Below are 140,323 nucleotides of genomic sequence, written 5' to 3'. Positions count from 1 at the left end.
CTGCCCTGTACCTCCACACCGCCAGGGCCGTTCGGTTTTCGGGGGGCTTGGGGAGGAAATGCATATACATGGAGATGCGCCAATCGACACCTCTGTCGTTTCCATGTCTGCCACAAAAGACAGATTTGGTAGATGGGAAACGTCATGTTTGAAAGTTAAGCCTCATTAGGCCTTGCTGCAGGCTCAGAGGACAATGGAGACAGTGCAGCTTCCCCTGCGGGGGAACGAGGGCGAGGTCGGGGGTTCCTGTGCTCCCTGTACCCCCGGCTGTCTTCCGAAGCCCCCGTCTGTTCTCCAACAACTCCTGCTCCGACCGGAGCCCCCGGGCCGCGTCCCGGGCTTCCTGATGGCACCTGTGCCGCACAGCCGCCAGGCACATGAGGGCTCCCAGCACTCAGCCCCCACCCCGAGGCCAGCGACCTTGGCCTGACCCTGGCCTTCACAGGAGGCTCCCCACAGCACGAACAGCCCTGCGGCCACCCCAGGACGGCCCCTCATGCCGAGCGTGGTTTTCCCCGTGGCTCCAGCTGCTTTCTCTGATGGGAACGGCTGGGAGCTGGCGTTCCCTCCGGGGTGAAGGGCCGCCTGCTTCCTCCTCCCCGTCCTCCCCGTGCGGACCGCCCACAGGACCCTGGCCTTGGGCCTGGCCTGGGCCCTGCACGGACAACCCAGCCACCATTTGTCAGCTAAAACCCTGATGGTCCCACGGGAATCCAGGGGCTGTGTCAGCCACTGACAGTGTCCCGGGCTCGTCCCTCCGTGTTCCCCTGACAGCGTCTTCCCCGATCCTACGCGTCACGTGGAACCGGAGTCTCCCTCCTGCCCGAGGAAGTCCCCCCACCCCGCCTGGGGTGAATGAGCTGACCATCGGGAAAATGCAAACCCCCAAGCTGCCCCTGGGACGGCACACAGCGGGGATGGGAGGCCGCGAGGGGCACCTGCAGGCCCCTCCTTACGGAGCCCCTGCACCATGCAGGCATCTCTCAGGCGCCCGCATCTTCATCCCTGGGCTGTCCTCCTTCCCCGGCTCCCCTCCCAACCGGAGAGGAGGTTGGTGAGGTCCCTGAACTGTGGACGGGGCAGTGTTCCCTCTTTGCGTCCCCACCCCAAGCCCAGCTCTGGCCCAGGTCAAAACCACAGGCAGAGGACAGCAGGTCTAATCCCTCCGCGGCCAGGTCAGCTTCCACAGCTGCTGTTTCTCCTCTCTACGCTAAGAATCAGGGGTCTCTGTGAATGCTTTTTAAAGGCCCTGGAACCTCTTTTAAAAAAACAAAACTACAGCGAGAATGATATATAAACATATACAAATATTACAGATTACATACACAGGGCACTGGGCTCGAATGCCCACTGCCAGCCCCTCCCAGGATGCAGCCTCTCTCTCGGCCTGGGCAGGGGCAGGGATGTAATGCTGGAAAGGGCTCCAGTGTTCCACAACACTAAACAGAATGCAATAGCAAACATCTTACCTAATAATAGACAAAAATGTAAATTGACTGTACCTCCGCTATGCCACTAGTCAATCAGAAGTGACATGCAAATCAACCCAACAAAGATAGCGGTTAATTTGCATAGGCACCGAGGGATGGGGGTGGGACACTTGCATCATCTCCATTGCAGGCGTTCTGCCCCACCCCGGTCTCTCAGGGCCTCTGGGCAGCGTGGGTAGGTGGGGCTGGAGCAGAAAAAGGCAGCTCCAGGGCCTGAGCAGAAAGGGGCTGGGCCGGAGTGGAAAGGCAGTGTCGGCAGCCAGGGAAAGGAAAGCCCAATCTAGCATGAACCTTCGTGCATCGGGCTTCTATTGTAGTACATACAATAACTGATAGATAAAACTCCATGCAAGAGAGACGAGGTAAGGCCCGAGGTCCTCTGGCTGAAGACGGAAGCAAAGGCAGAGCTCTGCTTTCTCCTGGCCCCACAGAGCCCGGCACCCTCCCCAGGAGCTCAGTGTGACAACCCCAGGGCCAGGTGCCCGCGCCAGGTCCCTCTGCATATCTTCCCCCCTCCTCCGTTCTCCGACCTGCGGCAGGCTTACCGGTCGATGGCGATGACCCCGAGGGTGAGCATGCTGGCCGAGCTGATGAGCAGGTACAGGAGGGCGGAGAAGTTGCACCAGACCACCCCGAAGATCCATTCCCGCCTGATGGAGCTGGTCACCACGAAGGGCAGCACCAGCACCGACAGCAGGAAGTTGGAGAGCGTCAGGCTGAAGACGAACTTGTTGCTGAGGGTGAGCAGGTAGGACTTCTTGTACAAGGTGACCACGATGACCAGGTTGCCCAGGCAGACGAAGATGGTGATGACCACGATGGCGATGAACTCGGCGACCACGGAGCCCCCTTCCCCGGCGGCCACCCCCGTGCGGTTGCTCAGCTCCTTCCAGTGGCCCAGAGAGGAGTTGAGGCTCATGGTCAGCGCGCCTGGGCGTGGGGTGGGCGCAGCATGCTGAATGGCTGGGGGGACAGGGCAAGACGGGGGGACAGGAAAGGTCATCGGGTCAGACCACCCGACCTCCACAGAGAGCAGCAGAGGCCCCGGGCCCCAGGCTCGTCCAGAGGCCCCGCCAGCCTCCCTGCCAAGCTCTGCACACACGGCCCGTTGTCTGCAACCCACTCTGTGTGCCCCCCACTCACTGTGTCCCCGTGAACGGGGCCTCCTCCGTGCTAACCGGCCATCCATCCCGCCAGGCCGGCAGCTCCGACCTTGAATGCACCAACGAGCCATCCTGAGTGTCAGCCCCAAGGGTCGCCTGCTAGATTCCGGCCCCCGAGACCAGAGGCGGGGCCGAGGAGTCTGCATGTGAGAGGGGCTGGAGCAGGTGGTCCCGGAAAAAGTGGTGTTGGGGGGCCACTCCAGGTGGACCCTGACCCGCAGCAGCTCGGCCCCTGGAGCTTACCTGACAGGCGGCCTCAGCCTCCGCCTGTGACTCGGAGCCAGGCCTGGGTGCTGCCCCCGCCCCGCTGACCCGGGTGCACTGCGGGGACGGCAGGACCCCCGGGGGCACTGTTCTGAGGCCCCGAGCAGGGCAGAAGCAAGTGCACCTCCCACGGAGACGTTACTATGGCTGCGCCGGACAAGGACCCCGCACTGATACCAGTGGGAGGAGGAGGACCAGTTAGGGGACTGGGCCCACAGGCCCCATTCTCTGAGAGCGTGGTTCCTGCTCTTGGGAAACCGGCTGGGGATCTTGGCTGGAACTCAGCATTGACACACGTCAGCAGTAACTGCTGCCGATGAAGGTCTCTCCAAAAATTTCCGTCTGCTACAATCGGCCAAAAACCCCACAGTCACTTTCCCTTCCACCTGCTCTGGCTCCCCACACACAGAAGACACCAGAAAGAAAGGAGAGATTGCTTTGCTGGAGCCCGACAGGAAGAGCCGGTGCCTCACACAGCGCAGCCCCGGCTCTCCCACTCACCAAACCCTCCGGCCACAGGAGCTGCTGGATGGGAGGCAGCCCCGGCCCCACCCGCACTCCCGAGGACAAGATTCCCTTCCGAGGGAGCCCGCCGCCGAGGGTCACGGCCCCGGGTCCTCGGCCCGCTCGCTGGAGCAGGACCCAGTAATCCCAGTCTCTCCTGCATTGACAGCCTCGAAACACATCACAAGCTACTGCCTTCCCTTCTGCAGACAAAGCTCCCCGATCCCGAGATGCCGTCCAGGCCGCCCCCACCTCAGACTCCCTGCCGGGGACCTGCTCAGGGGCGGCTGTGACCCTCTCCACGGTGGTCCCCAAACCTGCACACACCCTTCTGGATGTAGTGGGTGAGGCTGGAGGACACACAGGGGCGATTTCCTCCACGATCAGGGTAATCTCGAAGAAGCGTTTTCTTAAGCAAGTGTCTCAGCCTGCTGGGCTTAATGAGCTCACGTCAGTGTGAGCCCAACTGGAAAGCCAGCGTTCACACACACGCATTTCTGTGAAGGAAGATAGACACCCCCAAAATGGAACCTATGAGATGAATGTCTTTAAGCCTAAATTTAAAAAAATGTATTTCTATTACATTTTATTTTGTCCACTTCAGCCCGTATGTCCGGGCTGCCAAAGCATTCTGACTCTGGACGCAATGTGCTAGGTTCCCCCAGCTCTGTGCCAGGACTGCGCTTCAGAGATGAGCCCGGAGGTCTGTCTTTGGGGGGTCATTGTGGGCTTCGTCTTTACTCTGTGAGCTGTAGGTTTTGTTAACTCTTACCCGTAAATTATTCATCGCTGTCTCAAAACAAGGCTCTACATAAGCTGTTACTCTTTAAAAAAAAAAAAAAAAAAAAAAAAAAATATATATATATATATATATATATATATGTTTTTGTTTTTTTTATTGATTTTTTACAGAGAGAAAAGGGAGAGAGATAGAGAGATAGAAACGTCAATGAGAGAGAAACATCGACCAGCCACCTCCTGCACACCCCCTACTGGGGACTTGCCCACAACCAATGTACATGCCCCTAACCGGAATCGAACCCAGGACCCTTCAGTCGGCAGACCGATGCTTTACCACTGAGCCAAACCGGTTTTAGCTAAGCTGCTACTCTTAACTGCACACATGATAACAGTGGCTCAGAAGACAGACTGAGAGCCCTGGCTGGGTAGCTCACGTGGTCAGAGCACCATCACGATACGCCAAGGCTGCAGGTTTGATCCCCGTTGGGGCACATACAAGAATCAACCAATGAATGCATGAAAAGGTGGAACAAAAAAATTGACAGGAGCTTTTAAAGCAAAATGAAATTAAAACACTAAGAAAGATGGAAGCTCTTAGAGAGGTGTGATTAGAGTAAAAATATCTTAAGTTGCCCTAAGCGGTTTGGCTCAATGGGTAGAGTGTCGGCCTGTGGACTCAAGGGTCCCAGGTTCGATCCTGGTCAAGGGCATGTACCTTGGTTGCAGGCACATCCCGGTAGGAGGTGTGCAGGAGGCAGCTGATCGATGTCTCTCTCTCTCATTGATGTTTCTAGCTCTCTATCCTCTCCCTTCCTCTCTGTAAAAAAGCAATAAGAAAAAATAAAAATAAAAAAAATAATAAAAATATATATATATATATATATATATATATATATATATATATATATATATATTTAAAATACCCTAAGTTAGTCTTGGTCCAGAAGCCTTGGCCATGGCTGCTCCCAGCACCTGGGCTAGTGCCAGGCACACAGTGTGTAGCTCAAGAATCATCAGTGGATGAATGACTAACCTTCAAAACCATGTCGTTAAGTCAAACATGATGGTTAACGTTATCAAGTAAACACGAAAAGAATAAAAACTGGGTGCAAACCTTTATTCTAAAGAAGGAAGGAAGTCCTCCTGGGCCCGGCTGCTCTCCGGGGCCGTGTTAGCAGGCACACCGAGCTGTGCAGTCACGGCCGTGGGCTGGCCGCAGGCCTGGGCTCCGCGCAGGAGGCAGAGAGGGGGCGGGACAAAGACCTGCCCACAGGGAAACCCACACCCCAGCCTCTGCCAGGAGCCGGGAGCGGGGAGGGCACAAGCCCCAGCAAATCCTCGGGGTGTGCTTTTAACCAACAAGAGGGCATGGAATGCCCCAGCCACGAAGGCGCCCAGGCAGGCAGCCAGCGTCCGGGGCCTGACAAGCCAGGGCCCATCGAATGAAGCAAACTCAAGGGTGACTCACATTTCCCCTCTCCTGGCCAGTTCTGCTGCCAGACACAAGGGTGTTCCACTCCCACACTCACTCCGTCCTGCCCTGACCAGATAATCCCCTCCACCCCCCTCCAGCTCCAGCTTGGAGAAACAACATGATTGGAACTCGATTGAGGTTTAATGGGAGCATCAGAAATCCTTCCTTCAAGGAAGGCGGCCTGGCAGCACTGCCCGCTCACTGCCCTCCGGGCCTCCTCTCCTGGAACGGCCTGGTCTCCCTGACCAGTCCCGGGAGCTGGCTGCGGAGCCAGGGCTGGTAGCAGCCTCCAGTCCTCACAGCCAAACCTGCCACTCAGAGGAGTTAATGCCATTGTGTGGGTGCAAAACGCAAAGCGCAAGGCAACACTGTGGAATACGGAGACGGTATTCATGGCTTTATAAATTGGCTAGCCTGGCAATTCCCAAGACATCATTCTAGAAAAGCCTGGTGTGTGAGGGCAGAATGGCGATAACAGGGTGGATTCGTCCCCTTATTTAATCGTGTCGGTCAGGTACTTTGCGGCTCACCTCATATCTGACCTAGAACTCTTGGGTTTTCCTTGCCTCTCACCAGACTCCTCCTGCTCAGAGCCTTCGCTGGCACGTGTCAGAGCCACAGAGAGGCCTGGGGTTGAGTGTAGGAGCCACAGGACCCAGGTTTGAGGAACCAGCTCCCGGGCCAGCAGGGAGGTAGTAGCTGTTAGAATACACAGCCCCGGGGCAGGAAATGCTGCTCACTCTGCTTCAAAGGGCCCCGTGAGATCACCGGGTGCTATTTTGGTCCAACTCTGGGGGCTCTTCATCTCAGCACCTCAAAGCTCTTTGCACACATCACTCATCGGCTTGGGGGGTGGGGGGTGGGGGGGAGTTGGGAAGAAGGTCCTAATAACCACTCTCGTTTGCACTAAGATAAAGAGCGAACCCCTGCCCCCACTCCACCCACAAACCAGGCCACCCAGCTTGCTCAGTGCCAGGAGATCACAGGCCCTGGGTCCCCGCGCTGCCCTCCTCCACCCGACCCTGGTACTCCCCCTGGCACTCCCGAGACAGCTGAGCTAAAGATGGACGGCAGGCCAGCCAGCCCAGGGCTGGGACAGTGCACAGTGCTTTGCTCTTGTCCCCATGAAGGCACCCGACCTAGTAAAGTCGGTTCAAAACCCCGCACTTCTGCCAGGAGCAGGGCTGAGCTCCATGCACCAGAGGCGGGGGAGGAGGCGAGAGTGCGGGCCCAGGGGCCTGTGGGCCGTCCTGGTTCTCTGTCTGGCGGTGGGGGACGCGGGCTGGGGCCCCTCTGCAGACACTCCCAGTGTGAGCCCCGGCCCCGCGGCCCCGCGGGAGCTGAAGCCTGGAGGCCGCGTTCCTCCCGCCCCTGCCCCGGGCGGCACCGCATCCGCAGGACGCCAGCGCTGACTCTATCCGATGTCTCCCCAGGACAAGCTCCTGCTCCTCAGCACGGACACGCCCCAAGGCTCAGCCGGGACCCACTCCTCTCCCCACACCCTGGGAATCATACCCACTTCCGGCGTGCTGCCCAACTATTAGTGACTATTATCAGTGTTTGCAAAAAGTCCGTGCAGCACCCACCGGACCTTATAAACACCGTCTCATCGGACACGGCGCGTGACGGGGAGAGGTAGGAATGGCTCCTCTTTACACGTCAGGGAGAGCATGAGCTCAGGAGCTAAAGGGCCTGGGTTCAAATCCTGGCTCCGCTGCTGCCAGGCTCCGGGACTTGGCACAGCACTCTACCTCCCTGGGCACCGGCTTCGCACTTGTGAACGGAAAGAATATTCCCGCTCAGAGAATATCCCTCACAGGGTTAGTGGGAGAAATCAGTGAGTTAATATTTGCACAGGTGCCTGTTAAATAATGCAATGGGTAAACTGAGGCTCAGAAAGGTTGAGTGCCTGGTTTGAGAGGACAGTCAGTACTAGTTCCACAATGTGGTCCCCTGGCCGTGGGCTACCACGTACCTTCAGCCCCTCCATCCCCAGGGCAGGTGAGATTCCACCCGCCGTGGCCTCCTCCACCCGCCGTGGCCTCCTCCACACTCACTGCCACACCCTCCACGTGCTTCCGCTCCAGCCAAGGGGCGGTGCGCTCCCGTTTCTAATTTGCTTCGCTCCTGCCTGTGCTCTCCCTGCCTGCAGAATGGATGGAGATGCCGTAAGTCTAACTACTTTATTAATCTGTTGGTCTAATAACTTTATGGAAGGAGAGAAAACAAACCAACAAATGGGGGAGGCGAGGAAGGGGCTTGAGAATAACTCAACATCTACCAAGTCACACGCCCGGCTTGGTGATGAGGTCTTGGATATGCCACTGAAAGCAAACAAAGAAAAAAAATAGATAATGGAATGTCATGAAAAACTTTAAAATTCTGTACATCAGCAGGGACCGGTTTGACTCAGTGATAGAGCGTCGGCCTGTGGACTGAAAGGTCCCAGGTTCGATTCCAGGCAAAGGCATGTACCTTGGTTGTAGACACATCCCCAGTGGAAGGTGTGCAAGAGGCAGCTGATCGATGATTCTCTCTCATCGATGTTTCTAACTCTCTATCCCTCTCCTTTCCTCTCTGTGAAAAATCAATAAAATATATATATTTTTTTAAAAAATAAATAAATAAAATAAAATTCTGTACATCAAAAGATACTATTGGCAGAGTAAAAAGGCAACTCACAGAATGGGAGGAAATATTTGCAAATCAGATGTCCAATTAGGAATTAATATTTAGAACATATCAAGAACTAAAACTCAATGACAAAACAACAACCACCCCTGGTTGATAAGCACATGAAGAGATTCTCAAGGTCACTAATCATCAGGAAAATCAAATCAAATTACAAGATACCACCTCATAGCCATTGGGATGGCAACTATCAAAAGAAGAAGGAGAAGAAGGAGGAGGGGGAAAAGGGGGAAGAGGAAGAGGAGAAGAAGAAGAAGGAGACAAAATAAAGAAAACAGAAAATGACAAGTATGGGGAGAATGTGGGGAAATTGGAGCTTTGTGCACTGTGGTGGGAATGTGAAATGGAGCTGCCAATGTAGAAAACAGCAAGGTCATTCCTCAAAAAATTAAACAAAATTACCATCTGGCTCAGCAATTTGATTTCTGGTGATAGACCCCAGATAACTGAAAGCAAGGTCTTGAAGACAGAGTTGTCCACCACGTTCATAGCATTAGTCACAGGAGCTAAACTGTGGAAGCAACCCCAGTGTCCACCAACCAATGACTGGGTCAGCCAAACGTGATCCATCCACACAATGGAATACGATTCAGCCTCAAACAGGCAAGGAATTCTGATACCCACTGCAACTTGTGTGCATCCTGAGCACAGTATGCTGCTGAGTGACGTAAGCCAGACACAAAAGCACAAATACCGTAAGATTCCACTTATCTCGAGGTGCTTAGACCAGTCAATGTCATAGAGAGAGCAGAAAGGCTGCTGGGGCTGGGCAGAGAAGGTGATGGGAGCTATCTGTCAGTTCTGCAAAAGGAAACAAGCTCTGGACACAGATGGTGGGGATGGCTGCACTATATGAAATGTACCAAGTACCACTGAAGCGTGCACCTAAAAATGGCTACAATGCTGTATTTTATGTTATATGTATTTTACCATAATTTTAAAAGTTAAAAAAAAGTCCCAGAGTACCTGCTCTTTAATCCCCCCTCCTCCCCCCGGGTTTGGAGGGCCATGCGAAGAAGGCAGGGTGATCCTCACAGCCTCTCAGCCACGGACAGAGACGAACCACAGAAAGCCCCCAGCCCAGTGGTCGGCAAACTCATTAGTCCGCAGAGCCAACTATCAACAGGACGACCATGGAAATTTCCTTGGAGAGCCAGATTTTTTAAACTTAAACTTCTTCTAACGCCACTTCTTCAACATAGACTCGCCCAGGCAGTGGTATTTTGTGGAAGAGCCACACCCAAGGGGCCAAAGAGCCGCAGTTTGCTGACCACGGGACGAGGAACCCCTGCTGGGACAGGGAGGGCGCTCAGGCCTTGGCGAGCAAGGACCACTCCTCACAGGGACCGGTCCCCGGCTGCGCCCCCGAACACAGCTCGTACTGGGGCTGCACCCGGCCGGATCACAGACTGAACCCGCTTCTGGCCTCCAGGCGCCTCCGCGCAGCGCTCCCTGTGGGCGCTGAGGCCCAGAGGACTCCGCATGGAGCCGCGCCGGGCTCCGAGCCGTGGACTGTGGGCTGGATTCCTCCAAAGGCCAGCTGGCCCCGCCAGGCCTCCGCCAGCAGCAGAGCTGCCATCATCGCCCTCCCGGTTCCCGGTCAACAGACAGGGGGGTCCCCGCGAGCCGCCCATAAGGGCCACAAACAGCAGCTGACGTCATGGCGAAGCCACGTCCCCCAGGGCAGAGGCTGGGCCCCGAGGGGAAGATTCCGGAAAGAGGAGAGGAGCCAGTGATGGCCACAGAGCAAGGGGGAGGCGTCAGCCACCGAAGGTGGAGCGAGACCTTCCCATGGGAACAGCTGCGGGCACCGGCACGGGCGGGCCTGGCTGCTGGGGGTGCAGGAGCGGAACGCCAGTGCTCTGAGGCTCACCAGCGCCTCCAGCCCGGGCCCGGGCCATCGGGCCTGCACCGGGGATCCCCGCAAATCCCCAGGCAGCAGGGTCAGACCGGGTCAGCGCTGCCGGGCTCTTCCAAGCCCACCTGCCGCCGCCAGCACCACGCGGTGATCACCGGGCGGCCGGGCGGGCGCGGCGCGGAGCCCCTGCTCTGGCAGCAGCGAGGCCAAGGCCAAGGCCACGCCGGAGTCCCCGTTCCCCACCGGCCTGTCCAGCAGCTGCTCAGCGTCGCCCTGGGAGTCCCTGTGCGCAAGCCTATCGCGTCCAAACCCGACTTCCTCAAACCCTCCCACCCTCTTCTTCATCCATGTGAGCCCCCCCAGCCCTCCCGCTGCCAGACAGACCCTCAGCATGGGGGCCTCCTGCCTCCTCACTTCCTCTCACATCCCTGAACAGTGGTCGGCAAACTCATGAGTCCACGGAGCCAAATAGCAGCAGCACAACGATGGACACTCCTTTTGAGAGCCAAATTGTTTAAACTTAAACTTCTTCTAAGGCCACTTCAAAATAGACTCACCGAGGCTGTGGTATTTTGTGAAGAGCCACGCTCAAGGGGCCAAAGAGCCGCATGTGGCTCGAGAGCCGCAGTTTGCCGACCACGGCCCTAACTAGCCCATCAGCCAATCTGATTGACTGTCTAACCACTGTGCATAAATGCATAAAATGTATCTCGAATTCAACCAGGTCTCACTATCTCCACCACCGCCATCCTGGCCGAGGCTACACTGCCTCCTCTGGATTGAGAGCCTCCTCGTTATTCCTCCTTCGCTTGTTGTAATTAAGCATTCTCTCCACGGGGAGGGGCGCCGACAGGCAGGTGGACTCACACAGCCTGGGAAGCCGGCGATCCCCGGCATCAGCCATGCCCGAGCCTCCTGCCTCCCTTTGTGGCTCATGGGAATAACATCTAGTTCAAGGTCCACCTCAAAAGGAAAATTCTGAAGGCCCCTTTCTGGAACCTTCCACTCCCAGGAGCCCCTGAGCACCACTTACAGCCACCGTTTTCCTTTTCTATTGTCGTTATCCTTTCAGACACGCATGCTCAGGCACCAGTTTTTGTTTTCGGGGAAGAAGTTTTCCCCTCGGGATGGCTTCGAAATTCTCCCCACAGCACTGTGTATGCAGAGGAAATGAGTATTTTATATCCCCCTATTCGTTAATATCTACTTAGATCTGATATTCATAGAGAAAACATTTTTTTTAAATGTGTGAAGTGATCATATTCGTGACTCCCCAACATTTGAAACCTCAGAGAGACTTGAGAATTCATTCTAGCCGTGCTATGTTGCAGCTGGAACTGACGCCCGGGGGGGGGGGGGGGGGGGGGGTTACTCACAGCCATGCTCCCATCACTGACAAAGCCCAGCTTTCCTGATTCCATCTCTGCACCCTGCCCTTGCTGGCCCTCCCGGGGCTGATGGGGATGCGCAGGGCAGGTAGATAGGACCCTCCAGAAGATGCTCGAGGTCACGGTGCACAGTGAGTGAGTGGTGACCTGCTTTGGGCAGGGCTGCCAATGGCCTCCCAGCCGAAGCCAGCCGCCCTTCCTTCAGCTCTGCCCCAGGCGCCTTCCACTGCTTCCCTTTCTGCCTGAGCCTCCTTCCGCCTGGGCTCCCCGACCTGCTCTCTCCCAAAGCTCCCTCCTTCGCTCCTGACCACCCCATTTACTTCCTGGCCCCCCCACTTACTTCCTGCCCCCCCCATTTACTTCCTGACCAGCCCCATTTACTTCCTGACCAGCCCCATTTACCTCCCGACCCCCCCATTTACCTCCCGACCCCCCCAATTACCTCCCGACCACCCCCATTTACCTCCCGACCCCCCCATTTACCTCCCGACCACCCCATTTACCTCCCGACCACCCCATTTACCTCCCGACCCCCCATTCACCTCCCGAACCCCCCATTTACATCCCGCCCCGCCCATTTACCTCCCGACTCCCCCCATTTACCTCCCGACCCCCCCCATTTACCTCCCGACCCCCCATTTACCTCCCGACCCCCCATTTACCTCCCGACCCCCCCATTTACCTCCCGACCCCCCCCATTTACCTCCCGACACCCCCATTTACCTCCCGACCCCCCCATTTACCTCCCGACCCCCCCATTTACCTCCCGACCACCCCATTTACCTCCCGACCCCCCCATTTACCTCCCGACCCCCCATTCACCTCCCGAACCCCCCATTTACATCCCGCCCCGCCCATTTACCTCCCGACTCCCCCCATTTACCTCCCGATCCCCCCATTTACCTCCCGACCCCCCATTTACCTCCCGACCCCCCCATTTACCTCCCGACCCCCCCCATTTACCTCCCGACACCCCCATTTACCTCCCGACCCCCCCATTTACCTCCCGACCCCCCCCATTTACCTCCCGACCCCCCATTTACCTCCTGACCCCCCCATTTACCTACCGTAATCATCCCTGTAAGTGTTCCCGTTTCCCTCTGGGGCACACCCTCCTTTCTCATCTACTTTCTCATCTGGGAAATGAACCGTCTGCTTCCTCTACCTCCCTCCCCCTGCTCCCGTAGCTGCCCCGAGCTCCCTCTGTGGAGTCCCCCTTCCCATAGTGAGTCCCTGTGCCTTGGTGGGTGACACACCACCTAAGGCCTTCCCAGTCACATCCCAGCTCCCACCGCCCATCCGCTCTGAGACACGATGAGGCTGTTGCGGGGACAGACGGGAGAAAGACCGCTTCACCGGGGACGGCCCGGGACAGAGGACGTAGGAAAAGGAGACCCGATGAAATGACTCAGCCTGGACCCCTGCCTGAAGCCAAGCAGACCCTGCCCTTCTCAGGGGCACGAGCAATAGCTTTCCTTTCGCTTACGTCAATTTCAACTGGAGTTTGTATCTCTTAAAAAAAAAAAAAAAAATCCAATTTCCACTGTGTAAAGTACATGATTGTCTAACCACTATGAAGACTGAATACAAAATAATATCAAATGCAAACTGTACCTGAGGATAGAGTCGGATTTGGTATCGCCATCTCTGCCTTTAAGCTCCCTCTGCACCGCCTCAAACAAAGACGATCCCGAGCCATCGATAACCCAGACAACTGGAGCTCCAGCCTCTTAGCCACACCGGGTGGATGTCCGCCCGGCTGTCACGCCAGCACCTGGGCGGCCTGTGCAGATGGGATCCATCACGCCTGCCCTGCCGTCTCCACAGGCCGTTCTTCACGGTTCCCCTGCCATCGACAGAGCACCGCCCACTCCATCACTCACTCAGACTTCTGGATGCCCAGACTCCTCCCGCCAGGCATTCCTGCCCTGGAAAGCCCTCTGTGTGGCCGAAGATGAGAGAGCCCTGGATTTCCACACTGACCTCAGGAAAATCACGTAAGTAAGGCGTTGGCTGGTTCCACTCCTATCCCAGACACTGAGCGCATCACTAACTTCTCACTCAAAACCGCATCCTCTCTGCCACGGCCCCAGCTCAGAGCACCCCGGTCTTCCCCGGGGACTCCCAGACATTCCCATCTCGTCTTATCTCTGATCTCACCCCACTCCAACCTGCTGCCAGGCTGCCAGTCCCCTGCGCAAGCCTGACGGTGCCATGTCATTCTCTGGCACCCGCAGGATGTATTCACTGGCAGGACCCTCCACTTCGGCTACCCGGCTCACTCTCCATCCTCCACGTCCGTGGCTTTGCACATGACGATGCTCTCACGATGCTCTCTCTCTCTCTCTCTTTTTTTTCTTCAAATATATTTTATTGATTTTAAAGAAGAGGGAGAGAAAGATAAAAACATCCATAATGAGAGAGAATCATTGATCAGCTGCCTCCTGCATGCCCCCCACTAGTGACCGAGCCTGCAATGCAGGCATGTGCCCTTGGCCGGAATAGAACCCGGGACACCTCAGTCCACAGGCTGACGCTCTATCCATTGAGCTAAACCAGCCAGGGCATGATGCTGCTGTCATCCAGATGTCCTTCCTGCCCTTCTCCCACCTGCGGAAGAGCTCATCCTTAAGACGTGGGGAATCAGCCTGGAGTTTAAATTAGGAGGAGAATTTGCTTGGTATTGCTCCCCGCTGGCCTGGCAATTACTTCTGTCATCACAGGTTTTTCTGTGGATTTCCTGTTACTCAGGTAGCTGCTTCTTTGCTCATTTTAGTTATTTGTGGAAGAGATAACCTCTTTGCCATTTCTTTAAACATTAAATTGAAGAAAGGATGCAGAACTAAAAAAAAAAATTCAACTTGATAAAAAAAAAAAAGTCGCTATGAAAATGAAAGAAATTATACATGTCACACTGGCTAAAGGGGCTCACGGATCAAGTCAAGCCTGGAGCCAGGGAGGAAAGAAACTGAAAGTAAGAAAAGCAGTAATTTAAAATATATGTAAATAAACAATATCAAAGAAAAATGGAGAAGGAAAAATTTAATATTGAGAGAGAGGATTTCCTAATCAAGAAAATGTGATAACCGGTTTGCACAGTGGTTAGAGCGTCGGCCTGTAGACTGAAGGGTCCCAGGTTCAATTCGGGTCAAGGGCATGTACCTGGGTTGCAGGCACATCCCCAGTGGGAGGTGTGCAGGAGGCAGCTGATCGATGTTTCGCTCTTATCCATGTTTCTAACTCTCTATCCTTCTCCCTTCCTCTCTGTAAAAAAAAAAATCAATAAAATATATTTTTTTAAAAAGAAAAGAAAATGTGAAGCCACTAAAAAAAAAAAATCAATATAGAGTTAACCACCTAAAAGATAAATACCCTGCACAAAGGTACAATAAACAAAGATGGAGAAAACATAAAAGGCAAGATGTTTGACTTACTAACAAGAAAAGGATTAAACTCCAGAATTTAGTAAGAGCCTCACCAATAGATGGAATCACAAACAATTCCATGAAAAACTGGGGGTGGGGGGTGGGGGAGACTTAATGGTGTAATTGGGTCCCGAAGCCAGTCCTTCCTCCGAATTGCAGAGAGCTGACCGCTATCTCCAGTTTGGGATGGTTTTCTGGGGTTGCTGTTCTCAAAGAAACACATCGAGACGAGGAAGCACCGCTTCTCACCTCAGGGATGTCCGCTTGTGTCTCCAGGACAGCAAGTGCCTCCTGAGGGCCAATGCAGAGGGTGCAAGTCTGCACATCATGGGAAGTGTTTTGAATTAGTTGTCAACTTAAAAAACATGGAGCTCCCCCCCCCCCCCCATAAAAAAAATGTACAGCTCCCGCCCTAGCTGGTTTGGCTCAGTGGATAGAGCATCAGCCTGCTCCATCTGAAGGGTCCTGGATTCGATTCCGGTCAAGGGCATCTGCCCAGGTTGCAGGCTCGATCCCCAGTGGGGGGCATGCAGGAGGCGGCTGGTAAATGATTCTCGCTCATCATTGATGTTTCTATATCTCTCTCCCTCTCCCTTTCTCTATGAAATCAATAAAAATATATTTAAAAATGCACAGCTCCCCCTAAAGGCAGGGAGCACTGTGCTGGAGCCTTGATGCACCTGCCCCTACCCCTGCCCCTGCTCCTGCCCCTTTACGGGAGGCATTACCCCCCTACACACACACACACACACACACACACACACACAGCCCCCCTGCTTGGTCTCCTCCGGCAGCAGCCTCCTGACAAACCCCCACCACCCCCCTAGCAATGAGTTCACAGGACACAGAACCAAACCTCCTCTGGCTGGCACTTAGGCCAGTTTCAGTTCAGCCCGTTTCTGCCTTCCTCAGCCCCCCCGACCACACGCCTCCTTCGCCTCCCATATTCCTACTGCCAGGAGCTGCAATGAACGGGGAGGGTTTGAGGGTCTGAGGCCTTGGATTTGTTGCTGAAACGCTCAGTAGGCCTGCCTCTACGTGAGGGGCCTAATCTGCCGGGCGGTTTAGGGGCCTAATTTGCCTGCCGGAGCAGGACAGGGCCGGGGCTGTGATGGAGCCGCTCAGAAGATCTGACTTCCATGGTGGCTCCCCGTTTGCTGGACGGAGAACTTCATCTCCCCAGTCTCAGTGAGCTCCTCAGGGCTGTCAGGTGAAGGAAACAAAAAGTGCATGAAAGTGCTTGTCAGCTCTTCCACGTGTAAAATAAGCTGGGTGTGGCCCCGGACAGAGAAGGGTGCTCTGGAGAAGTGCCCACAGGGGCGGAGGAATCCCAGGTGAAGAGAGTTGGCTGCAGAGTTTGGACGGTGTGACCTGGGTCCCTCCCTCACCCCCTCCTTCTGCTCCGGCCTCTCCCCGCCGGTCTCCCTGGGGGCTGCGGGAGGTGACTCTCAGGGATGCTGAGCTCTCCCCAGGCTGGTCCAGGACCAGCTCGCAGGGGAGGAGGCCGCTGGATGGGAGGAGGCGCCCTTCGGCCGGTCCTCCCAGCCTCCAGCTCAGGACACCGCGGCCCACGTAACTTACCCTCACTGAACTCACCCAGGAATGGAGGTCCTTTCCCTCCAAAGCCACACACCTCCCGTCCAAGGACCGATTTTGAAAGCACTTCCCAAAACTGACCAAAGGCAGAGAACGCACGGACAGAGCTCGGCGCTGTGCCCGGAGCGGTGCCAGCCGGCGGCGCGGTGCCCGAAGCGCAGATGCCCGAGGAGCACCCCCAGACCCCGGCCGCCAGCCCGCAGGCTTCTCCCCGCAGGCCTTTGTCCGAGGCGGCACGGGGCTCAGCTCTGACCCAGGAGGAGCAGCAGGCCGGCCAAGTCCCCCCCCACACCCCCCCTAAGCCAGCCGGACCCGCCCCTCGCAGATCCGAGGGGCAGAGGCGCCCCCCGCCCCGACCCGCGGCGCCAGGGCGGCCGGAGACTCCTGGGCGCGCCCCCCGCCAGGCGCCCCGAACCCCGCGGAGGATGCTCTCACCGGGTCCTCCGGGTCCCGCGCAGGAGGAGGCCGCCGGCCCCGCACACCTGTCCCCGAGCCGGGCCCGGGCCCTCGGCTGGGGCGCACGGCCCCCGGGAGCCGGCCCCGGGCGCGCACCGCCGCCCGCTCTCCCGGGACCCGCAGCCGCTGCGGCGGCGCCGGGGATGCGGGGCGAGGCTGCGGGCAGGGCCCCCGGGAAGCCCCGGTGCCGGGAGGGCGCGCCCCCCAGATCTCCCACAAAGAACGCGGGCTCCCCGAGCCCGGCGGGTGCGGCCGCGGGGACCGTCCTGCCTCCAAGGGGCGGGGAGGCGCGGGGAGGGGCGCGGGGACCCCCGGCCCACGCCCCGCCCGCGCCCTGCACCCCCGCCCCGGCCGCGCTCCATCCCGCCCGCCCGCCCGCCCGCGTCCCCCGCTCACCGAGGGGCCGCCGCCCGCCCGGCCGCCGCCGCTTCCGTCCTCCCGCCGCGCGGGGCCGAGGTTTCGGGTTTCAGCCCCGATCCCGCCCGCTCCGCCCGCCCGGCCGCCGCACGCGGGCCGCGGGGCGCAGGCCGGGAACTCCGCGCCCCCGCCCCCCGGCCCCCGGCGCTGCCCTCCGGCTCCGCCGCCCCTTCCTGCCGGCCGGCCGCCCCCGCCCCCCTTTCCCTCTCCTCCCCATCGGCCCGGCGGCGGCGGCTCTTTGTCTCGCCCCCTCGGCACCCGCACACCCCGAGGCCCGGCCTTCCCGGTCGGTCCCGTCCCCCCGGCCCGCTTCCCCTCCGGGACGCCCTCTCCGCTGCCCGGGCTTCGCGCTCAGACTTTCGGGCTCTTCCGGGCGCAGCCCCCGCGCCTCCCCAGGTCTCCCCGGACGCCTGCATCCTCCCCGCTCACCTCTCATTCATCCGCCGGCAGCGAGTGTCCGCCCGGGGCGGCCCGGTCCCGGCCCGGGAGCATCTCCGGAGCCGCCCAAGCCCGCCCGCCGGAGGGACCCGCACCCGGGCGGGGGGAGGGGAGGTGTTTACCCGCTGCTCCCCTCTCTCCGATGCACTCAGCCTGGCGCTCCGGTCCCAGCACAGAACGGAGCCTCCTCTGAAGGTCTCTGTCCCCTCTCCTGCGTTTTCTACGCAGAAAACTTACCCCCAGAGGACGGGACGTGCGAGCCAACAGTAAAACTGCTTTAGAAAGGGAGGGAGGGAGGAGAGGAGGGGAGGGAAGAAGAGAGCGACAGGGCAGCCTGGAATCGGGTGGGAAGTTAAGTTCAAGCTCCAGGGGAATGAATGCTGTCCCTGGAGCAGGATTCAGATCCCCAGAAACCCGCCCTTGGTGCGTGCAGTGATTGTTCCCTTGTCTGCAGACTGGCCCTGTGGGAACTGCTTTCTTGTTATTAGGCCACGGAGGCGGCGTTTAGGGCGGTAATTGACTCTGGAGCACCTGCCAAGCACCCCACTTGTCTTTGGGGACACCCCAGGTAATGGGGGGAGAGAGTGACTGGGTGGCTGAGCATTCCTGAGGGTTCAGCTGCTTCATTTGGTCAGAAACCGAGCGGAAGCTTCTGAGGCCAGGTCACCAGCCAGCCAGGTGCTGACTGATCCCAGCAGTCTGCTCTCCAGAGCAGTTTATCCCTTTATTCTGAAATCCCTAGGTGTTATGATTTTTTTAAATTTGCACTGATTCCGACACTGGTAAAGACTTGGGATCTTGGGGGGAGTTATTTAGCCTTTCTGAACCTCGGCTTTGTCGGGCATCATCTATGCACACCCCTGCCTGCCTATCTGTAGACTTTAAAAGATGAGTTGAGATAATGTCAGTAAATCCCCTAGTGCCATAGAACCTGAGAGCTGAGCCCCTTTGAGAATTGGAATTAGAGAAAGGTCTGAAAATATATGCCATAAGCTAACATGGCGAGAATGAGAATCTACAATGGAAGCATCTTTATATTTTATATAAAACTGCTGTCTGAGATTTTAACCCTGCTATTTGGCTTCTGTAAATGCTTGTTTGCTTAAATAATTAGGAAAATAACACTACTCCCATTCCAGAGAGGCCATTAAACCTTCCCCGGATGAAGTTATCAGTGCTGGCGCCAGGCCAGGCCTTTGGTTGAGGTCTCAAGGCCCCAGCACACAGGGGCTCTTTAAGGACTTGCAAAGGGGGGTGGAAACACCCCATATTGGGAGACAAAGAAGGTAAAAACATATAAATAGGGAAAGTTCCTCCATGTGGAGGCCCAGAATTTGAGAGACCTTTTCCTCTGGACCCGCGCATAATAAATGTAACTCCATCTCTCTAAGTATTGCGTGGCTCTTCTCCGGTTTTCTGTAACACAATTATGGCTCTTTGGGCTCCATATCCACCCATGATGCAAAAACTGCCCATCCCATACTTGGTTCCATTGTGAACTCTTCAGATGAAAACATTTGTTCCTTCTGCTGTTCATTATCAAATATATTATTTATCACAAAGGTTTTTCTTCCCATCGCTCAACAGCTCAGAACTTGCTGTACATTCTAGGATAGAAATTGCTGCCAACAAGTGCATCTTTCCAGTTGCTCTTAAGATTGGTTTTTATTTCCTCTAGAGCTAATATTGAGCCATGAACAATATTCAGTCAAAGGCAGACAAAACAAAAATTATTTAAGTAATGATTTCACTATATAGCGCTGTATAGGTGACAGTTGTGTGAAAAACAGCATTGATTTGAGCAAGAATTTTTTTTTTTTTCAAAAAAGTTAGGGAAAGATTTAAAATAATTCTCCTTTCTCAGATCAATTTCATAAGCCATTCCCCTTCGGAGTACCTCCTCCCCCTCCAAAGACTTCTGAACTAAAATTATGAGAGGTTTTAAGTTAGGGGTGTCGAACTCAATCAGAGAAGGGGCCAAAATCTAAAATCCAGCCTAAATCGCGGGCTGAATGGTTTACTGAACAGTCATAAACTGACAATGTCATAAACTGACAGCGGAGTGCAGTGATGACAGCGCGGTGCGGGCCACATTGCAAGGCCTGGCGGGCTGGATTTGGCCCCCGGGCCTTGTGTTTGACACATGTGTTTTAAGTGAACCCTGAATGCTCATGAGGAATTGACATTTGATGAGACATCTTTGGTACAAAATACCTTTTCAATCCCACAATCCACATAAAACTAGTCAAAGCAAAATCAGGGCCTAAACCTATTACACATTTTAAATAAATTTTAAAAAATGGAAATAAATAAAAGCATGTCTTAAAAGACCTCTGGTTCTCAAACTTTTGGATATATAAGTAGTATCTCTTGGAGTTTCTTAGATACAACACCAAAGGCACAAGTAATTAAAAGAGAAGTTGGATATCTTGAATTTTTATTAAAATTAAAAGCTTTAATGCTTCCAAGGAGACCATGAGGAAGCTCACAAAATGGGATAAAATATTTTCAATTCACCATATCTGATAAGGCACTTGCATCCAGAATATATAAAGAACTACAACTCAATAATAAAAAGATAAACAACCCACTTTAAAAATGGTCAAAGAGCCGAAACCGGTTTGGCTCAATGGATAGAGCATCGGCTTGGGGACTGAAAGGTCCCGGGTTTGATTCCGGACAAGGGCATGTACGTTGGTTGCGGGCATATCCCCAGAAGGGGGTGTGCAGGAGGCAGCTGATCAATGACTCTCATTGATATTTCTAACTCTCTATCTCTCTCCCTTCCTCTCTGTACAAAATCAATAAAATATATTTTTTTAAAAAATGGTAAAAGAGCCAAAACCAGTTTGACTCAGTGGATAGAGCGTTGGCCTGCAGACTGAAGAGTCCCAGGTTTGATTCCGGTCAAGGGCATGTACCTTGGTTTCTGGCACATCCCCAGTAGGGGGCGTGCAAGAGGCAGTTGATCGATGTTTCTCTCTCATTGATGATGTTTCTGACTCTCTGTGCCTCTTCCTTCCTCTCTGTAAAAAATCAATAAAATATATTAAAATATATATATAAGATAAAAAGGGACAAAAGATCTGAGCAGACATTTCTTCCAAGAAGATGTACCAATGGCCATTAAGCACAGAACAAACTGCTGGACATCCCTGGCCATTAGGGAAATGCATGTCAAAACAACCCTTTTAGCCCTGACCTGGTAGCTGCGTTGGTGACAGCATCATCCTCATACACCAAGTTTGCAGGTCCGATCCCTGGTCAGGGCACATACAAGAAGCAGCCAATGAATGCATAAATAAATGGAACAACAATTCACAGCTTTTCTCTCTCCCTTCCTCTCTTTCTAATAATCCATCAATCAGTAAAACAAAAAGAAGTTCACTTCATACCCTCATTGATGACCATAATAAAGAGGGCAATGACAAGTACCGTGGAAGGTGTGGAGAAATTAGATCCCTTGTGGGGATTTAAATTATGTCTCCACAAAAGCAGTTTTACAATTAAAAGAAACGCTTGGGAAGTTTGTTAAAACGCTGAGTTTCGGGACCCATTCCCAGAGAGCCTGTCTGCAGAAATTGGGGACAGCTGCTGTCTGCTCAGCACCCATCGTTTCCTTTGGGAAAAACATCGTTTCCCTCTGGGGATCTGCTATGGGGTCTGCCTAGCAGTGACGTCCCCCCAGTTCCAGGGGAGGGCCCTGATTGCCCGCATTTCTCATCTTTTTCAGCCACGTGGTCAATAGAGAGGTGGAGACTGGTCAGACGAAGCCTGGAGGACATTTTTCCAAGAATACTGGGTGGAACCAAAATTTAGGAAGCAGAGTACAGAAAAGGGGAGGGAGGTGAGAAAATAGGAGAAATTAGATGCTGGCTGAACTGTGTGGCCCTGGGTGAAACCTTCCCTGGAGTTGTACCCCTGGACTAATCACTTACGAAAGCCAATAAATATTTATCTATTAAGCGTATATGGGTTTATTTCTGTTATTTGGAGCAGAAAGCATCTAATTCTGCTCTGAATATGTCATTCTGGGGACCTGGGGGTGCTTTGGAGTTGTCATAATGATTAGAGGACACTCCTGGCATTTAGTGGGTAGGGACACGGATACCAGACATTGTGCAGTACAGGGGACAGTCCAAGATTAAAAGCAATTCCCCTCTGCTGTTATTATTACTTCCGGGCATGGTGTTGAGTTAGGGAAGGATTATTAACACACATGACTTTGGAAGGATTCCCCCAAAACTGAAATTCTTCAGCATGGTCTTGTTACACACCAGTTTGTCCAGGAATACCATTCCTGTGTAAACTGAGGAAAACATGTGCTTTGATTTGTTCAAAGCTCATCAAGAGTTGTTCATCATTTTTTGCCCCCGCCGGTTTGGTTCGTGGATAGTGTCTGTTGGTCTGTGGATCAAAGGGCCCCGGGTTTGATTCCGGTCAAGGGCAAGTACCTGCAGGAGGCCACCAATCTGTGTATTTCTCTCACATTGATGTTTCTCTGTTGTTCCCTCTGTCTTCCACTCTCCCTAAAAACCAATGAATATCCTCGGGTGAGCATTAACAAAAAAATAAAACAAAACAAAAAATGAGTTGTTCATCCTTTTTGGAAAATCTCATCACTGTGAGCAGTGGGACTCATGGTGTCAGGTTAACCAAGTTAGGGGACTCTGTCTGTCTCAATCTCCCAGAAATCAGTCTTCATCAACCAGTCTGGATTCTCTCTGGCCAACCACCAGCAAGACAATCTGTTACACGGGCCTCTCCACCCCCCATGGAAAGAAGAGGCAATCTGAATAAAATCCCTCCTGTTCTCTTCTCCCCAAAGAAAAGATGTCCTCGTCCCCACATAACCTGTGTTTTCTTTGTGAATAGCTCCCTTGCCCACTCTTCTTCCTATAAAAATCTGCCCTGTGTACAGCCCTGGTTCACGAGTCACTTAATAAAGCCAAGGAGCCGAAACCAGTTTGGCTCAGTGGATAGAGCGTCGGTCTGCGGACTGAAAAGTCCCGGGTTCGATTCCGGTCAGGGGCATGTACGTTGGTTGCAGGCACATCCCCGGTAGGGGGTGTGCAAGAGGCGGCTGGTCGATGTTTCTCTCTCATCGACGTTTCTAGCTCTCCCTTCCTCTCTATAAAAAATCAATAAAATATATTAAAAATAAAATAAATAAAAAATAAAGCCAAGGAGATCTTCAAACTTACTCAGTAGAATTTTGTTTTTAACACTAATTATAAGGATTAAATGACACAAAGCTTGACACATGCCTAGAATTTAGCAAGCTCTAGTTAAAGTTAGCTATTATTATTGATTTTAGTATTATTGCTATTATTAGAATCTGTCTTAAACTGTACTTTCCTAATAAGTGATGATGATCATTTCACCATTATTATGCCTCCACCCAGAAAATGGCATATTCCAAACCAATGAAAGATGTGTTCAGGTGGTGATTTAAGAATTTGTGTAAAGGACAAGTCCCAGATGTGTCAGAGATCTAAATGTCAAAAGGAAACCCATGCCGAAACCGGTTTGGCTCAGGTTTGACTCCGGACAAGGGCATGTACCTTGGCTGCAGGCACTTCTCCAGTAGGGGGTGTGCAAGAGGCAGCTGATCCATGATTCTCTCTCATTGATATTTCTAACTCTCTATCCCTCTCCCTCTCTGTAAAAAATCAATAAAATATATATATTTTTAAAAAGGAAACCCTCATAAATTCTAGAAGAAAAAAAAAGATTAAATTCCTTTATATCTGAAAGTGGGAAAATTTTTTCCTAACTAAAAACCACATCCAGGAGTAACAATACTAGAAAAGATAAATTTGAGTATACAATTTAAAAATAATAATTTCATGAAAAATCACCCCGAACAAAATCCAAAATAAATAAACAAACGGAGAAAAGCTGTTTTCAGCGTGTCACAAAGGAGCACGTGACACTTTGGATCCTGGCAGGAATCAAATCCGATTCCCAGTGGCTCAAATGAAGGGATGGTCAGGGCTAAGGGAAGGAGCCAAAGCCGTGACCTGCGGAGACCCCCAGGGCTGGAGCGATGGGGAATATGTGAGCAGGCTGGGAGCTGAGCTGTTGACCGGGGAGCTAGCTCCCTGAGAGCTTTCTCGGGGAGAAGCTGGGAGGGTTTAGTGCTCTTAACCTTGGAAACGACTGTTTGCTGTTGGGCGCATCTTTTCTTTGTTTCTTCACATTTTCCTTTGGTTTACTTGGGGATATTCTTTTGAAAATACCCATGAGAATTAATGGTATTTCTGTTAAGAAAGTTGGATAAAAGACTTTTTTCTCTCCTCTCAGGCTAGGGTAGTAGAGGGCCCCTAGTGGCCAATGTTGGAGCTGCAACAGTCCCAGCGGATGACTTGGTGGGCCTAGGAGGTAGATCAGGTGCAAAAAAGAGGGGGGGTGGGGGAGGGAGAGGAGGGAAATGGGGAAGAGGGAGAGAGGGAAGAGGGATGAAGGGAGAGAGAGGGAGAAGGAGATTGGGAGGAAAGAGGATTGGGAAAGATTAGGAAGGAGAGAGGGAAGAATAGGAAAGAGAAGAATGAAGAAATGCCAACCTATGATTATAAAACATGGCATATTCAATAGTTGCTTTTAGCAAATAAATACCTCTAATAACTTTATCCAACACTATACAATAATTTGTGTACCCCCAAAATTAAAACATTTAAGTGTTTTTTGATTGATATAAAAATAACATTTTTTGCAGGAAAATAATATTGCTGAAAGAATTGTTCCAATTACTGTTTGAATGATGGCCACATGCTATCCATAAGCTATAGACTTAATTGAATTTAAAATGTTCCATCACAGCTGAAGCCGGTTTGGCTCAATGGATAGAGCGTCGGCTTGGGGACTGAAGAGACCCGGGTTCGATTCCGGTCAAGGGCATGTACCTTGGCTGCGGGCATATCCCCAGTAGAGGGTGTGCAAGAGGCAGCAGCTGATCGATGACTCTCTCTCATTGATGTTTCTAGCTCTCTATCTCTCTCCCTTCCTCTCTGTACAAAATCAGTAAAATATATTTTTTAAAAAATGTTCCATCACAGATGGCAGTGTTCTACCATGTAACTGTGATAACAACAAAAATTTATTAAATGATAAGTATTACGAATGGGATGGACAGATACTGAGACATGAATTTATGGTTGAATTATTATTTTCTTTTTACAATCTTGTTGGGGTGTCTCTGCTGCTATTAATACTTATAATGTTACTTGGTGATCACGTGGAAGTTTACATTTGAGGCCATTTGTAGAAGGGAGTCCCTTCAAATAGCTTTCCTGATTCCAGCCCCTTATTCCCCCTCTTGGTAAAGACTACAGCAAGGTCAACCTGTGACTCACAAACCTTGCTTTCTATCAAATTATACGGAGAGCCCTGAAAAAATTCAGATTCCCAAGTCCCTCCCAACACCTGCTAATTAATGTCTCTGGAGGTGGGTTTTCTTCACATTAGCATATGGATCTAGGGTCCTGAATTCTCATTTATTGCTGGTAACAGTGCATACAGAGTCGGGCAAAGGTAGGTTTACAGTTGTGAGTACTAGAGACAGTTCGTCCTTGTATTATTATTATTTATTAATTATTGTAATCTTTCCATACAAACAACTCTAAACCTACTTTTGCCCTATCCTGCATATATATAGACTCTTGAAAAAACAATCTGACAATATCTGTTAAGTTTAAGTTAAAATAAATCTGCGTCCTTTGACTCAGAAATCCTACTCCCAGAAATCTACCCCCTGGAAAGGAAAACACCAATACAGACTATACATATGCAAGAATATTTATTGAAACATTATCTGTTGTGGCAAAAACATAAACAAAGTGAACACACATCCACAGAGGAAAGGTTGAATAAACTAGAATAGCCATACTAGGGAATATATTATTAAATGAAAAAGAGTTCACGCTAGCCAGTTTGGCTCAGTGGATAGTGTTGACCAATGGCCTGAAGGGCCCCAGGTTTGACTCCAGTCAAAGGCAGGTACCTCAGTTGCAGGCCCTTGTAGGCTCAATCGTTGGGGCTTTCTCTCACATTGATATTTTTCTCTTTCTCTCCCTCTCCTTCCCACTCTCTCTAAAAAAATCAATGGAAAAATATCCTCGATTAAGGATTTAACAACAAAAATGCGTTAAAGTGGTATAAACTGCTCTGGAAGGATTTTTCACCATGTATATTGTTAAGAAAATATACCAATGGGTAAAAACATGTTTTGGAAGTGTATAAAACTATATGTTGTTAAAGTATATTTATTCAGAGACTTGTCAGCTAATATATTTCTCTGAAAGTCTCTGAGAGTTTGCAATGGCTGGCTTTTATTTCTCCTTTACTAATGGGTTGCTTTTATCTCCAAGTCATGCCACAAGTTGAGAGTAGGCAATGTTTCCTTTTTAAAAATAAATTTGGATGCAATCAACTCTGCTCTTCTCTCAGCTCTTCAAATCCTATGGGTCTTCTATACCCTGTCTCCCTACCCCATTACTCTGCTGAAATATTTATATTCTCATCTCTAGCATGCCCTTCTTCCCGTTTAAGTTCCCCACAGCAAGAATTCTTATTCTGTCTCCTCCCGCCCCTCCACATATATTTTATGTGCATATTTGGGGGATGAAGGGTTGTGGGTAGGGCAACTCAAGGAGATGTTGAAGGTAGCCCATTGTTTCCACAGAGCTCTTTGCTTGTAAGGAACAGATGTGAAAGACCCACGTGCCGCGTGGTTCAGGGTTCGGGATCTGGAGAAGGGGCTGCATGCAAATGACAGAGACCAGACAAGAAATAGTAATTTGGAAATTGGGGAGCCGGGTGGGAGCCCAGCACAAGAGGAAGGACTCCCCTTATGCTCTGGCCTTGCCATCCTTTTATTCAGTTTGGGAGACAACTATAGCCCTCAGGCAGGCAGTTTCCAGTAACAGACAATCTTATCAGTAAGGATTTACATGGCTGTCTGGTGGGGAAGTTGCTTCAGCCATCATTGTCTCCACTACACAGTTGGTGCAGCTCTGACCTTTGCCAGGGCTCAAGGGTCACCAGCATCCCAGGCTTCTTGTCCACACCTCTCTGCTGGTGAAGACAATAAATAGGTGGTTTCCCACAAACAGAGACTCCACCAAGGTTTTTATTTTATTTTAAAAAATGTATTTATTGGTATGTGTGAGAGAGAAACATCAATTTGATGTTCTACTGATTTATGCATTCATTGGTTGGTTCTTGCATGTGCCCTGACCTGGCATCGAACCCACAACCTTGGCGTATCAGGACAAAGGTCTAACCAACTGAGTTCCCTGGCCAGGGCACCCCCAAGGTTTGTAACCGGGGTGTGAGTGTGTGTGTGTGTGTGTGTGTGTGTGTGGAGTGGGCGGTGGAGGGGTGGGGGAGTGGGGGGGTGGGAGGGTGAAGGTGGAACTCGATCTAACCATAAGCATGAGAAAAAGGAAAGTGCATTCCCAACTCGGGATCTAAGTTCTTTCCCTGCTCCTCTATGACTGAGCCTTTGCTTGATGCTTTGACACATTGCCTGCCTGCCCAACAACTTCCTGTGGCTGGGGTTCTGCCTTCCTCTCTCACTGCGGTACTGCCCAAGGCCTGCTCTTTGGCCTCAGATCTTTGGCTGGATCTTCCAGCCTGGATAGCACCTGCGCTCTCTCCATGTTTATCTTCCCCGTGGGAGCAGGAGTGTCTCTGGTTGCCTTCTGTGCTCCCAAGGGGTCTCCCTGTCTCCCTGGGCTTCCTCCCGCCAACCACCTCTGGGCTCCTCCCAGGCCTTGCCTGGGCCCAGTGGGTCCATCAGTCTGGCCTTCCACCGCTGACCAAGCCCCAGGCTCTCCCGGTCAGGAAACGCCCCTAGATGACGTCACCCAAGGAGTTCCGGGGGCGGCACGACGCTGACCACGCCCCCGCGGCCGAAGCCCAGCCCCTCACCTGGTTCTCCCCGCCCCTTTTCTGGTGCGTCGTGACGTAGACGTGGGTCACGCAACCTTGGCGCCTGCTCCCGGAAGCAAAAAGCGTAGGGCGGAGAAGAGGGCGGAAAGAAGGGCTGGCGTCGGGGCGGTCGGCGGGGCGGGGCGGGGCGGGGCATGGTAACGGCCTGCAAGCCCAGAGGGCCGGGCCGCAGAGGCGGGGAAACCGGTGTCCGCTGCCGCCGCCGCTCCAGCCTGCTCCGCGCCGTCCCCGCCGCGGCCATGATGATCCACGGCTTCCAGAGCAGCCACCGGGACTTCTCCTTTGGGCCCTGGACGCTGACGGCCACCAAGACCCACATCATGAAGTCGGCGGATGTGGAGAAGTGAGGTTCCGGGCCCGGAGCGGGGCGCGGGGCGCGGGGCGCGGGGCGTGGGTCGGGGGTCGAGGGTCGGGAGCCGGGAGCCGAGGGCTGGGCTGGGCTGGGCGAGAGCCGGGCGGCCCCGCGCAGCCCCCACCTTCCTCGGGGCGGAGGCCAGGCCGAGGCCGGGCCCCTGACTGGCAGCCTCAGTCCGTGTTCGCATCGCCCCTCCGCCCCTCGTTGGGGTTCGCCTGCGTGAATCTGTCGCTCGACCGGGTCTGAGTGGCGCCTGGCTGTTTCGGAGGATCTCTGCCCCCACCTGCCCCAGTTCTCTGCCCTGTCACCTTTGCATCTTTCCTTCTGAGGAGTCCTGACCTGTTTCCTTGGCGTCAGTGACGGGGAGGACATGCTTGCTTGGTTTTTAGCACGTCAGGGCAGGCGCTGGAGATGCGGAAGGTGGGAAAGCCGGCCTCTGCCTTAGCGATGCAGGGTCTCCGGAGGCAGACGGTGATGCCCGGCGCGAGTAACTGGCTCAGAGGCGCGCGGGGTTTGGAGCTCCTGTCGGCGGACGGGGCATCCGGGAGGCTGGGATGCCTGCACCGAACCTCGATCACGGTGGTGGGATGAGGCGGGGTGGGGGCTCCTGGAAAGCAGGGGTCCCAGCGGTGAGCGCCGGCGCTGCCTGCGCTGAATCTTGACCAAGCGCAGGTCTGAGAAGAGCCCTGAGTTGCTGGGAGAACCGCTTCTGTGTGGTCGGAGCTTGGAGGTCCAGAGGGGCCGGAGTGAGAAGGGGAGCCGGCCCTGGCGGTGCAGACATCACCGAGACAGCTTTTAGGGTACAGGTTAAAGAGTTGAATTTTATCGGACCAACACAGGGATCATACAAAGGAGCTAAATTATCAGCTGTAGACTCTGAAACAGGGATTTCAACCAGAGTGCCGCAAGAATTTTTAAAACATGTAATACCTGACTATTTAGTCAGGGGCACTCCCGTAGATTGTCAAATAAAAAAAATGACAGCCACCAACACAATAGCCCTGCGGTGTGACTGAATCCTTTCTCTCTAAAAATCAATTAAAAAACAAAAGGCTTGTTTGGGAATCATCACCTTGTAATTGAAACCTGGAGGCTTGGGAGTGAGTAAAAACCATCTTCTAGGAGAGAAGGAAAAGGTCACGATATGGAACCCTAGGGAGCACTGGCCTTTTAATTTAAGATTGAAGTAGAGGGAAGTGAGGGGGAGGGGCAGGGAAGAGAGGGAGTCTTAAAAGAATATTTAGCTGTCTAGTTATAAATAAATACATTAATAAAGTAACATTCTTGCAGATTCACTAAGAAAAATAAGGAAAATGCAGAAAAGAAAGGGAAAAATAATTTCCTACATTGATTTTCTATCTGGGTTTTCCTCTCCCTATCACGTTCTCTGTTACTATCGCACCATAGAGGTAAACTTGTGCATGTATAAAGCAGTCAGCTTCCAGTGGTGTTTACCCTGTAATTTTCTTCCAGACTCCAAGAGGGGCTGGATGCATGGTGAATTCTAAAGGCATTCAAATCCCAGGTCTTTAATCTCCTTATTTGTTATTTCTAAAATAGATCTTCCAGAGTATACTACGTAGTCCTTGCTATGACAAAAGAAAGGCTAGACCTTCACCCAGTCTAAATTTTCTGTCATGTATCACCCAGGGCGTTAAAACCTCCAGGGTGCTAAATAAATGGATTAGGGAAGTGTTGGATTAAGAACGCTTTCTTTAATGATTTAAGACATCTAAATCTCATAGAGACTTCCGTCTTTCTGCCTTCCTAATGGTAATACCTATTTGTTAAGAGTGAAGCTTGGCCTTAGAAATGGCATTAAAACCAGCGTGTGCTGCTCAGTGGTTGAGTGTCGAACTATGGCCTGGAGGTCATATTTGGATTCCTGGTTGGGGCACTAGCCTGAGTCTCAGACTCACTTCCCCAGTAGGGGGCGTGCAGGAGGCAGCCGATCAGTGATTCTCATTATTGATGTTTCTCCTCTCTCTGAAATTAATACAAAGAAATTTTTTAAAAAAGGAAAAAAAATGGTGTTAAGATACTATGTTTGGCCAGTGGTTAAGATAGTCTGAATTTAGAACATTTGAGACAGTGTAAGTTAGTGACAGTGATTCTTTTACGTGTGCGCCTGGAATATTTCATAGTACTACTAGGGGTGTACACACTCAATCGAACTTGAGCATGGTATCTTACAAGAATCTTAAATGTGATGGTCTCTGATAAACAAGAAAAAGTTTAATAGCCGAAACCGGTTTGGCTCAATGGATAGAGCGTCGGCTTGGGGACCAAAAGGTCCCGGGTTTGATTCCGGTCAAGGGCATGTACCTTGGTTGCGGGCATGTCCCCAGTGGGGGGTGTGCAAGAGGCAGCTGATCGATGACTCTCTCTCATTGACGTTTCTAACTCTCTACCTCTCTCCCTTCCTCTCTGTACAAAATCAATAAAACATATTTTAAAAAAAGAAAAAAAAATATTATTTAACTTTTTCTTTTTTTTTTCTTTTTTTAAATATTTTATTGATTTTGTACAGAGAGGAAGGGAGAGAGGTAGAGAGTTAGAAACGTCAATGAGAGAGAGTCATCGATCAGCTGCCTCTTGCACACCCCCCACTGGGGACATGCCCGCAACCAAGGCACATGCCCTTGACCGGAATCGAACTCGGGAATCGAACCCGGGACCTTTTGGTCCCCAAGCCGATGCTCTATCCATTGAGCCAAACTGGTCTCGGCTTAAATAATATTTTCTGTTTTCGGTTTAAGAACACAGAAAAGTCTATAATACATTTTGAAAAATTTCCATAAAATAATTTGGTACATAGAGTAACTGGAAAATTCACTTCCAAGTTACCTTAAATGATGGGAATTTAATAGTAAGTGAGGAGAAAATTAAATACAGGAATTGTCTCGGGAAATAGCAGCAGTTCTTGTGGCCTCCAACAATAAAGTGCATAAGATTCATGCACTGGGGAGTCAGGGGGTCCCTCAGCCCGGCCTGCGCCCTCTCACAGGCCGGAACCCCTGGGGGGATCGGGACTAAGCCAGCAGTCAGACATCCCTCTTGCAGTCTGGGACCCCTCGCTCCTTACTGCCCACCTGCCGTGGAGGTGGGAGAGTTTCCCGGTACCACCACTGTGCTCGCCAGTCATGAGCCTGGCTCACTGCTCCTTAACACTGCCTCCTGCATTGAGCATCTGCCCCCTGGTGGTCAGTGTGCATCATAGCGACCAGTTGCTCTGCCATTCGACTATATGCACTGTAGGCTTTTATTATATAGGATTTCTCCATCTCTGCTTTCTTCTCTCTGCTTCCCTTGCTGTTATTTAACTTTTTCACCCTCTCCACCTCATGCTGCTCTTTTCTGTCACCTCTCTTGGTCTGTGCTTCCTTTGGCTGTCATTCAGACTTATGAAAAGAGAGGTCAGAGTATACTTCCTTGGCCATGATTCAATTCAGCAAGAGTTCTCAGGCTAAAATTGAAGGGCTCCTGCCAACCCATAGATAATTGCTTTTGGTTGAGAAGCCGAAGTTGCATCTCTAAATTGAAAGTCCTGGTTTTGACTGAGGTGAGGGGTCATGGGCATGGTGATTTATATACTGTATTTAGCTGCTTTTTTCATAAGTGAGTAGCTTCCACTTAAAAACCTTTATAAACTCAACTTTCTTAAGGGGTAAGGGGACTGGTGCATCACTGAGGCCCCAGTTAAGGGGCAGCCTCTACTCAGCTTCAGCCTGTCAGTGCTATGTGGATTGCCAGGCCCAGTACTGCCAGTTGTCGTGGTGGTGGTGGTCGTTGTCGTCGTCGTCGTCTTCTTCTTCTTCTTCCTCCTCTTCTTCTGTCAAAAAAAATAGGAGAAAATTAAACACAGGAATTGTCAAAAAAAAAAAAAAAAAAAAAAAGAAAGAAAGAAAGAAAGAAACCAGAAGTCCAGATTCCTCAAAAGACTCTCAATTTTTGTTGAAAACTATCTCTCAATCATTGTGTTGTGTTTTTTTAAAATATGGAATGCTTCATGAATTTGCATATCATCCTTGCATAGCTCCTGCTATGTTAATCTCTGTTTTGTTCCAGTTTTAGTATATGTGCTGCCGAGCACATCATTGTGGCAACTATTTCAGATATTGTTCAGGCAAATCAAAACACACCTGTGGATTAATAATTTGTGATCCTGGCTTCATAGTGTGTCAAATAAAACTTTCTTTTCTAATGAGATTGGCTAAATGAGGGGCAAGTATTTATTTATTTTAAGTATATTTTTATTGGTTTCAGAGAGGAAGGGAAAAGGAAAGAGAGAGAGATAGAAATATCAATGATGAGAATCATTGATTGGCTGCCTCCTGCATGGCCCACACTGGAGATGGGGATTGAGCCTGCAACCCAGGCATGCGCCCTGACCAGGAATTGAACTGTGGCCTCCTGGTTCACAGGTTGACTCTCCACCACTGAGCCATGCTGGCTGGGTGAGGCAGGGCAAGGCACAAGCATTTATAAAGCAGCTGGCTTATGGAGGAGGCCTGGCATTACTACTTCCTGGCTCTGTAATCTGTCATTAGGTACCTGACTCGGCGTTTCTCAGCTCACAAGGTAGTTTTGAGGCTCAAATTCTATCTCAGAAACGATCTCTGACCATCTTACCTAAAATAGGCCCACCATTGCATTCCTTTATTTTTTATTATATATATTTTTTAATATATACTTTATTGATTTTTCACAGAGAGGAAGAGAGAGGGATAGAGAGTTAGAAGCATCGATGAGAGAGAACCATCGATCAGCTGCTTCCTGCACACCCCCCATTGGAGACGTGTCCGCAACCACGGTACATGCCCTTGACTGGAATTGAACCTGGGACTCTTCAGTCCGCAGGCCAACGCTCTATCCACTGAGCCAAACCAGTTTCGGCGCCTTCCTTTATTCTTTATGTCACTTACCAGTAGCCGATAATATATTATTTACTTACTTCTCTCTTTACTGTCTGTTTTGTAACCCATTGGTAAGTCTGCAGCCCTGGCCGGGTGGCTCAGTCGGTTGGAGCATGGTGCTGTGCACCACCAAGGTTTCGGATTCAGTTCCAGTAAGGGCACATACCTAAGTTGTGGGATCTCTCTCCAGATGGGCACATACGGGAGGCAACTGATGGATGTGTCTGTCTCTCTCTCTCTCTCTCTCTCTCTTTCTCTCTCTCTCTCTCTCTCCCCCGCCTTCCTGTCTCTAAAATATATATAAAATCTCCCCTCAGGTGAAGGTTAAAAAAACAGATAAACATAGAGAGAATAGATGATTGAAGCATTTATAGGTTGTACAAAATATATCATGTTAATTAACTCACTCAGTAATGTAGGGAAGAAAAGGAAACCAAAGTGTCAACAGCGATATAAAATAATCCTGCCTGCCCTCTGGTTGTGCGTAGGTTAGCTGATGAATTGCACATGCCATCCCTCCCCGAAATGATGTTTGGAGACAACGTTTTAAGAATCCAGCATGGTTCTGGCTTTGGGATTGAGTTCAATGCTACAGATGCTTTAAGATGTGTGAACAACTACCAAGGAATGCTTAAAGTGGCCTGTGCGGAGGAGTGGCAGGAGAGCAGGTGAGAGTCCGGGCAGTTGTGGGTAAAACCGAGGAGAGAGTGGAAAGAAATATTCAGTCACAATATTAGAATGAGGGGCTAGTATTATTATTAAACTTTGTAATTGGATTATTCTAAAATTCATCTTTCTCCTCTACAGCATGGAGATTAGTTACCCCACCTCTCTTACATGCTTGTTGAGTTAATTGCTTAACATTTGAGCTGAGCTCTGTGGAGTTTCTTTTTTGAGCGTTTAGTGTTCTTTAGTGAAGAGTACACAGTGTGCTTGAATGTTCCTGTTTTTTAAGAAAAATGCTGTGATTTGCATTGAAAATTTGAGGACCTTGAAATTAAGAAAAACTTATTCTCTTTGATAGTCAAATCAGATGCTATGTACTTGGTGCCTGTTATGTACCAGGTACCTTGAAGGATACAAAGGATATGGGCTTTAAAAAAGGCCCTCAGGCAGTGTAGAGGATTAACTGGAAAGACTACACAGCCCGTGACAAGTTAAACCGCAGTAAGTGTGCAGGAAGCAAAAAGGCCTGTGTTAGTGAATGCTGACAAGTGTATGGAGTAGGATGTTTTACATTGTGTGTGGAATGTAGTTTGGTGTGATAATGAATGCAGACGATCTGCATCACTAAATCTGGTCCTTCTCATTTGGTATTTGAGGTCGGAGGGTGAGCACTCCAAGGAAGTCATTAAACCATACGATTGGACCTTTACAACAGACTATAAGGGAACGTTACTGGGAGATGCCCTCAAGCTAAAGGTAACCGTTATTTTTTGCTTTTATGAGTCATCAGTTATCTTGGATGGTCTTGGCATTAGAACTTCCTAGTAATGGCTTGTTTTTTACTACTATTTTCACCTGTTTATTTCTGTTGTGGGGGCTTCAGAACCTAACATGAGGGGATTCCGCTTCCTACATGTCACTGTAGAGAGGTGTTCAGGCGTGTGCTTTAGACCAGTGGCTGCCAACCTTTCGGACCTCATGGACCGCCAGTAGTCTGCGCACCACCAGTTGGCAACCGCTGCTTTGGACAGACCTGCTGGCAGCAGCGCCCAGGTGTGCAGTTGAATAGAGATGTGGGCAGAGGGGACTTCTGTCCTGTGTACTATGTGTGAACTGGTATGATCTGGGGAGTTACTTAATCTATTTATATGAGTCTTAATCTCATCAGTAAATAGGTAAACAGAAATGTCTGCCTCACGGCAGAGTTTTGATACGCGGTCATCGGTGGGAAAGTCCCCAACAGATTCGGAAGCTTCATGTGAATGTTAAATTGCTTCCGTGTAAGCCCTGCGTAGGGTAGATTACTTCATGATAAATATACAAAGAAGGCGGAATAGGTAGGTCTCGTATTGGGAGCTTTATCTGCTTATTATTTACTTGCTTTGTTTGCTTATTATTTATTTTTAAGTCTTATAATGTGACTGAAATGAGGGAAATTTGGCTTAGTTTGCAGTTTCTAAATATCACACTTTGTTATAGAGAACAAAATGTATTTCACTGTAACTATTTTCATTAAAAGTATTGTAGTTACTGGAGCCCTAACTGGTTTGGCTCAGTAGATAGTGTCGGCCTGTGGACTCAAGGGTCCCAGGTTCAATTCCGATCAAGGGTATGTACCTTGTTTGTGGGCATATACCCAATAGGGAGTGTAAAGGAGGCAGCTAATTGATGTTTCTCTAACATCGATGTTTCTGTCTCTCTCCCTTCCTTCCTGTAAAAAAATAAATAAAATACATATTTTTAAAAAAGTAATTACTGGAGACCCCATATCATATGTGGGTGTTTTTTTTGTTTTTTTTTTTTTTTTTTTAAATATAATATATTTTAGTGATTTTTCACAGAGAGGAAGGGAGAAGGATAGAGGGCTAGAAACATCGATGAGAGAGAATCATTGACCAGCTGCCTCCTGCACATCCCCTATGGGATGTGCCCGTAACCAATGTACATGCCCTTGACCGGAATCCAACCTGGGACCTTTCAGTCTGTCCATCGAGCCAAACTGGTTTCGGCCATATGTGAGCGTTTAGGCAGAAATGTAAGGAGTGGGGCACCTATCTTTGTGGACATTGTTAGAATCTTAGGAAGCTGGAGTTCATGCCACTCCTGTATTCCAAGCATTAACTATTTTATATTGCTTCCAAGACAAAAACACAGTTTTTGAGAACCCATGCATGCATGCATTCATTCTTGAGCTCTTACTGTGTGCTGGGCAGTAATCCTAGGAGCCCTGGATACACAGGGGACAGACAAAAATCCCTCCTTTGCAGTCTCATGGGAAGCAAGGTTTGTCTGACTTTTTTAATGCTTCAGAGGTTCATGTCTTCTCTCCTCACTCCTGATTGAAGAACTCTGTAAATTGGTGGTGGGGTGGGGGGGCTCTGGCACATGGTTGCCAAGAGTGAGGAAATTTCGGGAACTTGTTTTAACTCGATGCAGTAAGGATGGTGATGCCTGCGGGCTGACTTAGGAAGAGCCTCCTGGGGGCTGTGGAGTGGCTTTAGCTACTTTCCTATGTTTCCAGCTCCTCAGAAAGATTTTAATGTGCTCCTTCGGGCATTTTTCTTTCAGGTTGTGCCTACGACAGATCATATAGATACAGAGAAATTGAAAGCCAGAGAGCAGATTAAGTTTTTTGAAGAAGTTCTCCTGTTTGAGGATGAACTTCATGATCATGGAGTGTCAAGCCTAAGTGTGAAAATTGTGAGTATTGTTTAAATTTCTTTTGTTTCTACTATTGGTCAAAACTATGACTCACTTTGAGTTATACTGTCTTAATATGATATCATGTAAAGTTTCATTTGAGTCTAGAGTATATCTTACTAATTAATATCTGTTATAAAATTCACAAAATCTTAATACATTGTTAAGACTTTAGCAAAGCATTTTTTTAAAGACCTGCCTGGTCACTTTGTACTTTGTTTGCTTATTATGTAATTTGAATGAAAATTATGACTTAATTTTCATAGTTTGAATTAAAAACAATGTGGAGAGACTGAGCAGACAGCAGGGTGGATACTATTTAAGGAAGTGACCGTGTGTCAGGACTCAGTGCCCCATAAACTATACTTCAGTTTCTAGCATCCACGTGAAAACCGGAGTGACAAGTATCGGTTCCTTTGGAGGATGGACTGCTTCCATTACCAATGCTGTTGGTGAAATATATACGTAAAAAGAAAACAAACAGGCTGCAGCAGTTACTCATATTTGTTTACTATTAGGTTGTAATTGGTTTCTTAACATTTTCCAGAAAACCACAACTTTTTATTAAATGCCTTATCCTTTAACACCTAGCTAAAATGTCACTCCTCTATGAGGTCCTCCACAGCAGAGTGAAATATCCCTGGTCCATACTCTAAAAATACATTATTTTTACCCCCCCCCCCCCCCCATTATAGCACTTATCATAAGGTCTGTCAAAGATGGGCCCAGCATCAAACATTGTTCTCGAAGCACAGTGATAGTGAGTTTTGTGGTTTAAACAATAATTGATATATATAAAAGCCTAAGTGACCATTAGGACTGGACCATCGGCTGGTAGCTATGACACGCACTGACCACCAGGGGACAGATGCTCAATGCAGGAGCTACCGCCTGGTGGTCAGTGCACTCCCACAGCTAGCCTCTCACCCCCAGCCAACCTCTCTCGGTCCCCCTCCATTCCCCGAAGCCAGCTGGCTCCAATGGGCCTTGATTGCTGACCAAGCCGAGAAACCCTACCCGTGCACGAATTCATGCATCAGGCTTCTAGTTAAGAATGAAAACAATAAATCAAAAGCAGCAGTAAATTTATTTTAAAATCAAGATTTCTGTAGAATCCTAGGATTTTGGAATTGTGATGAATTTTCACAGAATCATTTAGTTTAGCCTCTGTATTTAGACTTCCCAAAAGACTAGTTTATCTAAGTTGGGATAACTAATTAGCAATATCTCTTTGAACCAATATCTCTATTATTCTAGCATCACATCACTGTTTTCTGAGCACCTCACTCCCTGTTCACCCATCATTCTCCCCCAGTTTATCTTTGTCATTTAGATTTGTTCATGCTGACTCACTGAGTCACGTACCTTTCCATTTGTCTACCCACTCACAGAGCTGACGGTGTGGAATGTGCATTGTGATGTGCATGTCTGATTGGGCACTGGTAACCAAGTGGGTAGGCATGTGGGGAGCACGCATGTTTGTGTGGGTGAAAGTGTTGGAGAGGGTGTGGGCATAAATGGAACATGTGTGTACCAGAGTAAATAGTCTCACACTGAACAAACTGCAGAGTCATCATTGTGAGACGTTTTTCTTCTCACTTAGTGTACTTGGAGGTGATGAGTGTGGGCCAGTGACGTTCCCTTGTATGGAAGCAGAGACTAGCTGAGAAGCAGGGGCGTCTGGAGAATGCAGAGATGTGTGCCCGAGAGTCGAGGGGAGGACATGTCCCATGGAGGAGGGCGCTGAGGACTCCCCAGTGCTGGTGCAGGGGCCCTTGTTAAAGTCATGGGGACTTTGCAGAGAGAGCCTGAGGCCGTTCCTCACGCCCCACTTTTAAGTTGGAGGAGGAGACCTGGGTGGTTCAGTGACTTGCTCTAAGTTACTGGTTTGCCATCTCATCAGACCCATCACTCCATTTTTTATTTATTTTTAACCAAATACTATAAATACCTCCTCCCATTTACTACCATGAAATGAAATTCATAAAGTACTACTTTTCAGTAAATTAACAAAATGTCCTAATTATAAATTTAAAAAAATTGACTTGGAATAAAATGTGATGCATTTTACTAGGTAAGTGCATAATATGACCACTAGGTGACAGGATGAAGTTGCCAGGTGCTTATGTGCGCGTATTGAGTCACTGTGGGTGTGACAGTTACAGATGTAGGCTGACAGAATGCTCACAGTCAGTGACTCAGATGACAGGTTGGCATTCCAATGATGCATTTTTCAAAGTAGTGAAATAACAAAATTCCAAACAAAACGAAGTATAATCTCTCCTTGATTTAAAAGGCCAATGCCTTTATGAATAATTGAGTGGGTTTTTATTTATATGTAAAATGGAATTAGGTTCTGAGGTTAGATAGATGCCAGGTGAGAGATGTGGAAGTCTGTGGGATGCAGGGTTGGACTTTGTTGGATAGGGTCGTCCTGTGCACTACAGAACAGCGACCGTCTCTGGTCCTTAACTCCTGAATGTTGGTGCCGGTTGCTCATCACTGTTGCTCACCACAGCATTCCAGACGCTCTTAGGAGAGAGCCACTCTCTTAAAATACAATACGTGGATGGTGGTAGGATTGGGACTAGAACACAGGCCCCTAATTCCTGGTCTCCGCATTGTGCCGTGTAGAAAAGGGACTTCAGTCTGCTTCCCTGTTGTGTCAGGTGACTGTTTACTAATTATGGATTGGAGGAAATGTTGTAAGTCATTCTTTCCCATACATTTGAACTAGCACTCTGCTGGGTAATGATGTGTTTTTAGATCGACTTGTTGCATATTGTTGTATTCAGTGCTGCCTCTGTGTTCCTGTGTCTTCCTTTGGTGCTTTGCTGCTTAGCCCACCCCAGTGCATCTGACTCAGCCCTTTCTCCAGCAGCGAGCATCTGGCCTCTTTTATTCAGCCCACAGTTAATGGCCACCTGCTGTGTGCTGGCTCCTTTCCTGGTGCTGAAGGAGGCCAGTATTCCCACCGCCGTGGAACCTATAGTTAAATAGAGGCTTTCAGCAAGTGCACACATAAATGGATGTAGTTATTGACCTGTTCATTCGTAGTGAGTATGTGAGAGGGAATAACAGGGAAATCTGTGCTGACAGGCAGGGCAGGAAAGGCCCCATTGTAAAGTCACCACGTTTGCATTGAGCTCTGGAGGACTAGAAGTGCTGGCCAGGAGAACACTGCAGGTCAGGGAACAGGCTGTGGAGAGGTCAAGGGCAGGAAAGAGCTTGGCCTGTGGCTGGGTACTCTTAGGCAGTTAAGCCACTATCATCATGGGGTTATCTTATTATTCCTTATTCTTGGTTAATGTTGCCCTGTGCTTATATCCCCGCCAGCCCTGGTCTCTGCTCAAGGCTACAAAGTTTCAATTCTAGAAGATAGATAAATCTCAGAGACCTGCTGCCAGGTGGCCTTGGCCTCTGCTCAAGGAGGTGCTGAAAAAAAGAGGAGGAGCTGGGAGCCTGGGTCGCTAGGGGGCGTGGCCAGCCTGATACTTACCAGTCCTCAGCCCCTTATCCAAGCTGGCCATACCTTCATGGGGTGAGGCTCCCTGTGGGGGTTTGACCAGCCTGCAAACAGCCATCAGCCCCTCACCAAGGCTGGTCAGGCACCCCGGTGGGGACCTCCAGCCTGAAAGGGGTGTGGCCAGCTTGAAAATGGCCTTCAGCCCCTCACCTATAATGACCAGGCACCACAGCAGGACCTTCCACCATGAAGGGGCTGAGGCCAGCCTGAAAACAGCCCTCAGCCCCTCACCCAGGCTGGCCACGCCCCCCTCCCCCCAGAGAGGTTCAAACCACCACAGGCCACCCCATACCCCAAGGGAACCCCCACCCTGATCTGGGACACCCTTCAGGGCAAAGCAGCCAGCCCCCACCCGTGCTCCAGCCCTCTATCTATACTAATAAAAAGGTAATATGCTAATTAGACTGGGAGACCTTCCGATGTTCTTCTGGACAAAGCTTTGATGGCAGGGTCGAGGTAGAGGGAGTTAGAGGCCAGGAGGGGAGGGCAGTTGTGGGTGATCAGGCCGGGTTGGGATAGCAGTTGTGAGTGATCAGGCTGGTGGGGGACGGGGCCTTTGGAGGTAAGTAGACCAGCAGGGGTCCTGTTGGGGGCAAGCAGGACATCAGTGGGGATCAGTTGGAGATGATCAGGACAATGGGGGAGAGGGGGCAGTTGGAGGCGAGCAGGCTGGCAGACAAAGTGGTTAGGGGCAATCAGGCAGGCAGGTGAGTGGCTTGGAGCCAGCAGTCCCAGATTGCGAGAGGGATGTTCAACTGCCGGTTTAGGCTGGATCCCTGTAAACCAGCAGTAGGACATCCTTCCAGGGGTCCCAGATTTGAGAGAATGCAGGCTAGGCTGAGGGACAGACCCCCTCCCACCCCTGTGCACGAATTTCATGCACCAGGCCACTAGTCATTGATAAGAGAGAATCATGGATTGGCTGCCTCCTGCATACCCCCCACTGGTGATCAAGCTGCAACCCTGGGATATGCTCTGACCGGCAATCAAACTGTAGTCTCCTGATTCATAGGTTGATGTTCAACTACTGAGCCACCCCCCTGGGCTCCTGAGTGCTTTTGAACCTTGTGCATACCCCTGTACAGCAGCCCACATTGGATATGTCTGTTTTCCTCCTGGATAAACTTCTTGAACACTGGGATTGTATCTTTGCATCTATATAAATCTAATACCTGCTGTAGTAAGAATTTGACACATGGTAGGCAGTAAGAATCTATTTAGTAAATGGTCAAACATATTGTTTTTGAAGACCTGAGGATCCATACCCCTCTCTCCTTGCCACCAGAATCCACCTTTTCACTCTCCACTAACTCTGGCTTCCCGGTGTATTTGAGAAACAGACATTTATAGATGTGCCACAGATGGAAGATGTCAGAGATGTGAATAATGACCTGATGAACTTGGCTTTGGCAGTAAAACACAGTGTCTAATCGGCTCTGAGCATTCCTGTTCAGTTCTCGAGTCTTTATTTTATATAAAGTGAGTAAAAGGCAAGCAGCAACAAAGAACTAGGTTCTTCTTTCATTTTGGTATTATTGGTGTCACCACTTACTGTAAGTACTATCATTTTTTATTTTTTAAAATATATTTCATTGATTTTTTTTTTTTTTTTTTTTAAAGAGAGGAAGGGAAAAGGATAGAGAATTAGGAACATCGATGAGAGAGAAACATCGATCAACTGCCTCCTACATACCCTCTACTGGGGATATGCCTGCAACCAAGGTTCATGCTCTTGACTGGATTTGAACCTGAGATACTGGCATCCTAACCACTGGGCGCACTGGCCAGCACTGTGTTGTCTTTTTAAGATAAATAACTTTTGACTTAGAAAAATATATTTCTATTCTACAAAACTGAAACCAGGAGGTTAAATAATATACACAAGTTTTGGGGCCTTAGTTAGTTCTAGGACAAAGGATCTCTAGTTCAGAGATTCCTATATAATGCTAATTCAGCCCTCCTCCCATGCTTTAACAAATTCATTTTCTTTTAGCACAGTAACAATATTTAATTTTAATTGAAATATTCATGCACTTTTTTTCTTTTCTTTCAGAGAGTCATGCCTTCCAGCTTTTTCCTGCTATTGCGGTTTTTCTTGAGAATTGATGGAGTACTTATCAGAATGAATGACACGAGACTCTACCATGAGGTATCTAATCTCATTTGATGAATGTACTAACTGATATTGGGTCTGTTTGTGTTGTTTCATGTCTGTGTGAGAATTTGAAATTGAACAGTGCTTTATATTCTACTAGAGGCCCGGTGCACAAAATTTGTGCACAGGGTGTGTGTGTCCCTCAGGCCAGCCTGCACCCTCTCCAATCTGGGACCCCTCAAGGGCAGTCGGACATTCCTCTCATAGGACTGCTGGCTCCCAACCTTTTGCCTGCCTGCTGGCCCAATTGCCCCTAACTGCCCTCCCCCGCCATCCTGGTCACCCATAAATGCCTTCCCTGCAGGCCTGGTCACCCTTACTGCCCTCTCTTGCCAGCCTGGTTGCCCCTAACTGCCCTCCCCTGCCAACCTGGTCATCCCTAACTGCTCTCCCCCTGATTGCCCCCAACTGCCCTCCCCTGCAGACCTGGTTCCTTGCAACTGCCCTTCCCCGCAGGCCTGGTTGCTCCCAACTACCCTCCCCTGCAGGTGTGGTCCCCCCAATTGCCCTCACCTGCTGGCCTGGTCCTCCCCAACTGCCCTCCCCTGCAGGCTTGATCTCCCTCAACTGCTCTCCCCTGCAGGCCTGGTTGCCCCCAACTGTCCTCCCCTGCAGGCCTGGTTGCCCCCAACTGCCCTCCCCTGCCAGCCATCTTGTATCCACATGGGGATGGCCATCTTTGACCACATGGGGGTGGCCATCTTGTGTGTTAGAGTGATGGTCAATTTGCATATCATCTCTTTATTTAATAGGATGGCATGCTTCATATTCACTGTTGACCGTGATTACTGAAACATTCTGTCTTTTCCAAAAGTTCTGGCAACTGAAACTTTATTCTACAAGACACTCCCTACTGTGGTCTGATGCTTCTTAAAAAATTGTGTTTGTACTTCATCTGTGTTTAAGAAAACTGTCCTTTAACTCTTACCTTTGTTTATAGTATGTATTGTTTACATCAGCCTTCGCCAACCAGTGGTCCGTGGACCTCTGGTGGTCTGTGAAGTCCAAAGGTTGGCAACTGCTGGTTTACATAATGTCCTAATATTGGAAAGTTCTTCTAAAGTTTGAAAGCTTGTGCTCCAGCAAAAGGAACTGTTAACAAGGTTTATAAACAATAATGATGACGTGTTTTTTAAAAGGACGGGGGCGGAGTGGTGGTCTTAAATTGAGCTATGAAAACTCTTCCAGTAGCTTCGTCATGGCCTGCCCTTTGTGAATGAATTTTTAACTGCAGATTTGTGGGGTGATGAGTTAGAGACGAGACTGCAGTATCAGTTAGGGCTGTCGGGTAATGGTTAGCTCTCCTAACAACCCAAAGAAACATGGGCTGCGTGATCTCTGTCTCACGTCAGCCACATCGGACAGCTAATGGGGGCAGAGCTGGGATCTAGCCCATAGAATGGGATTGGATTGGTCGTTTCCCAAATCCTGCACTAGGGAAGGTTTTTTCCCCTTGAAATAATACGGTGGCTGTGATGACCTTTTTCTTTTTAAAAGTGGTAACAAAATACTAAAAATAGGCTGTATTTTTTTCCTTCAGAAGGAATGAAGTCAATCTAAATTTAAAAATCTTATGTTTTAACTCAACAATATTGAGTTTTTATGGAATTACCCTAAAAAAGATTCAATATACAATAACCCACAAATATGAATCAATGTGTATATAGCAGTGTTGTTTGTAATTCAAACAGGAGGGGAGGAGGACACTTCCTGCCTATTGAATGGACATTGATTAAAATTTTTTACTTTATATCCATATAATAGAAAAATGTGTAGTCATTAAAATTAATGCCAGAGAGTTATATTTAACTGCTTTGGAAAGATAAAATTACTGGGTTAATTATCTTAAAATCTTACATAAGATTTTGTGTAGAGATTTCTAAACGTTAAGAATAGTTATCTAGGAGAACCCAAGATGGCTGCACAGGTAAACACCTAGCCGCAGCTGCGCACAACCATTTCAATAAAATACAACTAAAATATAAAATGGACATTACCCAAAACTACAGAAAAGTCGACTGACTGGAAATTCTACAACGAGAAGCAAGGAGAAAGCAGAAGGAAGAGCAGAGGAGCGGTAAAAGCCTACCGTACGGAGACACATGGTGCGCGCGGAGAGGACAGAGCCGGAGAGGAAGGGCGGGGCGGCTGAGTGCCTGGCTGGCGTTCCCTAGCGGGAAGGAGATAAAAGCTCCAACTGTGCTGGGCCCCAGTTCTGACTGCTCTGAACCTCAGTTCTAGACCAGACCCCAGGGACCCAGGCTCATCCATAGGGAGCTGGGCTGTAAGGCGGAACCCTGGGGGAGCAGCGAAAGAAGGTCCTGGAGGCGTGTGCACAGAGAAAGGATGGTTGGCTGTGCTGCAGGATTGCCCTGGCGGGAAGGAGACAAAAGCTACAGACTGCTCTGAACGCCACCTCCAACCCCACTTCCAACTGAACTGAACCCCAGTTCCAGGCTCATTGGGGGAGAGCCTAGACTGTTTGGTAGCAGGCGAAAAGCGAGGGCACCTTTCTCTCAGAGGCGCTTGCAGCGAGCACTGAAGGACCCTGGGGATTACTGAGACCCAGGAACAGCATAGGGCGGGGCTGATGGAAGCCAGGCTATAGGCTCCACCCTGAAACCCCGCCCGATCAGGGAAGCTGCGAAAATGCAACAAAATAGATCACAAATGAAAGAAATGGAGGACAAAAGCGACTGGATATAGAGTTCAAATCTACGCTTATAAGGTTTTTCAAGAATTTCCTCGAAAAGGTCGATACAACCTATGAGGATATGAAAAGGGATCAACTAGAATTAATAAGGAATCAACAAGAAATGATAAGGAATCAACAAGAAATAAAGAATACATTGTCTGAAATAAAAAATATTATACAGAGTCCTAAAAACAGAATGGAAGATCGCAAGAATCAAGTCAAAGATTTGGAACATAAAGAGCCAGAAGACTCTCCTCCGCAGAAGCAAGAAGGCAAGAGAATCCAGAAAATTGAAGATAATGTAAGAAAACTCTGGGACAACTTCAAGCGAACCAACATCAGAATTATGGGGGTCCCAGAAGATGAGAGAGAGCAAGATATGGAAAACATACTGAAAGAAATAGTGACAGAACCCCCCCCCCCCCGGTGAAAGAATTAGACTTACAAGTCCAGGAAGCGCACAGAACTCCAAACAAAAGGAATCCAAAGAGGACCACGCCACACCAAGACAAATCATAATTAAAATTCCAAGAGCAAAAGACAAAGAGAGAATATTAAAAGCAGCAAGAGCAAAGAAGGTAGTTACCTATAAAGGAGCACCTATACAATTGTCAGCTGATTTCTAAACAGAAACCATGCAGGTCAGAAGGGAATGGCAAGAAATATTCAAGGTGATGAATAGTAAGAACCTATAGCCAAAGATAATCTACCCAGCAAAGCTACCACTCAGAATCGAAGGTCAGATAAAGAGCTTCACTAATAAAAAAAAGCTAAAGGAGTTCATCACCACCAAACCAGAATCATATGAATTGCTGAAGCGGGTTCTTTCGGAATAGAAAGTAAATAAAGATAAAAAATTATGAACAACAAATACGTAACTTTCAACAAGTGAATCTAAAAACCAAGGAAATTAAAAAAAAAATGATGAACAATATTAACTGTTGAATATAATAGAATCAGAGGAATGGAAGGGGAATGAACTGATGATTCTTGGGGAAAAGGGGAGAAGGGGATGTGGGAAGAGACTGAACATAAACTGTGCACCTATGGATGAGGACAATGGGGAGTGGGGGAAGGGCAGAGGGTGGGATGGGAACCTGGTGGAGGAGAGCAATGGAGGGGGGGGAAAGGAACATTTGTAATAATATGAACAATAAGAATTTATTAAAAGAAAAAAGAATAGTTATCTATAGGAACTGTGATGCTGATGATTTATACTTTATATACTTTGTTATTAGATTGTTTTACATGAACACTAATCTGTCTTTATTGATATGAAAGACTGAAACCTTATGGAGTTTAATCTTGTGGTTTTCTTTTATTGAAAAGTACCTCTGAAAACAAATTATGATAAATTGCTGCTTTAAAACCTAACTTTAAAAAACTTAAAACTTTTTTGTTGATTGGTTTGAGAAAGAGAGAGAGAGAGATCAAGAGAGAGATCTCGATTTGTTGTTCCACTTAGTTATGCATTCATTGGTTGATTCTTGTATGTGCCCTGACTGGAGAAGTTTTTCCCCCCCGGAACATAAAAGTAGCTGCAGTTATGTAGGTAATGATAATATTGTGACAGGAAAATCTCTTGTGTATTTCACTTACATACATATTTACTGTTAAGGTAAAACCTTGCTTGTTTTTCTCTTACATGGTAATTATTAAATCTGCTTGTATTTTTGTATCTGATGTTACTATGATTTATAGGGATTGGAATTAACAATTCAGAATTCTTGGTGAGAGTTAAATAGCAGTTCTTTCGTCTTTTTGGAGTTCATACCACCATCATAACTATACTAAAATGTAAGCAGTTTTGTGTAATAGAAAGGATTATAAAATAAATATAAGTAAACTTGTTACAACTTTTTTTATTTTTAAACCTAGGCCGACAAGACCTACATGCTACGAGAATATACGTCACGAGAGAGCAGAATTGCCAATTTAATGGTACGGCATTCTAATATCGTACAGTTTTCAAATGTGGAATTTTTTTCTTTTCAGATACATAATCCCCCACCCCCTACCCCACCCAACCACCCAGATCTGCATTCTTCAATCTATTCATTTACCCAAAGGGCTCAATAGGGTGGATCCTGCTCGATATAACTGAGCTTACCTCAAATACAGGAACAGTTAGAGTTGCTGGGTACTATAGCCATCATCCAATCTGATTTCCACATTTCATTCTGGAAAAGCTGAGATCCAGAGGTGGGTCTTCTTTCCACCGGCCCCCCTGTGATGTCTTCCTACCCAGCTCCCTTTCCCCTCAAGCGTGGTAATTTCACACCATGACTTGTTCTTTTTGGCATAATTTCTCTCTATTTTTGCTCTCCTGGGAATTGGAAGGGCCTTCCTTGGGATTTACAATTCTAAATAAGTTGCTTAAAACGTGACACCTTCCTGCAGACTGGACATTCTCTTTTCACCCTTTGTGCGCCGCTCTGTCTGGGCACAGCGTGCGCACGTTAGAGAAGTTACTGTGCACACTGGGCTCCCGGTACAGCAGCCACAGAGAAGGGGACTGGGCCAAGTGGTCCTACATTCAAAGAGGAATACAAAGGTTTCAGTGAAAGAAAAGAGGCATTGGATTCTTAGGACATTGATGGCGGCATTGTAAACACCGTATCCCTGTGGTCCCTGCCATCACTAAGTAGCAGAGGCGAAGAGTCAGGAACAAAGATACCTGTTAGCACCAGGGACTGGGCGATGCTTCTTACCTACATTTATGTGCTTCACTTTACAACCGCATGCTTTATACCCAAGCCTTTCTACAGAGTGTCAGCGCAGTAACTGAATCGTTGCTGATATAATTTATGTGTTTCCCAGCATGTCCCGCCTTCCCTCTTCACGGAACCTAATGAAATGTCACAGCATTTACCGATCAAGGAGACCGTCTGTGAGAAGCTACTATTTCCAGAAAGAATTGATCAGAACCCCTCAGACTCACAAGCAGACGAGCCTGTGGAATAGAATGTGACACATCAGATCCTCACCCTGGAATCCGATGGAGACGTGGCTGTGTGGATGTGGGTTTTTTATTATGAGAATTAATTGCCTTGTCTATGTGCAGATTTTCTGTAGACTTTAAAGGGGGGAAAAAAAGATTGTTGCAGATAGATTCCACTCAACTACTGTTTATACTGCCTATCTTCAGGTTCATAGTCCAGATTTGTTTCCTGGCGTTAACGTGCATTTCTGTCACAGTGGGATGGTGTCAGGAGGGATGTGTACATGTCTGATGAGTAGTGGGCATACTCTATCCATTGGGCAGCATGGTCTTCCCCTGGGAGGTGGGCGCTCTGAATCCCTGGATCGCAGCACGCGCCTCGGTGCTGTCAGCACGTGGTCGGCCTTCCACCCTGGGCTTTGTGGCATTTTCCCCTCTGCTGCATAGTCGTGGCTTGCTCCCAGGAAACTGACCTCATACTTTAATGATCTTCACCCCAAAATTAAAGAAATATACATTTCTGCTCTAAACTTAAAGTTACTCTTGAAGTTCAAAAACATTTCAGACATAGAACCCAATAACTTGGTCCTTTGGAGAGTGTAAGCTGTTGTTCCCCTGGAAACACACGAGCGTGGTTGGCATTAACTGCAGAACACAGAGCTGTCTCTCCGTCTTCGGGTGCTATTGCCTGTGCGCCTCTGCTGGTACCGACATCTTCCCTTCCCTTCCACGCAGCCGCCCCGTGGGCAAATCCACTGAGCACTGAAGTTGGTATTAGTCCTTAAAGTTTAAAGAATCCATGTGGATTGTGGTTAGCACATATTACATCAACCCCTAACAACCAGATTAATTTCTGCTTAAAATATTTGAGAGGTAGTTGTGGAGGAGGAGGAGGCAGCTAATTTTTATATATTAAAGCCAGTTTTTTGGTTTTAAAATTCATGTTAACATTACAGGGAATCCAGTAAAGTGTAATTAGTGTAAGACCTGGGTAGTCACTCCAGAAAGTACTCCAAAGTCCATGTACAGGCCATTTGGTTATTCTGATGATGACCTTTTAAACACACTTATATCCGTTCCTGTCTTTCTAAATGATCTTCCGAAAGTGGAAATGGTTATAAAGCACCAAGTAAGGACTGACTTAAAATGGATTTTTAAAATGACTTTTTTACAGGGCAAGGGAAAAACCATCATCCCCTTTTTTCCTGGTTTGAAATAACTGTTGTACATATTTCCACTTGATGGATAAATCATTAAATAAGAATATTTAAATAAAAGTGTTAGCAAAGCTCTTCAGGTATTATTAGCCTGATAATAAGTTCTAGTGAACATTCATTCATTGGTCCAACTCTGGTGCACTCTTGTGTGTATTGTGGTTTCACTAATTGTATTACCTAATTTTGGTCTCAAATGGTTTTGGTATTGGTTTGCCGTCTGTTGCATCACCTGTGACATACAGGAAATCAAGATTTTGTTGACTTAACAAAAACACATGGCATGTTCACTGTGTATTAAATATGCCTGAATTTCATGTTTTCTCTTAGGCCAGAAAAGTAAACATATTGTACACAGCTTCCTGTGTTATTTTCTTTGCCATGCAGATTTGAATAGAACAGCCTCTTTTTTCATACAAATTATAAGAAATGAAAAACCTCTTAAGAATACTCACTAGTCGAAATTTCTGGGCAGTATCATATATATCTTTTAAAACTTGATTCAGATGTCTTGCTCCTTGAGTCATTCTTAGATTGCTTATTTTGCTTCATTTTAAACATTGCAGGGAATTAAAAGAACTGACCTTGTTTTATAGAAGGTAAATTGTGCCTAGGAAAATGTACTTCTGAAAATTCATGAGTTTATTCCTGCAAAGAATACCGAGAAAACCTGTATTTGCCCATTGCTAAGTAAGACATATACCATTCTATATTCATTTGTCCCAAGTGTCTTTTTGTAAGAGGAAAATAAACAATAAGGAATTATTGATGTTTTGCTATTTCATTTACTTAAGTTATTCTTAAAGCTTAATTAAAGAATGGTTTGGTATACCTTTCTTGATTCTGCTTTTTGTTTTGAAATTGGCCAACATTATGGCCAGAATCTCCAGAAGGATTATAAATGAACATCTGATAAACCCAGTATAGCTTTTGGGTTCTTTCTCTCTCACTTCTGTACCCCAGTACTCTCTGGATGTTACAACTAGCCAGTGTTGACTAGTTGGGTTAACGTTTTCTGTTCTTGGAAATGTGAATACCTGTTGTGTGCAACTTCCCATGTAGTTCTTTTTTTAATCTTTATTGTTGAAAGTATTGCATAGGTCCTCCTTCCAGGTAGTTTTTCCCCCAGGTAGTGTCGAGTGTCCCATATGGTCCTAGAAGGGATTGCAGTAAGAGAGTTCATGTCTTCATGGGGTTAAAGTCTAATGGAAGAGACAAAGTAAAAATAATTTCAGATTTTAATAAGTGCAGTGATGGAAATAACACTGATTTAAGAGAATAACAATCACTGTTAGTAGAGGTTCTGCTTCTGAAGAGAATATAGAAAGCCTCAGGAGAATGCCGCTTCTAATGTAACAAGGAGAAAAGTCTGTGTAAGCGACAGAATGCCAGCGTTCTTTGGGTGCATCAGAGAACTGAGGTTCAACGGCAGAGCAAACAATCCCAAAGAGTGATGAGCCCTCTGACGGGATGGGGCATACAAATTGCTTTGTCTCAAGAAGAATGTGAGACAGGTGGCGACTATACAAGCAGGTAAGGAAGAAAGCTAACATGTTAACAGGTTTTTTAAAGGCTGAGTATGGCCTAGCCCAGTGGTTTGTCACTGTTGACTAATGAGTTTGCCAACCACTAGGCTAGCCTATCAGTTTGGAAGAGCTGAGAGTCTCAAATAAGGGACCTGAAACACACAATTCTTCTCAAGGTCTACACCAAGCACTCACCAGATGCTGGGGCTGATCATGGGGGAACCCCTGTTAGAGGCTCAGGCAGGCAGGAGGTCTGAGGCATAGGTATGAAGCCCTGCCTGCTTCCCCGAGACCCTTTCCTTGAGGGATTCAAGTCTTGGGCTGCTGGCGGGGAGGAGCAGCACATCACATTACCCTCTGGGGGGGAAATAAAGGCAAAACCCTTTAGCCGCTGAGGCAGAAGTCAGAAATGCTCTGACAGTCACTGCTAGAGGAGGCCAAGTAAATATCATTGACCTTGGAGCAGGGGCAGAAAACCCTGGGCCCAGAGTCCTACTGGGATAACAGATATGCTACCCCTGAGGGATGGGCACGGAATTCACACACAAGAACAGCAGCAGATTTAAGGCACAATTTGGCTGCCAAAGGGGACGGGGCAGGAGTGTGGAGAGAACCACCCTCCAAGGCCCAGGCACACAGGCTGCCTTGGACTGAGGCATCAGTCACTGAGACACCCCGGGCCACCACAGCCTCGCACTGAGTAACAAGGGCCACCATCTTAGCGATGACCTGCAGAAGTGGTCCACTCGGAGAGCAGGAACTGTGTATCTTCACTGGCACATAGTACCCAATACATGTGCTTAGAGCGAATAAGAGTGATTAGAACTGTGGTCGGCAAACTGCGGCTTGTGAGCCACATGAGGCTCTTCGGCCCCTTGAGTGTGGCTCTTTCACAAAATACCACTGCCTGGGTGAGTCTATGTTGAAGCGGCGTTAGAAGAAGTTTAAGTTTAAAAAATTTGGCTCTCCAAAGACATGTCAATCTGTTGATATTTGGCTCTGTTGACTAATGAGTTTGCTGACCACTGGATTAGAAGAACGAATCAGCAACCCTGAGAACAAAGGGGTTGGGGGAGAAAGTTCTAAGATATTCCTCAGACTTTACAGAACTATGTGCATAGTGATAGAACTAGTGAAACTGGGCTCCGTGCAAATTCTAATACTTTGCCTCACTCCCTCTTCAGGGAGCTGCAGTCACCTTGAAGTATCCCCTCTTCCCAGCAGGAAGGAGCTTGGTCTAAAGTTCATTGGAGGCAGGGGTAACGGTTAATTCTGCATTGTGTCAAGCACCAGGCATTGGGCTGAGGCAGGGGAGGCAGGAAGGCTGCCTTGGAGAGGGTCAAGAGACCTTCAAGGGCAAGAAGACTGTACCCAGTGTCCCTGGGGAAGACCCAGGTGACCCAGTCCCCCTGGACGCAGACCCCTCTCCCCTGGGCTCAGGCTGAGTCTGCATTAGGGCCTTGCTGTAGACACCCGGCTGTATGCTTGCCAACTGCGGCTTTAGGTAACTTCGTCACTACTGGGACCGGAAGCTCCTGAGCCGACGCTCTGGTAGCGGCTTGTTTCTCTCCGATTGGAAAACAGAAAATCCTTGTGTTCTTACAAGGTTGAAGCCATCTAGCATCTCCGGTTAGGCCTTTGACTAACCACTTACAGGCAAGGTTGCCCTATGATTTGTGGGGCCTGGGAAACAGTGCAAATGGAAGGCCATTAGCCATATGTCTAAATAGTTTGTAGCTAAACATCAAGCTAAGTAATTGTTAAATTATGTATGGCCTTCCTATATTGACAAATACCTGTAATTGTGGCTTTTATAAGACTGAAAATTGGCCAAGTGTCAAAGATGATATTTAGCCCTGGACAGTCTGACTCAGTTGAAGTGTCATCCTCAAAGGTGGTGGGTTTGATTCCCTGTCAGGACACATACCCAAGGTGTGCGTTTGATCCCTGGTCAGGGCACATGTGGGAGGCATCCAATCGATGTTTCTCACATTGATATTTCTCTCTCGCCTCTCTCTAAAAGCAATTTTAAAAAGATGATATTCAAACACCTAAATTCAATGATCACAAAATTAAAATATAAAAATATAAATTTAATTTAAAAATAAATGGCATTTTTTATGTTTCCAACAGTTATTTAAAAGTATTTAAAATCATATACAAAAATTAAAGGGAAGAAATCTAATTTATAATTCACAAATGTTTAAAAATTAAATTTCAGGTATTTGAATAAAGTTGAATTTTTTGGGGGGTTTGATTACACACTTTATTTATTTATTGGTATTAGAGAGAAGAAGGGAGAGTCACCAATGTGAGAGAAAAACAGATCATTTGCCTTCCAGTCGTGCCCAGTGGGATTGAACCCGTAACCTGGTCAGGGTTATTTACTTTTTAAGCTGAAATTTTCTACTTGACTATGAAAATGTAATTAATAAATATTTTTATTAAAAAGCTATTTGTGGTTCTAATAGTAAATATCTTAGAATCAGTATCATGTTTCATGTATTTAATGCCTAGACCTACATATTTACACATCAAGAGTAATATGAATTGTTTAATATTGCAGAATATTCCTCACCCTCTGTGTGAACTGCAAATACTGCATCATTCTGTGAGTACCTCTGCAATAGTCAATTAAAGCATGCAGAAAAATGAGAAAGTGGACACTTGGGACAAACGGGACATGGTATACTGTTCTGTGAGATTCTGCTGCATCCTTCCATGTCCGTGTGGGCTGGCACAGGGAAGGCTTCAGAGAGGCAGCAGAGGGATGCTGGCTTCCATGAGATGCTAACTGAATGCTTGCCAGGTCCTAGGCTCTCCGTACACTGTTACGTTTCCTTCCCACAGTAACTTACAGAGGTGGTAATGTGTGTCCCTTTTACAGATGGGAAAATTGAGGATTAGAAGGTTACGTCGTAACTTGCTCAGTGCCACACAGCTAGCAGTAAGAGTTGGTGCTAGAGTTATAAAGCCTGGGTCTTCCTAACTCCACGGTGGGTGGGCTTGCCACTGTGTTCTCGCATTGGAAGGATGTGTAGGAATTTACCTGAGAGGAACAAGGGGGGAAAAGGACATCCAGACAAAAGCATTTGTTACTCAAGTTCTGAGGTGTAAACTAAAATCATAGAAGCAAGAGATGTTTGACTATCCATAAAGATGAAGTCCCATAAGGAGTGTAAGTACAACCTTTTGACTGACTTGAATAGGGTCCTGTGTAACCCCCTTTGCTTGGTTGTTTTTAAGTAATTTCCAACAGGCCCCTCCTGGCTAAGGGTACAAATTCATGACCAGAGTCTAGCAGCCACTGCCAGCAGAAGCCTCCCACAGCCCGCTTCTCAGGGAAAGCCAGAGAAGGCAGAGAGCCTCCTGCACTATGCTCCTGCCAGCTGAGCCCACCTTTATAACGGAGTTCCTGGAATCTCCCTTCAACCAATGGGCTGAGACCTGCTCCGTCCAATCGGAACTGTGCAGCTCTGCCCTCATTTACATACTTACTGACCAATCAGAGCAGCTCTATAATCGACTATTTGGGACAATTACTATCTAGACCAATCAGATTGTAAATCTGGGTTCCTCATTTGCAAAACAATGGACCAATTAGTAGCGAGGGAGGGAACTTTATAAAAGCCAGCCTCCCTGTTGTGTCGGAGGAGTGTGCTTAGAATTTTACCGGGATCTGTCTCCTGGGTTAGCAGACTGCCTGGGAAACCGTTCTCTTAGGGGACCTCAGACTGAGGCCTCCTGTAGGCACTGATTGGCCGCAGCCACCTTTCGTTGGCATTGGTAACAGTTTCTGTCCAGGCAGCCTGCGTGCGCCTGGGAGGCGGCGGGAGGCTCAGTGCACGCTGCAGGGAACCCGTCTGTGGATTTGTTTGTTTTTTTTAAAGCGACTTAATCTGGACGTTAGCTTTGCAGACACTACCCAGCAGGCAGTCTGCGAGCCCCTGTCCAGAGGCTAGATTTTCCGACATGCATCCATTAGCGCGGGGCCCCACTTTGAAGTCGGTGAAAGGAACCAACAAACTAGCATTCCTTCCTCAAACCCCAGTCCCACCCGATTTCGCCCAAATCACACTGGGTGCATTTCCGCTTGGAATTGGCGTCTCCACAAAGCTCGTTGCAGACGGAACTTATTGCCAGTGGTCCCACGGGATTCTGAACGTGTTGCAGATGTAATGAGAACGTGGACGGAGCACGAGTCTGAACCCATCGGCTCGGGGACGCGCGCCGGTGGGTTCCCAGCCCCGCACGCGGGCCCTCGGCGTCTGCTCCTGACCCAGGAGGCGGCGGGCGGCGGGAGGGGGTGCGGGCTGACGCGGGGCCGGCTCGGGGCCCTCAGTCTCCTCTTCCAGGCCCTCCGCCGCCCTCCACCAGCGCCGCCGGGCGGAGCGGGCGGGGCGCGGGCGGTGGGTCCCGGGCGCCTGCGCCGGCGGGGGCGGGGGGCGGGCACCGGGGCGGGGCCGCACCCGGAAGAGCCGCGGCCCGGGCAGCGCAACAGGCGGCGGCGGCGGCGGCGGCGGCGGCGGCGGCGGCGGGGCTGCGCGGGGCGGCGGGATGGACAAGCTGAAGAAGGTGCTGAGCGGGCAGGACGCCGAGGACCGCGGCGGCCTGGCCGAGGTGAGGGGCCCCCCGCCCGCCTGGCGCCGGGGGCGGGGAGGGGGGAATGGCGCGGCTGCGGCGGGGAAGGAGCCGGACTTCCAGGACGTCCTGGAAAGCGCTCTGCCCCGCCCTCCCCGTCCCTTCCCGGCCCGCGGGCTCCGCGCTCCCCGGGCCGGCCGGGCGCCGGGCTCCGCGTCCGCGCTGTTCACTGGGTCCCGCACCCCCTCCCCGCGCAGAGGCGGCGCTGGGGCCGAACCCACAATCGGCTGAGCGGAGTGGGTGGGCCCGGCCCGGGGGCCCGGACGCGGGGCATTGGGGTCAGGCCGGGCCGGGCACCTGCGGGGCGGGCGCCCCTGCTCCGCGCGGGGGTGCGGGAGCCGCACTGGGGCTCCGGCCGCCGTCCTGGCCGCAGCGGCTGCAGACGTGCGGCTCCCCCGGTCGGTGCCCACCTGCGGGCGTGTGACTGGGTGTGTGACTGCGGGTGTGTGACTGGGTGTGTGACTGCGGGCGTGTGACCGTCTCCGCCGCGGTCCGCGGGCTCCGGGCCGGGAGCGGTGGTTCCGGGGCCCCTCCGGGGGGCTGAGCGGGGCACGGACGCCCTGGGTGCCAGAGCCTCCAGAACGCTGTTTCCTCTCCTGGGTGCTTTCTGCCTTGGTTGTTTTCCTTTCTGGATAACAAAATACCGTCTTTACTTTTGGGCGTGTATTCCCAGGGCCTCAGTTTCCCCACCTCCTGTCAACGCCAAACCTGTTCTTCCTCTCACTGTCATCGGCGTCTCCCAGGTTTGCTCCCACGCTGCTGGTGGCACCGAGTTCTGTGGGATGCCAGTGCCTCCACCCTCCTGTGGTTTCGTCCCTGTCACTGCACACCCCACCTGGAGGGCGCACTGTGGGGTGCAGCGTGAGAGGAGCTGAGCTTTCACTCCCCTGCCATTGCAGAGCAGCGCCCTGCGTTCTTTTCTAAAGTCGCTGGCTTTATGAATTGGATGAGGCCCAGGAGTCACTTCCTGAGTCTTTGTTCCGGATTGCTGCCTTCTGTTAGGAACTCTCCCGGGAAGCCCCGGGCGGGACAGGGAGAAGGACACAGGTCCTGCGTGTCTCCGCTTTGTGCCCTGTGGACTGTCCGCAGCCTTCGTGAGCGGCGGCTTCCCCAGAGCAGCCTTTTCTCTTCCGGAGACTCCGGGGAAGGGGTGTGGGCAGTGGGGTGACGCCAGTGTTACCTGTTTAGAGAATCACCACGAAGCAATGGACAACCCCCAAAAGGGAGAGATGCCGAACAGGTTGAGAACTACATACTGAGTTTGTTCTCATCTAAAAGGGCGACTGTGCGTGTTGGACACGGGGAGGGCTTTACGTGGGAATCTAGTGCGAAACAGAGTAGGTGCTTCTCTCTCGTTCCACAATACCGCTGCCAGCCCCCTCTGGAGCGTGGATTCCGGTTTATGTCCGAGTCCGAACTCCTGGGAAACATTTCGGCCCGGCCGAGTCATTTCAGGGTTTTTGTTGGCTCTGTTCTTCCCTGTTAGGTAAGAGCCCCCTTTAAAACATCGATTGTCCTCACACGTCCCAGGGCTGGAAGGCTGGTGAGGCTGCAGGGTTTCCTGCGATTTAATGTCTGTCAGGTGGCAAGGTGGACAGGTGGCCTCTGCCACGTCAGCACATAAGCTGTCAGAAGTTGCCAGAAGCAAGTGCTTTCATTTTCAATTTTTAAAAATAGGTTTTTATTTTTTTTTTGAAGAGAGATGAAGGGAGAGGGCTGCCTCTTTCACGCCCCCTACTGGGGATTGAGCCAGCAACCCAGGCCTGTGCCCTTGACCAGGAATCCAACAGGCGACCTTTTGGTGCTTGGGTCCATGCTCAGCTAACAGCACACTGGCCAGGGCAGCACGGGCTTTTTAAAAACTTCTTCTTTTAACACAGACCAGAGAAGGATGACAGTTCTGTCCTCCTGTGGGAAACGAGCGTTATACACATCGCTTGGCCGTGTCCAAATAGCGGTCTCACGGTGGGTCTGCTGATGCCGTATCCTCCTGACTAACCGTCAGCGGGTGGTGTCGGCGGACTGCTTTTAAAAGTGGAGGTTTTGCCAAAACCGGTTTGGCTCAGTGGATAAAGCGTCGGCCTGTGGACCGAAAAGACCCAGGTTCGATTCCGGTCAGGGGCATGTACATTGGTTGCAGGCACATCCCCAGTAGGGGGTGTGTAAGAGGCAGCTGGTCGATGTTTCTCTCGCATCGATGTTTCTCACTCTCTATCCCTCTCTCTTCCTCTCTGTAAAAAAATCAATAAAAAATAAAAAAAATAAAAATGAGAGTGTAGGTTTTGTGTTCCTGCAGAGGGTTCCAGGGACAGGGACGGTCTGAGTGCCCCCTGGCCGGATGGCACAGGACGAGGCCGTGTTCCTTCCTCACCGTCCCGTCACCACCCTGTTTCCCGAACAGTTCTCCGTGTTACTTCTTTTTGGCCAGAGCTGCTGCTCTGTCCGCATCCCGGAGTCAAAGGCCCCTTTGTGCGTGACTGACAGCCTCCAGAGTCCATCCGGGCGCCGGTTTAGCGGCTCTGATTTCCGAAAGTGTCAGCACGGTTCCCGGCAGCCGTGAGTTCAGAGATATTTTACACCAAGTGAGTGTGTTTTCCTAAGCGGGTTTCGTTTTCCCTGAGTCCAGTTAGAAGCAGTGGGCCGCACCTCCTCCTGCCCTTGCAACCACTCGGAGTGGAAACGGGTGAAAAGTTATCTGCCTGCGGTGGTGAGCAGGGAGGCGTTCGGACGGAATTCAGCCTGAGGGACTGGTCGAACTAACATATCGCTTTCCTTCTGAAGGGGGAAAGCCACCTTTGCCAATGCTGTTGATTTTTTTATTTTTATTTTTTAATGAATGGGCTTCCTTAAGTGCCCATTTAAAAAAAAATAATTTCTTTATTGACTTCAGAGAGAAAGGGAAAGGGAGAGAGGGAGAGAAACATCAGTGAAGAGAATCATGGATCGGCTGCCTCCAGCAGGTCCCCTACTTGAGGATCGAGCCCACAACCCATGCATGTGCCCTTGGCCAGAATCGAACCTGGGACCCTTCAGTCCTCAGGCCAGTGCTCTATCCGCTGAGCCAAACCAGCGAGGGCAGTACTTTTAATTTCTACAGGGGCTGGAATCTCGCCGTCCGCCTGTTGAGATCATTTCATATCCTCCAGGCCAGGGTCAATTCAAGTTTGATACTTACCCTTATGGTTTATTCTCTTTAAAAAAAAAAAAAAAAGTTTGTATCTTTTAAAACATCCCTGTTGGCCTGGCCGGCGTGGCTCAGTGGTTGAGCTCTGACCTATGAACCAGGAGTCCACGGTTCGATTCTCAGTCAGGGATCCATCCCCAGTGGAGGGGTGGGCAGCTGGCAGCCGATCAAGATGCTCTCTTATCATTGATCTTTCTCTCTCTCCTCCTCCCTTCTTCACTGAAATCAATAAAAATATTAAAAAGTAAAGTAAATCATCCCTGTGGGTGCAAATGGTGCTCCGGTAACTGACCCAGCCCATCCCTGTGCCACCCTTCTCTCCCACACGCAGCCCGGGGCTGTTTTCCACTTCGGCAAGGTAAGTGCCTGCTGCCGTGGTTTGGTTTTATTCTGTTCTTGGTGGGAGTGGAACAGGTGGGCAGAGGGGTCTCGCCCGGTGGTCCGGGTGCACCGGAGGGCAGGCATCCCCGGACCACGGGGAGGAGAGGCTTTCCTGGCGTTGCACCAGGTGGCCGAGTCCCTGGTCCTAACCCCCTCCTCCCACTGCCTGTTACCAGCCCCGAGCGTGCCTCTCGGAGCAGGCGCTGTGTGTGTGTGTGGTATTGCAGTGTCATTAGCCCACTTTGACTACCTGTGAACTATAACCTGCCCTAATACCTGTGTCCGGGCGGAGGGAAGCTGTTCCGGAGCAAGGCCTGCTGCACCGGGGGAGCCGCTGGCTCTCCTCCGGCTCCCGGTTGGACAGGAATTTGGAGACCAGGTTGAAAACAGGCCCTGAGCCGGGAACGCCCAAGGCCGAGGGAGTGGCCAGGCCAGTGACCCTGGCAGCCTCTGCCATCGCCTCCCTTCCTCCAGCAGCCCCCACCGCGCTGCCAGACGGAGACTGTGCGGCCACACCGGGTCCTGGGTGAACAGACCGGCCCGGCCGCCCTGGCCGTGCAGCAGGGCCTGTGGGCTCAGTGGCAGCTGCTGTGCCCGGCCTGGAGCTGCCCTGGCCGCTGGTCGGGTGGACGGCCTGGGCCGGCCTCTGTGGCGGACCCTTGGCTGACGCCTGTGGCCCGGGAGAAACCCTGGCGCTGCTCCCGGCTCCCTGTTTGGCAGCGTTGCTCTGGAAACGGCGGCCTCCTCTGGACTTTGCTCTTGGGAGGGATTAGTCTCGGTGGCAGGGAGTCGGGATGGGTAGGGAGGTAACTAATTAATGAGGCTCTGCCTCCCACTCGAGGGACATGGCTGGTGCCAGCCCCGGACGACACCACCGACAGCAGCAAAGGAATTAACGGGCGTCCTGGGGGGGGCCTTCGCCCCGGGTCTCAGAGGTGCTGGCCCTGCAGGAGCAGCAGCTGCTGAGCTTGATGGACGCAGGAGGCGATGATGGGCGGCACAGCTGGGTGCTCCCTGGCTTTGCCCATCTCCTGGGTCCTGCCCGGCAGGGCGCATGCCTTTCCCGTGTGGGCCCGGGCTGCCCGGCTGCTCGCTGCTGGAAGTGGCCGGGGCTGGACACAGAGCCCCGGTTCTGGAGGCGCCCGGCCTCTCGCCCGGCAGGACAGGCGGCTGGCGGACGGAGGAGCTGGTCCCGCGCTCAGGAGGGCTCCAGCCGTGAGCGGTGGGATTCTGCTCCCGCCGCCCTCAGCGCGGCACACACTAACCTGACTGCCTGCGGCCTTTGTCTCGGGGGCTGTGTGTGACCTGTTTTTCCAACGGCAGGTGGCCGATACATCCTCCCTGAGCTGGAGCACCAGGATCAAAGGCTTCATTGCGTGCTTTGTTGCAGGAATTGTCTGCTCTCTGCTGGTGAGATATCCCGCCCCCCCCCCCCCCGCCCCCGTTCCCCCGCCTCCCACCCCCTTGCCTTTGCCCCTGCCCCCCTAAGCTTGGTTCTTCTGGGCCAACCCCCTCTTTTTTTCTGTTGCTTTTCACAGAGACACACGGATGAGAGGAGTGGGGTGGGTAGGGGGAGCGGGAGTGGACTGGCGGGGTGGGGGGGGCAGGTTTCTCGGGGGGCCCTGCCTGAGGCTGGGGCGGAGATGCAGGCACCCCGCTTTGTCTTCCAGGGCACGCTGCTGCTCTGGGTGCCGAAGAAGGGGCTGTACCTCTTCGCCGTGTTTTATACGTTTGGCAACATCGCTTCGATCGGCAGGTACGTCTGTCATCCGCCCTCAGCCGGCTGTTCGGTGGGAAAGGGCTGTGCCTCATGGGGGTGAGGAGGAGCCTGGAGGGAGGGTGGGGGAGGAAAGAGGCAGTCAGGGTGCATCCCCCATGTCCTGTGCCTCCAGATACGTTTACATTTCTTTCTTTTTAAAAAATATATTTTATTGATTTTTTACAGAGAGGAAGGGAGAGAGAGAGCTAGAAACATCGATGAGAGAGAAACATCGACCAGCTGCCTCCTGCACACCCCGCACTGGGAATGTGCCCGCAACCAAGGTACATGCCCTTGACCGGAATCAAACCTCGGACCTTTCGGTCCACAGGCTGATGCTCTATCCACTGAGCCAAACCGGTTTTGGCAGATACGTTTACATTTCACAGTTCCCCTGGGGGGAGAAGGAGGCACGGTGTGCTGGGCTGTCAACGCGGGGGACGGGCGCAGAGCCCTGAGGGTGGCTGTGCGGGTACGGCGCAGCCCCCTGCGTGGTTCTGGTCCCCTGCTGCTGGCGCTGAGGCCGTGATTTCGAGACGTGTGAAACTTGTTACTCAGAGCGGCACCCGGTCAGACCGGCTCCTGAGGGCCGGGCACCAGCTGTGCCACGTGCTGTGGGTGCACAGACACTCCGGGCCAGTGTGTGCACGCTGACGCCTCAGCCACACCCGCGGGCTGACAGCCCCAGGCCCGCCTGCAGCCAGGGGAGCGCTGGCCTGACTCTGTCCTCTCTCCTTGCCTCCCCCAGAATCCCGGGGTCCACCCCTTCCCCATCGCAAGGCTCCGTCCCCTTTGTCCCTGTGGCCATTGCTCCTCATGCGAGGAGCCTTGATCAGACCCTGCTGGGCTGTGAGCATTCAAAGACCAGTGTGGCTCGGCTCCTGCCATGGTGGAGCTCACTGGCCGGCCAGGCAGGCAGGCAGACAGACAGACAGACAGACACTGATACAGAAGAGGCTCGGGAAGGGAGCTGACCTGGTCTGACCGGACCAGGGACCCGGGGGGCTTCCTGGAGCAGGTGGGGTGCCAGCTGCTCCCACTCTGCCCTGAGGCTCACCTGACGCTACAGGTGTCCACCATCCTGTCCTCCGCCTCCTCCATCGCCCCCTGCTGGCCACCCCCTCACTGCCCCGCCGTCCTGCCCTCTGCCTCCTCCATCGCCCCCTGCTGGCCACCCCCTTACTGTCCACTGTCCTGTCCTCTGCCCCCTCCATCACCCCTGCCGGCCACCCCCCCACTGCCCTGCCGTCCTGCCCTCTGCCTCCTTCATTATCCCCTCTCTGCCCTGCTGTCCTGTCCTCTGCCTCCTCCATCGCTTCCTGCCAGCACCCCCTCACTGCCCTCTGCCTCCTCCATCGCCCCTGTCCTCTGCCTCCTCCATCGCCTCTTGCTGGCCCCCCCTCACTGCCCCCTGTCCTGTCCTTCGCCTCCTCCATCGCCCCCTGCTGGTCACCCCCTCACTGCCCCTCCTTCCTGTCCTCTGCCCCCTCCATCGCCCCTGCCGGCCACCCCCTCACTGCCCCCTGAGCTCCTCGGGGGCCCTGGCCCCTCTGCTGGTGGAGTCTAATCCGTCAGCTGCGTGCAGGCCGGGCCCTCCAGGGCTGCCTTCCCCTGCGCCTCGCCCCGGTACCAGAGGCTGACCCTCGGCCTTTTCCTGAGTCTCTGCTCAGGCTGCCTTCCTGCGTGGGACACCGCCCCTATGCCGCTCCTCCCCTCCCGTCCCCCCATTGGGCGGATCCTCGCCAGACCCGGCTCCAGCGTCCCTCTCCGAAGAGATGCCTCCACCCCCTCGATCAGCTCCCTTTTCACACGGCTCTGCGTGCCCGCCTGTGTTTACATGGTGGCCACAGCGCGTCGTCAACGGCCTCGGCACCCGGCTGTGAGCTCCGGGCTGCTTGTCCCTGACACCCCTAAACCAGCTGCTTCCGGCTGGAGTGTGATGGGGGGCTGTGCCTGCCTCCGGCCCCCTTCTTACAGTCCTCATGGAACGCTGCCTGCACGTGTCCCCTGTGTGTGCCTCTGAGCCCGCACGTGCTCCCGGAGCTCTGCTTTGGGCAGACGGCGCAGGTGGTGACGCAGAGTCCAGACTGAGCACAAGGCACAGCCGGTGGTTTAGTCCAGAGGAGCTGCTAGGAAACCCCAGCGGGACCAGCTCTGCAGCCTTGCGCAGGGGGACGGCCGGGGAGTGAGGCGTTGCTTCCAGGCTGTGTCGAGGCGGTGGTGGCTTCCTGTTGGTCTTAGGTGTTTGTGCTGCATTTAACTTCTAAGGCCAGCCTGGGCTGTGGCCTCGTGTTCAGTGTTGGCTTAAATATCTGACCCAAGAGCACAGCCTTGAATTCCACTGAAACTAAATGGCAAATGGCGTTTCAAAGAGAGGTGGGCTTACGCTTAAAATGTCTTTATTTTATATCAATAAAATAATAATCTGGCCACTCAGTGTATATCCTATAGAATAAAAGGCTAATATGCAAATTGTCCCCTCGACTAGGAGTTCAGCCAGCAGGCAGCCAGCTAACTGCCCATTTCCCCTCACCCTGACCAGGCTGGCTGGACCCCATCCATGCACGAATGCATGCACCGGGCCTCTCATATATATACACACTGTGTGGCCAGATTATTATGCGTTCAGAGATCATCATAATCTGGCCACTCAATGTATGGATGCTTATGGCGTACAAATGGTTAAGTTACTTGAGTGTTTTTGGTTGGCTGTTCATTTCCAGGGTGGACTGTGAAGGAGGCACCTCTCAGAGAGGGACCTCTCCCAGCGGAGGCGAGTGTGGCCCCAGAGCCAGCCCTCTGCACCTACGGCCCCTCCGCCTCTACTGGACGGGAGGCGGGGATGGACCCAGCCCTAGGGGCGGCAGTTCCTTCGTCTGTAAAACATGTCTGATGCCTGTTCCCGGGATCAGCCCGTTCGTGTGGATGGCAAGGCCCTTCCGCGCATGCTGGGCACAAAGGAGGAGCTTTCAGACGCTGCCGTCGTGGCCGTGGTTGGGTGGCCCGGGGCGGTGGGAGGCGGCGGTGCCGGGCGCGGACTGTCGGGGCTGATGGCCTGTGTGTGTGTCCGCAGCACGGTCTTCCTCATGGGGCCCGTGAAGCAGCTGAAGAGGATGGTGGAGCCCACGCGTCTGATCGCAACCATCCTGGTGCTGGTGAGTCGCCTGTCGGCTGGGCGTTCTGCTCCGGGCATTTCTTCCCGAGCCTTTTCCTTTCCTCGTGACTCAGTTCCCGTGAATGCCCGTGACCCTGCGGCACAGGGAGCAGGCTCCACCTCATCATCACCCCACCTTGTGTTTCTGTGGGTGTTACGGTGCTGCCAGTTCTGTAAAGCACCTCCAGAGGGCGCTGCTTGTCAATTTAGCCAAAATGATAGGGTTGGTGAAGCCTCACTCAGCTGTAATGGAGGGAATCAGGCATAAAGAGGGAGTCTCTGGGAGAGACCAGGTTCATTCTTGGGGAGGGAAGGGGGGAGGGGCTCAGTCTCTGGGGGTGGCTTTAACGTCCTGTGACTTTGGGGTCATGTTTGATTCTGTAGGTCTTCCTTTAGTCGAGTCCTATCTCCCTGTCCGATAACCCAGAATGCCCGTCATGTCTTTGGCCCGTTCTCTTCCATGCGACCATCACAACCACCCAGACCGCGCTCTGGCCATCATCAGTGGTGTAACACTGGGAGCCTGGCAGCACATTTACTGTGTGTTCCTGCCTTTGTTCAGATGCGTAGGTTTTCCAAGGCCACGCCCACGTCGCTGTCCATTTCGTGTCCTTCCAGAGCACGGGGCCAGTGCCGGACACACAGAAAAACTCAGACTTACCTCTGGGGAAGTTACTGTGATGGAAGGAGGAGGTGGCAGGCGTGCGGCCGCTGTAGCTCCTGCCGTCCTCGCCGTCGAGGGTGAGGGCCTGGACAGGTGTCTCTGTAGAAAGAACTTTCTGAGAAGGGCCTAGAGGAAGTGTCAGGTGGCAGGGACACACACAGGTCCCCGGCTCGTCGCCTGTGAGTGTGGCGTCTCGGGTTAACCTCGCCCTCACGTGGCTCTTCCAGTCCAGACGGATGCTGGCAGGAGCTGGATGCAGGTACGGGTGAAGCCCGTTTACAGTTTGAATGGAAAGACGGCCGGGACTGGAAATGTGGTTTTCGTTGGCTGGGCAGAGATTTTTGGGGAAATTACAAAAGGATCCTTCTCTTTTTAATCCGCTGGGAACCTTATTGGTGATTTTAACTTTCCTGCGAACCGCGGGTGCTCGGGCGGTGATGTGCTCTGACATGAAGGATGCATTCGCTGCCGAGCCCTCCCCGGGGTCTGCATCCGGCAGCTCGGGCAGGGCTGGTGTATGTTTGCCAAGAATGAGTCTTTATGGTTTTCCCCCCGTCGCCGTTGTCACCATAGTAACTCATCACTGTTTCCTTTCTCTCTACAGTTGTGTTTCACGCTCACCCTGTGTTCTGCCTTCTGGGTAAGTGTGTGTCTGCATTCTCCTGAGCCCCCGTGTGTGCGCCTGGCACCCCGTTCACGGGACTGTCGCTTCCCTTTCAGTGGCACAACAAGGGGCTCGCCCTCATCTTCTGCATCCTGCAGTCTTTGGCCCTGACGTGGTGAGTGCCCTTCGCCAGCAGCCCTGCCCTCGGCCCCGGGTGAATGTGCTGCGGGAGGTGGGCTGGGAGAGCACGGAGGGTTCTCAGTGACGCAGTGCAGCCTGTGACGGGACGGTGCAGCCTGTGACCAGCTGCTGCCAGCAGGTGGCAGGAGTGGCCCGGGGAGGCTGGCTGCCGGGCTCCTGCTTGATCTGGAGATGTTACTGCTCCTAACCACTCGTGTCCAGTGAGAGCGAGAGCAATGAAGTCTGACAAGGGCTGGTAAAAATAGTCTGTGAGTCAAAAAGACGGCGAAGACAAAGGAGAGTGGTAAGAAGGATAATGAGCGCTGCGTTGGGAGGGTATGACTCAGTAACAGAAGCAGGAAGAGGGAGCTGTCAGCGGGAGACAAGGAGCCCACTGACAGGCAGCCACGTGGCTGTGGGCGGTCTCAGCCCCCGCACGAGGCCTGGGGCCAGGCCGGTGGAAGGGCCGCTGGGGATGTGGGTACCTGGACCCACCGGGGGCTGTGGGCTCCTGGCCCTGTCAGTCTGGTCCAGCGTCAAAGGGAGGTGGTGGTGGGGGAACGTATGGCGTCTGTAGCTTCTGGTCCTGTGGGGCCTCCCTGTGCTCACAGGGAGACGGCCGCTGAGGGGAGGTAGGGAGGAGAATGAGGGAGGGTCCCGTTGGGACATGACGCATGTTTTGTAGCAGGCGCTGCACGGGCCTGGCGTGGCCGCTGATGTGTGTATTTCTGTTTTTTGGGGGCAGAAATGTGTACCCACATACATATGTCTGTCTTATATAGCTGTCCCCTTACCCGTGGGGCCATGTTTGTTCCGTGTCCCCCTGAAACCAGGGCTAGTACCGAACTCTATACGGTACATACTAGGCCTTTTTCTGCACATGCCCGCCTGTGATGAGGTGTCCTCAGTCATCAGGCACAGCAGGTGGTTCACCACGGTAACTAATAAGATAGAACACGCACACAGTTTAGACAATAAACGTTACGTGAATGTGGCCTCCCTCTGTGGGTACCACTCTGCCGTGCGGCCTCCCTGTGACCCCGAGGCGGTGAAGGCCTGAGGTCGGGGTGCCCCTCCTCACGGAAGGAAGCCTCCGGCTTCTCCGCGCGGATCTGGAGCGCAGCGCCAGGTCCTGCACTCGGGCCGTCGCTGAGGGAAGTGAGGGACCCGGGCACCAGCCTGTGGTTCCAAAGGCTGAGCTGGTAGCTCCGTGGCTGTCGGGTGGGACAGCGTGAAGATTCACGTCCCGATCGGGACAGCGTGAGATTTCATCCCACGATTCAACACACAATTTAAAACTCAATTATAATATTTCTGGGATTTTCCATTTAGTATTTTGGACCACAGTTGACCATGGATAGCTGAAACCGTGGAAAGCGAAACTTTGGAGACAGGGCAGGAGGGACGGCTGTGGACTGCTGCTAAAGCCAGTGTTCAGAGGACCCCGTCCCTGTGGCTCAGGCCAGGGCCCTCCCGTTGCTCTGACCGTTTGCTTTTCCTAGGGCTCCGTCTGCAGGCCTTCCTCAGGGTGGCGGGCACGGTTGCCTGGGGCCACCAGGTGTCTTTGGACTTGGGTTTGAAGAGCCAGAGCTCGTTTATGTTTTCATCCATAGAGTAGTTGGTGCTGGGTTTTGTTTTTCTGTCCTTTCTAGTTTCAGCAGTAATTGGAGCAGAGCGTGCAGTTCCTCCCAGTGGTGGGAGTTGTGTGCTGTTGAGGATTTATAAAATATGAGAGGACAGGGAGTCTGGGGCTTGTTTGGCATTCTCTCCGGACAGGGCTCTGTGCCATCGGGATTTCTGGGTCTGCCTGTTTGAGGGGACCCTGCTGGCTCAGCGGGTGAGATCGGTCACCCACGAGCCTGAGGTCACACGGCTTGTCTCCACCTGGGCGTGCTACCTTCCTCCTTTGGACACAGATGACACTCCCCCCCCCCCCCCAGTATACGGTGGCATAGCGTGTGCATGTGCACATGCGTGTGCGTGCACAATACTATGTGTGTGTGTGTGTGTGTGTGTGCACGCGCTCATGTGCATGTGTGTGTGTGCCCTCACACCCTTCACCCCAGGATCCCATAAGTCACTGCAGATGCCCTTACAGCGCAGAAGCCTGTCCCGCTGTACGGTCTGTGCCCCCGTTTAACTTGACCTTCTGTTTGTTTCTCTGTAGGTATAGCCTCTCCTACATACCGTTTGCAAGGTAAGTCGGCTGTGTGAGGACGTGGCGTTGTCACTGGGGGGTGTTGATGTGTGTGGTAGGAAGTGTGTTCAGAGATTGCCTGTTCTTCCATCTTTCCTGAGCTGTGAGACAAGCGGGCAGGTTGTATACTATTTATAGGTCAGTGAGCTAAGGTCCCCCCCGCCCATACCACGGCGATGGGCATCGGGCAGGCCACCTGCACGTTCTGTTGCGATCTGTCGTGTGTGTGCCATGCCCACCCACTAGCCGGCAGCTTTGAGCACCACTTCCATCTGCCTCAGCCCGAGGTGGAGGGACCGGAGCGCTGGCTGTCTTCCTGCAGCATCACTGCGGGCGATTCAGGGAGGAGTCTGAAGGGGAAGTCAGCTGGCCGGGTTCCTGGGAGAGGGCGACCTTGGTGACCTTGGCGACCTTGGCAGCCCGCCGCCCCTCCGGCCTCAGGCTCGTTGACGACTCAGCGGGTTGGCCCTTCAGCGCTAAGGCTCTGACTGCAGACCTCCTTACATTGGCACCGTGGGCAGTCTGCCTCTGACCCTGCTCCCATGTCACCATTTACAATAATTTCCATTCCTCTCTTGTTAACCAACACGTGTTTCCTCAGCTGTGCTGATAAAAAGAAAAACGGTGTGTGAGCAGGACAGCAGGCTTTTGTCGGACGCCTCCCAGATCCGTTTGACGGGGACGAGAACGTAGAAGCCCCCGGCCGCGTTCACGGCGGCAGCGGCTTTGTGAAGGCCCCGCCTTCCAGGCCCCAGTGTGACCTGTGCGTGTGAGCTTCTCTCACCCGGAGCACCTCCTGGGCACAGGCAGACAGAGCTTAGGGAACGTTCTTCTAGAATCATCTTGCTGTTAAAGCACACGGGAGTACACGCCCTCACCGCCCTGCAGCGGGAATGGGCAGGGCTGGGTAGGGCAGCGGTAGGTTGAGTGCCGTCTTCCCGTGCGGCCCGCACTGGTCCCGGAGCGGCCGGCGAGTGCCTGCTAAAGGGCCCCGGGCAGAGCTCCTGGCGGATGGCGCGCCGGCTGCTCGCTTAGAAGGAAGGAACCCGAGTGGCTGTTTTGCTGACAGCATGGACCTCATTCTGTGACCCTGGTCGCTAAAAAGGGCACCCTCCTGGCCGGTCCCTTGGTTCCTGATGGGCTGTACCTCCTTCCTGCCTTTTCCTGTGGTCGTCACGATCGCTGGCTGTCATTGAGCACATTCCTACTCCATTCAACGCCCTCAGGAGGGTGAGTGGGGTCACCCCTTTGCACAGATGAGACATTTGCAACTCAAACAAGGCAAGCGACCTGCCCAGGCGGTCTGACCCCCCGTCTGGTGCTTGCTGCTCTGCAAGGTGCTGCTCTGGGTGCCAGGAGGCGGACAGGAGCCGGTGACCGTCTCCCTTCACCTCTGTGTTTCCTCCTAGGGACGCGGTGAAGAAGTGTTTCGCGGCCTGCCTGGAGTAGCAGGCGGCCCGTTGCGCACAGCTCTGGACGGCACGGCGGAAGGACACTTTGGAAGGAAGCTGGCAGACGCTTTGTAGATGCCTTCACACCTCTCGCTCACGGACACCGGCCTTTCCTCCTCGCAGTGGGTCCCCGCGATCTGACCGTGCAGGGCCGCGCCGGGCGCCCGCTGTGCCCAGCCGTGTCTGCAGCACGGCGGCGGCTGTGTCCGCCTCGCCCTCCGGTGACAGCGGTGTTTCCGAACCTGGAGATCCCGCCGGCGGGGATGGGTTTGACGTCAGCCACGCCTTTTCTCTTGGGGCTGCCAGCTTCCTTTCCTCCTGACCTCCTGACCTCCTGACCTGGAGCTGGATCGGGAACGGAGCCCTGGGGAAGACGCCGCTCTAACTCTGGGAGAGCCGACAGGAGGCGAACACGTTTGCTGTCCTCTGCTGTGTTTTCCTTCCTTCCTTTCCGTCTGGAGTGGAGTCGGGGGGGGGGGGAGGTGGGGAGACAGCCCCAGGCGCTTGAGCCCACGCCGGAGACACTGGAGACGGCGCGGGGGGCTGCGGGCAGACCCTGCTCAGCCGGATGGCCACCTCCACGCGCTCTCGTGTGCCCGGTCTTGTCTGGGCCTCACCAGCCTCGTGGCTGAGCAGGTGAGGAAACCGAGGGCCAGAGAGGTCACCGGTTCTACCCAAAGCTACGGCTGGTGGCAGCGCCGAGCCAGAGCGGGCGCCTGGCTCAGCCTCTCGCAGGACCCCGTGGTTCCCGGGGTGGCCCTGGGGTGCTCCTGGGCCTGGGTCCCTGCTTCCCTCCGCAAGCCTGCGACGTCCCGGGCCCGAGCTCCGCCCCTGCGGTGGCCCCGGCCTGTCCTCTCTGGGAGGTGCCTGACCTTGGCCTCTGTTCTCTGTGTCCTGGAGCCGTGGCCGCCCGGCCATCAGAACGTCCCGTCGTGGCCCCGAGCTCTTGGCATTGAAGGACCTCGGCAGTCGGCCGGGTTTTCTGTCTTTGCCCAGCTCCGGCCGCCCACGGGCCGTGGCCTCGGCCGGACTCCCTGCCACTGAGACCCCGGCCGCCAGCCTTCCCTCTGTGCTGGGAGGCCTGAGCAGGCCTGAGCGAGGCCCTGTGCCGCCCTGCTCCCAGCGGGCAGGGACACTCGTCAGTCCTCTGGCTTTTAGGGTCCCGGCGCCCCTGGGAGAGTCCAGGTCTCTGAGGGGCACGGCGCTGCCTCACGCCGCCCAGGTGTGTAGATGGTGGTGGTGAGCGTGGGCGTTGATGGCAGGCCCGTCGGGTGGGAGTTGGGGCTCTGTCACTGCCATGTAGAACCAGTCACCTGGCCTCTGGCCCTCAGATTGCCCCCGTTTAACCACCGGGAATAAGTCTGCACTGGCTGTGGCAGGACAGGGCCTCGCGTGGTGGTGGGTCTCGACCAACGTTACTTAATCCCAGAAATCGCCGATGCCGTGGAGGTGACAGTGCGTGTCTCGTGCCGCTAACTCACCTGAAAGCTGTGCCCTGCAGTGTGCCTGCGGCAGGTGTTGCCTGTGCGATGGCATTAATAGTCACAGTGCCTCGCCCGGGGAGGCCTCGTCTGCCTTGTTCACGGAGCGGCCTCAGCTGTGCGGATCCCACCGGGAGGGGCAGCGGCTCTTCTGTGGCCGGGGCCTGTCGGCTCGACTTCCATCAGGACACGTGGGCAGCGAGGGTGTGGCGCTGCCTTCCAGGACCTTCCGGAACCCTATTTCTCCTGCCTCTGCCCGTGCTTTTTTGCTTCTTGTTTCTGTGGGAGGAAGATGTCCGTTTCAAATCTGCTGAGCACTGTTACCAAGCAACTGCTGGTTTCCAGCCGCCTAGAGGTGGGGAGACGGGCGTGGAGAATTGGGGTTTCAGACCCGGGGCTGTAGGGCTCTCCCTGCTCCCCTGCCTTGCGTGCTCACTGCCGGGGGAGAGACCATAGCGTTTGGGAGCGGAGGGGACCACTGAGGTGACGCCTGCAGAGGGGCTGTGCTCCCCTGAGGGCACAGTGCCAGCTGGGTGCAGTGGGCCCTGCCCCCCTCCTTCCTGGGCCTGTACCCCAGGCCGCTGTGCTCGGAGGTGGGGAGCAGCTGGCCAGCAGGCTCCCGGCCTCTTCCATGCCCCACAGAGCCTGCCCCCCACCCCGTCTCCCTCTCAGAGACTCCCCTCTGCCTCTGGTCTCGGCTCCTCGCGTGGCTGTGCCCCGGCCACGGCTGCCAGGCCTGCCGGCTCCTCGCCCCCCTCTCCCGGGCAGCCGCCTTGCCCCTGGGAGAGCAAAGCTGCCCCCAGCGGAGCACTGTCACCGTGCTTACCAGGCCGAGGAGCTTCTGTCCCTCCGGTGGGCGACGGGGGGGCTGTTCACCCGCGTGACCCTCCCACCCAGGCCGTGTGTGCTCTGAATACCATGGAGAAGGGGCGTACCTTAAAAAGAGGGTGGAGGGGTGTGGGCACCTGCTCTGGCCGCGTCCTGCTTGGGGAGCGACATGGGGGACAGCTGTTGCCGTGAGTGGTGAGACCAGCGAATGAGTTGGGGAGCGGCTGCAGGGCTGTGGCCCAGGACCCCTCTCGGGGGCAGCGGCGCGCCCCGTCCCCTCCCCTCGGGTCCCTGCTGCACGGCCAATCGGTGTGCAGCCTTACAGAGCCGCCTGGCTCGGTTTCTGATACCGTTCTGACTACAACCCAAGTAACCTTTGATGCGGACATGTGCATAGTTTCTTTGCAGATGCTATTTTTGTAAACGCTTACAGACCTTCCACTGAGGGTAAATGCAGGTTTATATCCAGGTGTCTCTTGATAAAGACATTAACAAGCGAATTTAGATTAAGGTGACCAGTCGTCCCGCTTTTGGCAGGACAGTCCTGATTTTTAACAATTTGTCCCGCATCCCGTTTTTTTAAAACGCCGCGGGACGCGGGACAAATTGCTAAAAATCGGGGCGTCTGGTCACCTTAATTTAGATGTAGAAGTCCAGGTTTTTTTGGCAGACCTTACTTAAAACATCGGGAGGTTAAATTATGTGTTTCCAGCACCTTCTAGCACAACACCTGATGGGATGCCAAGATCTCGCGGGTTTTATTGGCGGAGAGGGAAGGTGCTGTGCAGGGCGTTTAGTCCCAGTTCATGCTCAATGCGGGGTGTCTCGTTCCCCTTTGGGGCGCCTTCCAGCTCTGCCCCGTGCACGGCTGCCCCCGGCGTGCACCAGCGAGCTCCCGGGGCACCAGGGGGGGCCCTCGCTCCAGGGCCGGAGCGGCCAGGAGGCCGCGGGAGCCGCAGAGCCTGAGTGCGTGGACAAAGCGGGATCACCTCCTCCCTGGCAGCAGCGGGCCCGCTGGCAGCGGCTCGGAAACGTGCGGACTGCCCTGTCGCTCGGACAAGCTAAGCCGGGAAGATGGTCCCTGGCACAGGAGGGCCCGGCGCTTTGAAGCCACAGGTCGTCGATAGCCTTGTGATAGATCAGCGACTTCACCCTTTTCCTCACGTGGCACAAACTAACTGCTAAAATTCTGTGGCACACCAAAAAACACGGTTTTTTTTTGACAATTTGACCAAAAAAAAAAAGTGTAATTTTGATTCATTCATGCTGGATGACTGTTGTGTTGGCTGTTGTCAGTTTTTTATTTGGTGTTCTGCGAGAGAAGAGGCCCATGCCTGGGCTGCTCCGTCAGGTGGTGCACGTTTTAAAGTTCTTTTGCACCTGGTGACAGTCAGTGTGCTAAACAATACCAGGGTGGGCTTCATAGCAGAGTGATGGCACCGCATCCAATGCACAGAACCAGGAAAGGTCACAGGTCACTGCATCCAATGCACAGAACCAGGAAAGGTCACAGGTCACCGCATCCAATGCACAGAACCAGGAAAGGTCACAGGTAGGAGCTCCCGATGAGAACGGGCTGCCACACCAAACATCCTGCCTCCTGCCAGGCGTCCTGGGACCACGCAGACGGGTCTGGGCAGGTGCGGCCGCGGCCGGACACCGTGCTGGCGGGGGCAGGGGGCCTCCCGAACGTCTGGACGAGCCTCGGTTTGTGAAATGTCCTCCAGGAGAATCCTAGCTCACAGCTCATCTCGCCTTTCCGCCGTGACACACGTTTACTTTGCCTTCCGCATATTTGCTTGACTTCGCCGCTTAGAACAAGGAAAGGAAACACCCCCCCCTCCCCCCCCCGGACGCGTACTTTTTGCTGCATTTGTAAAGTGGATGGTGAGGGTGGGGGTGAGGATGTTCGGAAACCCGTGGAAACTTCTGTGCCTTCAGAACATTGTGCCTGTTCAATGTGACGAGCTTTTAAAACACTTTGTTAAAACGTGATTCTGTTTTTTGTAATTATATAGTCAACAATTTTGAATGTTGCTGATTACATCACTGAACTTTTTAATATCCAAAAAGGTTTGTGTGTGTGCTCCTTTTCCTATCTTGAGACTATTTCATACAGTAAAGATTGTGCTCTTTTTACTAGCTCATTTCAGAGAGAAAGAGTTTTGCTGGTATAAGCTATTTCATACTCCCCTTCCCCCCAAAAAAGAATCACAAAACTATTCTTTTTTTGTTTTGCTTTTTTCCCTTCTTTAATAAATGATAACGTTACGATCTTTAATAAAGCTAGTGTTGCCTCTTATTCTTGTTTGTATTTCCAGGAGTCACTATACCAAATGATGATTGTATGACTATAAGGAAAGTCCACGCCTTTAATATGAATCCTTCGTGGGTAGCATACATGGTAGGCGCTTACCGATGTTCATTAAGCTGAGTGGACATGTGGTCCTCTCTTTCAGAGGCCCTGCGGATGGGTCTAAGGACGGTTTTGAAGGTGTTTGAGGGGTAAGCTGTTGGGGGCAGTTCCTATACACCTAGCTTGTTTAGTCACCTAGTCCAATAAACTAGGATTGTCAGATTCATTAGTATAAAGTTTTTAATTTTTAAAAATTCTTTTCATGTCTATAGGGTTTATAGTGTCCCATCTTTCATTGCAGAGACTGGTGCTTTGCGTCTCCTCTCTTCACCTGAGGTTAATTTTATTGTTTCAAAGAAACATCAGTTAAAAAGATTTGAACAAGTATTTAACAAAAGAAGATATGTGAATGGTTAACAAACATATCTAATACTAGAGGTCAGGTGCACAAATGCGTGCACGAGTGGGGCCCTTTTGGGTGGCCTGCAGGGGTTAGGCCGAAACCAGAAGTCCAACGCCGCCTACAGCTCCTACCTGCTGCTCCTGCTCATCCCGACGCCACTGTGCCTGCCGTGGGCTCAAGCCTAAGTCCCGATATTGAGAGGCTTGCGCTGCCATAGCCGCACTCACCAGCTATGAGCCCTGTGTCTGATGCCCTCCCAAGGGGAGTGGCCTACGGGATCGAACCGAAACCGGCTCTCCAACATCCCCCGAGGGGTCCTGTATTGCAAGAGGGTGCAGGCCAGACTGAGGGACCTCACTGGTGCACGATCGGGCCAGGAGGGACCGAAGTAGGGCTTCAGGGTGTGTCTGGCCCATCTCACTCAGTCTTGTTCAGCAGGACCCCAGCAGCAAGCTAACCTTCTGGTTAGAGCATCTGCCCCCTGGTGGTCAGTGCATGTCATAGTGAGCTATTAAGCAGCCTTAGCATATCATTAGCATACTAAGGGCCCGGTGCATGAAATTCGTGCACTGAGGAGGGGGTCCCTCAGCCCAGCCTGCCCCCTCTCACATACTGGGGGTCCTCAGGGGATGTCCTACTGATGACATCACTAGGGAGCGGGCCTAGGCCCCAGTCTGACCTCCCTTTTCAGGAGGCTACCAGCTGATCAGGGAAAGGCACCTGCCCCATCACCCCGCAGCTGCAGCCACTGCCAGTCACCACAGCCGCCAAGGTGTTTTCATCAACACAGACTCCAGTCCCTTCACCATGAAAAACTGACAACTTTCTTTAGGTACTTTCAAGATGTGTCTTTCATAGGATATGGCATTTATTTTTCTTTTATCCTCACCTGAGCATATGTTTCCATTGATTTTTATCCCTTTCCCTCCGATCCCAGACAGCCATTGGAGGCGCAAGGGCCCCCTACTTTCCCTCCCCCACCCCTCCCATCACGGGCTTAGGCTGCCCAGGCTTTAGGCTTGGGCAGGGGGCCCCTCTGATTGCAGGCTCGGGCCCTTCCCAAACCTAAAGCCTCTGTCTGAGGCTTTAGACTTGGGCAGGGGGCTCCACCACTTCGATGGCTGGCTGGGAGTGACTTGGGTGCCGAGGAGGTTCCTGGGACCCAGGTATGTATGCAAATTAACCGCAATCTTTGTTGGGTTAATTTGCATTCTTACTCTGATTGGCCGTGAGCATAGTGGAGGTATGGTCAATTTACATGTTTCTCTATTAGGTAAGATTATGCTTTGATTGGTTATTCGATTATTTTGCCTTTTGGTCTATTTACATATTACCCTTTTATTATATAGGACTAGCTGCCCAGTGCATGAAATTCATGCATTTGGGGGAGGGGATTCCTCAGCCCGGCCTGCACCCTCTCACAGTCTGGGAGCCCTCAAGGATGTCTAACTGATGGCTTAGGCCTGCTCCCTGTCAGTCAGACATCTGTAGCACTGCCGTGGAGGCATGAGCCCAGCTTCTGGCTGAGCAGTGGGAGCACACTGACCACCAGGGGGCAGCTCCTATGCACCCTGGTGGTCAGTGCACATAATAGTGGCTGGTCGTTCTGCTGTTTGGTTGATTTGCATATTAGCCTTTTATTATATAGGATTGTGTTATTGTATGAAGATTAAAAACCAAATAAAACTAAATTCTTGACTTTAAAGATGCATTCTTAGGTGGTAAAATTAAAATGCCAGGCAAGGAAGTTATTTGCATAAAGTTAGGATAGTGATGACTTTGGGAGGGTTGGAGAGGTTAATGACTGGGAAGGGGCACTGTGTGCAGGTGGACCCTGGGTGCTGGTCATGTCCTATGTCTTGATTAAGTGGAATTTACATTTACAAGATGTTCACTCTGATAAGTCATCCCACTGTATGTTTTTTGTGTATGTGCACTTTCGTGATGTATTTTACAATAAACAATACCCACTTTCATTTCATGATTGGTTATCTGTTTTTCATTTAATTGATTTATTTTCTTGCCTTTATTATTTCTTTTCTTATACTTACTTTGGGTTTAACTGATTCTTCTAGATTTTTAAGGTGGGAGCTTAAATAACTGATTTTAGATCTTCCATCTTTTCTAATATAATACTATACGTTTCCCTCTAAGCATTGCTTTAGCTGCACTTCACAAATTTTGATATGATGTGTTTCATTTTAATTCAGTTTGAAATATTTTCTCATTGCCCTGTGATTTCTTCTTTGAGCCATTGATTATTTGGAGATGTATTTAACTTTCAAACACTTGGAGATTCTCCAAACATCTATTATTGATTTATAGTTTCATTCTTTGTAGTCAGAGAACATACTCCAAATGATTTTAATCCTTTAACATTCATTGGGCCTTGTTTTATTATTGCCCACCATATAGTCTATCTTGGTGGGTGTTCCAGGTGTATTTGAAAAGATGTGTATTTGTTGGGTGGAGTACTCTATTAATATCAATTATGTCAAATTGTCTCATAGTGTTGTTCAGGTTCTAACCTTACTGATTTTGTCTACTTCTAGAAATTATAACTTGAGTTTAACTATTCAATCAGTTATTTACACTTTGCTTATTTTAAACCTTTTGAAAAATAAAACACACAGAGAGACAAAATGAAATACAAAACAATAAAGAATGTTCAGCTCAATGATGATGTAACCACCACCCACATCAAGAAATAGAATGTTGCCCACACCTCAAGGTTGCCTTGTGCTCCTGTGTCTCAGAGGTCACTGCCATCCTGTGTGCTGCGTCCGGGGTCCCTTCGCTCCGTGTTGTCCTTGCAGACCTGAAGTCCCCTGAGGGCTGAGTGTCGCTGCTGCCTGCCTGCCCCCTCATACTGCCCGAAGGAGAACAGCTCCCCGAGGTGATGCTGAAGGGGTGGAAGCATGAGGGGGAGGTCCCGGGCAGCAGGCTGACGGGCAGCAAACAGTCTGTCCCCACACCACATTTGAGATGGCTTTGCTCTGGGTGCCTTTGGGGGGTGGCACGGGCCTTTTCCTCTCTCCAGCCCGAGGGCCCAGCCCCGGTCCCAGGCCCGCGTGCCGGTGTCCCTGGTGTAGCTGCGTGAGGGCGGGCAGCTGCGGGAAGCCAGGAGCCTTTTAGCTTGGCCAACCTGGAGGACAGGGCGTCCCCCGGGGCCGTCCCCTCCCATCACAGGAGGTCTGGAAGGACGTTCTCCGAGAGCCCTGGAGACTCGGGCAGCATTCACTCTGGTGACGTTTCTGGTGAGAACTCAGCCGTTCGGGTCTGACGAAGAGTGGGTGGCCAGTGGCTTTATAGTCTAACCCAGTGGTCGGCAAACTCATCAGTCCACAGAGCCAAATATCAACAGGACAACGATGGAAATCTCTTTTGAGAGCCACATTTTTTAAACTTCAACTTCTCCTAACGCCACTTCTTCAACATAGACTCGCCCGGGTCATGGTGTTTTGTGGAGGAACCACACCCAAGGGGCCAAAAGAGCTGCATGTGGCTCACCTTTCGAACACAGAGGGATGGGCTGTCGGCGTGGCAGGGTGTGTAACGTTAGGACATGGGGCTGGAACTGCCCCCCAGACACTAATGAAAGCGTAATCCTCCCTACATTGCCCCAAAGCTCGTAATCCCCGGGCTGCGGGCTGGCGATTAGAGGAGCAGGCCGAGCAGGTGTCGCTTTGTTCGGTTTAATTAGGACGATCCCCGGGCGAGTGTTCATTTCCTGGGCCCGGGCGGGAGCAGGTGTCAGGTCTCCCCGGGACTGAGTGTACCGCAGCCCTGCCTGGTGGGTGCCGGCGGCGTGGCCGCAGGCCGGGGCTCAGGTTGCGTGGTTTCCACTCCTGCCCTTTGTGTCGGAGACGCGCTGTGCGCGCGGAGAGCTGTGTGTGCGGAGGGCGGCGATCAGGTGTCGGCCGGGCCGCACACCTTAATGAGTGCCCCTCACCCCGTGGGGCAGCCAGGCAGCTGCTGGCCTGGAGACAGCATGGTGCCCCTAAACTAAGGTGACCAGATTTTAACATTGGTAAAGTGGGACACCATTGACCAGGGGAGGGTGTGTGTGTATGTGTGTGTGTGTGTGTGTGTGTTCTTGATTAAAATTTTGGTCTATATGGAGCAACGAAAATTTCCATAGAATGCAAAAATAGTATTGTAATATATATTTTTAAATTTCAACATAAGTACAATTTACAAATATAGTAAATAAAAAAATTATGTATAATCGTGTCACTTACAAGGCCAGTGCTAGACTTTTTGCCGCCACTATAAAATATAAATAATACGAGTACTGTCTGCTAAATTCAAGAAAATTTATGTATTTATGAAATAAATAAATAAATTACTTACCTAAATTATCTGAATAGCTGATTTGTAATGACATCACTTGTTTAACTAGCTTACTAGCACTCAGTATGATGTGTATTGTCTGAAAGACAGTTACAAAATGTTTTCATCTCTGCCAATCCCAAAAAATGCCATTGTTCATTAAGTCCAAACAATGGTGGTGAAATTCTAATCAACTATGCGAACTTTGATAAGCAGTTCTTGATAATCAGTTCTCAACAATTATTTGTTATTATTAAAGTTTAACATTATAAAATTAACAAAAACAATATAAAACTCATATCCTGGCTAAATAGCCACATGGCCGCCGAAAACCGTATATTTCCTTCCCGTTCTCCCGCCGTTCCCTAGCTTGTCCTGCATTCTTTCCAAAAATTGGGACTTTTTAAAACCACGGGACGTGGGACAAATTGTTAAAAATTGGGACTGTCCTGTCAAAAGTGGGATGTCTGATCACCTTACCCTAAACTCTCTCCTCCCCCAGGTAGGGGAAGAGGTCAGAGCGGGCACGGATCCCCAGTTCCCAAAATCCGGTCGGAGTCCAGGGTGCTCACGGCGGCCCATGAGCTGCAGGCTGCCTCTGGGGTGCGTGTTCCTGCTCACTTGCTCGCCGTGAGCGTGGACTCCATCCCTCTGCGGGGAGCCCTCCTCCCCTCCCCCCCCCCGCCCGTCCCAGGACACGCCGTCACCGGCCCGGCCTTCCGGCCAGACCCAGGGCGTCCTCGCGTGGGCCCTGTCCCCGCAGCCACATCCTGTGGCTCCCACCTTCTACTGAGCGCCGCTGCCATGCCCTCTGCGTCCCCACCGCACCTGCCGGCTCCCCCCTGCCCCCTGCCGCCCCCCAACACGCCAGGCCTGTCTCCTTGCCGAAGGAAGCCGCTCTCACCACCAGGGCAGCTTCTGTAAGCCTCCGTCATCTCCGCTGCCTCCGGGGTGTGTGCATCTCCCCTCACTCTCTGGGTTAGTACCCTCACTCAGACAGTCCTCGTATCTACTTCCCTTTCTCCTGGTCCGGATCAGTGCTGCTCCGGGAGACACCGGTTCCGTGCTGGTTCTGCTTCTCTGGCAAACCTGTCCGACACCTGTGGTCCCGGCGCCCGCAGGCTGCCTGGGGGACACGGAATGTCTCGTCCATGCCCCACGGCTGAGCTCCTCCAGGCTGTTACGACGCTCCGTGTTTTCACACCTCCAGCCTCTCCATGGGTCTCTCTCCGCCTGAGGGAAGTTCTTCCTGTGCCAGCAAACGTGTGCCCGTCCCGCACTCCGGAGGCCCCGCTCCGCAGAGGCCCCGGCTCCCGGGTCTGGGCCTCCTCTGGCGGCTTCCCTTCCAACGTCCCTGCAGCTCCTGCCCTTTTCCCCGTCCCGGGCCGGCCACCAGCTCAGAGCGCACTGCGGGATGGGCTCAGTGAATGCAGGATTGGAGCCATTGGTGCCCGGGAAGCACAGCCTCCTGTCATCAAACCGGCGGTGTCAGGAGAACTCGGAGGTTTCGGCTCCTCCTGGCACTTGAAGCAAGAGGAGTGATGGTGTGGACTGCGCAGGCCTCCAGCTCAGTGGCTCAGTGCCGTGGCCTAGTGACTTAACCCACGTTTTTAGCCCAGCGGTCTCACCTACCTGGTGGATATAATCACAGCCCCACAGGGTTCTCTTAAGGATTAAGTGGGATCATCCACATAAATTGCTTAGCACAGTGGTCGGCAAACTCACTAGTCAACAGAGCCAAATATCAACAGTACAACAATTGAAATTTCTTTGAGAGCCAAATTTTTAAACTTAAACTTCTTCTAACGTCACTTCTTCAAAATACTCTCCCAGGCCGTGGTATTTTGAGGAAGAGCCACACTCAAGGGGCCAAAGAGCCGCATGTGGCTCGCGAGCCTCAGTTTGCTGACCACTGGCTTAGCATGTTGTGTGCTTTTCAATCAGCACCACTTCTAAAGACACTCGAAGAGCCGAAACCGGTTTGGCTCAGTGGTAGAGCGTCGGTCTGAAAGGTCCCAGGTTTGATTCCGGTCAAGGGCATGTACCTGAGTTGCAGGCACATCCCCAGTAGGGGGTGTGCAAGAGGCAGCTGGTCGATGTTTCTCTCTCATTGATGTTTCTAGCTCTCTATATCTCTACCTTCCTCTCTGTAAAAAATCAATAAAACATATTAAAAAAATAAATAAATAAAGACACTCTAAGAAAACCACCATGGCCGTTCCCAAGTATCTGTTGTACAGAATTTTTTTAAAAATATATTTTATGGATTTTGTACAGAGAGGAAGGGAGAGAGATAGAGAGTTAGAAACATCAATGAGAGAGGGTCATCAATCAGCTGCCTCTTGCACACCCCCTACTGGGGATATGCCCGCAATCAAGGTACATGCCCTTGACCGGAATCGAACCCGGGACCCTTCAGTCCACAAGCCGACGCTCTATCCATTGAGCCAAACCGGTCTCGGCTGTTGTACAGAATTTTTATCTAACTGTTAGACTGTAAAATACAGAGAAATAGTAAACATACAGGAATGGAAGATTGGGTAAATGAAACATGACCCATTCCTAAGATGGAATAATTTACAAACAGTAAAGTGACAGCATTATTTAATAACATGGGAGAATTGTCTGTATGTGTTGTTGAATTAAAATTAGATATAAATGAATAAATCTTACTAATGTCTCATTTACTCATATGGTTAAAAACTTATAGGGGAAAAAACCCCAGTATTCCTCTGTTTCTCTCCCCAGAGGCAGTTACTGTCCTCGCCTTCTTTAAACGTTTTTAAAAATTGTATTGATTTTTTAGAGAGAGGTGCGGGGAGAGAGAGAGAGAGATTGATTGTTGTCCCCCGAAGGGGCCCATGGGATTAGACACACAGCTGGGATGAGCGCTGACCTTTGGTGTGGCAGGACGCTCGGCCAGCCGTGCAGCGGCCGGGGAGCTGCCCGCTCTGTGCTGTCACACCGGCCACTTCCTCCACACGCTGCACTGGGGCTGTGTGCTGCCGAGTGGTTGATTGTCAATGTTATTGGGTCGGCAGCTAAGTAATTGCGGATTTTTTAAAGAAAATCAAAGACAATTTTTTCATGGAACTAAATAACTTTATTCTGTAATGTATTGCCCATTTTGATCAATGACCTTTTGCCATCTTTCAGGCAGCATCATAATCCCACGTCCAAAAAACTTCTGGTTTTTATCAGCAAAAAACTGAATCAGGTACGATTTGACATCATCATCATTATTGAAATTTTTACCATTCAAGGAGTTTTGTAAAGATCGAAACAAAAAGTAATCAGATGGTGCAAGGTCAGGACAATATGGTGGATGTGGCAAAACATCCCAACCAAGCTCCATTAATTTTTGCCGAGTGACCAAAGATGTGTGTGGCCTTGCATTGTCATGATGGAATACAACACCTTTTCGATTTGTCAATTCGGGCCGCTTTTCTTCAACTGCATTGTTTAATTTCGTTAGTTGTTCAATGTAGACATCAGAATTGATCGTTCGGTTGGGTGGTAAGAGTTCAAAGTAGACAATTCCTTTGTAATCCCACCAAACTGATAACAAAACCTTCTTTTGATGAATATCAGCTTTTGATGTTGTTTGAGTTGGTTCACCTGGCCTGCTCCACGATCTTTTCCGCTTGATATTGTTGTAAACAACCCATTTTTCATCGCCAGTTATCAGTCGTTTTAAAAATGGATCATTTTCATTATGTTTCTTTAGCAAATCGCAGCTGCTAATGCGTTGCGTTAACTGTGATTCTTTAATTTCGTGAGGAACCCATGTATCGAGTTTTAAAACACAGCCAAGTTGTTTTAAGTGATTTTCAATGCATGTATGTGATACATGAAGCTTCTCTGCAATCTCACGTGTTGTACTGTGACAGTCCAAATTGATTATTGCTTTGATTAGGGCGTCATCAACTTCAACTGGACGACCAGAGCGTTTTTCATCTTTGAGTGAAAAATCACCAGAATGAAATTTGGCAAACCAATTTTGACACTGCCGTTCTTTTAAGGCTTCGTCACCATAAACAGCATATAACTTTTTATGAGCTTGCGATGCGTTTTTCTCTTTGAGGAAATAAAAAAGCAAAATATGACGAAAATGTTCCTTTTGATTTTCCATTTTTTAACGAACACCAAACGAAAACTACAAAACAGATCAAAAAACTTTTTTTTACTGATTAACTGCTGAATAGCCAACTATCAAATAACAAAATGTGTTTTACATTTGTACTACGTCTGCAAACCTAAAAATTCAACTGAAGCCATATATGTGTGAAACCCGCAATTACTTACTTGCCGACCCAATAGACTTCGTTCACTCTCTTCCTACCACGGGGGACATGAGGTTAGCACCCCCTTTCTTCTTTTTTTCTTTTTTTATATTTTATTGATTTTTTACAGAGAGGAAGAGAGAGGGACAGAGAGTTAGAAACATCGATGAGAGAGAAACATTGACCAGCTGCCTCTTGCACATCCCCTACTGGGGATGTGCCTGCAACCAATGTACATGCCCTTGACCGGAATCGAACCCGGGACCCTTCAGTCCGCAGGCCGACGCTCTATCTATCCACTGAGCCAAACCGGTTTCGGCAGCACCCCCTTTCCTTGCCACACAAGCGTCCCCTTTTCTCATCATCCCAACATCATGAGCTTTTGTTAAATCAATACTTTCATTTTTATAATGGCATTTCTAGCTGACTACTGTGATTATATTTTCTTTCCTGGACAATTTGTTTGATCCGTTAGGGTTTGTAGTTGCTTCTGCTTTTTTCTTTCTCTCTCTCTCTCCCTCGCCCTCTCTCTCTCTCTCTCTCTCTCTCTCTCTCTCTCTCTCTCTCTCTCCTTTAAAAAAAAAAATAAATCTTTATTGTTCATATTATTACAAATGTTCCTCATTTTTTCCCTCCATTGCTCCCCTCTACCAGGTTCCCACCCCACCCTCTGCCCTTTCCCCACCCCCCATTGTCCTCATCCATAGGTGCACAGTTTTTGTTCAGTCTCTTCCCGCACCTCCCCCCACTCCCCTTTTCCCTGAGAATCGTCAGTCCACTCCCCTTCCATACCTCTGATTCTATTATATTCACCAGTTAATATTGTTCATCAGATTTTTTAATTCCCTTGGTTTTTAGATTCACTTGTTGATAGTTACATATTTGTTGTTCATAATTTTTATCTTTATCTTCTTCCTCTTCCTAAAGAACCCCCTTCAGCAATTCATATAATTCTGGTTTGGTGGTGACAAACTCTTTTAGCTTTTTTTTCCCTTTATTTGTGAAGCTCTTTATCTGGCCTTCAATTCTGATTGATAGCTTTGCTGGGTAGAGTAATTTTGGCTGTAGGTTCTTGCTATTCATCACCTTGAATATTTCTTGCCATTCCCGTCTGGCCTGCATGGTTTCTGTTGAGAAATCAGCTGACAATCGTATAGGTGCTCCTTTAGGTAACTGCCTGCTTTTCTCTTGCTGCTTTTAACATCTCTCTTTGTCTTTTGCTCTTGGAATTTTAATTATGATGTGTCTTGGGGTGGTCAGCCCTCCCCTTGTGCGCTTGCCTGAGTTTCTGCCTGACCTCTGCCTTCCTCGGCTCCCCTGAGTTTCCGCTTGACCATTCAGATTCCCTGTGCAAGAGCGTGGGTGCCCCAGGGGCTCGCCCGGAATTGGGTTGGGTCTCTGTAGTCTGGAGCTTCTGACTCCTTCCGCTATGGAGAGGCCTTGGCAGCATCCGAGGTCAGACCTCTCTGCGCACACTCACTCGTGCACAACTGTAGACTCTGCCCGCTGCGGCCCCCAGCTCCCCAGTCTCTCAGTCTCTGAGTTTCTGGGTGCCTTTTCTCTACAGTCTGGACTCCACGCACATGAGCCTGGGTCCACGGGGTTTCAGTCGGGGTTGAGGTTCTGTACAGAAAGGGTTCAGTGCAATCGGGGACTTCCTTCCCCTCTCCCGCCAGCCAGGCATTCGGCCGAACTTGCTCTCTGCGTACGTGTCACCCTACCTCAGTGCTTTGCGGCTCCCAATCTGATCCATGAGCCTCTCTCCTTCTTTCCAGTTGTAGATTTCCCACTTCACCAGCTTTCCTGTGGTTTTGGACGATGTCTGTTCTGACTTTAGTTGTTGTTTTGAAATTGTTGTGCGTGGCGGCAGCTTAGGTGCTTACCTAGGCCGCCATCTTGGTTCTCCCCGGCCTCTGCTTTTTTCACCTGTTTCCCGGCTTGTTTTTAATATGCTCTGGTGGGCAGAATTCGTAGATGCCCCCCAAGGTTCTGCCCCTCTGGTGGAGAAGCCCGTGCCATCCCTCCCTGAGGGTGGCAGGCTCTGAAGAGGATGGGTGTCTGTCACTCCTGGGTTATGGAAAAAGGACTTTCCAGATGCAGTCGGGATTCCTAATCGGTTTACTTAGTGAATAACGGGGTCGTTTCAGGTGGTCTCCCCTGATCGCAGATCCCTTAAAGGAGGAGACGGTCCCTCCTGCTCTGGGGGAAGAGAGCACACAGCGGGTTCTGTGTGGATGGCGGGGAAGCCTGTGGGAGCCACGGGCTCGGCCTGCGGCCGGGAACAGAGTCTGCCAGACGTGCCCGCCAGAAAGGCCTGACTGTAGTTACGGCTCCTCTAGTTCTCTTCTGCTGCCTGGTGGACTGTTTCCTCAGAACTCCTTGTTTTGCTTTGGTTTGGCTTAAATGTTGGACGGTCCCTGACAGTGGTGCGGTGTCTGACGGTCTGGTCCCTGACGGTGTGGTTGAGGCCCATAGATGATGATGAACTGCCTATGAGCAGGGCAGGCGTGACCAACAGTGGCTTCCCCATGTGATTGGGGCTGGCGGTACGTGGGGAAGGGTCACTTCACTGAGGAATCAAGTCTCTTACCTGAGGGCTGTGTCTCTCTTTTTGTTGTTGTTACATCTCACCTGAGGATATATATATATATTTAATTAAAATTGATTTCAGGGAGGAAGGGAGAGGGAGATAGAAACATCAATGATGAAAGAGAATCATGGATTGGCTGCCTCCTGCACACCCCCTACTGTTCGAGCCTGCAGCCCAGGCATGTACTGTTGACTGGAATTAAACCCGGGGCCCTTCAGTCCCCAGGCTGATGCTCTATCCACTGAGCCAAATTGCCCAGTGCTCACCCAAGGATATTTTTCCATTGATTTTTAGAGAGAGAGGGAAGGAGGGAGGGAGAGGTAAGAGAGAGAGGCAGATGTGTGAGAGACAGAACGTGCCCTAACTAGAGCAGAGATCGAACCTACAACCCAGGTATATGTCCTTACTGGTCATTGAACTGAGACCCTTAGGTGCACGGATGGACATTCTACCCACTGGGCCACCAGCCAGGGCAGGACTGCCCTAACCCTCTGTGTTCCGTGTGGCCCTCACGCCCACCCCGTCAGCGACCTCTGACTCTGCGGACAAACCCTTCCACAGGATTCTGTTAATTCTCTTCTGAACGTCAGGCTCCTGCTCTCCGAGGCAGCAGGGGGGACCGCTGCCTGGCTGGTGGCTAGGAGTCTCCAAGGGAACTGTTTCTGACACAAACTCTCAAGACATCGTCCCACCCCCTGGTCCCACCCAGACGCACCCACACCCGCCTTTAGAGGGAAGCGACGGCCCGGGCCCCGAGGTGCTCGGACTTCCCGCACACTGTGCTGCCCGTGGCTTCTCCCCGAAGCTCAGCGTCTCTGAGCTGCTCCTTCGTGACCTTTCCTGGCCCCTCCAACCGCGTGCCCTCAGTGGCTGGCCTCGCTCCTCACCGCTCCTCCTCCTGCCCTCCTCTCCCTTCCCTGGCCTCCAGCACCTGTGGGTCTCAGCGTCTCCCCCGCAGAAAGCCTTTCCCTCCAACCCCGTCCTCCCACCTGCCTGGCGCCCACGCCCCCCCTCCCCTCTGCCACAGCCGGAGCCGGTCTCCTCCTCGGGGCTTGTCTGATTGTCACCTTCTCTCTGGTTCAATCCGGGAGGTGCAGCCATGCCTGCTGCACCCGCCCCAGGTTGCCTGGGCACCTCGCAGGCACCGAATGCTCTTTAGGTATGGGCCTCGCCCTGACTTGATCTTCCCTTTCGCTTTTATTTTGGCTTTCTGCTGCAGCGAGAAGAGCCCTTAGCCCCCGGGTCTACGTGGGCCGAGGAGGAGGTGCTGTCCAACCCTGGGTCCCAGTCCGCCCCTGGCCTGTGGGAGACACAGGAACATATCTGTATCTTCCCGGGAAGCGGGCACTCCCCCGAGTGCGTGGCTGTCCAGGAGATGCTGCGGCAGAGCTTCCCGGCCCAGAGCTGCTCCACACCCGGTGTCCGCGCTGGTTCCCCTCCCGGGGGCAGAGCACGCCCCAGGGAGATGCTGAGGGCTTCTCTTCCTGCGGCCTCACTGGGTTTAGGGCCACCGGCGTGGCCCCCGGGGGAGGGACCAGGCCCGGAGCTGTGTGTGGGAGGTGAGCAGAGTGTGGGTGTGCGTAGGCTCCGTCAGGAGCGGGGGACCCTTCGGGGACGCCCCGGGAGAGGGGCCCTTTGCTCCTTTGTCCTGACCTGTGACCGGGGGCGGTGGTCACGTTCCCTGGCGGCGCCCTCGGCCTCCGTACAGGCTCGGTGTGCGGGCCGGCCGTGGCCCAGGGACGCAGGCTCTCGACGTGTCAGGAGGCCCGTGTGGGCCTCAGTTAGCCGTCCTCCCGGCCTGTCCTCCCACGGGGCCACATGCCACGGTTTATACACAAACACGATTGCCCGGTTTGGCAGTCGGGCCTGGAACGGTTTTAATTAACGGGAAAATGGCCCTCCACCCGCTGATTAGGCCTCTTCGGGCTCAACACGATAAAAGCCGGATAATTTGGATGGAGTACTCTTCTTAAACGGTTCCCCGTGCCAGCAGCCAATGGCAGGGAGGCCTCTCCCCCGCCCGGTCCAATGGGTGATTAAGAGAGGGCTTTTCTCCCCCCCCCCCGCCCCCGCCTCCCCCCAACTAAAGCTTAACAGGTTGGTGTGTAATTTGGAGACCTGGAGGGTGTCATGCTCGGTGGGGCTGAGGCGAGGGCCAGCATCTTCCCTCGGCTCTGCCCCGTCCTCACCGCGGGGAGAGGAGGCGGTGGGAGCGGCAGGTAGGAGCACCGGAGCCCACGGTCTCCCTCGGAGGGCCCGTGGCCATGGGCGAGCCGGGCGCGCAGAAGGCCGGCGAGGGCACCGTCTCCCGCCTGCTCAACGTGGTGGAGAGCGAGCTGCAGGCCGGCCGGGAGAAAGGCGACCCCACGGAGAGGCAGCTCCGCGTCACGCTGGAGGACGCCCCGCTCTGGCAGAGGTTCAAGGAAGTCACTAACGAGATGATCGTGACCAAGAGCGGCAGGTGACTCCGGGCGGCCCTTGGGCGGGCGGGCGGCCGGGCAGGCGGGCAGGCGGGCGGGCGGGCGCGGGCGGCGAGGCCCCCAAAACGCGGGGGAGGCAGTGCTGAGTCTGATGAAAGCCAGGGAAGAGCAGCCTCCAGCTCCTCCAGCCAGCAGAGTGGGTTTCTCTGGGACGGCAGAGAGGGGTGTGTGTGTGCGTGCGTGTGTGTGGTGGGGAGGTACCTGTCTTGCATGCTTTTTCATGGAGAAATTACTCTGAAGGGGGCAGGCCCAGGGCTTGGGAAATGGGCTCACATGTCAGCAAAGAGTGGCCGTTTTGACCGACGGTGAGTGAGTCCCGGCGGAGACCTGTGTCCCAGCTGCTCAGAAAGGCGAAAGGCAACTTCAGTTAGAAGCCGGGCGGGTTAGCTGACGTGTACAAACTTCCCGGAGATTTCCGACTGGTGGAAACTGGGAGCAAAATGGCAAATTCGATCATTGCCTATCACTACATCTGCTGCCTGGCGTGTGTGAGGGGTGTGTTCGTGTGTGTGTGTGTGTGTGTGTGTGTGTGTGTGTGTGTGTGATGTGAGCCGTTGGGGTCACAGGTAATGAACTGGCAGGTACCGCCTGAGCGGGGAGATTTTTTTTTTCATTGCAACAAGTTGGGGATGAACGGAACCTGATCTCCGCTGGCATTTCTCGGATTCTATTAACCCTAGTCCGCCGAGGGGCTTGCGGTAATCTTAGAAGCTTTCACTTGGTAGGAGAGAGAAGGACTTTGAAGATGGTTTTACTGCTCCCTGCCTGGGCAGACCAACCAGCTCCCGACCCCCAGCCGGTGCTCTCTCCGCGGGCTCCCGTGCCCCGGAGGGCAGAGTCGGAGGCGGGCTGGCAGGACCGTGGCAGCCGCCCGGAGAGAAGCTCTGCTCCCGGGAGGGGACGGCCACGGCTGCCGGCTTCCGGAGGCGTTGGTCCTTGTGCAGATGCCTCCGTTCCTGAGGTCTCACTCCCCATTTTTGAGTAAAATGCCCAGAGGAGAGAGTGAACCGCTGACTGCCCCGGGAGAGGCGTGCGGCCGAGGGCTGGCCTGTGACATTGACATTGACATACTTCGTGGTCACAGGTGTGCCAGGCAATGCATTGCTGGTGCCAGGATGTCAGACTTGTTTGATATTTATATTTCCCCTTTACTTCATATGTATGATGTATGATGTATGTATTTCTTTAATATCTGTAGTTGTTCCTACTCTTTATAGGTATCTGCCACACATTGTTTTTGGTAGAAAGAGATATAAAACATGTTTTTTTTGTTTTGTTTGTTTAATCCTCACCTGAGAATTTGTTTTGAGAGAGAAAGAGAAGAGAGAGAGAGATATTGATTGCCTCCCTGACTGGGTTTGGATTGAACCCACAACCCAGGTATGTGCCCTCACAGGGAATTGAACCCGAAACCTTCTACCAGTAGTGTACAGGATGCCGATCCAACCACTGAGCCACCAGGCCAGGGCCAGATTTACCTTCTGTTCAAAGACGAGTGGTGGCACAGCTGTAAACATCCAATGATGCCCGATAAGAGGCAGGACTCTCTGTCCCTTATTCTTTGTGTTGCTGCTGTGGTTACTCCAACACTAACGAGTTGGCTGTCAGCGGGTCACGGATAAACTTGAAACAAGCACAGCCACTGAGTGGGACTGTGTTTCACCCCTTCCCGTCAGGAACAAACAACAGGCTGACGCCGTCCTCCAGCTCAGGTTAATAATATCCAAGTTGCCATGCACTTGCTCTTGCCTTTTTTTACCCATAACGTTTCTTCCTCCAAATTTAAAATGTAAAATTCTTCAAGGGTGTCGCCCACGTTTCTCCTAACCACCTACTATGTTTCCCCTTCTCCTGGGACGTAGCCCCTGCCTCCCCTCCAACCCCCCTCTGTTCTCCACAGCAGCCCCCGAGCCCGAGCTGGGTGGTCGGGGCCCTTCTCCGGGAGAAGAATATTCCCTGGGATTCCTCCCAACCCGAGCCCTTCAGCGCGTTACGTCGCCGCGCAGGCAGTGGCTCTGACTTTCCCAGGGGCCTCGGTGAGGGCCCCGCGCCCTTGGGCACCCGGGGGGCGGGGCGCCCCGTTGTTCTGATGAGACAAGCAGCTCGGAGAGCCCCCGGACTCGCTGCTGGAAGGAGGAAGGCTCCTGCCCGTGGGGAGCTGTTTCTGTGCATGAAGCGGAGCTCACCTCTGACGTGGATGAGAAGCAGCCGAGAGAGGATTTTTCCCGAAAACCACTGAATTATCCCCAGACCTCAGACCCTGCCGCCCACACTCCTCCTCCATTGTCCGTTTTAACACACCCTCTCCCTTTCCTTCTTTGCCTCTTTCCTTCTTTTTTATTGAGAACTTACAGTGATTCATCCTCAGTCTTTCAGAGAGAACAATCGCAGTTCCTCCCGAGCCCCTGAGTCATCGCTGTGGCGGCCAGGCTGCCTCTGAGCCTGGGAGCCACGCTTCTATTTTAGGGCAGAGCGGGCAGCCTCAGGCGGCGGAGGGAACAGGCGCATCCCGGTCCCTCTGTGTGCCCATCCCTGTCCCTCTGTGTGCGCATCCCGGTCCCTCTGTGTGCGCATCCCTGTCCCTCTGTGTGCGCATCCATCCCTCTGTGTGCGCATCCCGGTCCCTCTGTGTGCGCATCCCTGTCCCTCTGTGTGCTCATCCCTGTCCCTCTGTGTGCGCACCCCTGTCCCTCTGTGTGCGCACCCCTGTCCCTCTGTGTGCGCACCCCTGTCCCTCTGTGTGCGCATCCCTGTCCCTCTGTGTGCTCATCCCAGTCCCTCTGTGTGCGCATCCCTGTCCCTCTGTGTGCGCATCCCTGTCCCTCTGTGTGCGCATCCCTGTCCCTCTGTGTGCGTGGCCTGGCATCCTCGGGGAAGTGCTTCTGGTCGAGTGTGCTCCATCCGATAACTCACCTTGACTTCCTGCTGCTAAACTCGCCCTCAGCAGGCACGTCCATTTGTCCTAAAGTAGGGGTGGGGCCCGAAGTCCAATTTGCCGGTGATGGCTGTCAGCGGGGGGTCGAGTTCCCAGTGAGCTGTGCAGAGCAGAGGATTTGGGGTGTGCCCCCGGCAGGCAAATGGTCAGTGTCCATCTCCTCCCTTCCCCCAGACATTCTTCTCCGAGCTTACCTGGTACAGCTGCCATTTATGAGGGGCACCTGTATTTGTGTAATCTGCCCTGACACACACTCACACACACACTCACACACACACTCACACACACACACACACACACACACACTCACATGCACATACACACTCATACACGCACATTCTCACACACACACATGGGCGCGCGCTCTCTCTCACACACACACTCACACACACTCTCACACATGCACACTTACACATACACACACACTCACACACACACATGCGCTCTCTCTCTCTCTCTCTCTCTCTTTCTCACACACACTCACACACACTCATACACGCACATTCTCTCTCTCTCTCTCTCTCTCACACACACACACTCACACTCCCGGAGCTCTGATGACTGCTCCAGAACATTCTAGTTCTGTGGGAGACGGAGGAGGGTGTTGAGGAGGGCGCCTCCTGATGTTTGCCTTGACCACCTCTGCCGCCCCCACCCACAGCATCTGCCTCGTCCTGCCCTGTCTTCCGCAGACCCCACTCCCACAGCCTCCTCCTGCCCTCTGTTAGGGAAACAACGGGGAAACTAGCCTCACGGCACAGCCACGGGTTCAAGGGCGGCCCAGCCCATGGTCCTCACACGTGGTTTGCGGAGTCCTTATTCACCTGCCACCTGCCTCCCCGCTCTCCCTGTCTCTCGTCTCTCCCTCTCCCTTCTCCTGCCCCCTCCCTCCACCCCCCGCCCCCCCCTAGTGATCCACACATTTCCCAGCTCCCCCAGAACTCCGGGCATCTCTGGTTCCCGGCACCTTGGAAAGAAAAGGGGGGTGGGGACCAACCTGAGGAGCAGAGCCGTTCACCCTGAGAATGACCCGCCCCGGGTGCTGCCCACGGGTAAGCCCCCGGCGCCTCCTGGCCCTGTGAGGCCCGAGGAGCTGAACTTGGCTCCAGGCAGGGGGCACTCCGGACCCCTTATATGATGTTTGGCAAATTGACTGACTTCTATTTACTCCTTCCTGGCTTAAGGGAGACTTAGAAAGACATAGCATCTCGTAGTTCATTTGTTTGATGATGAAAAATAATTGCAAAATTGTTGGCAAACGAAGTGCTAAAGAGAACAAGCCATTCCAGCTTCCCTGTGGCCTCTGAGCGCAGGATGCTGGCCCCTCGGTTCCCCCTGTAGCAGCTTTATTGCCCCCACACCACCCCATCACCCCTTAAAGCAGACAAGTCAGGTGTTTGGTACAGTCACAGAGCTGTGCTTGCGGTCCCATGAATAATTTTAGAACATTTTCCTTATCCCCCCAAAGAAATTGTGCATTCTTAGCCATCACCCCTCCCCCTCACTCCCTCCCCCCCCCCAGTCCTGGCAATCTCTACTTCTATCCGCAGGATAGAGGTGCCAGCTCTGGACGCGCCATGCTAATGGAACCACGGATGCACGGCCCTCTGGCTGGCTCCTCTCCCTGGGCTGAGTCCTCCAGGCTCGTCCTCTGCGGCGTTTTCACTGCCACCCGGTGCTCCTCGGTGTCCTCACCCCCCACGTGCGTCAGCGGGTGGCGCGCGTGCTGCTGCTCTTTGTGAGAAAGGCTGCGGGAACATTGTGTGTCTGTGTGGGTGCGCGCTGTCCTCCCTCCGCACGTGCTCCCGGGAGAGGGCTGCGGCTCCCGGGGCGGCTCTGCCTCTGACCGGTCCGGGAGCTGCCGGGCTGCTTTCCAAAGAGGCTGGACCGTTTCCACGCCGCCTGCAGGTCTGGGGGCTCGATCTTCCGCGTCCTCCCCCCACCCACACCTCGCTGTCCCTCCTGGAGCGTGGGAGCCGGTGCCCCGCCTTTCCCTGCTGGCCAGGGAGGCGGGACCTTCCCCGGGGGCCACGTTTTCCTGGATCCTCAGGGGAAGACGCGGGCACTGTCCTTGCTGTCGGAGGCCACGCTGCGGTCCGTGGGGGGCCCGGCGTGAGGCAGGGAGAGAGGCGAGGGCACGCGAGCCTGTTGGTGGCAGCGGAGTGGAAACTGGGATTGTTTCTTCCATTTGCCTGAGCCCCTGGCCTTCCCCCTCAGCAGCCCAGGCCCATGTGGACCAGGGCCGTGGGACTGCGAGTCCTTGTGTGCAGGCGTGCTGATGTCACCCGTGTTGTTCGGCGTCTCGTCATCTAGGTCTCAGCTTACTGTTACCCTGATCCACTGGGCCCACGGAGAGCAGTCCTTCCTCTCCAGCCCTCGGACCCCCCACGGCGACCCCCGTGGCCCTCTGACAGCTCACGTGACTTCACGCGGTGGACAGACACTGTCTGCCTTTCTGGCCTGACGGCTCCGCGCGGGCCTGTTGGCAAGCAGGACGCCGGTGGGAATTACACCAATCCCCCCCGCAGCTCGGCCACGCTGTGTGCCAGAGGAGGAGACGCACCTCCCATGAGGTGCTCGCTCGCATGGAGGAAAGCGTTTGGGGCTGCCTCTCCGTGGGGCCTGCCCACGTTTACTTTCTAGAGGACTCGGGAGGGGAGGGAGAAAAGGTGTGTGTGTGGCAGCGGGAGAGGCCGGGGCTGAGCCCAGGAAACGTCCGAGAGCTCAGGGAGCCGCTGTGACCATTCCCCTCTGCCTGCCTCGGAGCGGCTCCCTGCACACGCCATGGCTCCGCGCTCCCCAGAGCCTCACGGGCCGTCCTGGCGGCCGGGACCCCTCCTCCCAGCGGCAGGCCCATCCCACCTCCCCTTAATTCTCCTCCCAGCGCCCAGAGCACCAGTCCTTAGACAGGCCCCCCCTCATACTCTCCGCCCCCCACGCCCTGCACGTCTCCTTAGTTACCATCTTAGGCCCCAACCAGACCTCTGAGCGTTAAGGTGTGTGCCTGTGGCTCCCGGGGGTCTGGAAAGCAGGGAGGTCTGAGGGCCTGCATTCCTGACAACTCCCAGCTACATGAATGCCTGGTTCATGGACCAGCCAGTGTCTGTCTAGACTCTGGACGGTTAGCGTCTCCATTTGGGGCTGCAAATTTTAAAAGCTGTATTGATCAGTAAGACAGCACCTGGGCAGACAGGTGTGTGTGTGTGTGTGTGTGTGTGTGTGAGTGTGAGTGTGTGTGTGAGTGTGTGAGTGTGTGTAAGAGTGTGTGAGTGTGTGTATGAGTGTGTGCATGAGTGTGTGAGTGTGTGTATGAGTGTGTAAGTGTGAATGTGTGAGTGTGTATGAGTGTGTAAGTGTGAATGTGTGTGTATGAGTGTGTAAGTGTGAATGCTTGAGTGTGTGTGAGTATGTGTAAGTGTGAATGTGTGAATGTGTGAGTGTGTGTGTGTGAGTGTGTGAGTATGTGTAAGTGTGAATATGTGAGTGTGTGTATGAGTGTGTAAGTGTGAATGTGTGAATGTGTGAGTGTGTGTGTGTGTGTGAGTGTGTATGTGAGTGTGTGAGTGTGTGTGTGTAAGTGTGAATGTGTGAGTGTGTGTATGAGTGTGTGTGAGTGTGTGTGAGTGTGTGTGAGTGTGTGTGTGAGTGTGTGTGTGAGTGTGTGTAAGTGTGAATGTGTGAGTGTGTGTATGAGTGTGTGCGTGCATGTCTGGAAACCAGGCCTTTAGAGGACAGAGTGCAGCAACTTTGAATGTTTGGTGAAGGAAGAGGGAGTCAGAAGCAGGTGGCGAGGTGGCCGTGCACGTGCCCAGGAGAACAAACGTGCTGCCGTCCTCGAGGGGGCGGGAGGCCTCGAGCCAGATCTGCGCATCCCAGCCCGTCCCTCGGGCGCAGGCGCCCTCAAGGTGCTCACGCAAGGAGGGCCGTCCTGTGTTCTGAGCTCAGAGTGAGCACACGCCATCTCCCTCTCAGAGGCCTGTGGAGCACGTCCGCGGAGGGAGGCTCTGAGACGCCTGCAGGAAGGAACCGGCCTCACTCTCTTTTCCGTGAAAAAAACCACGCTTCCGCTGGCCGTGCTCTCTGTGTTCACACTTGCCTTCTTGAGGCCAGAAAGGGCCACTGGGGGCGTGAGTGTGAGGTGCCCCGTGTGCGGGCAAAGACGTGGAAATGCCCTCTTTGCCAGCGTGCTCCTGGCTGTGCCCCGTGGGCTGCAGGGTCCCGCCCGAGGCCCCGGAGGGTGGGTTCAGACTCGCGGTGACCCCGATGCAGAGTGCCTCTGTGGGAAGGGCTCCGTGGGGTTGGGCCTGCTGCTCGGCTCCTCTCTACTTGTCCCCCAGCCTTCTCTGCACCCCGAGGCACTCAGGGCGGACCGACGGCTGGACAGGCGGCGGTGGGTGTCCCTAACACTCACACTTCCCCGCCTGGCTCCGTTTCTGCTTTTCTTTCAGGCGGATGTTCCCTGTGCTGAAGATCAGCGTCACCGGGCTGGACCCCAACGCCATGTACTCCCTCCTGCTGGACTTCGTCCCCACGGACAGCCACCGCTGGAAGTACGTCAACGGGGAGTGGGTGCCCGCGGGCAAGCCCGAGGTCTCCAGCCACAGCTGCGTGTACATCCACCCAGACTCGCCCAACTTCGGGGCGCACTGGATGAAGGCGCCCATCTCCTTCAGCAAAGTCAAGCTCACCAACAAGCTCAGCGGCGGCGGCCAGGTAGGCGAGCCTGGGGCCCGGCCGCCCGCCACCCGCGGACCAATCGAGGAGAGACGAGGGTGCATTTAGTCAATTAGAGGGGTCCTCAGCGGCCTCTTCGCCCACAGAAGCCAATTACTCCCCCCCAGCCCACCCCCCGGCCCCAAGGTAAACAGGAATAAACAGCTCTTAATTGGTGCTTTGGGTTTTTAATGGACTTCCTGATGTGAAGAGAGCGCTTACTGAATCAGGGCTCGCAGGGCAGGGCCGGGAGGGGGAGGCGGGCCGGGGTTTGCGAGGCGCGCTCCCCTCTTTGTTTGGGGGAGAGTGGAGAGTTGGCAGTGGGCGAACGCCTTAATCGAAAGCGGCTCCTAATGAAATAATGGCTCCCTCCTCCTGGGCACCAGGATAATTGTCAGTGGAATATGGATGCAGCGTTGGTTTTGCAGAAAAAACAAAAACAAAAAAACAAACAAACAAACCCCCCCCCCCCCAAAGAAACCTCGAGAAGGGAAGGAAGGTCTTCAGGGCGAGGGGATGAGACGTGGGGGCGTGTCCCTCCTCTGTCTTCTCAGGTGGGAGTGCGAATGCCATTCCCCCTCGAGGGCTGCTGCTCCCTTTACGAAATGTAGACTTTGGGGGCATCCGAGGAAAGGTTTGCTACCCCCATATTCCCAGTGGCCGGCCCCTCAGCCTGCAGCCTCTGCGCCGCCCCCGTCTCTCAGCCCCCGGGACGCAGGAGGCCATGTGTCTGCAGGGGAGGAGGCCCCCCAGGTCTCGGCAGTTTTCAGAGGTTCCAGGTCTGATTAAAACAGGAAGTTGGGAAGCGAGCTGTCACCGCCTCCCACATTCCAGGGTCCCTCAGCGGGGGCGGCAGGGGGTGCTCCGTGACGGGCAGGTGCCGGCACCCCTGCCCCCCAGGCAGCTCCTGTGGAGGCAGCACATCGGGGCCCGGGACGCTGGGTCCTCCCACGAAGGACACCAGCGTGGGGAAGGGTCACAACCCACATCACTGCGATGCAAAGGGGGAAAGAGAAAGAAGGAAGTCAGTATTTGGGCGGAAGATGGAATAATCTTTAGAACCGCTCCCTGGAAGCCTGCGCCAGCCTCCTATTGGCGCCCACGCTACGGTCCCTGGGGGCTGCTGGGGGAACCCCCTCTTGCTCAGAGAGGTGCGGTGCATCAGGGAGCCGAGGGGGCCCAGCGCGTGGCCCTAAGCGGGTGGTGCCGAGCTTGGGGTGAACACGGTCTGTTTCCCGTGAGAGCCCGGCTCCGCATGGCTCGCCTTCCTCCTCTCGCACCCACAGATAATGCTGAGCTCCCTGCACAAGTACGAGCCGCAGGTGCACATTGTGCGCGTGGGAGGTGCCCACCGGATGGTCATGAACTGCTCCTTCCCCGAAACCCAGTTCATCGCCGTGACCGCCTACCAGAACGAGGAGGTGAGGGCGTGTGTGTGTGTGCGTGTGTGTGCGTGTGTGTGTGTGTGTCACCCGGAGGGCGTGCTTTTATTGCCATCACCCAGCTGGGGTGACAGGTAGGTTTTTCAGGGTTCAGACACTTGGCGGAGGTGGAGTTAAGCAGTGGGGTGGCTGCTGGCTGCTCCCTGGGACCAGGGCTGTCCCAGGGCCGCGGTGCCTGCAGGGAGCTGCGTGTCTGGAGAAAGGATGGACAGTGGGAGGGAAGAACCATGTTTGCCTGTGGGCTTTCATTTGCACTGTGCACTGTGCTCTCTGCTCACGGTGTGGGCTTTTAAAATGTCACCACGTGTCCCCCGGAGCCCAAAGCAGGAGAAAGACGGGTGTGCGCACGTGACTCCGCAGCCGCCTCCGCTGCTCTGGGGCTCCCCCCCGCCTCCCGCCTGCGCCAGGAAGAGCCTGCGTCTCGGGCCTTTGCTGACGCACGTGTCCTTTTTAACATCCGTTCATTCGGCAGCTGCCTGTTGAGTGTTAACTCCCTGCCGGGTGCTTCGCGCGCTGGGAAAACTGCAGCAAATCAAACACGTGTCTGGTCCTCAGGCTCGTACGTCCCAGCAGGGCGAGGAGGACCAAATATACCTACATCACATGGGCACCGGGTGTCTGATAGGCGGTGTGTACAGGTCAGGGGCCCGAAGGAAATGAGGCAGGCGGAGGCCGGGGGATCGGGTGGCCGTGGGTAGGATGAGAGCTTGAATGCTGTGCTAACCGGCCCCGGGGGTGGAGGCTGATGAAGAATCAGGGAGGTGACGCTGGGCTCCTCTCAGCGAGGCCGGACTGCATGGCCTTCCTGACTTCCCACCTGGTTCCCAGGCCAGAACCTAACTGATGCGCGGGAGGCGTCCAGTGATGGGTGGAAAGATGAATGAGCAGGTCCAGGAAAGGGTGCGGGCTCAGTGCACGAGGCTCAGTGCTCTGGCCTGTCTTTGCTCACGCTCACGGCACCTGTCCTTTCCCCATGGGCCACAATAAAACGCTCTTTGCCAGAGATAGTGCGTTGGACAATGGCTTTGTGCAGAAGCCAGCGGAGACACGTGGAGGAGGGAGAAGAGGAGACGGGATGGTCCGGTGTTACAGAAACTCCCAGGTGAAGGGAGAGGGTCTGTCAGCTCTGCCTGTCTTGCTTCCACTAACACTTCTTATCTTTGTGAACGTAAGATAACAGCTCTCAAAATCAAGTACAACCCCTTTGCCAAAGCCTTCCTGGATGCCAAGGAGAGGTGAGTAGAGACATTTCAGTGAAACCTGGTGCATTGATTTCTGCAAAGGCGGGATTTATGCTCCTCCAGAAAGAGCTAGATGAGTGGCACTGGCTTTATCTTTAAAAAAAAAAAATGTTTCTACTTATTTCAGAGAGAGCGAGAGGGAGAGAAACATCAATGATGAGAGTGAATCACTGATCGGCTGCCTCCTGTACGCCCCACCCGGGGAGATTGAGCCTGCAACCTGGGCCTGTGCCCTGACCGGGAATCCAACCCTGACCTCCTGGTTCATGGTCGACACTCAGCCACTGAGCAACACTGGCTGGCTGCACTTGCTTTATCTTTAATAGAAATGTTTTTAATACTCAGTTTAATATTTAAGAAAATCAATGAAACTCAACAAACTTATAACTCTCTGTCCCTTATAATACAAGTCTGGGAGAACGTCTAACTGGCACTACTTTGCCACCTGCTTGTCTACAGATTCCTGAAGCTGGCTAGCACAACCACATTTAAAAAACAATTCATGGGCTTAGAATTACATCGTTCACTCTGCCCTCCCCCAGTATCCCCGAGTTACTGATTTTAGTAAGTTTGATTTTTCAAAAAACGACATTTAGCCTAGGGAAGATGAGTTGTTCATTTAGCAGCTCGTGCAGGTGAGCGGGCCACACCGTTCAGGTCTGAGAAAGGCAGACTTCCGGGTGTGAGTGGTACTTCTACCGCTGGGCCGGGGACTCCAATCCCGGTCTCTTCCCTTCCGCTCTAGGAAAAACATGGAAAAGTAATAGTACTTGTCATGGACTTCCATCAGGGAGACCAGAGCTCCGACGTGGTTCCGCTGGAAGGGGTCAGACTTTACTGCCTGAGTTCCAGGTCTTTTTTGATGCCTCCTGCAGCTGTCTGTCTCCTTCCCATCCTAAAAGCTCCGGGTCAATGGACAGCTGTTTGTAATGGTGCCACAGGGCCTATCCTGTCAATATTTGACTTAATTTTGAGGATGTAGAAGACATACTTATAACCTGTTCAGATAAGCAAAGGCTTAGAGAAAATCTGCCTCGTGAGATGCCAGAACCGGATTCAGAATGCTGGTAGCGTGGTCCAATCAGGAGAATCCAGCTCCAGGAGGGAGCGTCCTGCCTTAAGTCTGAGCTTCGCCATGTCCCACTCTGATCTGGCCCACTTCCCTTACTCCCTGAGCCCCCTTTTAACCCTATGTCCCTCACAGGACCGGGGTGGGTCCAGCCCGGCACAGGTGGGGTTGTGCCTTGAAGTGCCCGCGTATCTTAGCTGTTGTTGGGCTTGGATTGTGTCAGGCGGGACCATGGCCAGAGTCAATAGGCTCTGACTAGGCGGAGAGAGCTGTAAACACGGTGAATTGGAGCAGCCCATAACATTGCGATTAAGGAGCCATGGCCCAGGCCACATGTGTCAAACACAAGGCCCGAGGGCCAAATCCAGCTCGCCAGGCCTTGCAATGTGGCCCGCACCGCGCTGTCATCACTGCACTCCGCTGTCAGTTTATGACATTGTCAGTTTATGACTGTTCAGTAAACCATTCGGCCCGCGATTTAGGCTGGATTTTAGATTTTGGCCCCTTCTCTAAATGAGTTCGACACTCCTAGCCCAGGTGGATGCAGCGCCTGGAGAGCGGGGAGTGGGAGAGACAGCGGCTTCAGGGAAAGGGGGTTCGATTTTCAAGAATGGGGTGCTCCCCGAGATTCGGGGTGACTTGGCGCTGACATGGGGCTGGCTGGACAGCCATGTGCCTTCGTTCCTCCTGCAGGAGCCACCTGAAGGACATCCCGGACGCCATCTCCGAGAGCCAGCACATGGCCTGTCCCCACCGTGAGTTCATGGGTGAACTCGGCGGGGGAGGTGCCTGGGGCGACACCAGGAGCCAATGCCTCCACATCAGACTCCACGGTCGTGACCGCTGGCCTGTCACAAACCTCCGTCAACACCCAGCGGGTCTTTCTTCCTCTCAAGACAAGTCTGTGCCCTGGCGAGAGTTCCAGAGAGACAGAGACAGAGACAGAGAGACAGAGACAGAGAGACAGAGACAGAGAGACAGAGACAGAGACAGAGAGACAGAGACAGAGAGACAGAGAGACAGAGACAGGGAGACAGAGACAGAGATGGAGATGGAGATAGAGATGGTGACGGAGATGGACACAGAGAGACAGAGATACAAAGGGATAGAGACAAAGACAGAGAGATACAGAGATGGAGACAGAGACAGAGACAGAGATGGAAACAGTGACGGAGATAGAGAACAGTGACAGAGAAACAGGGACAGAGCTAGAGACAGAGACAGAGTCATAGATGGAGACAAAGAGTAGCGACAGAAATAGTATATAGAAATGCAACTGATTTTTTGTGTTGATTTTATGTTCTGTAAGTTTGCAGAATTTGTTTATTAGTTCTAACATTTGTGTGTAAGTGTGTGTGTGTGTGTTTGTGTGTGTAATCTTTAGGGTTTTCTCCATGTAAGACAGTGTTTCCCAAATTTTTGACATATGTGTACCCCTTCTATAATTTTCTTTTTTTTTTTAAAATATGTTTTATTGATTTTTTTACAGAGAGGAAGGGAAAGAGATAGAGAGCTAGAAATAGCGATGAGAGAGAAACATCTACCAGCTGCCTCTTGCACACTCCCTACTGGGGATGTGCCCGCAACCAAAGTACATGCCCTTGACCGGAATCGAACCTGGGACCTTTCAGTCTGCAGACCGACGCTCTATCCACTGAGCCAAACCGGTTTCGGCCCCTACTGTAATTTTCGTAACGCTGAGGACCCCTCATACTCATGAGAACGTAGAATTAGGCGCAGCTAAGCACGGTGCAGTGCATATCCCCACCAAACTCCGGTGCAACGCGTACCCCCACCAAACTCTTCCCGTACCCCTGGGGGTACGCGTACCACACTTCGGGAAACACTGATGTAAGATCATGTCATCTGTGAACAGAGATAACTTTATTTCTTCCTTTCCAATTTTGGTGCCTTTTCTTTCTTTTTTAATTTTGATTTGATTTTTTTCCTAATTGTTCCGGGTGGGACCTCCAGTGTCAGGTTGAACGGAAGTAGCCAGAAGGGGTGTCTGCCTCCCTGCCCTCAGAGGAGACACTCGCACCTTCGGGCTGAGCTTGTGTGAGCAGTGGGCTGACAGAGGGGCCTTTAGTATGTTGAAGCAATTTCCTTTCATTCCTCGTTTGCTGAGTGTCGTTGTTGTTTTAATCATGAAAGCATGCACATGCATTTTTTGCATCAGTTGAGGTGATTACTCACAAACAAATTTCTATGAAATACTCTGCAAGATTCTTGCTGAAAGATATCCCGCTGCAAGATTCTTGCTGCCCAGGCAGCCAGTGGCTCCCCGTCTTTTCGATTTTCGGATCCTCTTCGTGGGGGTGGGGGACCACAGAGAGACCTTCACCCCTTCTGTGCAACCACAACAAACAGTTCTGGCGGCTGCCGCTGGCACCTCCTTCTTAGACTGACTTTTAATGCCACTCGGTGAAGTCAGAGCAACATAAGCTGTGAGTTTCCATTAGTGTATTCATTCCAACAGCCTTTTATATTGCTATGATTTCGGGGCCACAAACCTGGCTCGGACCTGCCCTCCGTCCCCAGAAAAGCCGATGGGCTGTGACATGGAAGGGGCAGGGTGGTCTCTGTCCCTCGGCAGACGATTCGGTGTCATCCACACAGAAACGGGGGCTGGAACCTGACTTCCCGTGTCCGTGTGTCTCCCTCTGTCTGTCCTAGTGGGCGGCTGGATCTTCTCCAACCCGGACGGAGTGTGCTCGGCCGGGAACGCCAATTTCCAGTACGCGCCGCCTCTGCCTCTGTCTGCCCCTCACGCCCACCATGGCTGTGAGCGCTACGCCGGCCTCCGCGGGCACCGGCCGGCCCCCTACCCGGCCCCGTACGTGCACCGGACCCACTCTCCCTCAGGTGTGTGGCTCCGCTCACACCCCAGGCACCGGGGTGGGGTGGGGGTGGGCATGGAGGAGGGAGATGGGTAAACCATAAAAAGAAGTGTCTGAAGATGAAGGAACCCCTTTCATGGAACACAGGTATGTTGTCATTTTAATGTTCTCTTTTATATACTAACAGTTGGTTTTAGATAGGACGTTGCTAGGTTTTTGTAATTTTCCTAAGACACCGAGTCTCCTGGTGTGTGATGGGTGTGATGGCGCGGGGCACGGTGCCTGGAGCAGTTCCAGGCTTCGCCTCCGGGGGCCAGGTTGGAGGAGTGTCTGAGACAGCGCTGGTTGCCTTCCCGGGCTTTTCTGCAGGCACGTGGCTCCGTCCTGGGAGCTCGGGGCCCGCCCTGAGGCGCGGCCTGGAAGGTCTTGGGGAGAGGCCATTCTGCACCCAGGCCTGCGTAGGGTTAGTTGAAGGCACACCGAGCCAACCTGGATAATTTTTGGTCTGATTATTTTTTTATGCTGACGCTGATGTGTGCTTTTACCTCCCTGACTGCTGCCCAGCCCGCCCTGGCCTGTGTCAACCCCTTGCTGGATGTTTTTGTGAAGGAGCGAGCAATGAAACCAAGGATGGATTTCTCATTCAGTTATTTATAAAGAAATATTTATCAGGGGCCAATGGGATTCCGGGTTCTGCCCTAGGACAAATCAGACCCTCATGGGGATTCCATTCCCAGATGGGGAGATGCACATGAAATAAGACAAGCAAGTCACGTCCGTGGCTGGGAGGCGGAGGAGGTGTTAGGCCTGCAGCGCCAGGGGCTCGGGAGCCCCGTGTCTGCAGAGGGCATCCCCGGTCACCTGCACCTGTCCCTGTGCCCCCGCCTGCGTGCTGGCGACCTCGACAGCTGCTGCGGGAGGGAGAGCGGAGCTGAATGTCTGGCGCTGAGCAGTGTTCTCACGGCTTCCTGGTTCTCTCCGTGGTCGACACACACAACGCACCCCCAGAGCATGTCCCCAGGCCTCTGACAGGCGGTGGAAGGCGATTGGGGTGCAGTGTCTCCCCTGCAGGGGCTCAGGGCTGCATGCACCCACACGTCATTCATCATGTGTCGTAGGGGCAGTGCAAAGGTGGTCCTGGGCCTGCGCGTCCCCTGGAACCTCGCAGAGGGTGGGCTCTCAGACACTCCCTCTGAAAGCGGCTGCGTTTAGCAGGGTCCCCAGGTGACTCCGATGCACAGGAGAGTCTGAGAGGCCCAGGTGCTGAGGGGGAAAGGGCAGAGCTGCCCAGAGGGGTGTGAAGACCCACGTCCCCCGTGGTTCAGGGTTCGGGCTCTGGAAGAGGGGCTGCATGCAAATGACAGAGACGAGACAAGAAGTAAGAATTTGGAAATATTGGGGGACCAGGCAGGAGCCCAACTCAAGAGGAAGGGCTCCGCTTGGGCTCCGGCCTTGCCATCCTTTTACCCAGTTTGGGAGACACCTGTAGCTCTCAGGCAGGCAATGTCCAGTAACAGGCAGACTATCATGTCAGTATGGATTCACATGGCTGTCTGGTGGGGGAGTTGCTTCAACTACCATTGTCTGGACTAAACAGTGGGTGTATGGCTCTGACCTTTGTCAGGCAGGGCTCAAGGGTCACCAGCCTTCGGGCTCCTTGTCCACACCTCTCTGCTGGTGAAGGCCATGGGCGGCTTCCGCAGAGGGGTTGACACTGGAGGTCTGGGGGCTGCGTGGAAAGCGAGGGGCGGGTGGGCGGGTGAAGGATGGATGACCTGGGACACAAGCAGAGGCGAAGGGCGTCTGGATGACAGCGTGGTGTGAGCGAAGCCCCAGAAAGGCGAGGGCCGGTGTCTGGGGAACGGAAGAGGAACAGGGTGGAGGGAGGGGAGGTAGAAGACAGAGCAGAGGCCGAAGAAGTTGTAAGTGCCCATCAGGTGAGGCGTGGCTTGGCCAGGTGCATACGCCGGAAACTTCTTCTCTCTCCTCTTTTCCCTCCTTCCTCTCTTCCTCTTTCCCTCCCTCCTCTCCCTTGTATTTACACTATTTATGCAGGTGGAGATTCTAAGACACAGACAACACTGTTTCTGAGAGGGTTAAGTCCGCCAGAGGCTGCTGAGAGGCGTAGGTTCTGGACCTCAGACAGCTCAGCTGGGCCTGAGGGTGATGACACCCTAAAGTGCGACTTGTGCCTCAGATGAGCCTGTGGCTTATGGCTGACATTAAAAATCCCAGCCTCCCCCTCCTTTCTGTGTCCCTCAGAATGCTAGCAGCTACTGGCACCTGTAGGCAAGCCACGGCTGTGATGGCCCAGATAAGGGCATTGGGCACCACTGTGTAGGTCTGCGCGCTCCCTCAACTGTTGTTATTTCTCCAAAGTGAACTTGCTAGAAAGCTCCGGCAACAACCTGCAAGTGTTCTCCGGAGCCGACAGCTGGACCTCCATCTCCTCCACGCCGCACGCCAGCATCCTGTCCGTCCCGCACACCAGCGGCCCCATCAACCCTGGGCCCAGGTAAGACAGCGCCAGCAGCCGCTCCCTGACTCGGGGGCAAAGGTCAGCACGGGGGAACCCAGTGCTTTCTCTCTGAGGGGCCTGGTCTAAGCCACTGCCCCGACTTCTCAGCCATGGGAAATGCGGTCGCAGGTAGGCAGTGAACAGAAGGGAGTCGGGGGGCGAGGGGCAGGGGGCGGGGGAAGTGAACACACATGGAGAATGCAAGGCTTGAAGGTCCACATTCTTTGAAGCCGAGTCTTCACGGGGCAGGGAACAGGTGCCTAGCGCAGGTGAGGGGCCGAGGGCAGGGCAGGACCAGCGTGGCACTCACAGATACCAGGTCAGTTCTCACTTCTGGAAATGGGCATGGATGGTGAAGGCAAGGGGCCTGGAGTGGGATGGACGTGGGCTTGAGCCCCAGTGCCCTCTCAGTGACCTGGGGCAGCTTTCTCAGCCTCACTGAGCTCCGCTGTCCTGCCTGCGTGAGCTGCTCTGTAGTCAGAATGAGATCAAAGAATAAAATGCATGAAAATGCGCTGGAAGCAGTAGGTTCTGTCTCCGGTCAGCGGCCGTGCTCCACAGAGGCGTGCAGCGTGTGGAGAAGTCCCCAGAGGGGTTCAAAGGACCAGACGGGGCTGGGAGGCAGAGGGCTGTGACTCTGCAGGTCCAGCCCAGACCAGAACGCAGGGCCTCGGTCTACAGCAGCGCATCTCACTCCCCACGCGCCAGGCTCGCCTGGGAGGCTGCCACAGCGCACCGCCGGCGAGACCTGTGTGCACAGGCTTCCAGGGGTGGCCAGGGTTGCTGTCAATTGTGATCTTGGGGTTGCTGTGGCCACAGGGTCTCGTGTCATGCTGTCCCGTGCAGCCGCCAACGGTCCCCGGCGGCTCCTGACCCTTGACACGGGGCTCACCCCTGTTGAGACACGCAGCAGGGGTCGGCACACACGGAAGTTAGAAGGTGAAGGACGAAGCAAAGAACAGAAAACTCAGCAATGCTTTACACCCACTGCAGAATAGGAAATAATGCTTTAAATAGCCTCAGTTACATAAATACCATTAGCAATGGGATCTTGTTTTTTCTTCTTAAAAGAGTGGCCTGGACTCATGGCTCACGTTCTGGTTCAAGCAGGTGGTCCCTGCCTGAGGGCCTCAGGGAAAGGCCGTGGCCGGGGCCGAGGCGGGAGGGGAGAGCATGTCCTTGAAGACGTTAAGCCATCCCGGCCACGTCTCTACGAGGCACTGTGGGCATCAGGGACGGTGCTCAGAGGCGCCCACGGCTGGCCTGGCGTTTCTGTGTCACTGACCGAGGCAAACCAAAGCCGAGCAGCATGAGAAGCTCCGAAGGCCACACAGCAAGCCCCGGGCTCCCCGGCAGGAGCCACAGGAGGGGCTGCTGCTGCAGGAGAAACCAGGGGAATCGGGCAAGCTGAGCGGGGAAATTCCGGGCCTGGGCTGCAGGTTGTGTGCGGCCCAGGAGCGAGGGAAGCAGGGCCGAGTGTGCCGTGGCTGCTGCCTCTGCTTCCCTCCGGGTGGGGTAGCCCCTTCCGCCTCCATGAAGCCTGTGGGGAGGAAACGCCTGTCGGAGCCGGCGCTGGGCCAGGCGCCTGCAGCCAGGCAGCACTTGGACAGGAGGCAGACTCCACGTCCCACGGTGGCTTCAGCGCGGGCACCGGGGTCGTGCTGCCGGCCCATGGCTGCCATCCAGCTGCTTCTGTGTTAAGGAGACATCTATGTTATGGGCTACCCGCGAATGATGACCACCAGTCAGCAAAATTGGAATTTAGGAAGCCTTTATTACGAACTTGAGTCCGGGCTCCCGTCTCAACTGACACAGCAGTGAGCAACGAGAGCCCCGACCCACTCTAAGCATGCTACTTTATCCCCGTCTTAGGGACGCCTGGCAGATTATGACTGGCTAAAGTTTTAACAAAGAAACGTCAGTTATAAGTTATAGAAAAATTCCACTAGTACAGTAACATTTAAAGTTTGTACAACACCTGGGGAGGGGGTTTATTTTCAGCTTAAGCAGTCTCTGTTTGACCTGGTTTGGTCTGTTTGTCCTGCCTGGCGGCTACTGAAACAGGACGTGCCTGCCTGGGGGTTGAGCCTTGCAACAGAACTATGTTATGACTAAAAGTTATGCTACATTCTTTGTTGTGTGTCTGGTTGCTCGTTCCTTCCCTGGCCTGGAGTCCTGCCTCGATAGGGCCTTGCTGGCCATCTGGAGCCCTGCCTTGACTGGGCCTTGCCGGCCACAACAATCTATGCTCTGGTCTCAGGGGGCGGGGCCCAGGCGGCAGTGTTCACTGACCTCATGGGGTGACTGAGGGCAGCCACATGAGGGCAGCAGCTGTAAGTGAGGGGCGCAGGAAGGGCCACGCCCACCCCCCCTCTGTGCCCGGGCAGAGCTGGCCCTTGCTGGGAGGGGAAGACTCATTGTAACAGCTGCCATCTACTGGGAGCCCTGTGCCAGGCGTCACATCCGCATCTTACGGATTCCTCCAGCAATATCGGGAAGGCCTGCATCGTTATCCCCCACCCCTGAAGGCTGGGCTCAGAGATAGGAAACGATTTGGCCAAGGTCACGAACTACCAGCGGCCGAGGTGGCCTTCTTCTTTTTAAAAAAAAAAAAAAAAATTTTTATCGATTTTTTTACAGAGGGGAAGAAAGAGGGAGAAAGAGATAGAAACATCAATGAGAGAGACATCTGTCAGCTGCCTCCTGCACCCCCCTCTCCCCTCCCCCCGCCCCCAATGGGGATGTGCTTGTAACCAAGGTACATGCCCTTGACTGGAATCGAACCTGGGACCCTTGAGTCCACAGGCCAACGCTCTACCCACTGAGCCACACCGGTTACAGCTCAAGGGGGCCTTTAGTGCCAGGCTTTCTGACCCCAGCGTGTCCTGGTGTCCGCATCACATCTCCCCTCCTGGCCAGTGTCCGCACCACATCGCCCCTCCTGGCCAGTGTCCACACCACATCGCCCCTCCTGGCCAGGAGACCTCTTGCTTCCTGCCCTCCAGGCTGCTCCAGGGAGGCCCACAGACAGGCACTGCTGTGCTGGGAAGGGAACAGCATGTTCGCAGCAGGGCCAGCCTCCACATCCGGGTCTCAGCACGCCCAGTCCTGTCCTTACCGGCTCCTCTCGCCGCTCCCCTCGGCGTCTCTGCAGAGTCAGGGCCAGCGTGTCAGCGCCGCAGTGAAGCCACTTCCAGCCCCACGGCCTCTGGAGATCCCGTGTGCTTGTCGGGCGATCATTTCCCGCCTCACACATCCCGCCTCTCCTTCTGTCTCCGCAGCCCCTACCCGTGCCTGTGGACCATCAGCAACGGAGGCGGGGGCCCCGCCGGGCCGGGCCCCGACGTGCACGCCGCGTCCCCGGGAGCGTTTCTCCTGGGCGGCCCCGCGGTGACCACGCCCCTCTCCACCCAGGTGCCCCCCTCGGCCGTGGAGGTGCTGGGGGAGCCCTCGCTGACCAGCATCGCCGTGTCCACCTGGACAGCCGTGGCCTCGCACCCGTGTGCGGGCTGGGGCGGCGCGGGCGCGGGCGGGCGCCATTCCCCCTCCTCGCTGGACGGCTAGGCAGGGTCCGAGGGCAGGGTCCCTGGAGAACCGTCCACGTGCCCGGCACCGAGAAACCCCGATCCCAGGGCGTGAGGCTCGGGGGTGGGCTCCTCCAGAAGCCGACGGGCAGATGGTTCAGCGAGGGTGATGCTAGTGCGTCCTCGGGTCTCTCTACCACTTCCTGTGTGCGTTCCCCTGTTCTGGCAGCTGATCTCTGCTCTGCTCCGGCCACAGCGGCTCCTCGGGTACCCTCCTGTGCCTCGCCCCTGCTCCCAGATGATGGTAAAAGGCTGTCCTTCTCCTGCTGGGCAGGGGCCCAGCTGTAAGCGAGCTCCACGTGTGCCTGCCGAGGCCACTGCTTCGTGGCCGTGTGCAGCCCTGGAGGTTGTGTGACCACTGGCTTCTCCTCTGAGAGCACGAGGCTGTGACTCAGGGAGAAGGCAGCAAAGACAGAGCACATCACGCAGCACAGCAGGGGGCCTGGAATTTGAGGTCAGACCATGCACTTCCTTGCTCACCGGTGCCTGCGGAACGGAGCCACGCTAACCGCCAGGAGATCCTCTACGGCCTGGCCTCGCCGCTGCTGCTGCTGCTGAGCGCCCTGCTACCTGCCAGCACCTTTGTGCCCGCCGAAGGAGACATGGCCTCGGTGCTCTGGGCGTTCAGTGGGCTTTCCCACCGCGGTGCCTCTGACCCGAGCTGTCCTCTGTCTAGTCCCACTGTGCATCCTACCCCGCTCCCCGCCCAGTGCCACTCCTTGCACCAGACCTGCCACGCCCAGGGCATTGCTGGAGCCAGTGTCCTGCCAGGCACTCTGCCCTGTGCCCTGCCTGGCCCGCCTGCCCCCTGCTTCGCCTCTGGTGTGGAGCTCACCTCTCCCTGCTTGTGCTTTTCTTACCTGTGAGTGTGTCTCTCCCACAGACTGCCAGCCCCTGGGGGTGAGGCCTTGCCTTGACTTTGTAGCCACAACTCCTGGATCTGTGCCTTGCCCGTTGTAGGTGCCCAATAAACCTTGGTTGAGCCGAACTGGTGTGAAGGGTGTTTGCTAAAGGACCGTGGTGAGGGGCAGAGCTCAGAGACACGTGTCCGGGACAGGGCAGCCTGTCCGTGAGGGAGCCTGGGACACGCTGGACAGCCAGGGCTCAGTGCCTGCGGACACACGAAGTCGGTGTGGGCTAGCACTGGCCCGTGGCTCCTGCACCAGGGTCACCTGGAGCACCTGCTGGGGTACAGATTCCTGGGCACACACCACACCTGTGGGTCAGAACCAGGGGCTGGAGGTCAGGAAAGTGCATTTCAAACGAGGGCTCCAGACAATGGACACAGAGCCGTTTGAAAAGACTTGCCTAGAATAGAGAAATAAAATGATAAATACTCTAAGAACCTCATTACAGATAAAAGTTCCAACCTCTGTCCCAGCCAAGATCATTGCTATAGCCAATATCTCAGCCAAGGTCATTGCTATAGCCAGTATCTCAGCCAAGGTCATTGCTATAGCCAATATCTCAGCCAAGCTCATCGCTATAGCCAGTATCTCAGCCAACGTCATTGCTGTAGCCAATATCTCAGCCAAGGTCATTGCTATAGCCATTATCTCAGCCAAGGTCATTGCTATAGCCAATATCTCAGCCAAGCTCATCGCTATAGCCAATATCTCAGCCAACGTCATTGCTGTAGCCACTATCTCAGCCAAGGTCATTGTTATAGCCAATATCTCAGCCAAGCTCATTGCTATAGCCAATATCTCAGTCAAGGTCATTGCTGAAGCCAATGTCCCAGCCAAGGTCATTGCTGAAGCCAATGTCCCAGCCAAGGTCATGGCTGTAGCCAATACCCCAACCAGGTCATTGCTGTAGCCAATGTCCCAGCCAAGGTCATTGCTGTAGCCAATACCCCAACCAAGGTCATGGCTGTAGCCAATGTCCCAGCCAAGGTCATTGCTGTAGCCAATGAGCAAAATCACTTTCCTTGGTTCTCCTTTGCCTCTCCTACCCACTGCTGGATGTGGTGGTGACCAGGAGCGAGGTTTCCAGACCCGGGTGGTGAGCGGCTCTCCCAGCACTGATGTCACACTGCCCTGACAGAGTGGTCACTGAGGGCGTCCAAGGCTCTGTCAGCTGCTCCCACCACTGTCCCGCCAGCTGAGCCCATTCACACCCGCCCCGTGCCATGCCTTGGTCTGGGCGTGCCAACATGGCCCTATCGCGTCCTTGGTTCTTTCTACAGAAAAGGGCCCTTTGCCACGTGCCATTCCGTGTTGGACTCAGATCCCTGGAGATAATGCCACTCCTACCGCACGGTGACCTGGAAAGCCGCCCGACCGCCCCCAGGCTGCCTGGCCGGAGCTCGGGCCCCTGAGGGTGGGTGATGAGGCGCCGTGCTCCTGCACACGGCCCTTTGCGAAGCTGCCTGGCCAGCACCACAGACAGGACGCTTGCCTCCCCAGGCCTCTGCATGCCCTCGGAGGCCGCTGAGATATTAACATGGCAGCATCTCTGCAAGACGGACGCTGGTAAGTTGTTGGAAGCGGCCCTTCCTCGCTGTTGGAAGCTGAGGCTGTGGTAGCCCTGCTGCCCCTGCAGGCTGGGCACAGCCCATCTCGGCGCCAGTTCCTGCGGCAGAGGCCGTGCACCAAAGAGCGTGGCAAAGGCAACCCGCTCGGTGGAAACCAGCTGTGGTCTCGCCCTCCCCGCCTTTCCCACACCCCCTCCGCCTGGAGCAGACGGGAGAGGCCAGGGCCCAGGGCAGAGGGAGCCTGCAGCCTTCACCCCCTTTCACGCTCTGGCCCGGGCTCAGAGGAATGGGGTCCTCGCAGAGGAGGACGGAAGCACGAGCTGGGCTGGACGTGCGTGCGTCTCCTCGGCCTGGGAGCCTGCGATGCTGCTGAGACAAACGCAGCGAAGCAGCCACATGGGGGCCCTGGGTGTTAGCCCTGCGGTGGGAGCCGTGTGCTTTCTGGTGTTTTCTCCAGCGTCCGGGCCCAGTTCTGACCGGCTTGTCAGTTTAAAAAAAGGACAGTCTCTGAGGTTTTAGATCAGTGATTCCCAAAGTGGTCTATATCGACCCCCAGGGGTCTATGACAACCTGCAAGGGGTCTACGTCAGCGAAAAAAAAATTTGGGGGTCCATGAAATGAAAATGGGGGTCCACGATAGTGGATCTCAACATACACTGATAGTACCTATTTACTTACATCATATTATCTTATAATATAAAAACATATAAATTATTTATAAAAGTACCTATGAAGTAAAAAATTTATTATATATGTTTATAAAATTGTGTAAGTTGTAGGATAAAAACCTGCACATAATGATATACCAGTATCATCTTGTTACAAGCATACGCGCAGTAAACATTCTTGCCAATTTTTGTCTCAAAGCTTCGCGAACTTGCACCGACTTGTTCAATTCGTCACTCTATAAATATGAATGTGAGAAAAATACATTCATTCGTTTCCTGAATCTTGAATAGGAAAGTGCTGAGAAAATATTTAAAAAAATATAAACTGGTAGTTTATCATACAAATTATAGTGAATCAGTGTTATTTTGTTTGAGAATGCCGGAGAAAAGTAGGTACATTATTTTTTATTAAATTTTAACACTAAACTTCACTACAGTTAGAAATTTACAAAAAAATCAATATCAGGTAAGTAGGGGGTCTACCCAAAACCGAAAAACATGGCAAGGGGTCTACGGCACAAACAAGTTTGGGAACCTCTGTTTTAGATGATGGTAAAAGGCTGTCCTTCTCCTGCACCGTCATCACCAGCTCAGTATAAAGAGCAACAGTGCCCCATCGGGTGTAGGCGGGTTGCATGAAACAGAAGAGGAGCTTAGATCCCAGCTGCACAGGGAGAGCTCATGCCGCTCCGTGAGGCGGGCGCTAGGCATTCTCACTCTCCCTGAGGCCTGGCCGGTTCGGAGTCTCCCTTGAGGGCCTGTGGGTCTGCGTGGCCTCACCGGCCCTCTCTCTGCGGGTGAGGCAGCTCCAGCTCCCAACGCCTCTGCCTGGGACGGAGTAAAGGTGGGGGAGGTAACTGAGGAGAGTGAAAATGTTACAGAGAATCACTCGTGGGAGCGAGGTGGAGGTTCTGGGGGTACCACCGAAATCAGCATCTTCAGAGGCCCCCCGGAAGATGGGATGTGGAGGAAGGCTTTCCTGGTGTGGACTTACACTCCTCTGTGTCTGATGTCCCTCTTCCCTAAGCCAGTCCTGAGAGAGGGGCAGCTGGGGGCTCAGCAGAGCCGGAAGGAGGGCCAGTGCCCAGAGCTTCCGTCTCGTGTTGCAGCCGGATGTGGCTGGCATCCAAGCTGATTACAGTCTATTCGTCCATGTGTGGAGTCCACCCTGGCTGTCCACCACGTGGGGGCAGGGCAGCGATCCCCCTGCCACAGGAGTCACGGAAGACAGCATCCTGGAGCCAAACTGCCTTTGCCTGAAAGTTTAAATATTGAGGTTCCATGGGCTGGCAGTGGCCACGCCCATCCAGGCCACTAATTTGTTCTCAGGTGTGACTGGCAGGCAGGCAGGCACCTGCCCAGGCCACTCAGACCTTTCCTGGGCAGGCGACCCAGTTGCCTTTGTTTGGCTTCTTCCCCATCAGTCAGTGGGGAGCACACTCGGAGAGTGTTAATGCCGTGTTTTGGCAAAGCTGCACAAATGGCATGCCTATATCCAGTTTTCCCTTTTCCCCTCCTTGTTAGATAATAGCCAGGTTACTACAGTGGCGTCAAAACCCTTTTGTTATTAAGACAAACATCTCAGTAAGAGCTGTTTGAAGCCTGGCAGCTGCTGGCCTCTTCCCCATAACGTCTTGTCCCCGGGAAGCCAGCGTGGCCTTGGGAAACAGGAGTGGCAAGCGTGGACCTCGGTGGCTTCTGGGACCAAGGGGCTCCCTGGAATGTGGGGTTTCCAATTTAAAACCAGGCACAAGCCGAAACCGGTTTGGCTCAGTGGATAGAGCGTCGGCCTGTGGACTGAAGGGTCCAAGGTTCGATTCCGGTCAAGGGCATGTACCTTGGTTGGGGGCACATCCTCAGTGGGGTGTGTGCAAGAGGCAGCTGATCGATGACTCTCTCTCATCGATATTTCTAACTCTCTATCTCTCTCCCTTCCTCTCTGTACAAAATCAATAAAATATATTTAAAAAAAACACCACAAACGAACCAGGTACAAGATGGGCAGAGTGGCACCTGGGTGGCTTGGACTTCCGCTGCTGCACTCTTCCCAGAATCCTGTAAGTGGGGCTGTTGTCTAGCACAATTAGATGCAGGAGGCCACTGCTGCTCAGAGTGGCCACAAGCTTTGGTGCAACAAAAGTTTCGGCACAGCCAGCCCTGTCCATCGTCTAGCTCCACCCAGCGGCTCCCTGCCAAGAGCTTGATATGGTCTGAGACCTAGAGACACTGTCTACGATCGTAGAGTTTTCTTCTCTCAAAGTTGTTACAAAACTCCAGGTTTTAGGCATCATGTGCCATTAAGCCAAGTTTGTACATTCTATATTTATATGGTCAACTTAAAAAAAGCTATTTGGCCCTAACCGGTTTGGTTCAGTGGGTAGAGCATCAGCCTGAGAAGCCAAGGGTCCCGGGTTCGATTGTGGCCAAGGGCACGTACGTTGGTTGCAGGTTCCTCCCCTGCCCAGGCCCTAGTCAGGGCTCCTATAGGTAGGCAACCAATCAATGTGTTTCTCTCACATCAATGTTTCTGTCTGTCTTTCCCTCTCTCTTCTATTCTCTCTAAAAATCAATGGAAAAACATCAATGGGTGACAATTAACAAAAATCTCTCTATATAAAAACCTAAGCACCATTACAACCTGACAACTGGATGACCAGCCAGTAGCTATGATGCACATTGACCACCAGGGGGCAGATGCTCAATGCAGGAGCTGCCTCTTGGTGATCAGTGTGCTCTCACAGCCAACCTCCTGCAGCTGGCCAACCTCCCACAGTCCCTGCCCCCAGCTGGCTGGTCCCATTCGGCCCCTGATCACTGGCCAGGCCAAGGGATCCCACAAATAAACAGAAAAACTATTTGTAGGTCTTCAGTCTTTAAGAGAAGTCTGTTGATTTATTTTTGAATGAAATTCTGCCATATAATAAACACATTCTCAATCCTCCGCAGCCCATGTTGTATAACATTTGATCAGCATATCTCCAAGGAGACTTGTATTAACAGAAATATTCAGTAGGTCAGATGTGCCCTGAGAGTTGTAATTACCAAAATCCACATTCCTGGATAAGAAGAATAATCTCCTCCATGAACTCTCAGTTAACAAGAAAAATAAAACGAAATCTTCCAGGCGCTGACCCTGCTGACGCACATTCTTATGGAAAGCCTGGAGAAGTCTCCTGGGCGCGTTCCCACACCAACAGGCCAGCTGCTGTTGGGGCTTTAAACCGGGGATGAGCCACCAACAACCTCATTCGAGTTAAATGAGCTTTAGCTTTCCCCTGGGGGTGTGCGTAGTGGCTTCGCAGGGTCCTGCACACGGCTCCTGGGCGGTTTGCACCTCCCGGGGACTTCTGTGGTGGATTTAAGGTTGCCTTTCCTCTCTCAGAAGCTGAGGCATTTGTGCTCCAAGGGGGGACGGTGGGTAGGTGGGTTGAAGAGCTTAGAGAAGATCACATTGCCTATGTTTGCCCTCCTCTTCCTCCCTCTGTCCCCCTTTCTCACCAGGGCGTATGGGGGGACAGGAGGAGGATGCAGGTGGGGGAGAAGATGACCTGAGAGCAGATGGCGGTGGGAGAGTGCTGGGCACACAGACTTTGCCCTGGTGATGGGTGTGACGGGAGTGGCCGTGGGGGACGGTGCCAGCCTCGGGTTTTCTGTCTGTGAGTATGTGTGCTCTGCCACTTTAAATCAGAACCTAGCAGCTGAAGGTTCAGAGCCCACTCTGTGACCTTGATCAGGCCCAGAGCCTGCCAGGCATTCTCTCTGGACCACCTAATGGGAAAGTTTGCCTCTTCACTGCACCAATCTCACAGGCCAACACTAGGTGGCAGCAAAGTGACAGTCACCGGCAGCCCCACTGCGTCCTGGCTGGCGGGCTTCCTACGCAGAACTTTAAAAAAAGAAGCAATTCATATCCTCGAGGGTCTCACTAAATTTATCGGACTTTTCTAGAAAATTCTTGAAAAACCTTATAACCATGGTTTGAACTCTATGTCCAACCGTTTGCTTTCCTCCATTTCTTTCATTTGCCCTTGAGGATATGAAAAAAGGACCAACTAGAAATCAATCATACACTGACTGAATTAAAAAATAATATACAGAGATCCAACAGCAGTCTAGAGGATTGCAAAAATCAAGGCAAAGATTTGAAATACAAAAAAGCAAAAACACCCAATCAAATACGCAAGAAGATAAAAGAATCCAAAAACATGAAGATAGTGTAAGGAGCCTCTGGGAAAACTTCAAGTGTACCAACATCAGAATTTTGGGGGTGCCAGAAGAAGAAAGAGAGCAAGATACTGAAAACCTGTTTGAAGAAATAATGACTGAAAACTTCCCCCACCTGGTAAAAGAAATAGACTTACAAGTTCAGGAAGCACAGAGAACTCCAAACAAAAGGAATCCAAAGAGGACTACATCAAGACACATCTTAATTAAAATGCCAAGAGCAAAAGACAAAGAGAGAATATTAAAAGCAACAAGAGAAAAAACAGTTAGTTACCTAGAAGGGAGCACCCATACGATTGTCAGCGGATTTCTCAACAGAAACCATGCAGGCCAGACAGGAGTTGCAAGAAATATTCAAAGTGATGAATAGCAAGAACCTACAACCAAGATTACTCTACCCAGCAAAGCTATCATTCAGAATTGAAGGTCAGATAAAGAGCTTCACAGATAAGAAAAAGTTAAAGGAGTTCATCACTACCAAACCAGTATTATATGAGATGCTGAAAGGTATTTTTTAAGAAGGGGAAGAAGAAGAAAAAGGTAAAGATAAAAATTACGAACAACAAACACATATCTATCAACAAGTGAATCTAGAAACCAAGGGAATAAAAAATCTGATGAACACAATAAACTGGTGAATATAATAGAATCAGGGGCACAGGAAGGGGGTGGACTGACAATTCTTGGGGGGGGAAGAGGTGTGGGGGTGCGGGAAGAGACTGGACAAAAATCATACACCTATGGATGAGGACAGTGGCGGGGAGGGGGGAGGGGGGCGGCTAAGGGCAGAAGGTGGGGTGGAAACTGGGTGGAAAGGAGCTATGGGGGGGGGGTGGAAAGGAACAACTGTAATAATCTGAACAATAAAGATTTATTTAAAAATAAAAGAAGCAAATCTGCAGTTTTCTTTTATTGAAAGAGCTGCCCACACAAGGCTGGCAGCTCTCAAGAGAGCCATGGAGATAACAGAGACATCACCGGGATGAAGGCTGCCTTCTGGGTAGATCAGGCAACCCCCCCCCCCCCACATTCCCCCCTCCTGTTAAGCAAGCATCCTTTATGAAGCATGCGGGAGAACACAGTGCCATTTGGTCCTGATTCTTCGGAGCTGGCAATTCCATGTGGAGGGTGTTTCAGAGGCGTCCCAGAGGCAGGAAAAGGAGGAGTGTCCGTGGAAAGGAGCCCTCAGCCAGGGTCCAGCATCGGAGCCCTGTCTGCCAAAGGCCAGCTGGTCCTCAGGATTTAGGGAATCTATCCACCACTCTGCGCATGCCCTCCCCCCCCCCCCCCCACACACACATGCCTGCTCCTTCCACAGGATTTCCCGTTTCGGAGTGCTGGCCAAGTCCTGTAGGAGGCCAGCCTGTCCCAGCAGGGGCTGCTATGGTTGCAAAAGCGACCATCTTGCCCAGGACCACTTCCCTACGTGCTGGACGGCTGTGCCTGTGGCTTGAGACAGCAGGAGAGACAAAGGCCACGAGAGGAGGCGAGGCAGAGCTTGGGGGGTTGGGGGAGGGGTCCTGACAGACACCTCTTTTCCTTTCCCCATCGTCTGGGAGCCCTGCACGCTCACAGAGAACAAGAGCCCGGGGTCGCCGGTGTGTGGCTGCTGACTGCCTCCTCTCCAGGTCTCCTGTGGCCTCAGTGGGGTGGGGACACGCACAGGTGCCCGGTGCCTCTCTCGGGAGCCGGGCGGTGGGGGAGGTGCATCTATCTGCCGTCTGGGTCGGCGGACCACTTAACCCACAGAGTGTACTCTAGGCTCACCTTTCTGATATCTGCATGTTGCCCGGAGTCCTCCTTTTCCAGAAAGCCTTCCTGGATTGACGAATGAGAGGGGGCTGGTAATGAGTGCCCTGCCTTCGAATGCCACCATTCTCTCTCCACATGTGACCTCAGCCCATTAATTCCTTGCTGACTCCGTCAAGGGTTTCCATGTAAATCTGTGCACTGACCCTAGCTTTGTTCGCAGTTTGCATTTTCTCTGTGCGTCCAGATTTCTGTCAGCCAGAGGGCATGCACCGAGGAGGGTGGGGGTGAGCCCCTTGCACCCTGGACACCATGCAGGGGGGTGCCCTGGCCCAGGCTCCCCAGGCCTGGAGCCTCCAGCTGCCCAAGGCCCGCTGGTGGGGTCAGCACAGATTAGGGCGCCAGGATCTGAACCACACAAGTTTCAGGCTCTTGGGGGAACAAGCCCTAAGCTACCCTAAGGTAGCTACTCTCACTGGGACGGATGCTGGGGGGCCTTGGTTGCCAGAGAAGCCCCAGGTCCCTTTGTGTCTCAAGTCCATGTAGGGCTGGTCGGTCCATGCAGAATTGCAGGGAGTGATTTGAGGGGGACGGGCTCCCTCCGCTGTGCAGCCCCGCAGGCTGTGGGTGGTCTGGGCCGCAATGGAGGCCCATAGCCAACGTCACTGACTGCGTAGGTCTCAGCAGCGGGCTCTCAGGGGACCAGGCACCACCTGCAGCCCAGCCCTACACCAGCCTGTGCACACACCCACGGGACAGGGGAGAGAGCCATTGCCTTGCAGCCAGACAGGGACACGGGCCGGTGTCCTCTGCTCTGGGCACCTGGAGCCCCAAGGCTGCATGTCCGCGTGGGGACCCACTGTTCCCATTTGCAGCTGCCTTCTGGGAGCCAGTTGCAGGCGGGGTGGGGGTGGGGGTGGGGGTGGGGGGGGGCGCTCCACAGTCCCAGGGACCAGGGAGGTTTGGGGACCGGGCTTCTGCTCGGCCTGTGAGCAGTGAGGGCTGTGGGTGCGTGGGCAGCCAAGTTGGGGTTCTGGGACTCTGGGTGGAGCTGACCTGGGTCAGCAAAGGCCTGGCCTTGGGGGCAGAATCTTCAGTGAACAGGGCACCTCCCATTGTAGCCTCTAACCTACTCAGGGTGCTCCTCCCCCTGAGGGCCGGTGGGCTGGCCGGGACCTGCACAGAAGGGGTGCCTGGAGAAGCCTCGGCTCCAGGGGGGGTCCTATGGGCCCCATTTGTAGCTGCTGCCCCTCGATGTGGGGTAGGGGCTCCCTCCTCCCTGGAGGCCATGCCGGTGGTTCTGTGGGCCCAGCCCGGAGGCGGCTGAAGGGGGCGCCCTGCCCTTGGGCCTGCAGCCCGGCGGTGGAGCCAGGGTCCGGGATGGGGAAAGAGCCGCAGAGAGCCCGGCCCAGGGGCGGTCTCGGATGAACAAAGCAATTGCCTCCGGCCAGCTCTCTGCGCGCTGACGTCCAGGCCTCGGTTGGCTGGCTCACACGGTTCAAGGCTCACACACACAAGTCCTGGGCACTCACTCAGATGTGGCAGGTGCAGCGCTGTGAGCTGTGACAGGACAGTTAGAAACCAAGTTCTGAATTGAGCTGGGTGTAGGTTAACGGCCCTCCCGTGCCCCCTCGCCATCTCCTCCGTCTCCTGGTGCTGGATGGGCCTCAGTAGCGCCCCTCGGGTGCCAGCCCTCGGGTGCCAGCCCTGGCACGCTTGCTGTGGAAGGTGGAGCCTGAGCTAAGAACCGCCCACAAATGGTCTCGGTGGGAAAGGTGCCGGGAAGACCGGAAGCCGTGGCACTGGAGCACAGCATGGGCCTGCTTTTATTTCTGGGCCCTGAGCAAGTTGCCGGTGCTGTAGGACCAAAGCCTCTTCCAGCAGCTTCTCCACTGCCGGTCTGGTGGTACCCGGGTTGGGTGTGCTAGAGGCAGACCTCGTCTGAAACTCTGGCCCTCGGTGGCTGCGGTGAGCACATGCATCCTTTGTAAAGCTCGCTGAGCTCTGCTCCTCATCTCTCTCTCTCTCTGTGTGTGTGTGTGTGTGTGTGTGTGTGTGTGGTAATAATACCTCATTTGCAGGCTGTTGTGGGATGAAAGAGAGATGAAACCTGTCAGGCACCTGACACTCTGCAGGTGGCCTCTCAAATGGAAGCAGGTGGCCCCACCTCCATCTGATATCAGAGTAGTTGCTAGGGAATCACCCAGTTACATGGCCCTGAGGGCGTTTGGGGGAATCAGGCCCTTCTGCAACCAGAGTTCCTCAGGGCTTGGGCAGAGCAGGGTGGGTCCCTGCTGCCCGCCCCCGCCCCCCAGGCTCCCCCCTCCCTCCTGCAGCACGAGGCTCAGCTGGGAAGAAGTCCCTCCTCCCGTCCGACCCCGCCCTGTGCCGGGCCTCCAAGGCCTGTACTTACTTTCCCCTCTGGAGCCGACAGTCTCCATGTTTAATGGAGCCTGGTTGTTGTCTGCCTAAAAAGGTGGTTTTGTTTGTGTTTTGGGGGAAAGAAGAAGGCATCTCAGAGCCTGGAGTCACCCAGCTCCCCAACCCCAAGGGATACCCGCTCTCGGTGCCCCGGCCCTGCCCGGGCTCGGCCCCGGGGATGGTCAAGCAGGGCCACTCCTTCCGGTGACTGGAAGGGAGGAGTCCTGCTAAGCACTTGCAGAACTGGCCCAGGAAGGCAGGGGACACGTTAGGCCGTATTTAAAAAAAAAAATTAAATTTATTGGGGTGACATGAGTGAACAGGTTCCATGTGTGGATTATTAATTTACAAAATCTGTGTATAGGACCATGTGCCCACCACCCAAAGTCAAATCTTCTCCTGTCCCCTCATATTCAGACCTCTTTCCCCCCACCCCCTCCCTCCGACAACCACCACACCGCTGTTTGTGTTGGTGAGTTTCAGTCTCCTAGTCCACCTGTGAGGCTGTATTCTTGGAAACAGTATGACCTCCCAGGGGCAAAGCGACCGCAGCATCCATGTCTACGGGCAGGGTCCGCCAAGCCGCTCTAAGTTTCAGGAAGGAGGTAGCTGCCCCCGCAGGGGTGGCTCAGTGTTTGAGCGTCGACCTATGAGCCCAGAGGTCAAGGTTCGATTCCTGGTCAGGGCATATGAGGGGTCGTGCCAGAAGGAGGCCGATCAATGGTTCTTCCTCATCACTGATGTTTCTATCCCTCTCTCCCTTCCTCTCTGGAGTCAATAAAAATATATTAGGAAAAGAAAAGAAGGGAGAAATATTTTTTTAGAAGCAGGGGGAAGCTAGTTGGGCAGTTCTACGTGATGCTCGCCTGTCTCCCACGAGGGCAGCCCCACCCTCGACAGGCAGTTTAACCCTCCAAGAGTCACAGGAATTGGCTTTGAAACGATCACTTACATTGAATCCCACAGGCCTCTCCGGTCTCCTGCCTGGATAGGCAGCGGGCTTTTCTCCTGAAATGGCAGAGAAAACGCAGCAGGATTAGAGCGAATTTAATACGATGATAACTCTTGCTTTCAACCCTCTCATTTTGCATACCTTTTTATTTTAGCATTTTATTTTTCTTACGTCTACACGTATCTATTGCAATCAATTTGAACATTTTGAAATGCAGTGTATTTACTTCCTTTTATCCTGAGCACTCTCTCCCATATTTTTTATAGACTTCCTATTATCGTTTTAATTTCTGTAGTAGTTCATCTTGCGCATGCACCACGTTTACGAAGTTATGACCAGGCCGCTGGATTTATTAGCGTCCAACAGACAGCTCTGAGTGCACACGCCATGCCCGAGCCTGGGCGAGGCCGTTACGGTTATGCCGCAATGAACAACAGTCTGCCCCTCTGTATGTTTTCTTCTCGTTGTTTCTCCAGGGCAACTTCCTGGGGTGGACATTTGGGCCAAACATTAGGAGTCTCGTATTGACCCTGGAAAACGATTGTCCCAGCTCCTCCTGTGACAGGCAGCAGATGAGTAGATATATGCATTTTGCCACATGCCCTCCCGCTCTGTCTTATCGTTGTTACTGTATTTTCAAAGGCCTTTCGCTTCCCTCAGAGCTCTGACGCGGCTGGGAGGAGGCAGGCCTCACCCGGGGCCGCCTGCTCTCGGGCTGTGCTTACAGAATGGCCGGGTCTTAATCAGAAAACGAAGGTCCTTCGTTACTTTCTCTGCCTGCTGCATCCGCCCCCCTCCGGTTTGGGGGAGACGTTCAGCCTCTGACTCAGATTCCTATCACCCCTCGGCTTTGACACCTCCAACAAGTTCCTTGGAGACAGACCCTGTGACTGAGGGCGGGCCCGGGAGGGGCTGCGGCGGTGGCGTGAAGTTGCGGAGTGACTCAGGACAGACCAGACCCAGGTCAGGGAGAGGCCAGATCTGGCACCTGGTGTGTGGCTCCCCCACGGGCGCTCCCGCTCGGGGTGCTGCCTGCAGGAGGAGCTTCGGAAGAGAAGGAAAGGACATTAGATGGGAGACCGAGGGGAAGGCAGGGCAGAAGGTCTAGGGCAGGGTGGGCTTCTAGAACTTGCTGGGCATAACAGAAAGGCTTTCCAAATCTCATTTGGATCCAGAAATCTCACTCTATAGAGAAGTTGATTCAAGTCTTCTTGTGTGATTCTCTTATGTTTACTCATATTTATTTATTCCCCAGTGTGTTTCAGAAAGGGTCTGGGGCAAGTTCCCTTTTCCCCAGAAGGAAGATGGAGAAGGGAGAGGGGAAGGGGGAAAAGGGGAGAGGAGAGGGGAGAAGGGAGAGGGGAGAGGGGAGAGGGAAGAGGAGAGAAGAGGAAGGGGAGAGAAGAGGTGGGAGGGGAGAGGGAAGGGGAGAGGGGGGAGGGGAGAAGAGAAAGAGAAGGGGGGAGGGGGGAGGGGAACGGGGAGAGGGGGGAGGGGAGAAGGGGAGGGAGAGAGGGGAGGAGAGAAAGAAGAGGGGAGAGGGGAGAGGGAAGAGGAGAGAAGAGGAAGGGGAGAGAAGAGGGGGGAGGGGAGAGGGAAGGGGAGAGGGGAAGGGGAGAAGAGAAAGGGAAGAGGGGAGGGGAGAGGGGAAGGGGGAGGGGAGAAGAGAAAGGAGAGGGGGAGGGGAGAAGGGAGAGGTAAGAGGGGAGAAGGAAGAGGAGAGAAGAGGAAGGGGAGAGAAGAGTGAGGAAGGGAGAGGGAAGGGGAGAAGGGGGAGGGGAGAAGAGAACGGGGAGGGAGGAGGGGAGAGGGGAGAGGGGAAAGCGGAGAGGGGGGAGGGAGAGAGGGGAGGGGAGAAGGGAGAGGTACCTAGAGGCCAGGCTGCGGGAAGCTCTGCTGGAGAAATGTGTGGACCGAGCTCAGAGCTGCTGCAGACTCGGAGGAGTGAGAGCTGCTGGTGGAGCCCCTTCTCCGAGCTTCTGAGCATTTTGAGTGGATGCAGTGGTCACTTCCTAAATATAAGAAAGGGAAGCCCTGGGTGGTTCGGCTCAGCGGATAGAGCGTTGGCCTGTGGACTGAAGGGTCCTGGGTTTGATTCCTGTCAAGGGCACATGCCCGGGCTGTGGGCTCCATCCCCAGTGGGGGGTTAGCGGGAAGCAGCCGATCAATGATTCTCTCTCATTGGTGTTTCTCTCTCTCTCTCTCTCTCTTCCTCCCAGAAACCAATTTATATATATCGGCAATCACTGTGCCAGCTCAGGGGATGCCGTGGACAGTGTCTCGCCATCCGGCCCGGCGTCCAGGAGAGTGCTCCGTGCCTTCTCGGTGGAGAGTGTGAGGTCTGACTGGACGCTGTGTCAGGCACACCCGGCCCCTTTGGTACAAACAGGGCCCTTGCTCAGCCTGTGGGTGGTCTCTGGTTGAGACAGAGGACGCCGCCCTTGACCGTGGTTTCGTCCCGCGCAGACTCTCACCCGGGCCTCCATTGAAGGAGGGAGCAATTTACAGTCCAGCAGAGGGGACAAGGCTCAGGGGAGCTTAGCGCCAAGGAGGGCAGGGCTGGGACGGGAAGATAAGCTGTGGCCTGGGATAATAGGCTGAAACGGACTCAGTGAAGTTCAATGCCACGGATCTGGCCACATTCAGCACGGGGCAGGGCCTGGGAAAGACCCGGGGGCAATAAAACGCAGCAGCTCCGGGGCGAGGGCGGTTCAGGGTCCTGTGTGGACGGCGGGGGTGTCGCACCTGGGCCGGGACTGGCCCTCTGAGGACGGCGTTGCGATCCAGCAGTGTGCTCAGAGAAGGCCTCCGGAAAGCAAACAGAGGGGGTTTCAGGAAGAGCAGAAAGCAGTGCGAGGACGTGCGAACTACCTTTGAGTCTGTAGAGACTTTTACAGAAGTGGGACTGACACCGTTAGGGCATCGCTCTGGACGCCCGTCTTCCCCGAGTGTGGGGGCAAAAGAACCGCCTGTACCCCTACCCTCCGAGCTCCGGCCCGGAGCTCATGGAGGCTGGAGGAGGCCTCAGGGCAGGAGAAGGAGAGCTCACACCCCAGCAGCTCCCGGCTAATTCTGCTGGTCACGGGGAGGCACTTCCTGTGTTCACTCCCCGCAGCCCCTCAGCGCCCTCCACCATGTGGCTGTTCTTGGTGCAAAGGTGCACAGCTTCCGTTGCGCTTGGTGGAAACCAGGTTTGGCTCGTGGTTTGGGGCCTGGGCACCTTCTGTAAAAGCGGTTCTATAGGGAAACGCCCCTGCGGGAGCGCGTGGCGAGGGGGTCTGATCCGGCACCATCTCCGTTTGGGGGAAGGAAGTGCTGACTCAGCGTTTATTCCAGCCGCGGCCTCATGGTGACACGGAGAAAACCCCGAGCTGGAAGTGACACTTGGGGGGGGGGGTAGCGGCAGGTTTCGAAACGGCTCCTGTTAGCTCCACCGACCATTCACTCTGCTCTCCGGGGTTCGGTTTCCTGCCTGTCCCCCTGTCATGGCCCTTCCCTGCCACCTTCCTGACTCCGGCCACCATTTGTCTGTCTGGGACACTTTCCTTTACTCCTGCCCACAGAAGTCAGTGTGACCCCAGAATGGGTGTGGCCGGTGACTGTGGGGAGCAGGGTCTGGGTTGGGTGTGTGTGGGGGGTTAGTGTGGGGACCAGGGCCTGGGTTGGCTCTTCTCTGACAGGGAAGAGGGATGAGGGTATGGATGGGCTGGTGTGACGGTGCTGAGCGTGGCTGATGATGGTGTCACACAAGCTGGAAAGCTGTGCAGGAGAGGAGGGAGGGAATAGATGCCATTGGTGGGGAAGTGAGGTTCCTCCTTGGAGAAAGGAAGGAAGGAAGGAAGGAAGGAAGGAAGGGAAAAAGAAAGAAAAAAAGAAAGAAAGAAAGAAAGAAAGAAAGAAAGAAAGAAAGAAAGAAAGAGAGAAAGAAAGAAAGGAAGAAAGAAAAAAGAAACAGCCCTAACTAACCGGTTTGGCTCAGTGGATGGAGCGTCAGCCTGCAGACTGAAAGGTCCCAGGTTCGATTCCAGTCAAGGGCATGTACCTTGGTTGTGGGCACATCCCCAGTATGTGCAGAAGGCAGCTGATCGATGTTTCTCTCTCATCGATATTTCTATCTCTCTCTCTTCCTCTCTGTAAAAAATCAATAAAATATATTAAAAAAAAAAAAAAAAAAGGGGAAGAAGGAAGGAAGGAAGGGGAGGAAGGAGGGAAGGAAGGAAGGGAGTCCTGAGAGTCCATTTCAGGTAAGAATTAGTCACGAGAGGTGACTTGTCCACGAAGCCGGAGGGGCGTGGGCTAGCGTCATAGCTTCTCGCTTGCATTTCCTTTCAGCTTTGATTTGTCCTCAGTGACATCAGTGGAGGGCGAGGGCGCGTGGGGGCGAGGTGGGGAGACGGGGCGGAGAGCTCTGACTGTGGGTGTTGTGTAGCTCTCTGTGGGACGAGCCTCAGTGCACTGGGGTGACTGCTGGGTACTTGTGAGGCCACCAGCAGACGCGGAGGGTCCTGGTTTGGGGAGCTTCCGTGTGGCCGGTAAACCAGCGCTCCCTGAATATCGCCACTGCATCCAGGGCTGCTCTCCGAGCGCCATGAGCACTGGAAGATGCTGACCCGGTCAGCGAGTCAGTCACTTGTTCAGCCAGAGCTCAGCAAACACTGTCCTCTGGCTGGCAGGGCACGAGGTGGGGTGAGAGGAAGTGGGAGAGGAGGAGACGGGGTGCACATTGCTAACGAGGAGGAGACGCCAAGATGCAGAACTCAGCGAAGCAGGGTCTGAGGCAGTACGTCAAGCAGCGATGTGATGCATACAGCCGTCCACGTGGGCCAACAGGGAGGCCCGTCCCCGCGCGTGGGCTGGGAACGCTGAGGGAAGGGTTGGGATTTGAGTTGGTTGGGGAAGAGGGAGGGCGTCAGATTTGCAGAGAGGAGGGTGGGTGAGGAGCCATCGGAAGGGAGAGCTGTGGACGGGTGAAGGGAAGAATTTCCGTGGAGCGAGAAGACGGGGGTGGGGGTGGGGGTGGGGTGGGGGTGGGCAGGAGCAGGCAGGAGCGGAGCACACAGTCCCGTTGGCTGGTGCGACATGGATTTTTGATCCTAATAGCACCCGGGAACCGCGGGGGACGTGGCCTGGAGGAATGCCGCGGCTGCACTGCAGTCCCAGTCAGTATTTAAATAGATTCACATAGTCTTAGCCAGAAGCTTCTGGAGAGAGGGCGGTGGTCAGGCCCTGGTTTTTAGGGGAGGAAACAGGTCCCGGGCAAGAAGGTGGTGCGGGAGCCGGGACCCTTCCCATAGCGTTCCCAGCGTTCCCAGATGCAGGCCTGGTCTCTGACCCCGTGTCCCTCAGCAGCTCAGGGTCCCATGCTCTTTGGAAAACATCGCAGTTTTTTTTTTTTTTTTTTTACTTGCCCAATTAAATCTCTTTCAGGGTAAGTATTCAAAACATTAATGCACACTTGAATATATACTCCCAAGAGCAGCATTTAAGTTCAAATGATTAGAATAGATATACTAACAATACATATCTGTTATCCTAACACCAATAAAGTAATAAAAATTAAGCTTACAAATTATACAATTTATCGAATCTAAGTTGGATAACTATAAAAACTAAACTAATACCTTCATTTTATTAAAACAAATGCCAAACATTTAGAAATTATGTAAAATAAAAATTTAATGTGTGGAATGCATGCAACATGGGTGTTAACTCTCATGTTTTAAACTATTAAAATTCTTACCCTTTTCCACATTAGAACAGAAATTTAAAGCTTCTTTTATATCTGATACCTTATATTTAATTTTTTTGAAGATGAGGGTCACGCCCCTCCCGTGACCCTGGTGGGGGACCAGGCCTGTCCATCCGGGATTGACTTTCCTCGGGAGAAGCAGGGCCTTCCTCTTCCCGCCGAGAGCTGAGTCCAAACAGGTAGCGTCTGGGAGCTGGAAGGCGGTGTGGCTGCTGGTGACTTATATGGCTCTTCCATCAACTAATTATCAAGCCCCTGCCGGGGAGTGAGCACCGGGTGGCATCCGGAGAGGACACTGGGCTTTCCGGCTGGAGGGATACAGGCAGCTAGAATGTAGCTGAGGAAGTGCCTTGAGGGAGGTGGAAGCCGGGGAGCCATGGGGACCGAGAGGTGTGGGCTGGGAGAGCAGCTCATGGGTGGTTCAACCAAGAGCTCATGGGGAAGAGCCTTCAGGCAGGAGAAAAGCCTGATAGAGGCAAGGCTGGGAGGGAGAGAGAGGGAGGTGGGGACAGAGGTCTGCCCTCGCTCCGTGTGTCTGAGGCCCTGCCTGCTGGCCGGGAGGGGGTGGTGAGGGATGAAACTGGAAGGTCAGCGGAGGAGGCAGTGAGGACAGTGTTAGGCCATTTGAGAAACTTGGATGGAAGCGGATAGGTAGTCAGGAGCATGCCTTCCTTCAACGTGACCTCACAGAGCACGTCCCTGGCCAGGTATTGTTAAAGCCCAATATTAACCTCAACCCGTCCTTGAAGCATCTCTCAACAGATAGACACGATAATTGACCCCATTTCACAGACGAGGAAACCAAGGCCCAGGGAAATGAAGTAATTACTTAAGGTCCCCCAGGCAGGAATGGGCAAGGCAGGACCTGAGACCAGGCTGTCCAGGTTCGGGGTCCACGATCTTGGCTGCTGTCCGGTGTGAATGCTGGCAGGGCCAGGGAAAGGGCAGCCTGTTTGCCCCGTGGGCTCTGCGCTCTGCACACCCAGTCCAGGCGTCTAATGCAGCCAGCAGCCAGCTCGGCCGGTCTAAGGCCAGATGCAGACAGCCGGGCTGCTCTCAGGCCAATGCAGACAGCCGGGCCGGTCTCAGGCCGGATGCAGGCGGCTCGGCCGGTCCAAGGCCGGATGTAGACGGCCCGGCCGGTCTCAGGCTGCATGCAGGCGGCTCGGCTGGTCCAAGGTCGGATGCAGAAAACTGGGCCGGTCTCAGGCTGGATGCAGACAGCTGGGCCAGTTGCTGGACGGATGCAGCCAGCCGGGCGGGTCTAATGTAGCCAACAGACAGCTGGGCCGGTCTCAGGCTGGATGCAGACAGCCGGGCCAGTCTCAGGCCAGATGCAGACGGCCTGGCCGGTCTTAAGCTGCATGCAGGCAGCTCGGCTGGTCCAAGGTCGGATGCAGACAGCTGGGCCGGTCTCAGGCTGGATGCAGGAGGCTCGCAGGTCTAAGGCCGGATGCGGGCGGCTGGCTGGTCTCAGGCCGGATGCGGGCAGCTCTGCGGGCCCCTCTCACAGCTGGGCCCCTGGGGCAGAGCTTCTCAGAGAGCCGCTGAGGCCTGAGAAGGTGACACTCCTCCAGCCAGACCCCCTTCCTGCTGCTGCTGACTCGCTGTGACACAGATTCTGTCTTGCGTGGGAGCTTCTGGGCAGCGCCCAGAGCTGTTCCCGGGAGTTACAGGAATCGCAGCCTGCCGAGGGAACAATCGTGTTAAACCTGCTCTTTTAATGATACTTTGTTTTTATTAGCGCTGCCTAACGGCTTCCTGAGCGGAGCAGCAGGCCCCACTGTCTTCAGCAAACCTCTCCTCCTCCGCGGGCACGTGCTCTCCTGGCTGAGCTCGGAGCCCTGTGGTGTGTGGTGGGTCCGGGTTCTGGTGCTTCTCCTGGCGGGAGTCCCGGGCCAAGTCCTTGTCAGGCTGCTGCCCTGGGACCGGAGTCTCGGGCGTCATCCCCAGCAGACGGCGGCACCCAGGGGTCCGAGGACTTGGTAAGCCCTGAAGCCGCAGAATGTGGCCGGCCACTGCTCACAGCTGCCAGGCTCCGGGGCCACCGGAAGGAGCAGACACTGTGTGCTCTGTTCTTCCAGCGGCCCAGGCTGACAGCTCACTGCCCCGAGACCTGGCGGGCAGGAGGCCTCACTGCTTCCTGTGTGTGCACCCCCCGCGCCCCCGTTTTTGGTGTCCTTTGTGGGTCTATTCATGACTTTGGCCTTTCCCGCTGGCCGCACAGTTACCTGTCGTGTATTACTCCTTGGCAGAGATTGCCTGAACACGTTATTTCCAGAGTCAAAATACCTGGTTCAGTGATTCTTTAAAAAAAATTTTTTTTGTAAATTGATTTCAGAGAGGAAGGGAGAGGTAGAGATAGAAATATCAATGATGAGAGAGAATCATTGATCGGCTGCTTTCTGCACGCCCCCCAATGGGGATTGAGCCCAAAACCCGGGCATGTGCCTTAACTGGGAATTGAACCATGACCTCCTGGTTCATAGGTTGATGCTCAACCACTGAGCCACACAGGCCAGGCCCGGTTCAGTGGTTCTGAATCCTTTTTGTGGACTGTCAGGGACCCGAGTTCTCTGAGAGGCTCATGGAAGCCATACACACTTCCCTGCAAAGGGCTGCATATCACCTCAGGAAGATCAAGGTCTGGGCGACAAGCTGAAGGCCCAGCTGGACTCCTTTTGAGAACGTCAGTCACCAGCCACGCTCTCCTCCTTTCCCTTCCCTCCCGGGCCCGGCAGGTGCTCAGGGTGGGGAGTGAGGACAGCTGAGCGTACTCTGCTTCTAGACTGCTATGGAGCCGGGCCTGCATCAGATCGGAGCCCCGTGGAGTCACTCACCGCACACACAGCAGGTGGCGCTGTAGGTGCCGGCTTGGTGACAGTCAGAGTGAACAGCGGCTGAGGGACAGCTCCGAAGTGCAGGTCCCAGCACAGGCTGCCTCACCGGTGCCTGCCGCTCCGGGCGCTTTCCTGAGTGAGCGCGTGGGCGTGGCCCAGCCACGTCAAAGGGTTTTGTCTGGACATCAGTGTCCAGCCCCTTTGGGTGGGCCCTGTGGTGGGAGATATTGGCGTCTCCCTAAGTATTTGTAGGGTGACCCAAACTGAAGAAGTTCGGTCCGTTTCCCAAGTCAGGACACTTTTTGCCCGTGTGCAGGACGGTGCTGTGCCGGGGCGGCGTTTGCAGGTGCAACGGCATTTCCTTAGGGCCCCTCCTCTTCTCCCCCCCTTCCCGGGAGTCCCTCCTGCTGGGCCTGCTGCTCGTCCTCTGCAGGAGCCACTGCGCGCACGCAGGCCCGCACATCCCGAAGATTGATTTTGGAACCTGTGTCGCCGTCCTCGTCCTCCTGGCACCCAAAGGGCACCTCCTGGCCTGTCTGGGCCTGAGCTTTCTCCTCCCCAATCTCACGGCTAAGTCCCAGGTAAAAGTGGGGGTGGGGCCACGATGACACCCCCCCCATCCTTCCCGCTGTCTGTCAGGGTTTGCGGGGGGATGAGGAGGTCGAGGAGACCTAAGGCAGCTCCTCTCTCCGTGCTGGTGCGGTGGGAGGGGACTGGAAGGAAGCTCTGGGTTGATGAAACCTGACCCAGGCAGCCCGGCCCGGCCCGGTGGAGAGCTGGGCTGCTTCCCTGTGGGGTGCCTTCCCTCATGACGTCAGGAGCCACTGCTGTTGCCTTGGCAACTCAGCCTCAGGCTCTGCTCTCAGTGAGGAGGCCCCAACAATGCATCCCTCACTGAGCCGCCGGGAGGCCTCTCCAGGGCCATGCATCTGGGGGGAGACGCTCAGGCAGAGGGGAATGCTGGGATCATCCAGGGACACGTGGGGGCCAAGAGCTCTTCCTTTTTACCCCCAAACTTGCATGTTCTAGAGAAATAAACTGCTGACCACCCTCTGACAGTTCTGCCTTTGACTTGTTTCACGTGGAAAGTCTTGTCGAGGCATGTCCACCCCCAGGTGCCCTGTCCACCCCCCAAGCCCTGTCCACCCCCCAAGCCCTGTCCACCCCCAGGAGCCCTGTCCACCCCCAAGCCCTGTCCACCCCCAAGTCCTGTCCACCCCCAGGAGTCCTATCCACCCCTAGGAGTCCTGTTCACCCCAGGAGTCCTGTCCACCCCCAAGTCCTGTCCATCCCCAGGAGCCCTGTCCACCCCAGGAGCCCTGTCCACCCCAGGAGCCCTGTCCACCCCAGGAGTCCTGATCCAGGACAGGGGCTGGTGGGCACTGGGAGGGGACAGCGTGGTGGAGAAGGGGATATCTCAGCTGCGCACCTTCAGTGAACATAGCCTGTCGTCCCAGGCTCACGCTGAGTGGCTAAGGAGTATTCCAGTCACAGAACTAGTGAGTGAGGGCGGGACAGGATTTTGCGGTGGCCAATAACACTCCCAGGTGTTTGTGTCCCACTGACCAGAGGCTCCACCACTTCCTGGCTGTGTGATCGCAGCCCAGTTAGCTAACCCCCTGAGCCGCAGTGTCTTGTCTGTAAAGTGCTAACAACACCTGCCCCAGGGCATTTTAAGGAATAAATGACATAATACAGGTACGGAGCTTAGCACCGTGTCTGTCCCAGACAGGGACTGAAATAATCGTGCGTTCTCCCATTTAGGATTGTGCTTAGCTGTGCCTGGTGCAGGGCTGACCCCGCGTCCGCCACGCCTTTGCACAAACGGGGGGGAAGTGCCCGCTGGCGGACTCGCTGGGACACGTCCTTCGGGCCCGGTCCCTGCAGGCTCTCCGAGGCCCAAGGCCCAGCCAGCCCAGGCCCAAGGCCCGCCCCCACTTCCCACTGCTCCCCTGTCCCAGCACCCGGGGTCCCTAATTCTGGAGTCTCCTGTGCAGGAGAGCCCTGTGCAGGCTGCTGTCGGAGGGGGTCCGAGACGTGGCATCTTTGCCCTGAAGGTGCTTCCAGTGCCAACATGGCGCTGGGGAAATGCAGCTGCTTGTGCAGAGGAGAGCTGGGGAGCGGAGGAGCGTGCTGTCAGTGCAGAGGGGCAGAGAGCAGAGGTGTCACCTTGGACCTGATGCATCGGCCCCGCCCAGCGCCGTGAGCGCTTGTCTCCAGGAGAAGAACCGCCGTTTGCCTGGGTGTCCGCGCCGCGTGGCTCATAAATCAGGAACGCTCATTGAATCTGCAGACCGTGGCGAGCCAGCATCGCGATGGATTCAGGGTCCCCGCGGAGCTGGCGGCAGCGGCCTGGGCTGTTTGCAGGAGCTGGTGTAGGGCCGAGGATGGCCTTTCCTGTAAGCAGCGTGGCAGTTAGATGGATGGCAGCCGTGCCCAGATTAAATAGGATGGAATTAGGTGGCATTCCGCAGGCTCTGCAATTCAATTTGTTTTCTGGGAAGGGAGTCAAGAAAAAAGCAATAAAAACCCTTAGTTACATAAGGTCAGACCGGGGCTGGGCTCTCTCCCTCAGGAATCCTCTCTCCTAACTCCTCGCTGCCTCCTCAAGAGCCCTTGCATCGTGCCTGGCCCAGAGTTGATGATTAACTAACTAACTAACTAACTAACTAACTAACTAACTGACTGACTAACTGACTAACTAAATGCATAAGTAACTCATCCATCCATCTGTGCAATAAAGTTCAATAAAATTCCCTGTGGAAGGTCCTAGGACTAAAGTGAAAAGCCCAGGGAGCCGGGCACCAATGGGTCAAGGGTTCGATTCCCAACCAAGGCCACGAACCTGGGTTTCAGATTCCCTTCTCGCTCTCCCCTCCAACCCCCACCCCCACTGGGGGCAAATGCAGGAGGCAACCAGTTGATGTTCCCCTCTCTCTTTCTCTCCCCCATCCCCTCCCTCTGTCCCTTCCACTCTCTCTGCAGAGTGGTGGGACATGTACCCTCTGGGGAGGATTAACAGCAGCACACACAGCGGGAGAGCTCCCAGCCTGTTAGGGCAGCGGGCTCCCAACAAGCAGCGGCTAAGACTCCGCAGTAGAACAGGCTAGAGAGCAGAGAGGGAAGGGCTGGGAGAGCAGGGGGAGGGGCAGAGGGACGTGTGGGAGACATGGCAGGGAAGTGACCTGTGAGCGGGATCTTAGAGGTTTGATAGCCGCCCCAGGCGCAGGGCTGAGGGATCCCCCAACCCCACGTGTGGAGGGTGGCGGTGTGAACACAGGAGCCTCTGTTGATGGATGGTGACTTCAAGGAGCAGGCCGCGTGGGAGAGCAGGGGCATCTGCGATGCCACCTCAGGGAGCCTTGGCTTCACTGGGACCTAATGGAGCCTTAGAGGGCTTTGCAGTGAGTGCCAGGGGCTGAGTCAGGTTTTAGGAAGGGTTCCTGTAGTGGACGGCAGTGGGGGGACTCAGGGTGGAGACGGAATGGCAGCTGCAGGCCTGGGGAGAGGCAGAGGGAAGGAGGACACGGGTGGGGGAGGAGGGCCACACGGGTGGACAAGCTCACTTCTCTGAGCATTCTCCATTTCCCTGACCTATACAATGGGGGAAATAGTTTGTCTCATGGGGTTATTTTGATGATAAATCACATGCAAAAACTTCAGTAAATATGAAGGCACTTAGTAAATGTGAGTTGTGTATTTACTTGGGGAGAGAGGACAGGCCCGCAGGCGAGGCGGCCGCTGCAGGATGGGAGCAGGTGTGGGAGGGAGAGATGTGAGGAGGCGCGCCAGATGCTGAGTCACGGCGCCCTGCAGAGAGCTGAAGGCCGCTTTGTGCTGACTCATTGCAGCAGTCTGCTCCGCTGGCCTCACAGCCTGCAGATGAGGCCCTGGGCTGCTTGACCTTGGCTCCTCTGGGCCCAGGCAGAGCCAGCAAAGCTCAGTTAGTCACCAGCCAGAGAGGCTTGGCCCTGGTGGAGGCAGAGGCCCTGGTGGAGACAGAGGCCCCGGTGGAGGCGGAGGTCCCGGTGGGGGCGGAGGCCCTGGTGGAGGCGGAGGCCCTGGTGGAGGCGGAGGCCCTGGTGTGGGGGGAGGCCCTGGTGGAGATGGAGGCACTGGTGGAGATGGAGGCACTGGTGGGGGCAGACGCCCTGGTGGGGGCAGAGGCCCTGGTGGAGGCAGAGGTCCTGGTGGGGGCAGAGGCCCTGGTGGGGGCAGAGGCCCTGGTGGGGGCAGAGGCCCTGGTGGGGGCAGAGGCTTTGGTGGGGGCAGAGGCCCCTGGCACCTGCTTCTCTGCTCCTGGCCCTGCGGGAGCCTGGGCATGGCCTGTGTCTGCTCTGAGGTGCCTGGTGAGCAGCAGGGCAGAGCTGCAGCCGGCGTTGAGAAGGGGGCTCCGTTAGCCCCCGTGGGTGCTATTCACAGGGAGAGATTAGGGCGCCATGAAGGGCCCTGCCCACTCCTTTCTCTTGGTTTGAAGTGTCACCTCTAGGGACGGAACTGTTTGGTTTAAAGGCTCTTTGTGTCCTCCTGAACGCAAACACCCCAGTGAAAAGCAATGTCACTGCGGGGAGGGACAGCCACCGTAGCAGAAGCAAATAATAGTAATGGTGACCACCGGTATTTCCGGAGGACGTGTAGTGCCAGTCCTGTGCCAGGCACCTTCTGTTCATTGCCTCATCTGATGTCGGACAGTCCTGGGAGGTGAATGAGGACGTGGGAGCTCAGAGAAGTTAGGAACCTGGATTAAAAACACACATCGTACATTTTCGAGAGCACTAGGACCGAGAGAGAGAAGGAAGGCAAGAGTGAGAGGTGGATGTAGGCATGAGACTTGGTAGGTGTCCCTAAAGGCATTAAAGGGCAGAATAGAGTCTGTATTTTGACATATTTCACTCCCTGCAACCTTTGACCTTTGCCCTCTGAGGTACAGCTACCCCCTGGGTCCCTCCTGACCTGACCTGCTCGTGGAAGCCTCTTCGCTCCTCACGCACACGTGGGCGTTTCTCCCCTCACTACACACCCTGACGGCGAGTGACCTTCTCTGGGGTCAGTGCAGCTCCGGTGCCAGGTCCGGGTATTTCCAGCTGAGTCCCCAGGTTCTGGTCCCCTGAGCTCTCTGCGGGTGGCTCCCCTGGGAAGTGCGGGCATCAGAAGTCTGGTGTATTACGTCCTTGGCAAAAGAGCACCTTCTCCTGTTTCTCCCCCCTTAAATGGCGCTGTGGTCCCCTTAGCTGTCCTCTGCACAGTGGCTTTTACCTACTGTGATTCCTCACCTTCCCAGGATCACTCATAGTCTCTGCAGCATCCGAGTTGCTAACTTCTCCCACGTTCATCCCTGCTCCCCATCTTCTCTGATGCGGCCTTGGGTTAGTCCATCCATGCTTCCTGCCTTTCATGCTGACAGAGCCATCATCCTCAAAGTGAATTAGCACATGGGTCATGGCACTGCCCAGTGGATTATCCTGGCTGTGTCCTTGGTCAAGCCTTTTGAGGCCTGGCTTTGCTCACCTCCACAGCCCTGCTTCTCTTCGTTGGCCACAGATGGTTATGCTTCCACACAGCACTTAGCCAAGACCTCAGCTTCCAGTGGCTTTTTGTTCCTTTTCTCCTAACTTGTTATCCTGTCTTTGAGCTTTTCCAGATCTTCTTGACATCACCATGTTTAAAATCCTAATCTATATAACAATAGCCCAAGCAACCATTACGGTGCAATGGTCAGAACGACTGGTCACATGGTGTGCGCTGACCACAAGGGGGCAGACACTCAATGCAGGAGCTTCCCCCTGGTGGCCAGTGTGTTCCCAGGAGTTGGGCCCACGGCCGGTGAGTGCAGCTGCCATGGCAGAAGTGTCTCCCGACTCCATGGCAGCACTACTGAGCAGTGGCAGCAGGCATGGCAGGCTGGGGTGAGCTGAGCAAGAGCGGTGTAGTGCCTGGCTCTGGTTTGGGCTCTCCACCTGCCACTTGACACACACTATATCCCCCGAGGGGTCCCGGACTGCGAGAGGGATGTCTGACTGCTGGCTTAGGCCCGATCCTGGTGCTGTTCTCTGCAGAAGGCAGTCAGTCTGAACAACTCAGTGACTCAGGGAAGCACAGGGAACTCAGGGTGAGCCTGCCTCCGCACTTGACTCACCCATTCAATGGTGTTCCCAGGACAGACATGGGGGCCCAGTCCATGCAGATGCAGCAGCTGCTGCAGCTCAAGTAGCAGGCTGTGTCAGCAGAAGGCCATCCAGCCACAAGTCAGCTGGCAGACATCCCTTGAGGGGTTCTGGATTGCGAGAGGGTGCAGGCCAGGTTGAGAGATCCTCCCCCGCCCTACAGTGCATGAATTTTGTGCACAGGGCCTTTAGTATTTTAATGATAGCAAACTTATGCCATTTATATTTAATAAAACTTGTATTTCCTTGAGGAAAATGCTTTATATACACTAATCACACAAATGAATGGGAACATAATACTGAAAAAAGAAATGAATGGGGAAATGTGTCTAATGTTACAAAAACATGATTTATACTTAACTTTCCAACCACAATCATAGAGTAAGGCAAAGCACACAGCTCTAAAGAAAGTAAATAATTTTACTCGTGAATTTTAATATTGAAAAAATGGAGTAACTTGAGAATATTTTGTTCCTCCCAAAACCACTGTTAACTATCCTTACCAGGCAATGGCACAGCCATTAGTGAGCAGGAAAGTGTCACAGATGGACTGTCCGAGTTGCGGGCCATACGTAAGTGGTTTAGGAAACCTCAGCAGATGGTTTCTTTGTGGCCTGAACTCGTTTTCTTCAGATGCATGGAAAGCCTGACTAAGATTAGACTTAATTTTCACTTAAAATTCAATCAGAATTTTTTTCTTAAACTCAGTCATTGAAGACAAGCACATTGTTCAAATACTCTTATATGGCTTCGTGGGTAATCATTAGAATGAACGTAGTGACTTATTCCTGGAAAAAAGAACAAATGGCTGTCATCCAGCCCCTGTCGCCGAGGGGATGGATGGATTAAAAAAAAAAAATCTGCCGAAACCGGTTTGGCTCAGTGGTAGAGCATCGGTCTTCGGACTGAAAGGTCCTATGTTCGATTCCGGTCAAGGGCATGTGCATTGGTTGCGGGCACATCCCTGGTGGGGGGTGTGCAGGAGGCGGCTGGTCAATGTTTCTCTCTCATTGATGTTTCTGACTCTCTATCTCTCTCCCTTCCTCTCTGTAAAAAATCAATAAAATATATTTAAAAAAAAATCTGAAATGTCTCTGACTTGGTTTGTAAATAATTCTGACTCCTAACATAGTGCTTTTGAGAGGTTAGATGATGAGAATTAATTTTGGCTAAAACAAAATTAAAATAGACCCTGCACTGTTTTTCATTATCTCATAAATGGGAAAGAGAACATCTTCAAGGATTCAAGTAATTTCCTCTCTCTGGTCACATGGAGTTAACACCCAATTGGATTCATTGAAAAAAGTGGCCCCATGCTGAAATAAAGGTGTTGGGTGAATGTGAGGATATTTTTTTAAAATTGATTTCCAGAGAGAGAGGAAGGGAGGATATATATATAGAGAAGCATCATTGAGATAGAAACATCATCGATGGGCTGCCTCCCACATGCCCCCTACTGGGGACCGAGTCCCACCTGGGGCCTGTGCCCTGACTGGGAATCGAAAGGTGACCCCTTGGTTCATGGATTGACACTCCACCACTGAGCCACAGCGGCCGGGGCTGTGCGGCTACATCCAATTACCATTCGAGGCCCATTGCCAGGGTCACTTTTATTAGTTGTATAATCTCAGGCAAAATTCTTAACTTCTTTGAGCTGCAGTGTTTTTTTTTTTTATCTATAAAAGGACAATGTTAGCAATCAGACCCCCGTCACCAGTCCGCTGAGATGTCAATGTGTTTACATACCGAGAATGCCTGGCACTTGTAGGTCCTCACTCAGTCTTGTTGTACACAGACATGCAGACATGTGCACACAACACGTGGGCTCAGACACAAGAAGAAAAATATGGCTTTCTTTAATTGGGGCAGGAAAATTGTCTGACAGTCACCGGGAAACGAAGCCATCCTGGCTCAGGCAGGCAAGTGGTCTTAAGGCAAGACTCCTCATTTTTGCTGATCATGAGTACATTTCCTCTTAGATGCTTGTTGGCTGCTGGGCAGCCACGCCATCTCTCTTTTTTTTTTTACAGAGAGGAAGAGAGAAATTAAAATAGACCCTGCACTGTTTAGAGAGTTAGAAACATTGATGAGAGAATCATCGATCAGCTGCCTCCTGCACACTGCCTACCGGGGATGAGCCCGTAACCAAGGTACATGCCCCTGAGCAGAATCGAACCCGGGACCTTTCAGTCTGCAGACAGACGCTCTATCCACTGAGCCAAACTGGTTTCGGCAGCCACGCCATCTTATAAGAGTTTGATGAAAATGCATAATTCTGGTTCTCCCAATGACTCCTTCCCACCCACCCGCCTGGCACTGTGTGCAGGGAGAGCTGGCAAGGACCTTTGCGACCTCGTTCCCCAGAAGCATGTCCGTAAGGCTGCAGCTTAAAGCATTTTTATTTCGTGGCGGGAGATGCAAGGTCAGTTCCCTTTGAAGGAACAGAGGTGCGAGGGGCGGGGCCTGAGGCTGATGGGTCAGGGCCAGGAGAGAGGGAGGATACACCTAGTTGAAATATCTGGCACCGTTTTCAAAGTGGAGCTGTGACATGCAGACTCAGACATCCAGACTTCCTCTGGAGTCTTAGGTGGCAGGTCCTGGACGGTCCCTGAGGCCCCAGGGCGGGCAGGCTCTGCCTGGAATGAGCTGACACGGTTTTGAGCTGGTGTTTGGCAGCCTGAGGCTTCCGGGGACAGCGCTGAGGAGTGAGGGTCCAGAGCCAGACAAGGTGTGCTCAGGCCCAGGCCACTGTGTTGGGCGGGAGTGGGCACAGCATCTGGGCACCCACATGCCCGCCCAGCTCCGAGCAGCAGCTCGCTGGAGGCAGACAAGTTCCTCAGCCTTTTCCTTCCTCATGTGGGGATGGGCTCCCCGCCGCCTTTCAGACCGGGCTGCTGTGAGGCTCACGTGGTACCATCTCTGTGAAGCCCCTGGGAAAGGAGAGACAGCCCAGGCGCAGGGTACTTCCGGCTCCAGGGACATCTGGCTGCTGGCAGGAGGAAGTGGGGTTGGGCATGTCCCCAAGGGCACTGTGACCAGTGGAAGGGGTGTTGGGCAGGGGGGCGGTCAGACCTGGGTGGGAGCTGAGTGTGGTGTGGTTAACCTCCCTCAGTCCCAGTGTCCTCCCCTGTGAAAGGGGAGAGAAAGCATCACCGCGTAGCGGTGAGGATGAAGCAGAAACGTCACGGAGTGCTTGCCGCATTGGAAGGCGTGGGCTGTTGGCAGCATAGAAGGGGGAAGGTCTGGGGTGGGGGAGGTGGAGGGTCAGGTGCTCAGGGTCTGGGAGGTGGAGGGTCAGGGGCTTGGGGTCTGGCTCAGAACACGGAAAGGCAGCCCTTGGTGGGTGGTGGGCGAGGCTTTCTGTGACCCGGGCATATTATCTTCTCCGCTCACGGCTTCATGGGATATTTGTGAGGATGAAATTGATCTGCAGCAAGAGGAAAATAGCCGTTGCCTAGGCAACTAGCTGATGACTCACCCTGGCTCTGAGGCTGCAGAAGCCATGAGACTGCAGTAATTTTCCAGATGCTTAACCTGCCCTCCCCCTCCCTTTCTCTGCTTCCCACTCTCCATCCTTCGTTTCTCTCTCTGCACCACCTTCCCGCTCATCCCATCACGGACCCTGCACCTTGCAGGCTCCCTGCAGGGCCCCCTGGGCCCTGGGCCCCCCGGAGCAGGTGTGCAGACCCATCCTACGGGTGCTTTGTGGCTGAATGGGTTGCTGCTCTGGTCTCCGCAGCCAGGAAATGGCCAGGCTGCACCAGCCTCGGAGCCCTGAGCCCTGAGACCCTTCCTGTGAGGGAGCCGACCGAGCGCAGCACTGCCTCAGGCCGCGGAGAGCCCGTGAGGAGAGGGGTCTGCTCTCTGACCTCCAAGCAAAGCTGTGCAGCCTCTCTCTCTCATTCATCCTTCCCCCACTCACAGCCTGGGGTCTGGTGTTCCAGAACCTTCTTAATTATCCATCAAACTTTTCTCTGTAACACAAAGTAATAGAAGCTTAAGCCATTCCTCTTCCAGAGGCACCTCATCTTAACGAGGGGTGCGGGGGACCCCGGATGAAACCTCCAGCCTGTGAGGTGCGGGTTGAGGCAGGGGCTTGGGCTGTGTCTTTCTCTGCGCGTCATGTGTGCACCTGTGTTCCTGCTGATGCCGACTTACAACACTTATGCCGGATACACTTTGGTCCCTCACTTCTGTATCCCACCCCCATTCATATACATATGCACTGAAGTCACACACGTGTGCACACACAGGCACACACCATCTTGGGCAGCAGCAGCAGCAGCTGATGGGAAATGACACAGCCCTCTTCCCCCCACCACCAGTGATGAAGGCTGGGGGTCTACTCACTTGCATTTTATTTGTTAATCCTCACCTGGGAATATTTTTCCATTGATTTTTTGGAGAGAATGGAAGGGAGGGGGAGAGACAGAGAGAGAAACATCGATGTGAGAGAGACGCATTAATTGGTTGCCTCTTACTTGCACCCTGACCAGGGCCGGGGTTGATCCTGCAACTGAGGTACGTGCCCTTGATTGGAATTGAACCCCGGACCCTTCAGTCCGAGGGCCGACGCCCTGTCCACTGAGCCAAACCCGCTAGGGCTCTCCTCACGTCTATCCATTGGCTCACGCCAGGCCTCCGCTCTGCGCAGAGCGTGCTGTGGGCCGCGGACTGGGGACCGAGCCCTCAGAACAGCCTGTGGTCAGAGGGGGTCTGCCAGGCAGGCAATCTTCCGGGGAGAGGGAGCGGTGCCGCTGCCCTCGGAGCTGCCCCGGACCCTGTGCCTGTGTCCCTGGCGCAGCGGGCTCAGGCCCACGAGGTCTGGCTGTCCCACCTCACGCTGTCCCGCCGTGGGGGCCACCCGGCTGCAGGGCCACCCGGCACAGACATGCTCCTTCCTTCCTCCGTCCTTCCTCCTGCTTGGGAGGAAGCGCGCCTCTGGTCTAGCCCGCTGCCCAGCCGGCCCCCCAGCTCTGGGAAGGCGTCATGCGCAGGAGCGGTCCTCTGAGCTGGAGCCCAGGGCGGTGCCCTCCAGCCCTCTGCCCGGTGCAGGCACAGCTTCCGAGGAGGCTCCGCATGACGGTCCCCGACGGCCGCACCCTGCCGGGCCCTCACGTGCGGTGTGGAGGCCGCCCCCAGCAGCCCGCGGCATTGGGGAGCAGACGGCGTTGTGCACCGATTTACTTGTTTGCCGGCAGCTCCTCTGTTCGGGAG

The 140,323-nt window shown here is 53.3% G+C and overlaps 4 protein-coding genes across 8 annotated transcripts in view; 3 read left to right on the top strand and 1 right to left on the bottom strand.

Annotated features, from left to right (window-relative positions):
* Positions 1-2,453, bottom strand: part of GPR161 (G protein-coupled receptor 161) — a 21,366-nt gene extending 18,913 nt beyond the window's left edge. For both annotated transcript variants that reach the window (XM_084867074.1, XM_084867075.1), the window contains exon 1: positions 2,036-2,453. In XM_084867074.1, the coding sequence (XP_084723200.1) occupies positions 2,036-2,409 (374 nt within the window). In that variant the 5' untranslated portion in view covers positions 2,410-2,453. The remainder of the gene's footprint in view (positions 1-2,035) is intronic.
* A 25,408-nt stretch (positions 2,454-27,861) lies between these two features.
* Positions 27,862-49,794, top strand: TIPRL (TOR signaling pathway regulator). Its single transcript, XM_084867142.1, has 7 exons — positions 27,862-28,202; positions 33,619-33,798; positions 34,453-34,552; positions 36,365-36,496; positions 42,076-42,171; positions 46,751-46,813; positions 47,693-49,794. Exons 1-7 carry the CDS (start codon positions 27,994-27,996, stop codon positions 47,834-47,836), a joined length of 924 nt encoding a protein of 307 aa, XP_084723268.1. The 5' UTR covers positions 27,862-27,993; the 3' UTR covers positions 47,837-49,794.
* A 5,228-nt stretch (positions 49,795-55,022) lies between these two features.
* On the top strand, positions 55,023-72,911 carry SFT2D2 (SFT2 domain containing 2). Of its 4 annotated transcripts, none has more exons than XR_014793438.1 (9): positions 55,023-55,173; positions 60,083-60,169; positions 60,430-60,515; positions 63,592-63,673; positions 64,941-64,976; positions 65,057-65,115; positions 67,288-67,317; positions 68,727-72,551; positions 72,630-72,911. XR_014793438.1 is itself a non-coding variant. In XM_084867196.1 (8 exons), exons 1-8 carry the CDS (start codon positions 55,111-55,113, stop codon positions 68,764-68,766), a joined length of 483 nt encoding a protein of 160 aa, XP_084723322.1. In that variant the 5' UTR covers positions 55,023-55,110; the 3' UTR covers positions 68,767-72,911. The 4 variants fall into 4 exon arrangements, 1 of the variants encoding a protein (XP_084723322.1); XR_014793439.1 differs by having other exon boundaries at positions 72,591-72,911; XR_014793440.1 differs by having other exon boundaries at positions 68,727-72,590.
* A 14,394-nt stretch (positions 72,912-87,305) lies between these two features.
* On the top strand, positions 87,306-107,843 carry TBX19 (T-box transcription factor 19; the record flags this gene model as incomplete). The annotated part of the gene is made up of 8 exons (XM_084867121.1): positions 87,306-87,502; positions 94,905-95,169; positions 96,456-96,590; positions 97,785-97,846; positions 99,615-99,676; positions 101,598-101,786; positions 104,141-104,276; positions 107,561-107,843. The coding sequence occupies 8 exons, from the start codon at positions 87,306-87,308 to the stop codon at positions 107,841-107,843; spliced, it is 1,329 nt and encodes a 442-aa protein (XP_084723247.1).
* Positions 107,844-140,323: the final 32,480 nt, after the last annotated feature.

This window comes from Pipistrellus hanaki (genome assembly GCF_964339955.1).
Source record: "Pipistrellus hanaki genome assembly, chromosome: 18".
Lineage (NCBI taxonomy): Eukaryota > Metazoa > Chordata > Mammalia > Chiroptera > Vespertilionidae > Pipistrellus > Pipistrellus hanaki.
This window is presented reverse-complemented; position numbering and strand designations above follow the sequence as displayed.

What these genes read in the sequence shown, in the direction of transcription:
- TIPRL (XM_084867142.1), top strand. Translation starts at nt 27,994, where the DNA reads ATGGTAACGGCCTGCAAGCCCAGAGGGCCGGGCCGCAGAGGCGGGGAA. An exon ending in AAGTCGGCGGATGTGGAGAA is followed by an intron (nt 28,203 to 33,618) that starts GTGAGGTTCCGG and finishes GGTTGTGCGTAG; the next exon opens with GTTAGCTGATGAATTGCACA. An exon ending in ACACGAGACTCTACCATGAG is followed by an intron (nt 42,172 to 46,750) that starts GTATCTAATCTC and finishes TTTTAAACCTAG; the next exon opens with GCCGACAAGACCTACATGCT.
- SFT2D2 (XM_084867196.1), top strand. Translation starts at nt 55,111, where the DNA reads ATGGACAAGCTGAAGAAGGTGCTGAGCGGGCAGGACGCCGAGGACCGC. An exon ending in TCGCAACCATCCTGGTGCTG is followed by an intron (nt 63,674 to 64,940) that starts GTGAGTCGCCTG and finishes TTCTCTCTACAG; the next exon opens with TTGTGTTTCACGCTCACCCT. An exon ending in TCCTACATACCGTTTGCAAG is followed by an intron (nt 67,318 to 68,726) that starts GTAAGTCGGCTG and finishes GTTTCCTCCTAG; the next exon opens with GGACGCGGTGAAGAAGTGTT.